The sequence below is a fragment of the Capricornis sumatraensis genome, chromosome 16, assembly GCF_032405125.1.
Source record: "Capricornis sumatraensis isolate serow.1 chromosome 16, serow.2, whole genome shotgun sequence".
NCBI classification, from domain to species: Eukaryota; Metazoa; Chordata; class Mammalia; order Artiodactyla; family Bovidae; genus Capricornis; species Capricornis sumatraensis.
Genome location: NC_091084.1, coordinates 8086402 through 8230580, shown reverse-complemented (window position 1 = coordinate 8230580; position 144179 = coordinate 8086402). Strand labels below are relative to the sequence as shown.

General features: G+C 41.8%; 1 protein-coding gene across 1 annotated transcript; it reads right to left on the bottom strand.

The window, feature by feature from the left end:
* Window positions 1-54285: 54285 nt before the first annotated feature.
* Window positions 54286-115576, bottom strand: MMP20 (matrix metallopeptidase 20). The gene is made up of 10 exons (XM_068989096.1): window positions 115451-115576; window positions 107792-108039; window positions 103539-103687; window positions 100603-100728; window positions 99660-99821; window positions 96805-96946; window positions 79081-79217; window positions 77948-78104; window positions 55400-55503; window positions 54286-54386 (listed from the first exon to the last, which is right to left on the bottom strand). The coding sequence occupies exons 1-10, from the start codon at window positions 115574-115576 to the stop codon at window positions 54286-54288; spliced, it is 1452 nt and encodes a 483-aa protein (XP_068845197.1).
* Between the last annotated feature and the right edge of the window lie 28603 nt (window positions 115577-144179).

The window sequence follows — 144179 nt, the reverse complement described above, 5'->3', positions numbered from 1 at the left end:
AACATTGTTCATTTCTGAATTTTCTGCCGTTAGCTTGAAATGTATTTTGCTTTGAACTTTTGCTTTGTTGCCTGTGTTTAGTCATGCTGATTCTGGGCCTTTTGTAAAAGAATGTTGCCTATAGCCTGAAGTATATAGGATAGCCTATTCTTAAGGCTCTGGCTTTTAAGAGTCCATTCATTTAGAGATTAAAGAGTTGCAGAAGAAACAATAGAATTTGTCCTGTTGGAAGTTTACAGGAACATTGTGACTGACCTACGTGGGCAGCTGCAAGAACAAACGATTCCTCCATCAAGATGTTGGCAACAACCAGCCATGTCCCTCTCTCATTTCGCCTTTAAAAGTGATTTGCTGAAACCCTTCAAGGAGTTGGGGGTTTTTCGGATACAAGCCACCCGTCTCCTCGCATGGTCCTGCAATAAATCTTTCTGCTCCAACTACTGATGTTTTGGTTTGTTTCATCTCACTTGCATTGGGCACATGAACTTGTGTTTGGTAACAATAGCTTCCGACGATTTTTTCAAAAGAAGGAATATCAAGTAGACAGGTGAATATTTAGAGCAAGGGGCATCAGGAAGAAAACTTTTCCTAAAACCAGCTACAAATACTTCCTAAACTGTTTTGATAATTCTTTCTTTGAAGGTATATTTTTATTCATCATAGCAATTCTCTCTTTTGTGCGTAAGACTTCACTCAGGAAAGAAAACTTTTTCCTGATCCGTCTTTGAGCTAGCACCATTAAGTATATTTCTATGTCCCCAAATTTGTGTTGTTGTTTAGTTGCTAAGTCATGTCTGACTCTTTTGAGATCCCACTGGACAGTAGTCTGCCAGGTTCTTTGGTCCCTGGGATTTACCAGGCAAGAATATTGCAGTGGGTTGCCATTTCCTTCTCCAAGGAACCTTCCTGACCCAGGGATCCAACCCACATCTCCTGAATTGACAGGCAAATTCTTTACCACTGAGTCACCTGAGAAACCCTTGCCCAAATTTACTCATTCATAAAACAAAAACATTCATTTATCCATTACATGTGCTTGGTCCTAGGGATAAAGGAGTCGGTATACTCTGAACTCAATTATCTTGTAGGGAGATATAATGGAATCATCTTACAGAGCTTAAGTTAAATATTAAAGTAAAAATATGTGTAGAGTCATTTGTTGCTAAATCTGGAAAACTCGCTTTGGTCCTTATCACAGTTGATCATGGACGGGCAGTTGATTCCTGTCTTCGTTCATGAAAGACTGTCTTCCCTGGGATTCTGTGGTAATACATTCTCTTGTTTTTTCTTCTATTTTGATCCCGATTTTCCTGTTTAAACTTCTCTCGTGTCCGCCTCTTAACTCTTGGTGATCTTTAAGTTTCCGTCAGTGGCCTTTACTTCTTGTGCTATGAACATTCCTTCAGTTCAGTTCAGCTCAGTCTCTCAGTAGTGTCCAACTCTTTGCGATCCCATGGACTGCAGCACGCCAGGCCTCTCTGTCCATCACCAACTCCCGGAGTCCACCAAACCCACGTCCATTGAGTCGGTGATGCCATCCAACCATCTCATCCTCTGTGGTCCCCTTCTCCTCCCGCCTTCAACCTTTCCCAGCATCAGGGTCTTTTCAAACGAGTCAGTTCTTTGCGTCAGTTGTATTGGAGTTTCAGGTTCAGCATCAGTCCTCCCAGTGAATATTCAGGACTGATTTCCTTTAGGATTGACTGGTTGGATCTTCTTGTGGTCCAAGGGACTCTCAAGAGTCTTCTCCAACACCACAGTTAAAAAGAAACAATTCTTTGGTGCTCAGCTTTCTCTATTAAGACTATTAGTCCAACTCTCATATCCATACATGACTACTGGAAAAACCATAGCCTTGACTAGACGGACCCCTGTAGGCAAAGTAATGTCTCTGCTTTTGAATATGCTGTCTAGGTTGGTTATAACTTTTCTTCCAAGGAGCAAGTGTCTTTTAATTTCATGGCTGCAGTCACCATCTGCAGTGATTTTGGAGCCCCCAAAATAAAGTCTGTCACTGTTTCTATTGTTTCCCTATCTATTTGCCATGAAGTGATGGGACCAGATGCCATGATCTTAGTTTTCTGAATGTTGAGTTCCAAGCCAACCTTTTCACTCTCCTCTTTCACTTTCATCAAGAGGCTCTTTAGTTCCTCTTCACATTCTGCCATAAGGGTGTTGTCATCTGCATGTCTGAGGTTATTGATATTTCTCCTGGCAATCTTGATTCTAGCTTGTGCTTCATCCAGCCTAACATTTCTCATGAGGTACTCTGCATATAAATTAGATAAGCCAGGTGACAATATAAAGCCCTGACATACTCCTTTCCCAATTTGGAACCAGTCTATTGTTCCATGTCCAGTTCTAACTGTTGCTTCCTGACCTGCATGCAGATTTCTCAGCAAGCAGGTCAGGTGTTCTGTTATTCCCATCTCTTTAAGAATTTTTCACAGTTTATTGTGATCCACACAGTCAAATGCTTTGGCATAGTCAATGAAACAGAAGTAGATGTTTTTCTGGAACTCTCTTGCTTTATTGATGATCCAACGGATGTTGGCAATTTGACCTCCAGTTCCTCTGCCTTTTCTAAATCCAACTTGAACATCTGGAAGTTCATAGTTCATGTACTGTTGAAGCCTGGCTTGGAGAGTTTTGAGCATAACTTTGCTAGCGTGTGAGATGAGTGCAATTGTGTGGTAGTTTGAGCATTCTTTGGCATTGCTTTTCTTTGGGATTGGAATGAAAACTGACCTTTTCCAGTCCTGTGGCCACTGCTGAGTTTTCCAAATTTGCTGACATATTGAGTGCAGCACTTTCACAGCATCATCTTTTAGGATTTGAAATAGCTCAACTGGAATTCCATCACCTCCACTAACTTTGTTCTTAGTGATGCTTCCTAAGGCCTACTTGACTTCACATTCCAGGATGTCTGGCTCTAGGTGAGTGATCACACCATCGTGGTTATCTGAGTCATTAAGATCTTTTTTGTACAGTTCTTCTGTGTATTCTTGCCACCTCTTCTTAATATCTTTGGCTTCTGTTAGGTACATACTATTTCTGTCCTTTATTGAGCCCATCTTTGCATGAAATATTCCCTTGGTATCTCTAATTTTCTGAAGAGATCTCTAGTCTTTCCCATTCTATTGTTTTCCTCTATTTCTTTGCATTGATCACTGAGAAAGGCTTTCGTATCTCTCTTTTCTATTCTTTGAAACTCTGCATTCAAATGTGTATGTTTCCTTTTCTCCATTGCCTTTCACATCTTTTCTTTTCTCAGCTATTTGTAAGGCCTCCTCAGACGATCATTTTGCCTTTTGCCTTTCTTTTTCTTGGGGATGGTATTGATCACTGCCTACTGTACAATGTCATGAACCTCCATCCATAGTTCTTCAGGGACTCTGTCTATCAGATCTAGTCCCTTGAATCTATTTCTCACTTTGACTGTATAATCATAAGGGATTTGATTTAGATCACACTTGAATGGTCTAGTGGTTTTTCCTACTTTTTTCAATTTAAGTCTGAATTTGGCAATAAGGAGTTCATGATCTGAGCCACAGTCAGCTCCCAGTCTTATTTCTGATGACTGTATAGGGCTTCTCCATCTTTGGCTGCAAAGAATATAATCAATCTGATTTTGGTGTTGACCATCTGGTGATGTCCATGTGTAAGGTCTTCTCTTGTGTTGTTGGAAGAGGGTGTTTGCTATGACCAGTGCATTTTCTTGGCAGAATTCTGTTAGCCTTTGCCCTGCTTCATTCTGTATTCCAAGGCCAAATTTGCCTATTACTCCAGGTATCTCTTGACTTCCTACTTTTGCATTCCAGTCCCCTACTATGAAAATGACATCTTTTTTTGGATGTTAGTCCTAGAAGGTCTTGTAGGTTTTCTTAGAACCGTTCAACTTCAGCTTCTTCAGTGTTACTGGTTGGAGCATAGACTTAGATTACTGTGATATTGAATGGTTTGCCTTGGAAACGAACAGGGATCATTCTGTCATTTTGGAGACTGTATCCAAGTACTGTATTTCAGACTCTTTTGTTGACTGTGATGGCTACTCCAGTTCTTTTAAGGGATTCTTGCCCACAGTAGTAGATGTAATGGCCATTTGAGTTGAATTCACATATTCCAGTCCATTTTAGTTCGCTGATTCCTAAAATGTCGATGTTCACTCTTACCATCTCATGATCTCATATCACTCCACAGGCTCATTTACTGTCCATACTTTAATCAGCTCCAAGCTTGTTTAAATCTCATTTTCCTGGACTTGTCACTTGTCACTTGGTTGATATCAGGATAAAGGAAATGTTTACATATCATTTATCTCATTCCCTGGCATAAATTTAGCCTAAATCTCTTCCTTATAAATTTGTATTTCCTATTGCATTCTATAAATATTCAGTTGGATGTTCTATAGGAACTACACGTCCTAAAGTCATGATCTTTCTCATCAGTCCTTTTCAGCTTTGTGTTTTTATTTCAGTGAGTGTTACCACAGTTCACATTTGCTTTTGTGACTCTATAGGCATCGTGTAGGTCTGCCTCTGTTCTAACTCTGGCTTTCAAATTCAGGGAAGCAGCTAGGGTGGTGGATATATTGTGCAGTGCAGAAAATGGGTGCTGCAGTCCATGGGGTCACAAAGGGTCAGACACGACTGAGCAAATGAACTGAACTGACAGAAATTATAGTCAATATTTTATAATAGCTAAACCTTTAAAAAATTGTGATTCACTATGTTCTACATCTGAAACTCATGCTGTGCATCAACTATACTTCAATAGAAACAAAATATAATACATATGTAAGTCTTTAAAAATGCACACAGAAAATAAAAAATAAAACATTAAAAAAGGAAAAAGAAATAATACTTGCTAAGGAAAGCAGAAAAGCCAAGAGCAATCGAATTTCAACAATATTAATGACTGTAATTTAAAAATAATTCAAAGATGAATTATTGAGTTCTTACTATGTGTCAGGCATGATTTTTAATGTACCATGTGAATTATTTCACATAATACACAAAGTAATCCCATCAGTCAGTTCAGTTCAGGTGCTCAGTCGTGTCCGACTCTTTGCCACCCCATGAATCGCAGCATGCCAGGCCTCCCTGTCCATCACCATCTCCCAGAGCTCACTCAGACTCAACGTCCTTCGAGTCCGTGATGCCATCCAGCCATCTCATCCTCTGTCGTCCCCTTCTCTTCCTGCCCCCAATCTGTCCCAGCATCAGAGTCTTTTCCAATGAGTCAACTCTTCGCATGAGGTGGCCAAAGTACTAGAGCTTCAGCTTTAGCATCATTCCTTCCAAAGAAATCCCAGGGTTGATCTCCTTCAGAATGGACTGGTTGCATCTCCTTGCAGTCCAAGGGACTCTCAAGAGTCTTCTCCAACACTACAGTTCAAAAGCATCAGTTCTTCAGCGCTCAGCCTTCTTCAGAGTCCAACTCTCACATCCATACATGACCACTGGAAAAACCATAGCCTTGACTAGACGGACCTTAGTCAGCAAAGTAATGTCTCTGCTTTTGAATATACTATCTAGGTTGGTCATAACTTTTCTTCCAAGGAGTAAACGTCTTTTAATTTCATGGCTGCAGTCACCATCTGCAGTGATTTTGGAGCCCCCAAAAATAAAGCCTGACACTGTTTCCACTGTTTCCCCATCTATTTCCCATGAAGTGAAGGGACTGGATGCCATAATCTTCGTTTTCTGAATGTTGAGCTTTAAGCCAACTTTTTCACTCTCCTCTTTCACTTTCATTAAGAGGCTTTTTAGCTCCTCTTCACTTTCTGCCATAAGGGTGGTGTCATCTGCATATCTGAGGTTATTGATATTTCTCCCAGCAATCTTGATTCCAGCTTGTGTTTCTTCCAGCCCAGCGTTTCTCATGATGTACTCTGCATATAAGTTAAATAAGCAGGGTGACAATATACAGCCTTGACGTCCTCCTTTTCCTATTTGGAACCAGTCTGTTGTTCCATGTCCAGTTCTAACTGTTGCTTCCTGACCTGCATACAGATTTCTCAAGAGGCAGGTCAGGTGGTATGGTATTCTCATCTCTTGAAGAATTTCCCACAGTTTATTGTGATCCACACAGTCAAAGGCTTTGGCATAGTCAATAAAGCAGAAATAGATGTTTTTCTGGAACTCTCTTGCTTTTTCCTTGATCCAGCAGATGTTGGCAATTTGATCTCTGGTTCCTCTGCCTTTTCTAAAACCAGCTTGAATATCAGGGAGTTCACGGTTCATGTATTGTTGAAGCCTGGCTTGGAGAATTTTAAGCATTACTTAACTAGCACGTGAGAAGAGTGCAATTGTGCGGTATTTTGAGCATTCTTTGGCATTGCCTTTCTTTGGGATTGGAATGAAAACTGACCTTTTCCAGTTCTGTGGCCACTGCTGAGTTTTCCAAATGTGCTGGCATATTGAGTGCAGCACTTTCACAGCATCATCTTTCAGGATTTGAAACAGCTCAACTGGAATGCCATCACCTCCACTAGCTTTGTTCGTAGTGATGCTTTCTAAGGCCCACTTGACTTCACATTCCAAGATGTCTGGCTCTAGATTAGTGATCACATCATCATGATTATCTGGGTCATGAAGATTTTTTTGTACAGTTCTTCTGTGTATTTTTGCCATCTCTTCTTAATATCTTCTGCTTCTGTTAGGTCCATACCATTTCTGTCCTTTATTGAGCCCATCTTTGCATGAAATGTTCCCTTGGTATCTCTAATTTTCTGAAGAGATCTCTAGTCTTTCCCATTCTGTTGTTTTCCTCTATTTCTTTGCATTGATTGCTGAAGAAGGCTTTCTTATCTCTTTTTGCTAATCCCATGAAGCAGTGTAATAGTCAGGGTCCAGTTGAGAATGACAGAAATTGCCTTACCTAGTTTTAGAAGAAAGGAAATAGAGGAAGAACTTTCAGAACAACACCATAAAACTTACCAGTCAAAGAAACCACTCCTTCCATGTGCAGGATCCTGGGAAATCAGAGAGCTGCTCTCTGATCAATGGTCCCAGAATTCCACACTTTATATTTGTCATCTGTCTGACTTATTTCATCAAGCATAATGTGCTCTAGGGTCTCCTGCATTGCAGGCTGATTCTTTGCCATTTGAGTCATCAGGGAAGCCTTAGGCACCCACATTGCTGCAAATGACAGCTTTTCATTTTTGGTGGCTAAATAACATTCCATTGTGTGTGTGTGTGTGTGTGTGTGTGTGTATGTGTGTGTGTGTGTTGTGTGTGTGTGTGTGTGTGAGAGAGAGAGACATCTTAATCCAATAATCTGTTGATGGGCACTTGGGTAGCTTCTGTGTCTTGGCTATTGTAAATAGTGCTGCTGTGAATACTGGAGTTGTTTGTATATTCTTCATTTAAGTGTTTTCATTTTTTCCAGTTATCTATTCAAGAGTGGAATTTCAGGATCATATGGTATTTCTGGGCTTCAACATAGAGAAGCTGGTTCAATCCCTGGGTCAGGAAGATCCCTTCGAGGAGGGCGGAGCAACCCACTCCAGTGTTCTTGCCTGGAGAATCCAGTGGACAGAGGTTGCTACAGTCCATGGGGTCACAAAGAGATTGAGTGACTTTGCATGGAGGCGTGATATTTCTACTTTAATTTTTTGAGGAAACTTCATACCGTTTTCCATAGTGACTGCTTCAATTTACATCCCCACCAAGAGTGTACTAGGGTTCCCTTTTCTACACTTCCTTTCCAACATTTGTTATTTGCAGACATTTTGATGATAGCTATTCTGACAGATGTGAGGTGATACCTCATTGTGGTTTGATTTGCATTGCTCTAATAATTAGTGATGTTAAGCCTCTTTTCATATGTCTATTGGTGATTTGCATGGTCTCCTTTGGAAAAATGTCTATTCAAGTCTTCTACCCATTGTTTGATTTGGTTGTTTATTTTTTTGATGTTGAAGTGTAAGTGCTTTTTATATACATTTTGAATATTAACTCCTTATTGGTCATATAATTTCCAATATTGTCTCCCATTCTCTAGTTCATCTTTTCATTTTATTGGTGCTTTTCTTTGCTATGCAGAAACTTTTAAATTTAATTAGGTTTCATTTGTCTATTTTTGCTTTTATATCCTATGCCTTTAGAAATAGATCCTGGGAAATACTGCTATGCTGTTGTTTAGTTGCCAAGTTGTGTCTGACTCTGTGACCCCATGAACTGCAGCACTCCAGGCTTCCCTGTGCTTCACCATCTCCCGGAGTATACTCAAACTCATGTCCATTGAATTGGTGATGCCATCCAACCATCTCATCCTCTGTCGTCCCCTTCTCCTCCTGCCTTCAATCTTTCCCAGGACCAGAGTCTTTTCCAATGAGTCGGCTCTTCACATCAAGTGGCCAAAGTATTGCACCTTCAACTTCAGCATCAGTTCTTCCAATGAATAGATCCTGGAAAACATTGCTATTTATGTCAAAGAGTGATCCTCCTATATTTTCTTCCAGGAGTTTTAGGGTTTCCAGTCTTATAATTAGGACTTTAAAACAGTTTGAGTTTATTTTTGTATATGGTGTTAAGAAATGGTCTAATTTCATTCTTTTACTTGTTGCTGTCCAGTTTTCCCAGCACCAATTATTAGACTCTGGCTTTTTTTCTGTTGTATATTATTACCGCTTTTGTCATAGATTAGTGAACCATAGGTGTGTGGGTTTATTTCTGGGCCCTTTATTCTGCTCCACTGACCTATGTGTCTTTTTTTGTGCCAGTGTTACAGTGTTTTGAATACTGTAATTTTGTAGTGCAATTTGAAGTCAGGGAGCATGATAGCTCCAGTTTTTTCTTTTTAAAGATAGCTTGAGGAATTCAGAGTCTTTTGTGCTTCCATGTAAATTTTAGGATTATTTGTTCTCGTTCTGTGTAACGTGTAATGGGTATTTTGATAGGAATTACATTTAGTCTGTAGATTTCCTTGGGTAGTATGATTATGTTAACAGTATTAAAATTTCCAGTCCAAGAACACGGTATATCTTCCCATCTGTTTGTCATTAATTTTTTTCATCAGTGTCTTATAGTTTTCCAAATATAGGTCTTTCATGTCCTGAGGCAGGTTTATTCTTAAGTATTTTGTTATTTTTGATGCAATTGTAAATTGTATTATTTCCTTAATTTCTCTTGTTGATAGTTCATTGTATGTGTATAGAAACGCAACAGATTTCTGTATATTAATTTAGTATCCTGCAGTTTACTGAATTCATTGATGAGCTCTAGTTTTTTGGTGGTGTCTTTAGGATTTGCTATGTATTCAGTGACAGTTTTACTTCTTGCTTTCCAGTATGAAAGTGCTATCTATTTTTGTATTATACTTTATAATATAATACTAAAACTTTATAATATAACCATAATAACAAATATTCTTATAAAGTTTACAGTGTACTCAGCTCTAAGTGTTTAACATATTGTTAAATCCTCAAAACAAACCTGTGGTAGGTACTATTATTTTCATTATTTTTTACAGTTGAAGAAACTGAGGTGTGAAGTTTAAGCAACTTACCCAGTGCATGCATGCTCAGTTGCATCCGACTCTTTGCGACCTCATGGACTGTAGCTCACCAGGCTCCTCTGTTTATGAAATTTCCCAGGCAAGAATACTGGAGTGGATTGCGATTTCCACCTCCAGGGGATCTTCCTGACCCAGGGATTGAACCTGTGTCTCCTACATTGAAGGTGGATTCTTTACCGCTTACTGCTGAGCCACCAGGGAAGCAACTTATCCAGTATCACACAGCTATTAAAGTGGCGGAGATAGGCAGTCTATCCTATTTATCACTGTATAGTACTGCCTGTATCATGGGATGAAATATTGTTTCATAAATCACTTCAAGGTTATTTCCTGACTCAATGGGACTACAAGGTCCTTGAGAGCAGGAACTTGTCTATTTTTTTGCTGTGTGCTCCATTTTGCGTGTCCCCCAAGTTATTTTTTCTTTTCATATGTACCTTAAAAACTTTTTAGTTTAAAATAATTTTAGATTTTCAGAACGTTCTTAAAAATAAAACAAGGAGTTCCCGAATACCCCTTACCCAGCTTCCTTTAATATTAATATCTTACGCAACCATGATCTTTACCAAAATGAAATTAACATTGGAATATCACTTAACTAACTTTATTTAGATTTCATCAGTTTTTTCAATAATCTTTTTCTATTCCTGGGTCCAGTGATATATACCAAGTTGCATTTGGAGTCTTACTGTTTTTTAAATCTGCAAATAAGCAAGAGAGGAAAGCTGACTAGATGGGCCAATTTGATAATTATATCCAACAGTCTAACTCTAAATATTCAGAGTTTTTAATCATCAGGTTTTCCTCAGTTTTCAGTGACAGCAGTATATAAATTTCTGTGCTTTAAAGTAGGACAGTATGACACACAAAGTTCAACATTTAAAAATAAGTGTTTTTTTTCTTTTTTATATTTGAAAATATAGGAGAAAATTCAAATTGAATGTGCAATTCTTGTAATTACATCGAATTCCATCCCTCTTAAAAGCTTTGTTATTAAAAAAGCTGCAGTCTGTTGACTGCCTATCCCTGTTAAGTAAGTACTTTACATGTGATTTTGCTGTTAATCATCACATCAACGCTAAAAGATAATTTTAGTGCAAAGACATTAGTTTTCGTTTGTTTGGCAATTTTTATTTTTGTCACTACCCTTCCCCAACTTGGTATGATCTCCCGTTTGTGGATTGCCCACCTGGAGGCTCTATGGCAGTGCCAAGGGGGACCTCCTCTAAGAGGACTGATGCCCACACACTGCACCTCCCAGGACTGCTGTTGTCAGAGCTCCGACCCCGAGGTGGGCCGCTGTGGACCCACACATCCGCAGGAGACCCCCAAACCCTCACAGGCAGGTCTGCTCAGTCTCGGGTGGGGCCGCTGCTCCTTTGCTCTGGGTGCTGGGTGCGCAAGGTGTGCTGGTGCCCTGCAGGAGTCTCTGTTTTCCCCAGTCCTGTGGAAGCTCTGTAATCAAGTCCCGCTGACCTTCAAAGTCAGATTCCCTGGGGATTCCCAGTCCCTTTGCTGGATTCCCCAGGTTGGGGAATGCAGGGCCTGATGTGGGGCCAATCATACCAAAAAAGGTTCTTGCCCTGTTGCAAAGGTTCCTGGCCCCACTGCTGCTAGGCTAGTTCTGGCTCTTACCATCCCTCCTTTCAATGTTTGCATGAGTTTTTTTTGGAAACTTATTCATTTATTTACCAAATATTTATAAAGCATATGGTATGTGGTATAGCCCTATGAGAGGGCTAGGGAACTCAAGAAAACTAACACTTAGACACTACTATCAGGGAGTTGGCAGCTTCGTTGAAATAGCCACAGAGAATTGCAATGAAACATGGTCAGTGCAATGATGAGGTGTTCTTGAGATATGAAGGAACAGGGAGGATGAATATTTAGCACAGCCTGGTGTTGTTGGCTGATGCACTTAGGACAATGAAGGCAGACTCACTCATACCTGCAACATCTGAGTTCATCACATATTGATTAACTGATGGGTTAATCAAGTAACTGACCAGTCCCTTTGAGGAAGGCTGCCATACTGAAGGCTCAGATTTGGTTCTTAATACTGACAAGTCAAATCTGTAGTAGCAGCAGCAACAGCTAGATCAACTGTAGGTGAGCTCATGAATAGCTTCCAAGTCCATTACTGTGCATTTTGTTCACAGGTCCACTATGTTCATGGGTAGCTGAGGGTAGAGGCGAGCTGACTTCTACTAGACACATGATTCCATCCACAGAGGTGTTCAGGGCTTCCTTCTACAGAGATGTGCTCATTCAGGCATTGATGTGAGACACAAAGATCCACACGTTTTGTGCTTTCTTGCCTAGGTTCATTCAGGCGCTACTTTCCCAGACCTCTTTATATTTGATCTTTATAATCTTTCTATCTTGTTCCTTCTAGATTCCTGATGAATCAGTCAAGTGACTTGTGATTACAGGAATTTATGTATATTTTTATTTTTATGTGATCACTTCCCCCTCCAGACTGAGTTGGTGGCTGCTTATTGTCGTCAACATCAACAGCAAATGCACTATTCAATGCTCTGCTTGCTAGAAGTATCACCCTTCATTACTACCTTTCACAGTCACCCCCCCACCACCCCCACCCCCGGAGACTCGAGTACGGCAACAGCCTACAGTGAGCCAGGCATGAGAGTTCCCCTGTCATCAGTTAGTGAAGGGGAGCAGAAAATGCCACCCCAAATATGTCACTTTGGCATAAGGCTTATTTGGAGCTGAAAGCAAGTGAGAAGAAACAGAGAAAAGAAAAGCTCTATGCCCTCTCCCTACTTTCTTAAAAGCAGGACATAGATTTATAAAGTATCTTCATTCTCTATTTACCAGGAAGGACCAGACTTCCTATCAACACAGAGACAGCCCTAGAGAAATCTATGTAACAAGGTTTACCTACCAGATCTTCCATGAGTTCTCCCATATACCTACCTTCCCACTGTTTGCTGTCCCAGAAACTGAAAGCCCATTTCCTTGTCTTGTCATTTCTCACATTCACCTTCTCCACCTTTATCCTAAAAGGCGACTGAACTGAACTTTACCCTAAATTAAATGACCCTCGTGCACTGTCATGTAAATGATTCCAAGTATCCAAAGATATATAGATAAGTCAAAAGCATTTAGCTAAATAAAATGTTTAGTATTATTCCCTTGGACACAAAAGAGATCTAACTGGTCTATCCTAAAGGAAATCAATCCTGAATATTCATTGGAAGGACTAATGCTGAAGCTGAAACTCCAATACTTTGGTCAACTGAGGTGAAGAACTGACTCATTTGAAAAGACCCTGATGCTGGGAAAGATTGAAGGTAGGAGGAGAAGGGGACAACAGAGGATGAGAAGGTTGGATGGCATCACTGACTCAATAGATATGAGTTTGAGTAAGCTCCGGGAGTTGGTGATGGACAAGGAGGCCTGGTGTGCTGCAGTCCAGGGGGTTGCAGAGAGTTGGACATGAATGAGTGACTGAACTGAACTGAACTGAACTTCATCCTAAATTAAATGACCCTCATGCACTGTCATATAAATGATTCCAAGTATCCAAAGATGTATAGATAGGTTAAAAGCATTTTGCTGAATAAAATGGCTAGTATTATTCCATTTGCATAAATAAATATATATTTAAGTATAAAATATATGTGCAGTAGTGATTTCTTTTGAGGAGAGAGGGCAGTGGAGCACAGAAAAACAGAGGTTTTCACTTTTTATTTTACAACAGTTAATAAAAGATAATATTTTTGTATGTGACAGACCCTGTCCTAAAGCTTTACCTTTTTTTATTTCACTTAATTACAACCCCAGGAGGAAGATAATTGTGGTTGAGAGTGTAGATTCTTCCAGTCTACAGACATTTAAGAGATCATATCTCAGTTTATAGTCTAGCAGTGCAACTGTGAGCTTAAAACAAATAATCTAAACACTCTGTGCTTCAGTTTCCTCATCTGCAAAATGTGAATAGAAGTAATAGAGTTGTTGTGAGGGTTAACTGAGTTACACATGGAAGCTTGTTAGGACAGGCCTTGACACATAAAGCACTCATAAAATTATTATGATCATCATCATTTCCATTTTATAGATAAACAGAGTGAGGCCCAAATGTTTTAAGTCACTTGTTAGTAAGTGGTGGAGTCAAGTATTAAACCCAGCCTGTCCCTAAAACCTAGGCTCTTAATTATTTAGTCAAACTGCTTCCCAGTTCTCTTGGGTAATTGAACTTTTTGTAAGCATGCTTATGAATACATGTGTTACTTGTGTATCTTGGAGAAATCAAAAGCTGTGAAAAGAAATGTGAAAGGAAAATAAGTTTTTACAAGATGAAGATGAAATTTTAAACTATCACCTGTGCAATTTTTAAGAGAGCATCATAGATACTAATGGGGGTTCCTAGCTGATATAGTGGAAAAGAATCTGTCTGCCAAAGCAGAAGACACAGGTTGGATCCCTAGGTCAGGAAGATCCCCTGGAGAAGGAAATGGCAACCCACTCCAGTATTCTTGCCTCGAAAATCCCATGAATAGCGTAGCCTGGCAGGCTACAATCCATAGAGTCGCAAAGAGTCAGACACAAGTGAGCACACATGCTTGCATAGATAGTAATAATTTTTTTTAAGCAGCTTTATTGGGATTTCATTTACATACCATAAAATTCACCTGCTAATGGTGGTTGGTTTAGAGAAAAAATTCTTGGTTACAGAGTTTTGTTTTAGCTCATGGTAGTATTTTCAAATTCACTGCAGTATTTCGCTTGGTGTCCAATAATTTAGTTCAGTTCAACCCACTCACAATTATTAAGCACTCATGGAGGAAAGGCCTTGGGGGATACAGCAATCATGTGAAAAGTCCCTGATTTTCCCTTAAGTATAAAAGCTGGTGTTTTTTTTTTATCATTTGCATTTGATTATTTTTGGCCTTTTTCTTTTTGTCATGATGTAAATCATGATTAAATTATTCATTACACCACTGTTTTATTTTGTGTGTGTGTGTGTGTGTGTGTGTGTGGCAAGAGATAATAAATTCAACATTTTTTGCTATCACAAAAAATGTTTCTTTTGCCTTCTTTTTTGTTTTGAAGAAGCTGCATTCATTTGTGGCGAAGGAAGGACTTCTCTAATAATCTACTATATCCCTTGGAAGTAATTCTAACATCATGTTGTATCCTGATCATTCTAGTCTGAGAATTTCCCGGAGTGTTTGTACAGTCAGAAAGATTCCCCTTGGTTATTAGGAAACTCCATCAGCTCTCCTTTCATGAGACTCTCTTCATTACTGAATTTCCAACATCCCACATCTAGCCTTCATTACAGACTGGCCTGAATTGACATCATGTCTCTATGTATCATAAGTCAGGTTATTTTGTAGAAGGGTAGTCTCTCTCCTTAGGGACTTGAATTTGGTATATATTATGAGCCAGACATAGATCATCAATTGGGGAAGCAGAATGAGGGTTCTGGAAGATTATAAATATTTGGAGTGGGTGATATGATGCTGGGCTTCCCAGGTGGCTCACTGATAAAGAATCTGGTTGCTAGTGCAGGAGACGCAAGAGACACGGGTTAGATCCCTGGATCAGGAAGATCCCCTGGAGGAGGGCATGGCAACCCACTACAGTATTCTTGCCTGGAGAATTCCATGGACAGAGGAACCTGGCTGGCTACAGTCCATGGAATCACAGGGTTGGACACGAGTGAGCAACTGAGCCCATGCACACATGATGCTGAAAGGGTTGCTGTAGCCCCCACAACAGGCTTGGCTACATTTGTGAACCCCTTGATGAGGCAGTGACTGAGTCTAACCTTGTATTTCTATTGATGGAGATGGTTTGTTTTCTCACATGCAGGAGGCAGTACAGGGTGGTGGAAAGAACGTGGACTTTGGAATCAGATACGTATTGATTCAAATCCAAGTTTCATCACCTTGGACAGGTTACTCAACTTCTCTGAGTCTGATTTCTTACCTCTTCAATGAGGTTCTAAACCTCTTGTTTCTGGCTATTATAAACAGTGCTGTGATGAACATTGGGGTACACATGCAACCTAGATGTCCATCAGCAGATGAATGGATAAGAAAGCTGTGGTACATATACACAATTGAGTATTACTCAGCCATCAAAAAGAATACATTTGAATCAGTTCTAATGAGGTGGATGAAACTGGAGCCGATTATACAGAGTGAAGTAAGCCAGAAAGAAAAACACCAACACAGTATACTAACACATATATATGGAATTTAGAAAGATGGTAACGATAACCCTGTATGTGAGACAGCAAAAGAGACGCAGATGTACAGAATAGACTTTTTGACCCCGTGGGAGAGGGAGAGGGTGGGATGATTTGGGAGAATGGCAGTGAAACATGTATAATATCATATAAGAAATGAATCGCCAGTCTATGTCTGATGCAGGATACAGGATGCTTTGGGCTGGTGCACTGGGATAACCCAGAGGGATGGTATGGGGAGGGAGGTGGGAGGGGGGTTCAGGAGTGGGAACTTATGTACACCCGTGGCAGATTCATGTTGATGTATGGCAAACCAATACAGTATTTTAAAGTTAAAAAAAATTCCACAAACAAACAAACAAAAAAAAAAACAAAAAAGAAAAACTCTTGTTTCTGGTCCCCTGGCTCTTGGTAATTTTTTTTTTTTTTTTGCAGGGAGGGCTTCTTAGCCAAAGTAAACATTCAACAGTCCTGTTTATTAAGTAGTTAGGTTTGAATCAACTTAATAATTATGTCCTAACAACTTGAAAGCTATTTGAAAATAACAGACATAAATTGAAAGAAAAATAATTTTTTAATTTCATCTTTAAACAATCATGATTTCTTACTAGTGGAATGTGTGCGGGCTCCTGGTGGACACTACACAACTTCTGGATTTTGGGGGAAGATCAGTCCACACTGATTTTCACACAGTACTTGCTTTTTATCACAGAACCCAGTTTTGCAAAGTTTGATGACATCCAAAGGGATGTAGCATGATCTAATACTGAAACTGTGAATTACCTTGAACTACTAGTTTGCTCAGTTTCCAAGAAACACTGAGCATTGCTGTATTTCCCCTGAAAATTTAAGCTATCCCGGGAGCCCCCCTGCGTGAAGTTTGGGAGCCATGGGGTTGAGAGAATTCAAGTGCAGTGATTTTGGAGGGATGATGTAATAATGAGTGGTCAGTGCCTGGAACGTCACAGGTGCTCAGTAAGTGCAGCAACAGACGTGTGCTCGGTGGGGGTGGGAAAGAGAGAACATGGCCCAGAACTCAATTTGGTAATATTCCTCTTCAAATAAACTCCTCTCAGTGTGCTGAAACAGAGTCCTTTCTGGACGGCCCCTGATCCTTGCAGTGACCACTGCCACGGTGCCCTTTTTCTTTTATACCCCCACACACAATAGGCCAGTAGTATCAAATTCCCAGTACATTGGGGATAGCCTGGGAATTCAACTCAGGAGATCTGATGTACTGGTTTCAGTAAGGTGGGGGTAATTACTTAGGGTCTCTGACACTTCAGTTAAGAGGCAGCATATTGTTACCAGATATATACCAGATCAGTATATACCATATATATATATATAATAGTTATATACCAGATCAATACCATATTGATACCAGAGATATCATAAATTTAAAAAGATTGTGTATTTTGATTTTGGCTGTGCTGGGTGTTGGTTGCTGTGTGCGGGCTTTCTCTGGCACGTGAGCTGGTGCTCCTCTCTAGCTGCAGCGCTCAGGTTTCTCATTGCGGAGGCTTCTCTCAATGTGGAACATGGCCACGCAGGATTCAGTAGCTGTAGCACATGGGTTTAATTGCCCTACGGCACATGGAATCTTCCCAGACCAGGGATTGAACTGCCATCTCTTGATTTACCACAGGACGGCCAGGGAAGTCCCAGAAATTTTTAATATTATTAAAAAATTAATACCTAATATATGAAAATTCTGATCTTTTTGTATCACTTTCCATAGTGTTTATTTTAATAATGTCACTAATGGCCTCTAAAAGGTTTTACAGTGCTGGGCATTCAAAAAGGTAAATTAAAAAAAATTTTTTTTAACCATTTCCCAGTCTGCTAAATTCTATTTATATTTATAATTTTTTAATTTTATTCAAGTATAGTTGGCTTACAATGTTGGGTTAGTTTCAGGTGTATATAAAAGTAAGTTATAAATACATGTGTATCTTTTTTCACATTCTTTTTCCTTATAGGTTATTACAAAATATTGAGTGTAGTTCCCTGTGTTATACAGTAGGTCCTTGTTGGTTATCTACTAATATGTTATATACTGTAGTGTGTATATGATAATCCCCAGCTCCTAATTTATTCCTCTTCCCCTTTCCCCATTGGTAAACATAAAATTGTTTTCTATGTCTCTGGCTCTATTTATTTTTTGTATATATAAGTTCATTGGCATCTTTTTTGATTCCACATGTAAGTAAAATCATGTGGTGTTTTTCTTTCTCTAGCTGACTTACTTCACTTAGTATGATAACCTCTCGTATGATAAAGTTGCTGCAAATGGCATTATTTCTTTTTTTATGGCTTAGTAATATGCCACTGTGGGCTTCCCTGGTAGCTCATCTGGTAAAGAATCTGCCTGCAATGCAGGAGATTCTGGTTTGATTCCTGGGTCGGGAAGATTCCTTGGAGAAAGGATAGGCTACCCACTCCAGTATTCTTGGACTTCCTTGGTGGCTCAGATGATAAAGAATCTGCCTGCAATGCAGAAGACCTGGGTTCGATCCCTGGGTTGGGAAGATCCCCTGGAGGAGGGCAAGGCAACCCACTCCAGTATTCTTGCCTGGAGAATCCCATGGACAGTGGAGCCTGGCGAGCTACAGTCCATGGGGTTATAGAGTCAGACATGACTGAATGACTGAGCACAGCACACAGCACGGTATGCCACTGTATGTGTGTATACAGCATATCTTGTTTATCCATTCATCTGTTGACAACATTTAGGTTGCTTCCGTATCTTGGCTGATGTAAATAGTGCTGCAATGAACATTGGGGTACACATATCTTATTGAGTTATGGTTTTCTTTGTACAGCCACTATGGAGAACAGTATGGAGTTTCCTTAAAAAAACTAAAAATACAGCTACTGTGTGATCCTACAATCCCACTCCTGGGCATATAGCCAGAAAATCCTGATTTAAAAAGAATGTTTATGTAAGTAATTTAAATAAATAAGTAAACAAACAGACAACCATACTATGTGGCCCAACACCCTGCAGGTCAAACAACGTGTGCCTTTAGATTTTTCCCATGGATCATGCTTTCCAGCTCTGAAACCAGCCCAAACTCTTTACCTCTGGTTGACAAACCTAGTACTTACGGCCCATGGAGTGAGTCATTTTTCAACACCTCCTTTCTCTGTATGACAAAATTATTTTCAATCATAATCAGGAAACGAAATGAATAAGAGTACTGACTGGAAAGAAAATGCAGAAAGTGAAATTTTCAGTTACTGAACATTGTAATGAATAATGTTGCACTTTTTGTTTTTAGACCTGAACTTCATTGTAATCAATTTTGCACAGTTGTATCAAAATTTGTCAATCTATCTTGACTCACAGTGCATTGAAGAACACTTTTTTGATTTGCACTTTATTTATTAAACTTTTAAAATTGACATATAGATGATTTCAAAGAAGGCAATGGCACCCCACTCCAATACTCTCGCCTGGAAAATCCCATGGATGGAGGAACCTGGTTGGCTGCAGTCCATGAGGTCGCTAGGAATCGGACATGACAGAGTGACTTTACTTTCATTTTTCACTTTCATGCATTGGAGAAGGAAATGGCAACCCACTCCAGTGTTCTTGCCTGGAGAATCCCAGGGACAGGGGAGCCTTGTTGGGCTGCTGTCTATGAGGTCGCACAGAGCCAGACACGACTGATGCGATTTAGCAGCAGCAGCGTAGATGATTTACAACATTGTGCTAGTCTTTACTGTATAGATGAGTCACTTATGCACAAATAGATAGACATTATTTTTAAAATACTGTTTGCTATTACCGTTTATCACAGGGTACTGAATCTAGTTCCCTGCGCTGTATGGTAGCACCTTGCTGCTTATCCATCCTGTACGCAACAGTTTACATCTGCTAACCCCAGACTCCCGGCCCCTCTCTCCCCGCTCCCCACTGGCACTCACAAGCTTGTCCTCTATGTCTGTGAGTCTGTTTCTGCTTTGCAGGTTGGTTCATTTGTGCCATATTTTAGATAAAGGTGATATCATATGGTATTTATCTATCTGTTTCTGACTTACTTCAGTTAGTATGACAGTCTCTAGTTGCACCCATGTTGCTGCAAATGGCATTATTTCATAAAGAACAGCTTTTATTAATTTAATTTTAAAGGTTTTTTTCACATGAAGTGATGGAAATACAAATAGTTAGGAAAAATCTTTAACTTAGGGATACGTTTGTGAGTCATAAAAAATTCCCATTTCACATCAGTTTCCAGATATCACAGTGCTATCCACATCTGTTACTTTGGAACTGACTATAGCATCTTTCATACATCTCTACAGTTGAAAAATTTAAAATACCAAAAACTCCACATGGTCACAGGGGATGACAGAAATGATGAGTTCAAATTCTGTTCTCTTATTTTTATAATCCCTTATTTCTATTGTTTATCTTGAATCTACCCTTCAAACATAGGAATGAGTAGTCCTATAGAAACTGGAGAAAAGAATTGGGCCATAGTGATCATGAAAGTTATGAACTTACTTTTAAGGGTATGTCTGTAGCTGAGTCCTCATTGGTCCATGGCTAACTTCAGCTATAAGTTCTTCAAATTAAGTTCTATGTCGGACACAATATCTATTAAAGATAAGTAATAAAACCATGCATACTGGAAGTCTGCAAATACATTATTAAAATTCAACTGTAATGTCAGCATTTATTTAGAATACAGATTGACTCAAGATTTTTGGAGGGGGCTTATTTCAATGCTATTTGTTAGAATTGCTGGCACATGGTGATAATAAAAAGGAGGCCGAGATTTAGTCACTCTGGAAAGATGAAGCAAGCTATCCAAGAACACAGACTTCATTAACAGAAGACCAGGACTGGAGCTCAGATTTTTTGTTTCCTAGCATCTGGTAACAAGATGGGTAGCACTGTAACATGAAACAGTTCCTCAGGACTGTAAAAGGAAGTAAAAATAATTATTATTTTAATATTAGATCAATATACTTATTGATCAATTTATTGCTTGTTATGAGCTAGGCATTGTGATATGTGTTTTATGTAGGTCATCTCACTTAATGAAAGTCAAGACTATGAAATGGAAAATGGAGGCAAAGGAGCTGAAGTGAGCTGTGCAATAACATAATGCTCAAAATTCTCCAAGCCAGGCTTCAACAGCGTGTGAACTGAGAACTTCCGGATGTTAAAGCTGGATTTTGAAAAGGCAGAGGAACCAGAGATCAAATTGCCAACATCTGTTGGATCATAGAAAAAATAGGAGAATTCCAGAAAAATATCTACTTCTGCTTCATTGACTACACTAAAGTCTTTGACTGTGTGGATCACAACAAATTGTGGAAAACTCTTAAAGAAATGGAAATACCAGGCCAACTTACCTGCCTCCTGTGAAACCTGTATGCAGATCAAGAAGCAACACAACCAGAGCTGCAACAACGGACTGGTTCAGAATTGGGAAAGGAGTACGTCAAGGCTGTTTGTGGTCACCCTGCTTATTTAACTTCTGTGCAGAGTACATCATGGGAAATGCTGGGCTGGATGAAGCACAAGCTTCATTGAAATATCAATAATCTCAGATATGCAGATGACACCATCCTTATGACAGAAAGTGAAGAAGAACTAAAGAACCTCTTGATGAAGGTGAAAGAGGAGAATGAAAAAGATGGCTTAAAACTCAACATTCAAAAAACTAAGATTATGGCATCCAGTCCCATGACTTCATGGCAAATAGGTGGGAAACAATGGAAACAGTGAGAGACTTTATTTTCTTGGGCTCCAAAATCACTTCAGATGGTGACTGCAGCCATGAAATTTAAAAATGCTTGCTCCTTTGAAGAAAAGCTATGACCAACCTAGACAGCATGTTGAAAAGCAGAGACATTACTTTTCCAACAAAAGTTCGTCTAGTCAAAGCTATGCTTTTTCCCATAGTCAGGTATGAATGTGAGAGTTGGACCATAAAGAAGGCTGAGCACTGATGCTTTTGAACTGGGGTGAGAAGACTCTTGAGAGTCCCTTGGACTGCAAGGAGATCCAGCCAGTTCATCCTAAAGGAAATCAGTCCTGAATATTCATTGGAAGGACTGATGCTGATGCTGAAGCTCCAATACTTTGGCCACCTGATGTGAAGAGCTGACTCACTGGAAAAGACCCTGATGCTGGGAAAGACTGAACGTGGGAGGAGAAGGGGATGACAGGGGATGAAATGGTTGGATGGATTCATTGACTCGATGGACATTGGTCTGAGCAAGCTCCAGGTGATGGTGATGGACAGGGAAGCCTGACGTGCTGCAGTCCATGGGGTCGCAAAGAGTTGGACACGATTGAGTGATTGAACAAAAAGAACAACAGCAACATTAAAGTGATAGGAATTTTCTATTTTTTCCTAGTGTTTCCAAGGAAGTGTTCAGGGGCCTCTGAATTTGGGGAAGTGGAAAGGAAAGTACAGGCAAGGGGAAAGAGAAGAGCCCTGCATGTCAGGAGTCAGCACGGGAGATCCCACCCATGACAAGGTCATGCGGAGAGACCTGGTGGGGAAAGGCGAGTCAGGTATCAAGGGGTCCACTGCCCGAGCATCTACCCTGAAGCCAAAATATGTCTTTTACTCTCTGCTATACAACACTCTTCTGACATTAGCAGGAGGCTATCCCCAACCACCTTTTTCCGGAAAAAGTTAACTTAGAGCTCCAGTTAATAGTCTCCTGCATATAAAAGGAGTGACTCAGCTCAAACCCCTCTGATGGCTCTCTAACTTGCCTGACAGGCTTCCCCAGACTTTTACAACTACGCATGTGATTGTTTACAGCCTCCCAACTGCGAGAGGCATGGGAAGCTTAGAACATCTTAAAGATATAGAGTCTTTTAAAGAGCTAAGAATTATATTGGTGAAGGGTTTCATTGTTGAGTTAATGTTGCCGCCAGGCCTCCATATCCTTTATCTTTTAGGCACCTGGGAGGATGTTAATCAATGTAATTGGGATGCAGAAATAGGAATATAATAGTTTTGATGTTAGCAATACTAGACTTTTGAGTTAATGAATTTTCTCTTTGTTATAAATTGTTGTATCAGTACTATGTAAGAATGTAACTTTATTTAGTGCTTTCTGAGAGTGGCATCAGACTTTGGAAAGAACGACACTTTTAGGGCAAATAAGTTTTCTGGTTGACGGACCCTTATCAGAAAAGGGCCATAAAATGCTAATAGGCCTCCTGGCCAGAAGATGATGTAAATCACATAAGACCTGTGTATACAGATAGGTATGCTGAGAGAAAGCCTAGTCTCGATAGGGTCAGGGCCGCTGACCCTGCATGACTTTGTTTTTTCCATTACTCTCTATGTACAGCTTAAGGTATATAAGCCCCCTGGAAAAATAAAATTTTGGGCCTCGCCTCATCATTTGCTTGGCTCCCCATGTCAATTCTCTTTTTCGTTCTCTCTCTTACTCTCCTTTTCAGGCTGATCCCTTGGAGCACAGGGGCTTGCTGTGTTCACTTCTCTGCCCAGGCTTCTAAGACCCACGCGAGAGGAAGCCCAAGGCAGGGCACCCTCTGCTATTCAAGTGGGTGCCTGTGGCCTACGTGAATGGTATAAGTCCCTTGTCTCGGGACTTTATTGGCTTTCTGCATAAACCAAGGAATATCAGCCTCTTTCTCTCCTCTATTTTCTTAACTGTTTTGTTATTTCTCTATATATTTCTAAGTCTATAAATCTATATCTATATATCTCTCTTGCCTCGCCGTCCACGCTTTGGACACCCTGGATCCAACGGGGGCAGGTCCCTGGTACCCACAGATGGGGGGGATTAGGGCCTGAGGAGAGAAAGAGGCAGGAAAGGGTATTGGGCTGACATTGTTTGGGAAGGGAAGGAGCTTCCCTGGTGGCTCAGTGGTCAAGAATCTGCCTGCTGATGAGGAGACATGGGTTAAATTCCTGGATCAGGAAGATCCCCTGGAGAAGGAAATGGCAACTCACTCCAATATTCTTGCCTGGAAAATCCCATGGTGAAAGCACTGGTGGGCTACAGTCTTGGTGTTCAGTTGTTCCATTGTGTCTGACTCTTTGCAACCCCATGGACTGCAGGACCCCAGGTTTCCCTGTCCTTCACAATCTCCCAGAGCTTGCCCAAACTCATGTCCATTGAGTCAGTGATGCCATCCAACCATTTCATCCTCTGTCATCCCCTTCTCCTCCTGCCTTCAATATTTCTCAGCTACAGTCTAAGGGGTTGCAAAAGAGTCAGACATAACTTAACATGCACACACACACACACATGGTTGGAGAATGTTTTAAGAGAGCATTGATAGTCTCCTGTGCTCTAATCTTCTCCTTAAACCTGCGATAAATCTGCCCCTCACAGCCCTGTGATTGTGATGACCTGGAATAGGGGGAAGAGGAACTGTGTCCATGATGAAGGGGACAAAAGGCCTAGGAGGGATGACAAGGCACAGATGACCGTGATGATGATGAGGAGCTTGAGCAAAGGCCTAGGAGGGATGACAAGGCACAGATGACCGTGATGATGAGGAGCTTGAGCAAAGACAATGGAACAAATAAGAGATGAGAGAGAAAGCAAGCATCCCCCTAGTATGGACAGTCTCAGAGGATCTTCTTGGTGATAACTTGAGAGTCAGTGCAGAAAGGGTGACCTTGAGGGTGGAAATTTGGAGCTAGAATCAGTACTGTAGGCTGACTCAGGATTGTGTCCACCCAGAGGGTAAGGCCAGGCCAACTTGGCCCTCAAAGAAGCAGACTGAGTCTCTCAGGGTTTTTCCCTCCCTGAAGGGCATCCAAGAGTTTCAAGAGGGGAAAACCGATGATCTATGTGCAGACATACTCCACTTGAGGGTTGTGGGAAGGTGGTCAGACAGCCAGAGCCTCAGAGCACCCTTCCCAGGGTTTACCTGACGTTTTCAGGGCTCAGCTCATCAAAGAGGCTGCCGACTTTCTCAGAGGAATTCCCATCAGAGTGGGAGGATAGGCCCGCCGCAGGGGAATGAGGAAGAAAATTCCACTTAGAAAAAACAAACAGAACCAAGAACAAAGGGTGGAGTTCCAGGAAGAGATAACAGAAATTTTCTTCCCTGGGAAAGATGAAATGTGTGTGAAAATCACTCTTTCATTCAGAGCCCTGGAGTCTGTATTATTCTGTATTATTATTCTAGGAAAGCTCCAGAAATTCAGACGACTCATTGCTCATGAAGTGACAGATGCTGGAGGCTGCAAGTGCAGAGAGCAGAGCGATCCCAGGCAGAGCTCTTGACCTCACTTGGGTATTGTCCGTCTCCCAGTCTTGTCTAAGCCATCCTTCCCCTCCTTCCAAATCTCCAGATCATCTTCCTACACTAACTGCATCTGGGAGGCTTGTGTCTGTTCCCATCAGCTCTCCGTGCATCCCCATGCACAGCTGATGGGTGGCTGACTCACAGGACCAAATGCAGCTCTTCCTTTTCTGCGCTGAGGGGTACTTTTCAGATGCGTTTGCGCTAGATGTACTGAATCTTTCTCAGGGAAGGCTTAGTGGCTCAAAGCATTGGACATGGATTCCAGTCATACCTCTGCCTTTAGGACTAGGGCAAGTTCACTTAACCCAGAAATAGAGAAACAGAAATACCCACCTCATTGACTTGTGAAGATTAAGTAAAACAACACGTGTAAAGCACTTACATGGTGTCTGGTACATAGTAAATGCTCCATAAAAAGGATCATTCACTGGAACTCACATGCTGTTGGCTGAAGTATATATTAGGACAATCCCTCGAAGATGCATGCACTCTTGGAGACAACTTTTTGCATATATTATATATTAAAGCTGAACATATGCATCAATTATCTCAACGATTCTATTCAAAGTTACAATCTTTTGTTAGTTTAAAAGGTCACCATCATGGAAAATATGTTCTGAGCTCTAAAAGGCCAACTAACAAAGTTTTGAAAGCCAACCCAAGTATAATTTGAGGACTGTTTCATATTTGATTAATAATGTTGTGGTTTGGTGCTCTTTGGTATTTAAATTCCAGAGCCTTATTGGCTTGAAGTTCTTTGCACTCCATGTCAAGTTAGTCGCATAGTCATATTTTGGAATTTGAGCTCTGTTATTAGAGGAATAATTACATCCTGGGCTGACTTGGAAATGACTTGGAATTGGTTGACATCCTTGAATAGACAAGAGTAAGTCCCATGGTGCTAGGCCAGCCACTAGGAGGGTTTCTGGGTGTGACAAATGTCACATTGAAATGCTTGACAATTTTCACTGTTGAGGACATTATTACTTGTGTAAGAAGTAAACACTCATCAAATGCTCACTTGGTGAAATTACATTCAAAGTTCTCTTATTCACTCCTCAGCAGGACTGTCACATTTGGTTGTACTATTTTATGAATAAAGCCTTATTATACATTTTGGTGCAATCATAAAACTGTCAGCTCATTCTACTTCTTCCCCTCTTCTTACTTCCCTCCCTTCTTCCTTTATATCTCTGCTGTGATCTATTTTCAGACATCTCATAAATAGAAACATATATATTAATATGGAATACTTTACAGTTGACTTTGAAAACTCGCTGAACAACACTGTTGATATGATAAAAAATTTGAATTTAAGGCATATCATTTTGAATGGCTCCATCCCATGGACCAGGGCTACTCAGAATGTGGTTCTCAGGGCAGTGTCCGTCTACGATCTGCTTGCTACCAGTCTGTGAAGACATACCTACCAAACTCCTATAGAACTCGACAGTAAGCATTTATACATTTTTATAAGCAGTTTCTCAGAGTGCTTTTATGTCCGTCGAGAGTGTCTGTAATAACGCCTTCCAAAGAGAAGCAAGTGGCTCGTCTCATGCTGCTGCTTCTCTTCCTCTTTTTCTCCCATCCTCCTCCTTTTCCCCCTCGTCCTTTTTCTCCTCTTCCTCCTCCTCCCTTTTCTTCTTTTTCTCCTTGTCCCTCTATAGACATAAAAGTCTGACATAATATCATTAACATAAGGTGCATAAAGAATTGTTTCTCTCAGTCAATGCAATGGTGACTTTGTTTAAACCGCTGTTGGAGGAGGCCCTGTGAGGACACGACTGCCCGCTGACCCTTGGATTGCTGTGCATCCTGCCAACTATGCCAACTGTATCACCGATCGTGTTCATGACACCAGTTGTCTTGCTGTTCACACTGTCTGCGCTGTTTGCTGAACCCAGGGTAAGGCAAGGTGCAAGCTAAGAGGCTGGAAGCAAACTCGGGCAGTGGTTGGATCTGCAGATGTGTTTCTTCTCTCCTGTCTGACGCAGCAGCCGTAGCAGCAGACATGCTATATTCTCCCCTCTGGTGGTTGACCCCCACGGACACAGCCATGATGCAGCAGTAATTGCCACCACCTTCTGAGTGGAGCTCACATATGCACACCGCACACAACCGGAGACTATGCCAGCACTTTGTGAGGCACCTGTGCAGTGCTGTCAGTGATCTCAGCTGTACTGTTTACAAGAGTCAAGACGTGGGAGCAACCTAGATGTCCCTCGGCAGACAAATGGATAAGAAAGCTGTGGTACATACACACAATGGAATATTACTCAGCCATTAAAACGAATGCATTTGAATCAGTTCTGATGAGGTGGAGGAAACTGGAGCCTATTATACAGAGTGAAGCAGGTCAGAAAGAAAAACACCAATACAGTATACTAACACATATATATGGAATTTAGAAAGATGGTAACAATGACCCTATATGTGAGCTGGCAAAAGAGACACAGATGTATAGAACAGTCTTTTGGACTCTGTGGAAGAAGGTGAGGGTGGGATGATTTGAGAGAATAGCATTGAAACATATATACTACCGTATGTGAAACAGATTGCCAGTCCAGGTTAGATGCATGAAACAGGGTGCTCGGGGCTGGTGCACTGGGATGACCCTGAGGGATGGTATGGGGAGGGAGGGGGGAGGGGGGGTTCAGGATGGGGGACACAGGTACACCCATGGCTGATTCATGTCAATGTATGGCAAAAACCACTACAATATTGTAAAGTTATTAAAATCCAATTAAAATAAATAAATTGATTTTTACAATGATCTCAGCTGTTCAGTTCAATTCAATTCAGTCGCTCAGTCATGTCCAACTCTTTGTGACCCCATGAATCGCAGCACAAAAGGCTTCCCTGTCCATCACCATCTCCCGGAGTTCACTCAACTGTTACACAGTCATTTACAAAGCGTGGGGCGAGAGCATCTGAACAGTCCATTTTGGCCAGTGTGCTCTGTCACCATAACCCCCCGGCTGGACCTGGGCAACCAGAGGCTTTTCCCTCTCTGCTGCTCCTAGAAGGCATGTTCTGCCCACCCTTCCCACAGTGGGAGTTATTTTCAGGACGCAGCTTAAAATAGCATATGCTGTTGAGATCACTCGAACTGGATGTGTGACAGTGACTGAACCTGATAAGACCTCTGTATAAACAAGACTCTGGGGGCAGGTGCAGAGATTTACTCCCCTTGAGGTCGCCCAAGACAAGCCTTGTATGTCAGCTCCCTCATTTATCATACCTGCCACCTACCCATCTGGAGTGATCTGCTTTCTCCAGTCTCTCCTTGCTTTATGTGTGTGGGAGCCAGTTTCAAATTTCACCCAAGGGAGCTCTTGAAGTTGTGAACCAATACCCATTATTAAAAATACTCCCTTTTCTCTCTGCTGCTGCTGAGTCACTTCATTTGTGTCTGACTCTTTGGACTGTAGCCTGTCTGGCTCCTTTGTCCATGGGATTCTCCAGGCAAGAATATGGGAGTGGGTTGCCAGGCCCTCCTCCAGGCGATCTTCCCGACCCGGGGATGGAACCTCCATCTCCTGCTGCTCTTTCATTGGCAAGTGGGGTCTTAACCATTAGCTCCGCCTGGGAAGCGCAAATGCTCAGTACTGCTACCTGTCAGGGAATCAGACCCTGGTCTCCTGTGTGACAAGCAGGAATATTCACTACTATACTAAGGAGGAGTAGCTCCATTAAAAAATTCAGTTTTGCAGTTTGGAATTTTTATTGACTAAAATATAGTTCTTCAATTTGACCTTTAGGATCTTAACATAAGCCCAGTATAACAGCTGAATTTCTCGTAATTCTTGTAAAAGTTAAATAATTTCTTGTTATTATCCATTTAAACCATTTTTTTCCCCAGAATGTTTTCTCTGCTTAAGTATTTATGAATTTATTCACTCATCTAATGAATATTTGCTGGGCTTCCCTGGTGGCTCAGATGAAAAAGAATCTGCCTGCAATGCAGGAAACCTGGGTTCAATCCATAGGTCATGAAGATCCCCTGGAGAAGGGTAAGGCTACCCGCTCCAGTAATCTTGCCTGGAGAACTCCGTGGACAGCGGAGCCTGGTTGGTTACAGTCCATGGGGCTGCAAAGAAGTGAGCACGACTGAGCAACTAACAATTTCACTTTAGTTTTCCACTTCAGATGCTGGGCAATGGGTTTCTGCCCCTCAGTAGTTTAATAACTAGTACTTCAAATACTTACCTGCTTTGGGGACTAGCTCAAGTCTTGCCTTCCCCATGAAGTGTAATTAGCAAAAGTACTAACTATTGTCAGAAGAGTTGAGAGTCAGAACACTTGGGTGTGAATCCCAACTGGGAAAGTTACTTTACTCCTTGAGTCTCATTTGCATAGTCATCTGTAAAATGGGGCCAATAGTGATCTTTTCTTCATAAAGATTTATTTTTTTCAAAACAGACTGATTGACTTCTTTGTATCTAGCGGCACCGGGTCTTTGCGGCTGTCCCTCCGCCCCCGCCCCGGTTTCTCTGGTCGTGGAGATGGGGTCTGCTCCTTGTTTTGGCGCTCAGGCTTCTCGCTGTGGTGGCTGCTCCTCATGGCGGTTCTGTTGTTGCAGAGCACCCGCTCTAGGTGCACAGGCTACCCCGGGTGCTGTCCACAGGCTCAGCTGCTCTGGGGCAAGCGGAATCTTCCTGAGCCAGGGATTGAACCTGTGTCCCCTGCGTTGGCTGGCAATTCTTAACCACCAGGGAAGCCTCATAAAGATTTTTATTTTTTAAAATTATATGGGATAATGATGTAAACATGTCTGGCATAAGTCTCTCGACACTATTTTCCTCTTTTCTCCTATGATAAATTTTGCTTTTTACTCAATCTAATTCTGCCATCAAAGGCATGTTTTTTCTTTCCTCAATACTGTACACATTCTAAATTAGTTCATTTAACTGGCATGATCTTCCTATCCTGACTTCCCCCTTTTCTGGAATCTTCTCCCTTCCTTTCCCATCTGCCCCAATTCATTATTTTTTTCAGAATGGGATTCAAAGACCTTGCTTCCCCATAAGTACTCAGAGGCCCCTTGACTTTTTGGGATTTCCTTAGAGAACTTTAGCTTCTAGTCATGTTATCTCAGGTGTTGTTGGCCATTATATTAACCCCACCTTATCGATCTAATGAAAATAAATGTTCTTTGATGGTAGAGAAAATGTTGTTATGTGTTGTCTGTATTTTCCTGCTCCCTGGAGTTTAGAACATATGATAAGCAGTTTAAAAACCCAGTAGAACCTTGATGCTGGTGAAGACATTGATGGTAAGTCATATTTTAATGCAGGGGCCCAGTGGCTGCAGAGTCTACTGCTCAAACACTTCTCTCATGTATAGCCTCCAGACTAGGGAACTGCAACCAGTTTGTCCTTTAGCAAAATAATTAACCCATGTCCTTAGACATTCTGTGTTTCCAAAAACCTGAAACTTCGAGGGTAAAAACTCAAGGGCTTCTTATGCTTTTGATAAAGTTGGTTGTGCCCCAAAATACTGGGTGGAGAAATTCTTACTCAGCCAATTATTTTGACATCGTGCTACTTCAGTAATAGACATATCACCAATTACCTGTCAGGTGTGGCTTGGAAGGTGGCTTTTGGGTACATACAGACAAGGGAATAACTGCCAGTTCTTGCCTAGAGGCTCTGAACCCGCTTACATTTTCCCAGCTCTGAAGGAGCAGATGCCAAACACTCCTCCGGGTGCTCAGTGAACTTCCAGAGGCCACATCACATGTCTTCAAAAGTCCCGCTCCAGGAAGCGTCCTTTCTCAAATATTCCATCTCTCAGTAGCTCTACCCAGTAACCAACTTTCTGAAGAATAGTGTCCAGCAAAATGGAAGGAGAGAGCAGTGTTCTGACTTAGATGAGTATCTTTTATTTAGTTTTAACTTTATCTATATTGACTTTATTTATAAAAATTCAAAAAGAAAAAAGTAAGCTCAGAATTACACCGTATTAAGAACTAATATTAGAATTAACTTTCAAATTATAGCTAACCCTAATTGAATGCTTATAAAGTACCTGTGCAGTCTTTCTTGTCCAGATGGTATATGAAAGCAGACTCAAAAAGTGCATGAGAACAGAACAAAGAATTAATTATATAGCACTGAATAAATTGATGCTGGAAACTAATTTTGGTTATTTATTGCAAATTTCCAGAAAAATTATGAGACTTAGACATGGAGAAAAAAGAGAGCACTGAGTGTTTTTTCAGCAGAGTGGTCATGAGTGTTGTCTAGCTGATCATCCAGGGATTATTTGATTATTTATTTGACTATTTCACTGTCTGGTCTGATTGACAAGCATATTCTATAATTCTGTAGACATAGAAACTAAGTTGTAGAAAACTGATAGCAATCTAAGTTTTTGTAGTCCACAGTAATGCAAACAATCTCGCCCATAGAAATGCAAATACTCTAAAAACAAATGAACAAACAAAACAAAAACAGTCTCATAGAAACAGAGAACAAACCTGTGGCGCAGGGGTTGAACCAAATAGGTGAAGGGGATTAAGAGGTACAAATCTTCCAGTTATAAAATAACTGGGCTTCCCAGTGGTGCCTGCTAATGCAGGAGATGCAAGAGATGCAGTTTTGATCCCTGGGTCAGAAGGATCACCTGGAGTAGGAAATGGAAACCCACTCCAATATTCTTGCTTGGAAAATTTCCTAGACAGAGGAGCTTGGTGAGCTATAGTCCCTAGGTTCGCAAAGAATTGGATAAGACAGCATGTAGGTGCACACACACACACACACACAATAAGTGTCATGGGGATACAATGTACAGTGTAATATCTGATAATATTTTTAAAACTTTGTATGGTGACAAGGCGTCCCAGGTGGTTCAGTGATAAAGTATCTGCTGGCTGATTCAGGAGACTCAGGTTTGATCCCTGGGTCAGGAAGACGCCCTGGAGAAGGAAATGGCAACACATTCTAGTATTCTTGCCTGAGAGGTCCCATGGACAGAAGAGCCTGGCAAGCTACAGCTCACGGGATCACAAAGGAGTCCGATGTGACTTAGCGACTCAACAACAAGAAGAAGAATGGTAACAGATGATTACTAGACTTATCATGGTGATCAATTCATAATATATGAACATGTCAATGACATATTGTCTCATAGAGATAAAACTTTGGAATGTAAAATTTATATCTTATTGACCTACAGAATTTTAATCAGTTTTGCATTTATTAGCAAAAATATTTCAGTGTACCTAATTGCACATATATATTCTCCAAAATCTCTGACTCATTAATGAATTGAATAAACAAATTCTTTGATATATGTTTATTTTATGTTTGAGAGTCATCATTTTAGAAAATTATAGCTTAGCATTTTTGGAATTTCCAGTGAGGAACCTGAATGGGCTCTCTTGGCAAAGTATTAGTATCAAGTAAACTGCACTTCTGGAAACATTCACTCATGGTTATTTAACCTGGACACATCCCTTCTTGGAATCCAGGGTGAATTCCAGTAACAGTAGAACTTAAGCTCTAGTTTCTCTGTTTCTGTAGTTTTTCTTCTCTCTCGACTGATTTTTTGTTTTATTTTCCTTTCTGATTTGCTCATAGTCAATAACACATTGACTGGTATCCTGGTAGCTTGTATGCACCAGGACCAAGGAGAGAGCAGCAGTGACCCCACAAGAGACTGAGCCAGACTTGCCGGTGAGTGTCCAGAAGGTTCCCGTGAAAGCCTGGTTTGACAGCAGCCTGCAGTGGGGTCAGGGGCACTGAATACAACAGTCCTGAGAGCTGCAGGGTGTTCTGGCATGAGTCATTTTGAAGGAATTTGGCCTCAGGCCAAACTACTGGGAGGGAACACAGCCTCACCCATCAGCGGAAAATTGGATTAAAGATTTACTGAGCATGGCCCTGCCGATCAGAGCAAGACCCAGATTCCCCCACTGCCAGTCCCTCTCATCAGGAAGCTTCCACGGCCTCTTATCCTTATCATCAGAGGGCAGTCAGTCAATCAGTTCAGTCACTCAGTCAGTTCAGTCACTCAGTCCTGTCTGACTCTTTGCAACCCCATGAATTGCAGCATGCCAGGCCTCCCTGTCCATCACCAACTCCCGGAGTTCACCCAAACTCACATCCACAGAGTCGGTGATGCCATCCAGCCATCTCATCCTCTGTCGTCCCCTTGTCCTCCTGCCCCCAGTCCCTCCCAGCATCAGAGTCTTCTCCAGTGAGTCAACTCTTCGCATGAGGTGGCCAAATTACTGGAGTTTTAGCTTTAGCATCATTCCTCCCAAAGAACACCCAGGGCTGATCTCCTTTAGAATGGACTGGTTGGATCTCCTTGCAGCCTAAGGAACTCCCAAGAGTCTTCTCTAACATCACAGTTCAAAAGCATCACTTCTTCAGCACTCAGCTTTCTTCAGAGTACAACTCTCACATCCATACATGATCATTGGAAAAACTATAGCCTTGACTAGACGGACCTTTGTAGGCAATGTAATGTCTCTGCTTTTCAATATGCTATCTCGGTTGGTCATAACTTTTCTTCCAAGGAGTAAGCGTCTTCCAATTTCATGGCTGCAGTCATCATCTGCAGTGATTTTGGAGCCCCCCCAAATAAAGTCTGACACTGTTTCCACTGTTTCCCCATATATTTCCCATGAAATGATGGGACCAGATGCCATGATCTTCATTTTCTGAATGTTGAGCTTTAAGCCAACTTTTTCACTCTCCTCTTTCACTTTCATCTGTTATGCCCAGAGTCCGAGTCCCCAAAACTGAGAGAATAAGACGTCCACAGCAATGCAAAAGCATGAAGGGGTTTTATTTCTAGCTCAAGCTAGGGCTCCCACCACATCCATCCCAGTGGAGTGGAGCAACGAGCCCCGAGCCCAGATTTACAGCAGTATTTATGGGTTTTAGAACAGAGAGTTGGCAAGGGCTGATTGGCCGCAGGAGTTCCCTAGTATTTACTAATTGGCTAATCTTTATTGGCTTCAGGGATTTCCTGTTATTTACTAATTGGCTATTGGCTGCAGGGGGATGTCTTTTACGTCCTGATAAACTCAAACCGGGTTATAGGGAGTATGCTGATTAGACAAGTCCTGGCATCTGCGGGAATGACCTCACTGGGCAATGATTCAGCCTTTCCCGTGAGTCCTACCTTAGTCCCTGAAGCCTATCATGGCATTTGTTAGGTCCCAACACATCAAGAGGCTTTTTAGTTCCTCTTCACTTTCTGCCATAAGAGTGGTGTCATCTGCATATCTGAGGTTATTGAGATTTCTCTCAGCAATCTTGATTTCAGCTTGTGCTTCTTCCAGTCCAGCGTTTCTCATGATGTACTCTGCATATAAGTTAAATAAGCAGGGTGACAATATACAGCCTTGATGTCCTCCTTTTCCTATTTGGAACCAGTCTGTTGTTCCATGTCCAGTTCTAACTGTTGCTTCCTGACCTGCATATAGGTTTCTCAAGAGGCAGGTCAGATGTTCTGGTATTCCCATCTCTTTCAGAATTTTCCACACTTTATTGTGATCCACACAGTCAAAGGTTTTGGCATAGTCAATAAAGCAGAAATAGATGCTTTTCTGGAACTCTCTTGCTTTTTTGATGATCCAGTGGATGTTGGCAATTTGATTTCTGGTTCCTCTGCCTTTTCTAAAACTAGTTTGAACATCTGGAACTTCACGGTTTACATACTGCTGAAGACTGGCTTGGAGAATTTTGAGCAGTACTTTACCAGCGTGTGAGATGAGTGCAATTGTGCAGTAGTTGGAGCATCCTTTGGCATTGCCTTTCTTTGGAATTAGAATGAAAACTGACTTTTCCAGTCCTGTGGCCACTGCTGAGTTTTCCAAACTTGCTGGCATATTGAGTGCAGCACTTTCACTACATCATCTTTCAGGATTTGAACTAGCTCAACTGGAATTCCATCACCTCCACTAGCTTTGTTTGTAGTGATGCTTTCTAAGGCCCACTTGACTTCACATTCCAGATGTCTGGCTCTAGGTGAGTGATCACACCATCATGATTATCTGGGTCATGAAGATCTTTTTTGTACAGTTCTTCTGTGTATTCTTGCCATCTCTTCTTAACATCTTCTGCTTCTGTTAGGTCCAGACCATTTCTGTCCTTTATCGAGCCCATCTTTGCATGAAATGTTCCCTTGATATCTCTAATTTTCTTGAAGAGATCTCTAGTCTTTCCCATTCTGTTGTTTTCCTCTATTTCTTTGCATTGATCACTGAGGAAGGCTTTCTTATCTCTCTTTGCTATTCTTTGGAACTCTGCATTCAGATGCTTATATCTTTCCTTTTCTCCTTTGCTTTTTGCTTCTCTTCTTTTCACAGATATTTGTAAGGCCTCCTCAGACAGCCATTTTGCTTCTTTGCATTTCTTTTCCATAGGGATGGTCTTGATCCCTGTCTCCTGTACAATGTCACGAACCTCAGTCCATAGTTCATCAGGCATTCTATCATCAGAGGGCAGACAGAATTAGAAACCACAATCATAGAAAGCTAATCAACTGATGACATGGATCACAGCCTTATCTAAATCAATGGAACTATGAGCCATGCCATGTAGGGCCACCCAAGACACATGGGTCATGGTGGAGAGTTCTGACAAAATGTGGTCCACTGGAGAAGAGAATGACAAACCCTTCAGTATTCTTGCCTTAAGAACCCCATGAACAGTACGACAAGGCAAAAAGAAAGGATACTGCAAGATAAACTCCCCAGGTTGGTAGGTGCCCAATATGCTACTGGAGAAGACTGGAGAAATAGTGCCTAAAAGGATGAAGAGGCTGAGAAAAAGCAAAAAAAAAAAAAAAAAAAAAAAAAACCAACCAAAAAACAAAAAACAAAACACCCAGTTGTGGATGTGTCTGGAGATGGAAGTAAAGTCCTAGGCTCTAAAGAACAATATTGCATAGGAACCTGGAGTGTTAGGTCCATGAATCAAGGCAAATTGGAAGTGGTCAAATAGGAAATGGCAAGAATGAGTGTTGACATTTTAGAATCAGTGAACTAAAGTGGACCAGAATGAGTGAATTTAATTTAGATGACCATTACATCTACTACTGTGGGCAAGAATCCCTTAGAAGAAATGGAATAGCCATCATAGTTAACAAAAGAGTCCAAAATGCAGTACTTGGATGCAATCTCAAAAATGACAGAATGATCTCTGTGCATTTCCAGGGCAAATCATTCTATATCACAATAACCCAAGTCTATGCCCCAACCACTAATACTGAAGAGGCTGAACTTAAATAGTTCTATGAAGACCTACAAGACCTTCTAGAACTAACACCAAAAAAGGATGTTCTTTTCATTATAGGGAACTGGAATGCAAAAGTAGGAAGTCAAGAGAAACCTGGAGTAACAGGCAAATTTGGCCTTGGAGTACAAACGAAGCAGGGCAAAGGCTGATAGAGTTTTGCCAAGAGAACGCACTGGTCACAGCAAACACCCCTTTCCAACAACACTAGAGACAACCCTACACACTGACATCACCAGATGGTCAATACCAAAATCAGATTGATTATACTCTTTGCAGCTGAAGATGGAGAAGCTCTATACAGTCAACAAAAACAAGACTGGGAGCTGACTGTGGCTCAGATCGTGAACTCCTTATTGCCAAATTCAGACTAAAATTGAAGAACGTAGGGAAAACCACTAGACCATTCAGGTATGACCTGAATCAAATCCCTTAAAATACAGTGGAAGTGAGAAGTAGATTCAAGGGATTAGATCAGATAGACAGAGTGCCTGAAGAGCTATGGACAGAGGTTTGTGACATTGTACAGGAGGTGGTGATCAAATTCATCCCCATGAAAAAGAAATGCAAAAAGGCAAAATTGTTGTCTGAGGAGGCCTTACAAATAGCTGAAAAAAGAAGAGAAGTGAAAGGCAAAAGAGAAAAGGAAAGATATATCCATCTGAATGCAGAGTTCCAAAGAATAGCAAAGAGAGATAAGAAAGCCTTCCTAAGTGATCAGTGCAAAAAATAGAGGAAAACAACAGAATGGGAAAGATTAGAGATCTCTTCAAGAGAATTAGAGATACCGAGGGAACATTTCATGCAGAGATGGGCACAATAAAGGGCAGAAATGGTATGGGGCTAACAGAAGCAGAAGATATTAAGAAGAGGTGGCAAGTATACATAGAAGAACTGTATAAAAAGGATCTTAATGACCCAGATAACCACCTTGGTGTGATTACTCACCAAGAGCCAGATATCCTGGAGTCCGAAGTCAAGTGGGCCTTAGGAAGCATCACTACAAACAAAGCTAGTGGAGGTGATGGAATTCCAATTGAGCCATTTCACATCCTAAAAGATGATGCTGTGAAAGTGCCACACTCAATATGCCAGCAAATTTGGAAAGCTCAGCAGTGGCCACAGGACTGGAAAAGGTCAGTTTTCATTTCAATCCCAAAGAAAGTCAATGCCCAAAATATTCAAACTACCACACAATTGCACTCATTTCACACACTAGCAAAGTAATACTCAAATTCTCCAAGCCAGGCTTCAACAGTAAATGAACCAAGAACTTCCAGATATTCAAGCTGGATTTAGCAAAGGCAGAGGAACCAGAGATAAAATTGTCAAGATCCACTGAATCACAGAAAAAGCAAGACAATTCTGGAAAGAATTGACTATGCTGAAATCTTTGGCTGTGTGGATCACAACAAACTATGGAAAATTTTTAAAGAGATGGAAATACCAGACCCCCTTACCTGCCTCCTGAGAAATCTGTATGCAGATTAAGAAACAACAGTTAGAACTGGACGTGGAACAACAGACTGGTTCCAAACAGGGAAAGGATTCCATCAAGGCTTTATATTGTCACCCTGCTTATTTAACTTATATGCAGAGTACATCATGAGAAATGCTGGGCTGGAATCAAGATTGCTGGGAGAAATATTAATAACCTCAGATATATAGATGACATCACCCTTATGGCAGAACGCAAAGAGGAACTAAAGAGCCTCTTGATGAAAGTGAGAGAGGAGAGTGAAAAAGCTGGCTTAAAACTCAGCATTCAGAAAATGAAGATCATGGCATCTGGTCCCATCACTTCATGGCAAATAGATGGGGAAACAATGGAAACAGTGACAGACTTTATTTTCTTGGGCTTCAAAATCACTGCAGATGGTGACTGCAGCCATGAAATTAAAAGATGCCTGCTCCTTAAAAGAAAGGCTGTGACTAACCTAGACAGCATAAGCAGAGACATCACTTTGCCAACAAAGGTCTATCTATTCAAAGCTATAGTTTTTCCAGTAGTCATGTATTGATGTGACAGTTGGACCATAAAGAAAGCTGAGTGCCGAAGAACTGGTGCTTTTGAACTGTGGTGTTGGAGAAGATTCTTGAGAGTCCCTTGGATTGCAAGGAGATCAAACCAGTCAATCCTAAAGGAAATCAGTCCTGAGTATTCATTGGAAGGACTGATGTTGAAGCTGAAGCCCCAATACGTTGGCCACCTGATGTGAAGAATGGGCTCATTGGAAAAGTCTCTGATGCTGGGAAAGATTGAAGGTGGGAGGAGAAGGGGATGACAGAGGATGAGATGAGATGGTTGGATGGCATCACCGACTTGGTGGCCATGAATTTGATCAGGCTCCAGTATTTGGTGATGGACAGGGAAGACTGCTGTGCTGCAGTCCATGGGATCGCAAACAGTTGGACGTGACTGAGGGACTGAACTGAACTGAAAAGCGTATTCTCAGTTGGTTGCATCAGTTTTGGTTTTGGGAAATTTGCTTTTATAGCTCAACCATTTGATGATCTTTCTAGATAATGGATATGAATTCTGAGTTTGGTGAGAAACAGCAGAGAAACTGAATGGTCTTTTTTTGTTTGTTTGTTTATCTATTTGTGAGCTCACATTTATTCAGAAGTTTGAGGCCATTGGGAAGGAGGATAAAGCTGTAAGATCTAGACAAGTTAGATTTTGTTTGTTTGTTTGTTTTATTCTCTACTCAGCTGAAATGTGAGACTGAAGCCATAAGCTCTCTATGTGCTTATGCATCTCTCTGTGTTAGTGTCTGTAACTGAAACAGGTTCTATCCTATAATTGTGACAATGGAAAATGTTTTCAAACTTCTGGAAGGTATTGCTATGGCAGGGTATTAATAGATTATAATGTCTTAAAGAAGCACTGTTCTGATTTTTTCAGAGGTAAATAAGCACTTATATAATTATTAAAACATAAATGCATAATATATTTAAAAGGCAGTAACAGTCTTCCCATTCTTCTGTCTTCTTTTTCTCACAATGTGCAGCAACATAGCCCTCTTGAAAGTTGTAATAAATAAATTTAGCAGTGTCACAGAATCCAAAATTCATACACCAAAATCAGCTGTATCTCTATATACTCACAAAGAATAATTGGAAACTGGAATAAAAAAGAATACCGTTTGCAGCAGGATGAAATATTTATATATAAACTTAATAGAATACATGTAACACCAGAACACTGACAACTACAAACCACTGCTGGGAGAAATCAGGGAAGGTGGCAGTAGCTTTCCCATCAGGAGCTCTGTTTTGGATGGAATGGAGTCCAGGCATGAGCGGCCCATGGGATCTGGAAAGGGGAATAAACGTGCACTGGCTTTGCCATCCGTGTTGATAGTAATAGGAGCTATCTCCAGAGATTGCTAGGTGACCTCATCTGAGACCAATAATTCATGATATACATGGTGTTACTGACCTGGGTTCTTGGACTCGTTAGTCAATAGAAATTGATGAGGCCAGATGAGAAATTTAGGCAAGGATTTATTAGGACTCAGCATGAAAGAGTGAAAACAAGTAATGGGTTCCCTTGCTCCCTCTCTTGAGTCGGGGCAAGCTGGTCCCTCTAGTGGGGTGAGGGTAAGGGCAGAGCCACGGTTGGGCCAGAGGGGAGGCTTAGGTGGTCTGCCCACCTCCTTGGTGGTGCTGTGTGCAGGGATCATGCTTAAGTACTTCACTTTTGCTCTCAGCACCTCAGAAATGGCAGTTAGGGTTTGGCCTTTTTGAATCTTATTGTTCATAACTTGCCCCAAGTGGGCATACACACAGTTATTTTTAGTCCATTATATTTTCTTTGTAATTTGCTGCTTGAGATGTTTGTTCAGGTATAAGTGCTGCAGTGATTTATAGAAGGGAAGGCCATAAACCTAGACTGACTTCCCTAGAAGGTAAAAATATCCTGGAGCCAGTATCTTAGTTTTCTGGAAGACTAACTATGTGTGTCTCTTTTTCTTATAAGTGAATAAATAAATATCCTGAGTTAATGAAAAAAGTGATTCATAAATCATTCTCCACCCTCTTTCCATAGTAATAAGGACAGAGCCTTGGGGTGATGTCCTGAGGACAGAGGAAACTATTGCAAGACTCTAGAATCACGTTGCTAGGGTTTTTCATGTAATGTGCTTTCCGGAAAAGCCTTTACTTTCTGTAGTAGTTTGAAGCCTGCTTCCGCTGTAGTGAAACTTCCATTCGTATGCATATAACGTATCTAGGTTTCAGGCTTTCAAACTAAATTTGATCTGGAACCTGGGAAAAGACAGAGATACTGCGGGGAGGTATTGAGAGAGAGATTGGTTATGGGGTTGTGTTCAAGGAAAGTGGGAATCCTGATAGTTAAGCTTAACCACTTTAGAGTATTACTGCTGCTGTGCTCAATCGTGTCCGACCCTTTGCCACCCCATGGACTGTAGCCAGCCAGGCTCCTCTGTCCATGGGATTCTCCAGGCGAGAGTACCGGAATGAGTTGCCAAGTACTCCTCCAGGGGATCTTCCCAACCCAGGGATCGAACCCATTCTCCCGCACTGCAGGCAGATTCTTTACTGTCTGAGCCACCATGGAAGTATTCAGTTCAATTCAGTTCAGTCACTCAGTCGTGTCAGACTCTCTGTGACCCCATGAATTGCAGCACACCAGGCCTCCCTGTCCATCACCATCTCCCGGAGTTCACTCCAACTCATGTCCATTGAGCTGGTGATGCCATCCAGCCATCTCATCCTCTGTTGTGCCCTTCTCCTCCTGCCCCCAATCCCTCCCAGCATCAGAGTCTTTTCCAATGATCCAACTCTGCACATGAGGTGGCCAAAGTATTGGAGATTCAGCTTTAGCATCATTCCTTCCAATGAACACCCAGGGCTGATCTCCTTTAGAATGGACTGGTTGGATCTCCTTGCAGTCCAAGGGACTCTCAAGAGTCTTCTTCAACACCACAGTTAAAAAGCACCAATTCTTCAGTGTTCAGCTTTCTTCACTGAAAGTCCAACTTTCACATCCATACATGACCACTGGAAAAACCATAGCCTTGACTAGACGGACCTTTGTAGGCAATGTAATGTCTCTGCTTTTGAATATGCTATCTAGGTTGGTCATAACTTTCCTGCCAAGGAGTAAGCGTCTTTTAATTTCATGGCTGCAGTCACCATCTGCAGTGATTTTGGAGCCCCCCAAAATAAAGTCTGACACTGTTTCCACAGTTTCCCCATCTATTTCCCATGACATGATGGGACCAGATGCCATGATCTTCGTTTTCTGAACTCCTCTTTCACTTTCATCAAGAGGCTTTTTAGTTCCTCTTGACTTTCTGCCATAAGAGTGGTGTCATCTGCGTATCTGAGGTTATTGATATCTCTCCCAGCAATCTTGATTCCAGCTTGTACTTCTTCCAGCCTGGCATTTCTCATGATGTACTCTGCATATAAGTTAAATAAGCAGGGTGACAATATACAGCCTTGACGTCCTCCTTTTCCTATTTGGAACCAGTCTGTTGTTCCATGTCCAGTTCTAACTGTTGCTTCCTGACCTGCATATAGGTTTCTCAAGAGGCAGGTCAGGTGGTCTGGTATTCCCATCTCTTTCAGAATTTTCCACAGTTTATTGTGATCCACATAGTCAAAGGCTTTGGCATTGTCAATAAAGCAGAAATAGATGTTTTTCTGGAATTCTCTTGCCTTTTCCATGATCCAGCAGATGCTGGCAATTTGATCTCTGGTTCCTCTGCCTTTTCTAAAACCAGTTTGAACATCTGAAAGTTCACGGTTCACGTATTGCTGAAGCCTGGCTTGGAGAATTTTGAGGATTACTTTACTAAGGGACTAGACCTGATAGACAGAGTGCCTGATGAACTATGGATGGAGGTTCATGACACTGTACAGGAGACAGGGGTCAAGACCATCCCCATGGAAAAGAAATGCAAAAAAGCTAAATGGCTGTCTGAGGAGGCCTTACAAATAGCTGTGAAAAGAAGATAAGTGAAAAGCAAAGAAGAAAAGAAAAGATATAAGCATCTGAATGCAGAGGTCCAAAAAATAGTAAGGAGAGATAAGGAAGCCTTTCTCAGTGATCAATGCAAAAAAAAAATAGAGGAAAACAACAGAATGGGAAAGACTAGAGATCTCTTCAAGAAAATTAGAGATACCAAGGGAACATTTCATGCAAAGAAGGGCTTGATAAAGGACAGAAATGGTCTAGACCTAACAGAAGCAGAAGATATTAAGAAGAGGTGGCAAGATTACACAGAAGAACTGTACAGAAAAGATCTTCACGACCCAGATAATCATGATGGTGTGATCACTCACCTAGAGCCAGACATCTTGGAATGTGAAGTCAAGCGGGCCTTAGAAAGCATCACTACAAACAAAGCTAGTGGAAGTGATGGAATTCCCGTTGAGCTAGTTCAAATCCTGAAAGATGATGCTGTGAAAGTGCTGCACTCAATATGCCAGCAAATTTGGAAACTCAGCAGTGGCCACAGGACTGGAAAAGTCAATTTTCATTCCAATCCCAAAGAAAGGAAGGTATTACTGAATCAGACTTCAGAATCAGACATCAAGTTCCTTTGTAAGAAGAAAAATCCAAGATTCCCTTTCTTTTTCCTTCTCTCTTGCCACATTAAAAAAAAAAAAAATGGAATTCTGTCTCTTTTCCCTTCCCTCTTGCCAATTTTTTTTTTTCCCCCAATTTGGGTTTCTATAGCATGTTTGGCTTGTCTTCCTCCCTTGGCAATTTAGTTAGCATCCATTTTACTCTTTGTACACATTCACATACATTTCTAGCCTTATCTGTGTGGCTGTGGAAGTAATAATATCTCTCAGGGTTATCGTGAGTCTCCAAGAAGATTAGGTGTGAAATGATGCTTTAAAAACTCTGGTGCTGAATATAATTCTGAGACACCAGCCAAGTGATCTGGGGTTGAAAGCAGGTTAGGAATTTGTGTGCTGGGAACAAACAGTGAGGCAGGGGTGAGGGTGAGCATCTCTGGGATTCATCTTAGCCCTTGGAATCCTGGCCCACTGGAGAGCTCCACCGATGGCTGGGCTGAGTTTCCAGGCCTAATGGTTGTCTTAAATGTTGACTTGGATACTGAGGTAAAGACATGGGGACTTTGGTTTTCAGGCAAAGGCAGAAAAATGGGGTCGAGACCTGGCTAGTCCCTGTCTCTGTAAGGCTTGGTAACATTACAAATATAAGTTCTTCCACTATAAGAACAAAACGGATTTTTAAAAACTCTTAAAACTTTTTAAGAGTTTTAAATAAATTCCTTTTAAATAAATTCCCAGGATACCAACAACTTTCTTCTAAAAGAGCAATCCATAAGATTGTGTATGTTTTTTTTATGATTTAGGCTTTCATTTTTGTTCCAAGAAATGTAACTATCAAGGAGAAAAAGCCTCAAAACATAAAAAACTCTTGTTAAAAATTAAACCATGTTCTTGAAGAGGGTAAGAAGAATGGATTAGTAGACTGAGCACTAGATCCTGATTAAAAAACTTTGAATCATTTTTATCTGCCTCTTTATTCTTTTATAATTCATTTTACCCAGGTTTCATGGTAGTCTGTGGGGGAAAGGGCCTCAGCAGGTTGTAAACTGCAAGGTAAGGGTTATCTGTGATTTCCAGATATCTGGCTCCAAGTTCTTTCTTGAACTCGAGTTTTTATATCTACTACCTAATCAGACATCTTCCCTTGGAATACATTCCCTTGGTTGTATTGATAGATAAGTCAAACCCAGCAAAGTCAAAATTGCACTCCTGATTTCCAGGCTTCATAAGCCTGTTCTTCCTCGAATCTCCCTCATTTTACCACCGTTCTCCCATTTGCTTAGCCCCCAAATCTTAGAGTCATTCCTGACCGCCTTCTTTTTCTTAAAGCCACATGCACTGTGGGGGCAAATCCTATTGGCTTTTATTATTTTTTTTAAAGTAAGAGCTTTGTTGCAATATGAATTCACAGACCATGAAGTGCACTCTTTAAAAGTATACAGTTAAGTGGTTTTGGGTATATTCACAAAGTTGTGCATTGGTCGTAACCACCTGATTTCAGAACACTTTCATCTCAAAAAGAACCCCATTCTCATTAGCATTCATTCTAGTCCCTATTCCTCCAAGCTCCTGGTGGCTGCAGGCACCACTTTACAACATACCTGCACTGAGGGTTCCATTTTCTATACATCCTCATCGGTACTTGTTATTGTTTGGATTAGAGCCATCTTAGTGGGTATGAAGTGGTGTCACACTGTGTTTATGGTATGCATTTCCTGAGCATCTTATTGGCTCTTCCTAGAAACCTTCCTCCCATCTGACCATCCTTAGTGTCTTCACGGCTCTCTCCTTGGGCAGCACCATCGTCATCTCCCCCTGGGAAAGGCCACTGTCTGGTGTCCGTCACATGCTCCCACATTTGTATGTCCCACCATATGCTCATGGCGTCCCTCATCCACTCGTATGCTTCTACAGGCCTACTGCCAGCCGGCAGCCAGACTGACCCTTAGAAACCTGAGATCGTCGTGTGCCTGCTCACACCCTTCTCGTCAGTGTGCAGCCCATCTCCTTAGGTGGCCCACAGGCTCTGCAGAGTGTGGCTGGCTTCCTCTCTGACCTCGCCTTTTCTACCTCTCTTCTCCCACTGCCTGCAGCCGCCCTGGCCTTCCTGCTGTGCCTCAAACACGCCCGACCCTTTCCTAGCTCAGGGCCTCACCTTGCTGCTTCCTCTACCTGAAACCTAGAGACACCCGTGTCTCCTTCCTTCCCTCACTCACATTCTTGCATGAACATTCCTGACTCAGTGTATCCTTTCCCCACACTTGCTTTTATAAAATGGTGCTCCAACACCCCTTTTACTCTCTCCCACTTTACATATTTTCCAAATTATTTTCAATGTCTTTCATTGTATTGAGATTTATTTAGCCATCTGAATATTGACTGTCTCTCCCATTAGAATGTAAGCTCCTAGAGGGCAGAAGTTCACACTTGAAAGCAGCTGAGCCTAGACTGGTGTTCACAAAAAACACTTATTTTTTTAATGAATTAAGAATGAATCCTGAGGGTGATGATGGGATAGCTAGAGCCTTCAAAAAAGACTGAATTATTTGTGGAGATGAGGTATTTTAGGGAAGGGGTAAAGTGAAGAAGAACTAAAGAGCCTCTTGATGAAAGTGAAAGAGGAGAGTGAAAAAGTTGGCTTAAAACTCAACATTCAGAAAACGAAGATCATGGCATCTGGTCCCATCACTTCATGGCAAATAGATGGGGAAACAGTGGCTGACTTTATTTTTTTGGCTCCCAAATCACTGCAGATGGTGACTGCAGCCATGAAGTTAAAAGAGACTTGCTCCTTGGAAGGAAAGTTATGACCAAGCTAGACAGCGTATTAAAAAGCAGACACATTACTTTGCCAACAAAGATCCGTCTAGTCAAGGCTATGATTTTTCCAGTAGTCATGTATGGATGTGAGAGTTGGACTATAAAGAAAGCTGAGCACTGAAAAATTGATGCTTTTGAACTGTAATGTTGGAGAAGACTCTTGAGAGTCCCTTGGACTGCGAGGAGATCCAACCACACCACCCTAAAGGAGATCAGTCCTGAATATTCATTGGAAAGACTGATGCTGAAACTGAAACTCCAATACTTTGGCCACCTGATGTGAAGAGCTGACTCATTTGAAAAGACTGTGATGCTGGGAAAGATTGAGGGCAGGAGGAGAAGGGGACGACAGAGGATGAGATGGTTGGATGGCATCACTGACTCAATGGACATGAGTTTGGGTAAACTCCACGAGTTGGTGATAGACAGGGAGGCCTGGCGTGCTGCGGTTCATGGGGTCACAAAGAGTCGGACATGACTGAATGAGTGAACTGAACTGAACTGAAAGTCTTTCAAAATAAACTGTTGAAAAAGTATTAACTTCCAGAAATTGTCAATTCATATATGGAAATATGCCTAAAGTTTAATGGAACAACATGCTGCACTCAAAGGGGATTGAGTTGCAAGTGATTCATGTGTAATGTGCTTTAAGAGGACTTTTGATGTCCCATCCCCTACTGAGGCAGCTGTGAACACCCAGCCTCGAGAGTTCACATTATTTACTTTGTATTACAGGCCTAGAATTTTCCAAGAATAAACAAATTACTAGCTATTTACATAGACTTGATTTTCTCCCATCACTGTAGATGATCTAAAATGGATTTAAATGTTACCTTTCTTAATTGGTCTTTTGCAACTGTTTTCTCATCCTTTTATCCTTTTCTGATCTCTCCCTCTACTTGTAGAAACAATATGCTGCATTGTGTAACAAAGATTTAATTTTATCCCCAACCATTTAAAAGGACATCTTGAATGAAGGAAAGTATATTGGATTAAGATTAATGGATAAGAGGTTAAAAATGAGGATAGGTCCTTTAGAAGCATCCCAAAGTCACTGACTAATTTCCTACTCTACCTTACTTACCAGCATGCTTCCAATTCTGCTTTATTTCAATTCCAAGATTCTAAGCTATGACAGCAAGGCAGAGATTATGCAGTTTTTAGCATAAGAGGATGCCCTTTAGCCTCACTATCTTGACAAGCCACTTGGGGATGAGAATGAGACCAAAGACAAGTTCACCAGATGGAAGATAATCAGAAGATACTGTTTAGGCCTAGTCAGGCCTGTAGGACAGAGACACAGAGAACCTTTTGGCCCAGACCTTTCTATGATCCATTTTGTTGTTGCTATTCAGTCACTAAATTGTGTCTGACTCTGTGACCCCATGGACTGCAGCATGTCAGGCTCCTCTGTTTACCATCTTCCAGAGCTAGCTCAAACTCAAGTCCATTGAGGTGGTGATGCTATCTAACCAACCTCATCCTCTACCACCTCATTCTCCTTATGCCTTCAATATTTCCCAGCCTCAGAATCTTTTCCAGTGAGTCAGCTCTTCACATCAGGTGGCCAAAGTATTTTAGCTTCCGTTTCAGCATCAGTCCTTCCAATGAATATTCTGGGTTGATTTTTTCAGGACTGACTGGTTTGATCTCCTTTCAAGAGTCTTCTCCAGCACCACAATTCAAAAGCGTCAGTTCTTTGGTGCTCAGCTTTCTTTATGGACCACCTCTCACATCTGCACGTGACTACTGGAAAAACCATAGCTTTGACTGTAATGAGAATCTAAAACTCCAACCCGTTGACAAGCATTAGGCATTTTCACTCACTGGGAAATTTGAGCTACAAATATTCACATAAACCCTTCAATAGAAGGAATGAGTAAAAGCAGGAATGAAGAGGAAATGTGGATGACATATAAATGAAAGCTCTTAAAAGCCCTGTGACACATTTTAAACATATCACACACAATTCCAGATTAAAAGCTGTAGTTCATCTGTCATCTACCATGTGAAATAGAAGTCCAAGACATTTCTGAATAAACATTTGAAAAAGAACAGAGGACATGGCAAAGTTGAGTCCACCATTTCACACCAGGCTAACCGGAAGAGAGCTTGGTTCCAGCCACAGAAAATTTAATGCTGATCTGTTAGGGAAGTTCCCCACCCAGGTGATCCATTTGTCCTTTAGCAGCCTTTCTGGTGCTTTCCAAGGCCACCCAGAAATCATTATAAAGAGGTTAATAGGACAATACACAGAGGTCATCAGAAATCGAACTCTGTTCTGCTTCCTCTTGATTTCAAAAGAAGCAGTTGATTCACACTTTGGTCAAACCTGTTATTTACCCAAATATTTTTTTCACTGTTATCCTGAAAACACTGTATGCCAGAAAAACATCTACTTCTACTTCATTGACTGCACTAAAGACTTTGACTTTATGGATCACAACAGACTGTGGAAAATTCTGAAAGAGATAGAGATACCAGACCTCCTTACCTGCTTCCTGAGAAATCTGATGCAGGTCAAGAAGCAACAGTTAGAACCAGACATGGAAAAACAGACTGGTTCCAAATAGGGAAAGGGGTACATCAAGGCTGTGTTTTGTCACCCTGCTCATTTAACTTATATGCAGGGGACACCATGAGAAACTCTGAGCTGGATGAAGCACAAGCTGGAATCAAGATTGCCAGAAGAAATATCAGTAACTGCAGGTATGCCCATGGCCACCACTGTTATGGCAGAAAGCGAAGAAGAACTAAAGAGCCCCTTGATGAAAGTGAAAGAGGAGAGTGAAAAGGTTGGCTTACAACTCAACATTCAAAATACCAAGATCATGGCATCTGGTCCCATCACTTCATGGCAAATAGACGGGGAAGCAATGGAAACAGTGACAGACTTTATTTTTCTGGGCTCCAAAATCACTGCACGTGGTGACTGCAGCCATGAAATTAAAAGATGCTTGCTCCTTGGAAGAAAAGCTATGACAAATTTAGACAGCCTATTAAAAAAGCAGAGACATTACTTTGGAAACAAAGAATCATCTAGTATAAGCTGTGGTTTTTCCACTAGTCATGTGTGGATGTGAAAGTTTGACTATAAAGAAAGCTGAGCACCGATGAATTGATGCTTTTGAACTGTGGTGTTGGAGAAGACTCTTGAGACTCCCTTGGACTGCAAGGAGATCCAACCAGTCCATCCTAAAGGAAATCAGTCCTGAATATTCATTAGAAGGGCTGATGCTGAAGCTGAAACTCCAATACTTTGGCCACTTGATGGGAAGAGCTGACTCATCGGAAAAGACCCTGATGCTGGGAAAGACTGAAGGGAGGAGGAGAAGGGGATGACAGAGGATGAGATGGTTGGATGGCATCACTGACTCAATGGACATGAGTTTGAACAAGCTCTGGGAGTTGGTGATGGACAAGGAAGCCTGGCATGCTGCGGTTCGTGGGGTTGCAAAGAGTTAGACACAACCGAGTGACTGAACAGACTGATCTTGAAAACAAGTGAGCAATATATGTTATAAACTACTTCTGCACAAAATTCCTCTTTCAGATGAGGATGTAAATATTCTGATTGAGTTCTGACACAAACAAAATCACTTTTTCCTGTGCTTTAGAGAGACTATATCTTTACAAAATACAACTATTTACCTTACTCAAAAAGGGATAAGGATTTGTAAGAATTCCTTTTGGTGGATGGGGGTTAACCACAGTCAGTATATTATTTGAAGATTAATTCAATTTGGAATTTGGGAAAGAAAAATTTCAGGTCACTTGTTATCAATCTTTGTGGTACTATTGCTCAGTTATCACAAGGGATAATTACAAAGTCTCTAAAATATCTCAAAACAAAATTAATTCTAATTGTTTCAAAAGCAACAGTTTTAGAGTCCTTATATGGGCTATCTAGAGTTCCACATATTTTGACTCAGATATTTAAGCCTCTAAATATCCCAGTGAGGTAAGAATTATTCTTACTGTAATTTTACAAAGGAGGAAACTAAGAAATTAGGGAACTTGACCAATATCACAAGGCTAAAGATGACAGATCTGGGGTTTGAATTCAGTCAGGCAGGCCTCAGAGCACACTCATTTTGCACCCCGTAACATTCATTTGTTTGGTGAAGTGTCTACACTGGACACACGCAGGGCTAGCAGTGGCCGCAAGGTGGACACCTTGTGTGCCATGCTCAGCACCACACGCCTTCAGGCCAAAGCTTCGCTGCTGTGAGTTCCCGGCCACAGACGGTCAGCCGGCACGGCCTGCACACATCTTCACACTACCTTGATCTCCTTGCTTATTATTTAAAAAAATATAACAGGTTTATTGAGATATAATTCACATACCTTACAATCCATTCACTTAAGGTGTACAATTTAATGGCTTTCAGTATATTCACAGATTTGTGCAACCATCACCTGTAGCGGCTCATACACGATAGCAGTCACATCCACACCCCCTTTCTCCAGCTTCTGACAAGCAGAGATTAGTTTCCTGCATCTCTGAACATCTCATACATATAGAATCATGCAATGTTCTCTGCCTTTTGTGCATCTCAATGCCTTATGTGTATATCAATGCCTTATGTGTGTGACTTTTTTCACTTAGCATAAGGTTTTCAAATTTTATTCATATTGTAATATGTATTAGTGTTTTTTTTTAATTGTCAAATAATAATCCAATATGTGAATTTTCCAGATTTCAAAAGTCCATTCATCATGTGATGCCTGTGTTTCCACGTTTTGGCTATTATGAATAATGCTGCTGTGAATCTTTGTGTGCATGTTTTTGTATGAACATATATTTTCACTTCTCATAGGTATATACCTACTTGGAGCCTGGCAGTCTTCAGTCCATGGGGTTGCAAAAGAGTCAGACACAACTTAGCAGCCAAACACCACCACCACCACCACCACCTAGGAGTGCAATTGCTGGGTTATGTGGTATCTCTATGTTCTGTGTTTTGAGGAGATGCCAGACTGTTTCCCCTTCTTGCGTATTGATATTAAGTTTTCCTCAGCTGACCGTTTTTGCAAAAGTGACTTTTTTACTGTGTAGAGTCAGTTGACATTGGAAATCAGGGATACCAGATTTTGTCATCAACAGTCTAGTTGGCTGTAAATAGCCACTTTCAGTAATGGAAACCAAATGGAAAGCTTAGAGTACCCTTGAGTAACTGTCCCATCCCTTCTTACTATTAAGTCTTTTTAGTGAGCATATGAAACAAATTTAATAAATAATAGTAAAATTATAACTAGTATCTATTGAATACTGTAGCTGTTCCTGGCAGTCTATGAAATATGCTAACTATATTTTATCATCTAACTTTAGAACTACTTTTTAAAAACTTTTTTTTAATTGAAGGATAATTGCTTCACAGAATTTTGTGGTTCTCTGTCATACACCAACAAGAATCAGCATAGGTACACCCATGTCCCCTCCCTCCCGAACCTCCCTCCCACCTCCCTCCCCATCCCACCCTTCAGCCTGCCACAGAGCCCCTGTTTGAGTTCCCTGAGTCACATTAAAAAAAAATGAAGTATGGTTGATTTACAATGTTGTATTAAATTGTGATGTATAGCAAAGTGGTTCAGTTTTATACATATAAGTATTACATATTATTTTTCATATCTGTTTTCATTATGGATTATTACAGGATATTGAATATAATTCCCTATACTATATAGTAGGGCCTTGCTGTTTATCTATTTTATAAATATTTGTTTGTAGCTGCTAATCCCAAACTCCTAATTTATCCTTCCCCTGCCTTTCGCTGTTGGTAACCATAAGCTTGTTTTCTATGGCTGTGAGTCTGTTTCTGTTTTGTAAATAAATTCATTTGTGTCATACTTTAGATTTCACATATAAGTGATATCGTGTGGTATTTGTCTTTCTCCTTCTGACTTATTTCACTTAGTGTGATAATCTCTAGGTCCATCCACGCTGCTGCAAATGACGTTACTTCATTCGTTTATAGCCGAGTGGTATTCCATTGTTTGTTTACATCTTCTTTATCCATTCGTCTGCTGCTTCCATGTGTTGGCTATTGTGAATAGTGCTACTATAAACGTTGGATTGCATATGTCTTTTTAAATTAGAGTTTTCTCCAGATATATGCCCAGGAGTGGGATTGTTAGATCATATGGCAACTCTATTTTCAGTTTTTTGAGGAACCTCTATGTGGTTTTTCCTAGTGGCTGCACCAACTTACACTCCCACCAACAATGTAAGAATGTTCTCTTTCCTCCACACTTTCTTCAGCATATATTGTTTATAGCCTTTTAATGATGGTCATTCTGACCTGTGTGAGGTGATAGCTTATTGCAGTTTTGATTAGCATTTCTCTATTAATTAGCGAAGTTGAGCAATTTTATTGGCAATCTGTATGTCTTCTTTGGAGACATGTCTATTTAAGCCTTCTGTTCATTTTTTGATTTGGTTCTGTTTCTTTGTTCTTGAGTCGTATGAGCTGTTTGTGTATTTTGCAAATTAAGCCCTCCTCGGGTCTCATTGTCTGTGTATTTTCTCCCAGTCTGCCAGCTGTCCTTTTGTTGTTATGGCTTCCTTTGCTGTGCAAAAGCTTACAGTTTGATTAGGTCCCATTTGTTTATTTTTGCTTTTATTTCTATTTCTTTGAGAGACTGAACTAAGAAAATGTTGCTATGATTTACGTAAGAGAATATTTTGCCTATGTTTTCTCTTCTAGAAGTTTTATGGTGTCATATCTTATATTTAATTAAGTCTTTAAGCCATTTTGAGTTTACTTTTGTGTAGGGTGTGAAAGAGAAATTCGCTCAGTCATGTCCAACTCTTTGCGACCTCCTTGGAATTCTCCAGGCCAAAATACTGGAGTGGGTATCCTTTCCCTTCTCCAGGGGATCTTCCTAACCCAGGGATTGAACCCAGGTCTCCCACATTGCAGGTGGATTCTTTACCAGCTGAGCCACAAGGGAAGCCCAAGAATACTGGAGTAGGTAGCCTATCCCTTCTCCAGGGGATCTTCCCAACCCAGGAATCCAACTGGGGTCTCCCACACTGCAGGCAGATTCTTTACCAACTGAGCTGTTACAGAATCCCGTAAGGTGTGAGGAAGTGTTCTAACATCATTGATTTATATGTGGTTGTCCAGCTTTCCCAACACTATTTGCTGAAGAGACTTTCTTTTCTCCATTGTATGTTCTTATCTCCACAGAGATTAATTGACTGTAGGTGTGTGGGTTTATTTCTAGACTTTCTACTCTGTTCCATTGATCCATACCTCTGTCTTTGTGCCAGTACCCTGCTGTTTTGATTACTTTGGCTTTGTATTATTTTCTGAAGTCTGGGAGTGTTATGCCTCTAGCTTTATTCTTTTCCCTCAGGATTGCTTTGGCAATTCTGGGTCTTTCGTGGTTCTGTATAAATTTTAAGATTATTTGTTCTAGTTTTGTGAAAAATGTCATGGGTAATTTGATAGGGATTGCATTAAGTCTATAGTTTGTGTTGGGTAGTAAGGCCATTTTAATAATATTAATACTTCCAATCTAAGAATATGGGATATCTTTCCATTTCTTTGAATCATCCTCAATTTAATTTATCAATGTTTTAAAGTAGAACTACTAAAATATAAGATAAAAAAATAAGAATGACGGCTGTATTTTATCTGTACTAATGACTAGGTAGAAAAAAAAAATTAGCTTGAAATAAGAAAAACTACAGCAGAAGACAAACTTCCCCAAATGAAAAGCTAGTCAGAAGAGGCCTTCTTAGAAAGGTTAATGACAGTTTCATTGAGGACAATTTTATTTTCAGGAAGGAGGAAAAAGAGTGAATTACTATTATTTCTTCTGAGTCTGAATATTCATGATACTATCTCAAGGTTTGAGTTTTCTATAAAGTACACAGAATTTGTTATCAAAGTGTGATAGAAGCTGGTAACCATTAACTAAAGAGAAATACTGGATTGATCTTATACAACATTTTTATTGGCTTTTGTTAAAAATTTTCTTGTTGTTGCAAAATGCCCATCTCTTACCTAGTATGAGAATCCATTTGAGTAGATTTGCCCATTATAACCTACTTCAAAGACCAGTGAGCACACATAGAGTCAAACAAACAAACACACAAACACACAAACAATGAGAAACAAAACTTATACAGTATGCAGTCTGTGATGTGGTTAAAGACAGATACATTTATATCCATCACAGCAAATGTTAAGACCAAAAAGGCTTGTATAGAATTAATATAATTTGTGTGGTAATGCTATTTCCTATTAAAAGAATTATAATACATGTCAGAAAATCCACAAGTAGGCTTCTTCCTGGAAATAAAAACCAAACTGATCAATTTGCCTCAGTGTATTAGTGAGGAAAAAAATTGATGCGTATCTAACTGAAGAGTTGCACTATGTTGATTCTGATTCTGTGTGAAGCTGACTGTATAATAATTTCCCATTTGGTTTAAAATTCTGAATCCAAAACTGAGAAACTCTTTAGAAGCATAATTATTTTCAATGAATTCGAAATTACCCTTAGAATTGAAGGCCATGGGAAGAATATGTAACCTGAGTTCCGATTTAGTCCTTAAGATCCAGTCCTCAGATCCAGCTCTCAGTCATCTTCATGTTTTAGGAAAGACTAGACTTTGCTATTTAGCAACCAATCCAGGAATTAGATTTCAGCACACTAACCACGTCTTCCTTCTCTGTATCATATTTGTATGCTTTGGGTCCCGAAAAGAAGTAAATGTAGCCTAAAAGAGACAAAGATGAAATTATGGTTACTGAAAAGGACTTGAAAATTTATAAATGGGATGGCTGTGCAGTTGTAACTTTCTCGAGGGGGCACCGAAGAGAAACAGGAAATGTGCCGGGGGCAGTTGGCTAACCCTCAGCACAGCTCTCTCTCAGCCCTGGAATCCGACACCCCTAACTTGCCAGTCATCTCTCATCATTCTCTCTGCCACGCCAGGGCCGCTCTGTGCCTCTCTTCAGGCTGCTCCCTTTCGGGAAATCCGTGCCCCACTTTTTCCTTCCCGAGTCAAAAATCTAGCCGTTCTTTAAAACCCGGAGGAAGTCCCATCACGAAATCTACACCAACTGATGCCTGTTTTGATCTTTTCTTTCTCAGATCACTTCTTGCAATTATTGGGAAGACTACCACAACAATTCAGTACTAAATTATACTTGATTTCTAGTAATTTCATCTGTGTTGGATGGAGGGGCATTTCCCAAAGAGACTAACCATTCCATGAAGGCAGAGACCTTAACTGAAGTTGCCTTTGCATTTCTCAACAGGGTCCAGCTCTGTGCTAAACAATCAAGAAGAACGTGTTGACTGACTGATTCAAAGATTCAATTAAACTTATTCAACCCAGTTCAATTCAACTTTCACAGCTATGTGTCAAATTTCAGAAGCTGGGTGATAGAATGGGGAAAGGCATTTATTTTCAATGGGAAGGTTGAGAATATGTACATTTTAAAGATGAAAAAGGCAGTTTTGACTAGATGGCCTTTATGATGTAACTGGCTAATGGACTGAAGCTATACTTTTAAAACTTTCCATTTGTAAAGAGAGACCCGTAATGGCAGACTTTTTATACTTTTTCTGGTGGTTAATCTGGTTAACTAAATTTATAAGGGACTCAGGGCCCCAAAAAATAAGAATCAAGGACTCCCATTCGGAAATCCATTTTCAGTTATGTTAAAGCAAAGCCCAGAAATTGTTACAATTTCTACAAAGAAAGTGTTTCATGGAAACACTCACCATTTAATTCTACAGCTGCATCTATTTGGCCATTGACTCCTGAAAATTCTTCTTCAGTACTCTTTGGATAGTCTTTTTCCATTTTCCTTTTTCGTTCATCGTAACTGTAAGAAATATTATTTTGTAAATAATATAAATATGAGGTATTCATTGATTGTAGAGGACATCGTGCTACTCGGGTGTATTTAGCCAGGGTTGACTTATGATTTACTTTGGATCTCCTCTGTCTCTCTGTTTCTCTGCTGTGTCTCTCTCTCTCACACACACACACATTCTGCCATTACTTTCCCAGGTTGCAGAGATTCTGTGGCCACTAGTTTGGGAGTCATTTGCTCTAAACATTTTCTTTAGCAAATTGCCAGATATGTTGTTTAGACTTAGTTATATTGTTTAGAATTATAAGATCATATTTTTATAATTAAAAATTACTGCTTTTCAATGGAAAATCTATACTTATTTTCAGTGCTTTTTTTTTTTTTTTACTATTGTAATTTCTCTCTCTCTTACCCTCCATGTATGAATTTCCTGGCTCACCAAACAGTTGAAAGCCCTGAGTGAAGGCTTTCATTAACCATTGCCATGGTTTGTCCTCAGAAGTGCCAGTAAGGAGCTTTGTGCTACGTGGAGAAGGGATTGAACAAATGATGCACGATGAGTGAATAAACAAAGAAACAAATGTGTGAATGATCAATAGATAAAGACAAGAAGTGAGAAAGTCTGGAATAACAGATATGCTGCTTTTAAAACATTCTAATTGTTTCCTAGAAAGATTATACAACTAATCAAAAAGTAGATTAGGTTTGTTTTTCTGAACTCACAACTACCATGCAAATGATAACTCTGAAGACTGATTAATACATCTCTTTAGTAACTCTCTAAATTATCCCTTGTAAAGAGATTGTGACTCAAATGAACCAGTATGACTTGGATGAGCTCAGCATGTAGGCAGAGCAGGCTCTCTTCCCTTCAAGAAGACTTCATCTGAAGTGTGAGAAAGTCCCTTCTTCATCAGCATGGAGCTCCCAGTGGGGACATTCTCTAGGTAGACACCCTACTCATTTCCCACCAGAAGGTCAAACAGTTTCTCCTGGTGCCTGGGCCACTGGGAGTTTCCTGCAGCAGCAATCACAGCCGCTTCTCCTGAAATGTGCCTCTCACACGGCTATGACTACCCAGGCAGGGGACAGAGCGCTCATGATACTGAGTAGATCAAACCCGGGGAAGGAATATTCAGGTTGAAACTGACTTGTGGTTGAGATGCTTTGCTGGGTGTTGAGGAGAAAAGTGGAAGTTAACTCCTGTAAGTCCAAATTCCCTTTCCAAGAGTGTCATTAGAACCTTCCAGCAGGCCGAGGGGAAACCCTAGCTATGTGAGTTACACAAATAAACATGGAAACCATTGCCATGTTTTGTCATCAGAAGTGCCAGTAAGGAGTGTCTATGCTATCAGGAGGTGTGCTGCAAGGTGTCAGGACTGTAGTGAGGGAACGAGTCGGGGAAAGGACAGCTGGGCATATTGCCTCGCCAGGGCTTGGATTTCTCTTGTTTGCTTTGTTCCAGTGTTTGAAATCTAGAGTCCCTGGTTCAAAGTGGGAGTGCAGTTGTTTACACATTAACCAGTGCTTACTAGGTTCTCTTCTCTCACTTCCCTGAAACAGTTGAATTGAGGAAATGGATGCTATTACTGGAGTGTATGAGGAGGGTAATTCTCATGCTTAAAATATTTTGGGCGAGGGATGAAACAGGAAGAACAAAGGGACCGAAAGGTGTTGGCATGTCTGTAGACATACAGAGAGATGAGGTGGGGGATACCAGGGAATGTGACATTTTGAATTCTTTGTTTAATGTCAACCCCTAAGCTCAAGGGTAAATAGTGAAATGCCTTTCATATCTACTTCCTTTTTCGTCTGTCCTGAATAAAGGATCAGGGGCTGAGCTATTATAATTAGAGCTATGCCTTACCTTTGTGTGCATTAAACATTTATGAGTGATTTTAAGAACTTCATCAGCATTTACATCATTTTACAGCACAATGTGTTTTCAGTTCCAAACAAGTGACTGGCCAAAGAATGTCTGTAGGGAAGCCTATTACAAATTGAGATCTGCTCATACTAAGAAATCTGGAAAGTATCAAAGGAGAGAGTGAAGATCTTTTCTTGAGAATAGAAAAACCATTTAAATAATATGGAATAGGTTTTCAAGAAAATGATGACTATTAATCCAACAGCAACAAAAAAAGAAAAATCCAACAGATTTGAAACAGTGATCTTTCTTTTTTTTTAACTGTGTGTGCTTAGTTTGCTAAGGGCAGTGGTGACATCTAAAATCTTATATATCTATCTGTTGAGAGGATAATGGAGTTAATAATATTATATGTAAATACAATTTCAGCAGAAATTTTGGACAAGCGATATCCAGCTGAGAATTTTAATTTTCAATTACATTTATAAAAACATAGGCAAAAATTTTGGCAGACCTGTGAAATCATTTTTCTTTTTTTCATCCCTTCTACCACTTAGTCCCTCTCCCTTTCTGCCAACTGCGTCTCTGCCCTCTTGCCCCTTACTCTATAACTGCTTTTCAAAGAGTATCTTTTTAGAGTATCAATAAAATCTATGTTAAAGAATCAGTCTGACACATAAACCACGTGGTCCTTGGATGTTGGAGTCGGTAACCATTTCTTTCTCCAGGGGAGCTTCCTGACTCAAAGCCTGAACCCTGAAATGCAGGTGGATTCTTTATCATCCAGGGCCAGAGCGATTAGGGAAGCCCACATTTTAAGATTAGCTGATAACATATATATTTCATTTGGGCCTCTTATATAGACACTGTGTAGATGGCCTTATGCAGTTAACATAGGGTTAAACTACTTCTCATTTTACCAAATAAGAACATTACCATTAACCATCAAAATAATAATTATCACCTATTTTCATCATCATTTCATTAAAAAAGAAACTTCAATACTAAAAAAGGCAGAAAAAATATAACCTCAGAAGAAAAGATGGTTCTTGCCAATAATACTGACCCAGATCACATCCTCCTAGGTCTTTATTGTGCTATTTTACTTTTCTGTGGACTAATGAAAACTTTGTGATAATCTATCCTTTGGTTTTTGGACAGGTATTTGGGGATTTCACTTCCCTGGTAGCTCAGTTGGTAAGGAATCTGCCTGCAATGCAGGAGACCTGGGTTTGATCCCTGGGTTGGGAAGATCCCCTGGAGGAGGGATAGGCTACCCACTCCAGTATTCTGGCCTGGAGAATTCCAAGGACTGTATAGTCCGTGGGTTTGCAAAGAGTTGGACACTACTGAGTGACTTTCACTTTCACTTTGAGGGTTTCTGTTATAGAGCAGAGAGCACAGTCGATGGCACAGTCAGGGTTTGAGTTCTGACTCTGTTATGTGCTGGCTCTGTGATCAGGAGAATGTGTTCTGAGACCTGGTTTCTTTATCTGGAATATAGTGGCCATGAGGATGAGAGAAATCTCACACACACACACACACACACACACACACACACACAGGCACATATGCACACAGAAATGTGCCTGGCACATGTAGATATCAAGGGCTGGCCCAAGTTATTTGCTGTTTATTTTGGCCCCAAGAGGGCTTCCCTTGTGGCTCAGCCAGTAAAGAATCTGCCTGCAATGTGGGAGACCTGGGTTTGATCCCTGGGTTGGGAAGATCCCCTGGAAGAGGGAACGGCTACCCACTCCAGTATTCTGGCCTGGAGAATTTCATGAACTGTATAATCCATGGAGTCACAATGAGTTGGACACGACTGAGTGACTTTCACTTCACTTGGTCCCAGGAGCCATTAACTGGCTGGCTAGTATGAAGTTGGGTAAATGTGTGATTTTGTCTAGGATCCTGAGTCATCAAAGAGTTTAGTGTTTACCTAATTTTTTAAACACACTTCATTGGGATAACATTTTGCAGTAGTAGGCAAAGTTGAGAAAAAAAGAAGAAAGGAGGACTAGAAAATATTGGAGGTAGTCCAGAGACCTCAGCAAAAATGAGGTTAGAAAGTCTACTGTTAATAGTATGCTGAGGATTTTACTGAGGATTAAAGAAAATAAAATTATATAACAGGATGAGAATTATGGGCATGGTTATTTTAATTGACAGTAAATAAATATATGGTGAAGAGAATGAAAAGTTACTACACATGGTAGATGGAAAGGACTTCTGGATCTGGACTCAGAGGGCATAAAATACAGCCTTGGACGGACTACTTTTAACTGTGTGGCCTTGACTTAATCACTTGATCTCTTAGATGCAATGTTTTTAACTGTGAAATGAAGATAACAATACCTACTTCTCAAGATGATTGAGGAGGCAGATGGGAAAATGAGAGGAAAAAAAGAAAATAGTTTGATTTCTAACACATAATAAACCATCAATATTTGAATACTAAGAAAGTATTTATTGTAAATATACTATATTCTGTGTGTGTGCTAAGTTCCTTCAGTTGTGTCCACCTCTGTGCGACCCTATAGACTGTAGCCTGCCAGGCTCTTCTGTCCATGGGATTCTCCAGGCAAGAATACTGGAGTGGGTTGCCATTTCCTCCTCCAAGGAATCTTCCCAATCCAGGGATTGATCCCACGTCTTTTACATCTACCTGCTTTGGCAGGTGGATTCTTACCACTAGCACAACCTGTATACTAGATACCTGGTAAAAGCATTGCACACATTTTCTCACTACTAAGGTCTTGTTTGTGAAACCCAAATACCAGGTAAAAACGATTAACCAGTAACTATGTTGATTTCCTTTGAGAGTATTTCTTTCATCATTTAACACTGATCAATGGGTACAGAAATTAAACAAATCATTACTGGCAGTTAAACTTTACTAGCAATATTGTTTAACTGCAATATTGTAAGGCTGTAGATATCTGATATGCTTTTTCATATATATTATCTTACTCCCCACATTTGCAATCTAAGGATTTAGGGAGTATTTTGGTAAAGTACCTGCGAATTGTTTAACTTTTGGCCGAGAACTTAGATTTGTTAGAAATTTCTAGTGTTTCCATTGTGATGATTTCTAACTTGTGTCAATGGCAAAATTTAACAGCATTCTGTCTTCTTTGAACTACTGAATCGGGAGTTCGGTCTGCTAAACAATGCTTAAATAAAATGTGAGAAAGGATGGCAGACACAGGAATTTACTGTTTAGTATGTAAGATATTGTCTTCCCAGGTAGTGCTAGTGGTAAAGAATCCACCTAACAATGCAGGAGACATAAGAGACTTGGGTTCCATCCCTGGGTTGGGAAGATCCCCTAGAGGAGGGCATGGCAACCCACTCCACTATTCTTGCCTGGAGAATTTCACAGACAGAGGAGCCTGGTGGGCTGCAGTCCATAGGGTTGCAAAGAGTTGGACATGACTGAAGCAACTTAGCATGCACACATGTATTTATGGTACATGTTTCAAGAAGTTTCTTCAAGGAGACCTTTCTAGTGAAATCTAGTGGAATTTCTCGTGGAATCCCCTTTGAAGTTAAGCCACTTCTAGCCAGGAATCACATGGTTCTCATGGAGGAAGGGATCTTTGTGATCTAAACTAGAGAGGGTAGGCGGGTAAATGGTCAGGAATGAAGAGAAGGGAGAAGAGTAAGAACCTGCTATGCACCATCTTAGATGAGGAAAGTGGCTATGAGAAAATTCTGGAACAAAGAATTAGTAATAATGTTGAAAAGTACTGATGATCTCAATTACTATCTGATTGATGAAATGCAAAATTATATCCAGCCTGAATGATCTAAATTCAAGCCCTGTATATCCAACTCCCTTCCAGACATTTCCATTCTTTGATCTTACCAGCATGTCAAACTATATAACTGCAAACTGGTATTTCTGTTTATTCTTTTAATTTTGCTTTACTTCTTAATTTTATTCTTTCCCTACTGAATGGCATTAGCATCCTTGTCAAAAAGCAGCTGAACATAGATATATGGACTGTCAATTTTATTCCATTTATCTATATGTCTGTTTTCATTATTAGTATCACATTGTCTTGATTAATGCTGCTTTCTGGTAAATTTTGAGATCAGGAAGTCTGAATTATCCAGGTTTATTTCTCTTTTTCAAAGTATTTTGGCTATTCTGGTTTTTTTGATTTTCCAAATAGATTTTAAGATCAGCTTCTCAATTTCCAAGAAGAAACCAGTGGTATTCTGGTAGGGACTCGGTGGAGTCTTAGATCTGTTGGGGGAGCACTGCCATTAATTAGGGCTCTGAGCCATGAACGTAAGATATCTTTCCATTTAGATCTTGTTTAATTTGTTCTGACAGTGTTTTGTAGTTTTCAGATTACAAGTTTCACATTTACTCTGTTAAAATGTATTTCTAAGTGTATTTTTCTTCCTGATGCTATGGAATTGCTTTCTTAATTCATTTTTGCATTGTTCATTGAAGTATATAGAAATACATTACATTTTTTCATATTGAACATATCTACAAATTTGTGGACTCATTTATCAGTTCTAACAGTTTTTTTTTCTTTTGAGGTTCCTTAGGCTTTTCTATGTAAAAGATTATATGACATACAAATACAAATAGTTTTACTTTCTTTCCCATCTTCTGTATCATTCTTTTTAAAATATCATTCATTCTTGCTTAATTGCCCTGACTAGAGCCTCCAGTAAAATTTCGAATAGAAGTGGTAAGAATGAAAATTTTTGTCTTGTTCCTGATTTTAGAGGGAAAGCATCCAATCTTTCAACACTGAGAATGATATCAGCTGTGGGTATTCATAGATGCCTTCTATCAGAGTGAAAAAGTTTCTCTCTATTCCTTGTTCGTTGAATTTTTTTTAATAATGCAACAGTGTTTGATGTTGTCAAATGCTTTTTCTACATCTATTGAGGTGATCTTACGGTTTTTAATTTTTAACTCTATTGATATAGTGTATTATATTAATTTATATAATTAATCAATTATAAATGTTATTATAGATAAACAGATGTTAAACCAATCTTGCATTCTTGGGGAAAAATTCCCAGCTGGTCGTGGTGTATAATTCTTTTTTATATGTTTAAGGATTTGGTTTGGTAGTATTTTTGGAGGATTTTTGCATTCATATTCATAATAGATATTGGTCTGAAGTTTTATTCTATGATGCTTTCATCTGGTTTTCATATAAGGGTAATACTGGCCTCGTACAATGAGTTGGGAAGTATTCTTTTCTCTTCTACTTTCTGGAGGAGTTTGTTAAAAATTGGCAATAATTTTCTTTAAATGTTTTGATATAATTCACCAGGAAACATGTAGGCCTGGGTTTTTCTTTGTGGATAATTTTTATATTACGAATTAAACCTCATTTATTATAAGTCTATTCAGAATGTCTATTTCTTCATGACTCACTTTGTCCTTTTTTTATCACTTTGTATTTTTCTAGGAATTTGTCTATTTCATGTAAACTTTCTAATTTATTGGCACACAATTGTTTATTCTTTTATAGTCCATTTTATTTCTGTAAGGTTGTGTTCACTCTTTCATTTCTGATTTTAGTAATTTTGCTTTTCTCTTTTGTACTAGGTGAATTTAGTGAGAAGTTTATAAATTTTTTTGACCTTTTTAAAGAAACACATTTAACTGCTGGTTTTCTCAAATTGTTTATTCTCTACTTCATTTTCACTGTTATCTTTATTATTTCCTTTTTCTTGCTTGTTAGAATTAATTTGTTCCTTTTTCCAGTGTCTTAAGTGGAAAGTTAGGTTATTGATTTGAATTCTTTCTTTTTTGTAATATGGATATGTACAGCTAGAAGTTTCCCTTTGAGCACTGCTTTAACTGCATCAACATAGGTTATGCTTTAATATTCATTCATCTTAAAGTATTTTCTAATTTCTCTTGTGATTTCTTCATCCCATTGGTTGTTGCAGAGTGTGATATATAATATACATTTATACTACCTTTTATAATTTCATAATTGCACTTACCGGTGTTCTTTTTTTTAACATGGATTCAAATGTTCAAATTACTGTCTGGGTTTACTTGCTTGAAGAATTTTCTTTACTACTTCTTGTAAAGAAGATGATAGTGATAAATTCTCTGTTTTTATTTGGGAATGTCTTCATTTTGCCTTCATCTTTTAAGGATAGCTTTGCAGAATATAGGATTCTTGGTTGAGCATTTTTTCCTTAAGCACTCTGAAGATGTTTCCCACTACTTTCTGGCTTAACTGGTTTGACTGATTATCAGCCTTCTTCTCGCTCTAAGGACAGAAATGGTATGGACCTAACAGAGCAGAAGATACTAAGAAGAGGTGGCAAGAATACACAGAGGAACTGTACAAAAAAGATCTTCATGACTGAGATAATCACGATGGTGTGATCACTCATCTAGAGCCAGACATCCTGGAATGTGAAGTCAAGTGGGCCTTAGAAAGCATCACTATGAACAAAGCTGGTGGAGGTGATGGAATTCCTATTGAGCTATTTCCAAGTCTGAAAGATGATGCTGTGAAAGTGCTGCACTCAATATGCCAGCACATTTGGAAAACTCAGCAGTGGCCACAGGACTGGAAAAGATCAGTTTTCATTCCAATCCCAAAGAAAGGCAATGCCAAAGAATGCTCAAACTACTGCACAATTGCACTCGTCTCACATGCTAGTAAAGTAATGCTCAAAATTCTCCAAGCCAGGCTTCAGTAGTATGTGAACCATGAACTTCCTGATGCTCAAGCTGGTCTTAGAAAAAGCAGAGGAACCAGAGATCAAATGGCCAACATCCCCTGGATCATCGAAAAAGCAAGAGTTCCAGAAAAACATCTATTTCTGCTTTATTGACTATGCCAAAGCCTTTGACTGTGTGGATCACAATAAACTGTGGAAAATTCTGAAAGAGATGGGAATACCAGACCACCTGACCTGCCTCTTGAGAAATCTGTATGCAGGTCAGGAAGCAACAGTTCGAACTGGACATGGAACAACAGACTGGTTCCAAATAGGAAAAGGAGGACGTCAAGGCTGTATATTGTCACCCTGCTTATTTAACTTATATGCAGCGTACATCATGAGAAATGCCAGACTGGAAGAAACACAAGCTGAAATCAAGATTGCCCGGAGAAATAGCAATAACCTCAGATATGCAGATGACACCACCCTTATGGCAGAAAGTGAAGAGGAACTCAAAAGCCTCTTGATGAAAGTGAAAGAGGAGAGTGAAAAAGTTGGCCTAAAGCTCAACATTCAGAAAATGAAGATCATAGCATCTGGTCCCATCACTTCATGGGAAATAGATGAGGAAACAGTGGAAACAGTGTCAGACTTTAATTTTGGGGGCTCCAAAATCACTGTAGATGGTGATTGCAGCCATGAAATTAAAAGACGCTTACTCCTTGGAAGAAAAGTTATGATCAACCTAGACAGCATATTCAAAAGCAGAGACATTACTTTGCCCACTAAGGTCCGTCTAGTCAAGGCTATGGTTTTTCCAGTAGTCATGTATGGATGTGAGAGTTGGACTGTGAAGAAGGCTGAGTGCCGAAGAATTGATGCTTTTGAACTGTGGTGTTGGAGAAGACTCTTGAGAGTCCCTTGGACTGCAAGGAGATCCAACCAGTCCATTCTGAAGGAGATCAGGCCTGGGATTTCTTTGGAAGGAATGATGCTAAAGCTGAAACTCCAGTACTTTGGCCACCTCATGCGAAGAGTTGACTCATTGGAAAAGACTCTGATGCTGGGAGGGATTGAGGGCAGGAAGAGAAGGGGACAACAGAGGATGAGATGGCTGGTTGGCATCACTGACTCAATGGATGTGAGTTTGAGTGAACTCCGGGAAATGGTGATGGACAGGGAGGCCTGGTGTGCTGCAATTCATGGGGTCGCAAAGAGTCAGACATGACTGAGCAACTGAACTGAACTGAACAACTCCCACTCTAATACAGCTGCACTGCTTCCAGAGTGATATAACCAAAACCTTAATGAGTTACTTCCCTGTTTAAGAACTTTACAGATGTCCCTATTTTCTCTAAATTAGCACTGATCTCCTAGAATGGCACAGGCCCTTCCTGATCTCCATCCTTGGGCTGCATCTCATCCCAGCCCATGTTCTGATCATACTGAACTACTTGAGGTTTTCCTCCTATACACAGCTTGTTTTCATGCATCGGTGCCTTTGCTTCAACTGCTCTCTCTGCCTGGAAGATACCCTGCCCGTCCTGTCTGGGAAACTCCTACTCAACTCTCAAAATGAAGCTCAGTCATTGCTTCCTCTAAAAACTCTTTCTTGACAATTTTGCTAGAATTGGCCATTTCCTTTTGGTTTTGCCATACTGAACCCTGTGCAGTGTTCTATGAGGCCACTTGTGGCATCTGGGTTGCTTTTAATTAGTTATCTATACATTTACTTTCAACTGTACTTGCTGAGGGCATTAATAACACCCAATATGAATTGAGTCCTTACTATACGACAGGAATTTCACATTTTTCTCATTGATTTCCACAACTCAATGAAGTAGATACTATCTGTGCATCCAGAAATGATCCAACAGAAAGATGAACCAACATGCCAGAGTTGAGATGAACACTCTCTTATTCCTGTCTACACTCTTAAACAGCAAACTCTGTGCCTTGTCATGAGTGTCAAGGTCTTAGTACACAGCTTGACATGTAATCATGACCAATACGGGCATGAATGCAGTAGTTTGGTAATATATTAAAAAAAAAAAGATTAAAAAACAAGATTTTGAAATCTACCCATCTTTCTTATTTTTGTTACTATTATTTATTTCTCTATTTTGATTAAATATAAAATCTTTAAATAAACAGATCCAGTTTCAGCATTCTTGAGGGATCCAGGAAGGAAAATATCTGGAAGACTGTATCTTACTTTGGGCTTCCCTGATAGCTCAGTTGGTAAAGAATCCGCCTGCAATGCAGGAGACTCCGGTTGGATTCCTGGGTTGGGAAGATCCTCTGGAGAAGGGACAGGATACACATGCCAGTATTGTTGGGCTTCCCTTGTGGCTCAGCTGGTAAAGAATCTGCCTGCCATGTGGGAGACCTGGGTTTGGTTCCTGGGTTGGGAAGATCCCCTGGAGAAGGGAAAGGCTACCCACTCTAGTATTCTGGCCTAGAGAATTCCATGGACTGTATAGTCCATGGAGTTGCAAAGAGTCAGACATAACCAAGTGTCAATCATGCCTCTAGTCTATCTGTTAGAAAGAATGATTTAGGAGTGGAAAAGGGCTTGTACCTATACATTTGTAAGTCATTTTACACAAATTTTAGAAACCACTGACAGAAGCAGAAGATATTAAGAAGAGGTGGCAAAAATACACAGAACTGTACAAAAAAGTTCTTTATGACTCAGATAATCATAACGGTGTGATCACTCACACTTACCTAGAGCCAAACATCCTGGAATGTGAAGTCAAGTGGGCCTTAGGAAGCATCACTAGGAACAAAGCTAGTGGAGGTGATGGAATTCCAGTTGAGCTATTTCAAATACTAAAAGATGATGCTGTAAAAGTGCTGCACTCAATATGTCAACAAATTTGGAAAACTCAGCAGTGGCCACAGGACTGGAAAAGGTCAGTTTTCATTCCAATCCCAAAGAAAGACAATGCCAAAGAATGCTCCAACTACTGCACAATTGCACTCATCTCACACGCTAGTAAAGTAATGCTCACAGTTCTCCAAGCCAGGCTTCAGCAATATGTGAACTGTGAACTTCCAGATGTTCAAGCTGGTTTTAGAAAAGGCAGAGGAACAGAGATCAAATTGCCAACATCCACTGGATCATCAAAAAAGCAAGAGAGTTCCAGAAAAACATCTATTTCTGCTTTATTGACTATGCCAAAGCCTTTGACTATGTGGATAAACTGGAAAATTCTGAAGGAGATGAGAATACCAGACCACCTGACCTGCCTCTTGAGAAACCTATATGCAGGTCAGGAAGCAACAGTTAGAACTGGACATGGAACAACAGACTGGTTCCAAATAGGAAAAGGAATACTTCAAGGCTGTATATTGTCACCCTGCTTATTTAACTTATATGCAGAGTACATCATGAGAAACGCTGGGCTGGAGGAAGCACAAGCTGGAATCAAGATTTCTGGGAGAGATGTCAATAACTTCAGGCATGCAGATGACACCACCCTTATGGCAGAAAGTCAAGAGGAACTAAAAAGCCTCTTGATGAAAGTGAAAGAGGAGAGTGAAAAAGTTGACTTAAAGCTCAACATTCAGAAAACAAAGATCATGGCATCTGGTCCCATCACTTCATGGGAAATAGATGGGGAAACAGTGGAAACAGTGGCTGACTTTATGTTTTTTGGGGCTCCAAAATAACTGTAGATGGTGACTGCAACCATGAAATTAAAAGACGCTTACTCCTTGGAAAGAAAGTTATGACCAACCTAGATAGCATATTGAAAAGCAGAGACATAACTTTGTCAACAAAGGTCCATCTAGTCAAGGCTATGGCTTTTCCAGTGGTCAGGTATGGATGTGAGAGTTGGACTATGAAGAAAGCTGAGCGCTGAAGAATTGATGTGTTTGAACTGTGGTGTTGGAGAAGACTCTTGAGAGTCCCTTAGACTGCAAGGAGATCCAACCAGTCCATCCTAAAGGAGATCAGTCTTGGGTTTTCACTAGAAGGACTGATGTTGAAGCTGAAACTCCATTACTTTGGCCACCCGATGGGAAGAGCTGACACATTTGAAAAGACCATGATGCTGGGAAAGATTGAGGGCAGGAAGAGAAGGAGATGACAGAGGATGATATGGTTTGATGACATCACTGACTCAATGGATGTGGGTTTGGGTAAACTCCGGGAGTTGGTGATGGACGGGGAGGCCTGGTGTGCTGCGGTTTATGGGGTTGCATAGAATCGGACATGACTGAGTGACTGAACTGAACTGACCATCTCAAAGCATGGTGGAGATGATGGCTTCCCACTTCTCCCAGAGTCCTCAGGAGCTCCTTGGTGTAATCACTGCTCTGGTGTTAGTAAGCAAGGGAGAATACTTACAGGGAGAAATTATCCAGAGGTGGTAGAAGTAATGTAAAAAAAGAAACTGGATGGATAACTGAGGTTGTCTAGAAATAGGAATGGAGAAGGCAATGACAACCCACTCCAGTACTCTTGCCTGAAAAATCCCAGGGATGGGAGAGCCTGGTGGGCTGCTGTCTATGGGGTCACACAGAGTCAGACACTACTGAAGTGACTTAGCAGCAGCAGCAGTAGCAGCAGAAATAGGAAAGGAAGGAATAAAAGCAAACAGATGAATGGGGAAGTAGCCCTTGTTAGTAAAGTTTACCCGATGTGCCATTTGATGGGGCAGCATGTGCTGGCATCAACCTGGCAGAGCCCCATTTGGGTTTCACTTTGTAGCTCTATGGTCTGCTCCTCTGTAAGTTACTATTACACTGATATGTGGGTTCTCACTCTTAGGTGGTGGTGGTGCTTTAGTCACTAAGTTGTGTCCCACTCTTGCAACCTCAAGAATTGTAGCCCACAAAGCTCCTCTGCCCATGGGATTCTCTGGGCAAGAATACTAGAATGGGTTGCCATTTCCTTCTCCAGGGGATCTTCCCAACCCAGGGACTGAACCCGTCTTCTACACTGCAGGTAGTCTCCTGCATTGCAGGTATTCTCATGCATTTCAGGAAGATTCTTTACACTTAGCCTCCAGTGAAGTCCCCTTACTCTTACAGCCTGAATCAACTTGGCCCAAGGCAACACTCAATCCTCAGTGGAGGAAGCTATTCAGTAGTTTTTTTAATGGCACTTCATTCACTAAAATGGGTCCCCAGCCCTAGGGATTCATGGAGAATTTCCCTGACAACAAGCATATCTAGAGACTTTTCTTCCATTGGCACATTATTTGCACCACAGACTGAACTAGCCTGAGGACCAAAGAAGAACCTGAGGGATGACCAAGGAGAGAAAATCCTAACACACTGTCCAGGGGTATCAATATAGTAAAATTATTGGTGTGTAACTTGAGGCTTCGGTATTTCTGGGTGTGTCCATGTGCTTTACCTATAGAACTTCATTGCCCCTTTTCTCTTTCTTTCCAGTCCAACTTCTTCCTATTTAGCATTGGATGTAGTGACTGAGGCACCATTGGCCATCAGGAATCCTGTGGCAATCATAAGAGGGGAAGCTACCTGTTAATACTTGAGCAAAATGTCAGAAGGAGCTTGGGACCCTAATGGCCATGGACCCATTTTACCAGCTCTAAATCCGCAAAACTTCAGACATCTCACATATATGAGAAAAAAACCCCTTGTGGTGTTTAAGCCACAGTTATTACTGGACCTGTCTTTCTAGCAGCTGAATGTAATTTCTATCTGATACAGGGCTTTATAGACTATAAGATGTCATACATATGAGGCCCTATTGAGCAAAATGTGTCAAACACAAGGGGGTGGTTATTAATAAAAATCATACGTTAGCTTTTCCTGAACTTCTGAGCTGTAGGTCAAGGTTATTTGTCATATTTCTTATTGTGAAAAACAGTGTGTGTGTTGGAGAGTGTAAAATGGAAGACTCTTATTGCTGAAAGTACTGTATCTGCCTTGCCAGAAGCAGAGATTTCAGTGCAATGTCAAGGCACTTCAATGTTTAAAAAGAAAATGCCCTTTGATGAACTCTTTGACTGGACTGCTATTTATAGGAATATTGAGGTTTAAGCAGCCACTTGTTAATTATCACAACATTTTAAATAATTATTTGTTAATTACCATATAAGCTCAAACAGGAGATAGCAAGAGTGAACACTGACATTTCAGGAATCAGTGAACTAAAATGGACTGGAATGGGTGAATTTAATTCAGGTGACCATTTATATCTACTGTGGGCAAGACCATAGAAGAAATGGAGTAGCCCTCATAGTCAACAAAGAGTCTGAAATGCAGTATTTGGATGCAATCTCAAAAATGACAGAATGATCTCTGTGTGTTTCCATGACAAACCATTCAATATCACAGTAATCCAAGTCTACGCCCCAACCACTAATGTAGAAGAAACTGAAGTTGAATGGTTCTATGAAGACCTACAAGACCTTCTAGAACTGAAAAAAGATGTCCTTTTCATCCCAGGGGACTGGAATGCAAAAGTAGCAAGATAAGAGATACTTGAAGTAACAGGCAAGTTTGGCCTTGCATTCCAAAATGAAGCAGGGCAAAGGCTAACAGAATTCTGCCAAGAGAACACACTGACCATAGCAAATACCCTTTCCAACCACACAAGAGATGACTCTACACAAGGACATCACCAGATGGTCAATACCAAAATCAGATTGATTATATTCTTTGTAGCTGAAGATGGAGAAGCTATATAGAATCAGCAAAAACAGGACCGGGAGCTGACTGTCGCTCAGATCATGAACTCCTTATTGTCAAATTCAGACTAAAATTGAAGAGAGAAGGGAAAACCACTAGACCATTCTAGGTCACCATTTAGCTCACCACCATAGGTATGACCTAAATCAGTTCAGTTCAGTTCATTTCAGTCACTCAGTCGTGTCCAACTCCTTGCGACCCCATGAATTGCAGCACGCCAGGCCTCCCTGTCCATCACCAACTCCAGGAGTTCACTCAAACTCATGTCCATTGAGTTGGTGATGCCATCCAGCCATCTTACCCTCGGTCGTCCCCTTCTCCTCCTGCCCCCAACTCCTCCCAGCATCAGAGTCTTTTCCAGTGAGTCAGCTCTTCGCATGAGGTGGCCAAAGTATTGGAGTTTCAGCTTTAGCATCAGTCCTTCCAAAGAATACCCAGGACTGATCTCCTTTAGAATGGACTGGTTGGATCTCCTTGGAGTCCAAAGGACTCTCAGTCTTCTTCAACACCACAGTTCAAAAGCATCAATTCTTTGGCTCTCAGCTTTCTTCACAGTCCAACTCTCACATCCATATATGACTACTGGAAAAACCATAGCCTTGACTAGAAGGACCTTTGTTGGCAAAGTAATGTCTCTGCTTTTCAATATGCTATCTAGGTTGGTCATAGCTTTCCTTCCAGGGAGTGAGCGTCTTTTGATTTCATGGCTGCAATCACCATCTGCAGTGATTTCGGAGGCCCCCAAAATAAAGTCTGACATTGTTTCCACTGTTTCTCCATCTATTTCCCATGAAGTGATGGGACTGGATGCCATGATCTTCATTTTCTGAATGTTGAGCTTTAAGCCAACTTTTTCACTCTCCTCTTTCACTTTCATCAAGAGGCTTTTGAGTTCCTCTTCACTTTCTGCCATAAGGGTGGTGTCATCTGCATATCTGAGGTTATTGATATTTCTCCCAGCAAATCACTTACAATTATACAGTGGAAGTGACAATAGATTCAAGGGATTATATCTGATACACAGAGTGCTTGAAGGACGATGGATGGAGGTTCATGACATTGTACAGGAGGCAGCGATCAAGACCAACCCCAAGAAAAAGAAATGCGAAAAGGCAAAATGGTTGTCTGAGGAGGCCTTACAAATAGCTGAGAAAAGAAGCTGAAGGCAAAGGAGAAAATGAAAGATATATCCATCTGAATGGAGTTCCAAAGAAGAGCAAGGAGAGATAAGAAAGCTTCCCTAAGTGATCAGTGCAAAGAAACAGAGGAAAACAATAGAATGGGAAAGACTAGAGATCTATTCAGGAAGATTAGAAATATTAAGGGAATATTTCAGGCAAAGATGGGCACACAAATAAGGACAGAAACTGTATGTACCTAGAAGAAGCAGAAGATATTAAGAGGTGGCAAGAATACACAGAAGAACTATACGAAAAAGATCTTAATGACCAAGATAACCATGATGGTGTGATCACTCACCTAGAGCCAGACATCCTGGGATGTGAAGTCACGTGGGCCTTAGGAAGCAGCACTACGAACAAAGCTAGTGGAGGTGATGGAATTCCAGCTGACCTATTTCACAACCTAAAAGATGATGCTGTGAAAGTGCTGCACTCAATATGCCAGCACATTTGGAAATTTCCAGGACTGGAAAAGGTCAGTTTTCATTCCAACCCCAAAGAAAGACAATGCCAAAAATATTCAAACTACTGCACAATTGCACTCATCTCACAGGCTAGCAAAATAATACTCAAAATTCTCCAAGCCAAGCTTCAACAGTACATGAACCAAGAATTTCCAGATGTTCAAGCTGGATTTAGAAAAGGCAGAGGAATCAGAGATCAAATTGCCAACATCTGTTGAATCATCAAAAAAGCAAGAGACTTCCAGAAAAACATCTACTTTTGCTTCATTGACTACGCTAAAGCCTTTGATGGTGTGGGTCACAATAATCTGTGGAAAATTCTGAAGGAGATGGGAGTACCAGACCACCTGACCTGTCTCTTGAGAAACATGTATGCAGGTCAAGAAGCAACAGTTAGAACCAGATATGGAAAAACAGACTGGTTCCAAATTGAGAAGGGAGTACGTCAAGGCTGCATATTGTCACCCTGCTTATTTAACTTCTATGCAGAGTACATCATGTGAAATGCAGGGCTGGATGAACCACAAGCTGGAATAAAGATTGCTGGGAGAAATATCAATAATTTCAGATATGCAGATGACACCACCCTATGACAGAAAGCAAAGAAAAACTAAAGAGCCTTTGATGAAGGTGAAAGAGGAGAGTGAAAAAGCTGGCTTAAAACTCAACATTCAAAAAACAAAGATCATTGCATCCGGTCCCATCATTTCATGGCAAATAGATGGGGAAACGATGGAAACAGTGACATACTTTATTTTCTTGGGCTCCAAAAATCATTGCAGATGGTGACTGCGGCCATGAAATTAAAAGACACTTGCTCCTTGGAAGAAAAGTTGTGACCAACCTAGACAGCATATTAAAGAGCAGAGACACTACTTTGCCAACAAAGGACTGGCTAGTCAAAGCTATGGCTTTTCCAGTAGTTATGTATGGATGAGAGTTGGACTATAAAAAAAGCTGAGGGCCAAATAATTGATGCTTTTGAACTGTAGTGTTGGAGAACTGTGGACTCTTGAGAGTCCCTTGGACTGTGAGGAGATCCAACCAGTCCATCCTAAAGGAAATCAGTCCTGAATATTCATGGGAAGGACTGACGCTGAAGGTGAGGCTCCAATACTTTGGCCACCTGATGCAAAGAACTGACTCATTTGAAAAGACTCTGATGCTGGGAAAGATTGAACACAGGAGGAGAAGGGGACAACATAGTATGAGATGGTTGGATGGCATCACCAACTCAACAGACGTGAGTTTGAGTAGTTCTGGGAGTTTATGATGGACAGGGAAGTGTGGTATGCTGCAGTCCATGGGATCGCAAAGAGTTGGACATGACTGAACAACTGAACAACAACAACCATGTGAGTTCCTTTTATTTACTACTAAACAGTTACTCTTTTTGAGCACCTGCAATATGTCAGGCAGTGTATTAGGTAGCTATCTACATCCATTATATCACTTAATACCCTCATTAACCCAGGGAGGGTAATATCAAAGTGGCAACCATGGTTTCCTTTCCTTTCTGGCAAAATGAGCTCTTTAATATTTGAATTAATGTCCTAGGCCAACTTAAAATGAATTTGCTTTATCTAGATTGCCAAAGACTTTTCCTTAATAGATTCTCACAGAGGTTCGATGTAAAGTTTCAATATTATTTCCTCAGGGGTAGTTAGTCATCATTAATATCAGATATCTTCTCCCTCCCGTTCCTTAATTTACAGAAGAAGCACAGGCTGGAATCAAGATTGCCGGGAGAAATAGCAATAACCTCAGATGTGCAGATGACACCACCCTTATGGCAGAAAGTGAAGAGGAACTAAAAAGCCTCTTGATGAAAGTGAAAGAGGAGAGTGGAAAAGTTAGTTTAAAGCTCAATGTTCAGAAAACTAAGATCATGTCATCTGGTCCCATCACTTCATGGGAAATAGATGGGGAAACAGTGGAAACAGTGTCAGACTATTTCTGGGGGCTCCAAAATCACTGCAGATGGTGACTGCAGCCATGAAATTAAAAGATGCTTACTCCTTGGAAGGAAATTTATGACCAACCTAGATAGCATGTTCAAAAGCAGAGACATTACTTTGCCAACAAAGGTCCATCTAGTCAAGGCTATGGTTTTTCCAGTAATCATGTATGGATGTGAGAGTTAGACTGTGAAGAAAACTGAGCACTGAAGTATTGATGCTTTTGAACTGTGGTGTTGGAGAAGACTCTTGAGAGTCCCTTCGACTGCAAGGAGATCCAACCACTCGACTCTAAAGGAGACCAGTCCTTCTTTGGAAGGACTGATGCTAAAGCTGAAATTCTAATACTTTGGCCACCTCATGTGAAGAGTTGACTCATTAGAAAAGACTCTGATGCTACGAGGGATTGGGGACAGGAGAAGAAGGGGACGGCAGAGGATGAGATGGCTGGATGGCATCACTGACTTGATGGACATGAGTTTGAGAGAACTCCGGGAGTTGGTGATGGACAGGGAGGCCTGGCGTGCTGCGATGCATGGGGTCACAAAGAGTCAGACACGACAGAGCAACTGAACTGAACTGAAAAATCTTTCACCAAGCTCCTCATGTTAGCTGCTAAGCCTCAGTTCTGCTTGGTTGGAGGAATGTGTTTGACTTTGGATTCTAGTGGGTGGTAGATTAGTCCAAAGACTAGAACCAAAGTTTTATGCAATGAATGGGTAATAGAAATTATGAGAGTGGATAAATCCCCCCAAGGAGAATCAGGCTGTGAACAGACTTTGACAAGTTAAATGGGTAATCACAACTCACACTCTCACATGTCAGCTTGTACACTCCATCTCTGGTTGCCATTCCCTGAAAACCTAAAATGGGAGTTGAGTTTCTCAGTATATATCGCCCTGTAGGTCAGCATGGTGATGGCAGCCACCTTATCCTGAAGAAAAACTTTGGAGAACACGCCCAGCAGATACTGGGGACTTAATAAGTGAATAACCACTTCCTATCTGAAAGAAAACTAGCTGGCTTAGAGGCTTAAACATTGGACTGGAAATGTCAACTCAAGACAATACAAGACACTTTGAGCAAAGCTTCCAAGGCTCTCAGTGACTCAGAAGAGTCAGGAGGGTCCACATTTGACATTCATTTTTATGAAATAAATTTCCTTGAAGTATATCTGTGCTTCTGTTAGATTACATTTTCAGCTCTAAGCTGAAGAAGTAGAGGAAGATGACAGATTATTTATAAATTTACTTTATGCCACATATATGGTTATTGAAAATAGGTAATATAAAATAAAATGAAACCCATGGACCAAAGCTGAGCTGTTTCCCACTGCCAACAAGGTCCTAACATAGACCTAAAGAGTTTAGCATCAGTTCAGTTCAGTTCAGTTCAGTCACCCAGTCATATCCGACTCTTTGTGACCCCATGAATCACAGCACACCAGGCCTCCCTGTCCATCATCAACTCTTGGAGTTTACTCAAACTCACGTCCATCGAGTCGGTGGTGCCATCCAGCCATCTCATCCTCTGTCGTCCCCTTTTCCTCCTGCCCCCAATCCCTCCTAGCATCAGAGTCTTTTCCAATGAGTCAACTCTTCACATGAGGTGGCCAAAGTATTGGAGTTTCAGCTTTAGCATCAGTCCTTCCAATGAACATCAAGGACTGATCTCCTTTCAGTCCAAGGAACTCTCAAGAGTCTTCTCCAACACCATAGTTCAAAAGCATCAATTCTTCAGTGCTCAGCTTTCTTCACAGTCCAACTCTCACATCCATACATGACCACTAGAAAAACCATAGCCTTGACTAGATGGACCTTTGTTGGCAAAGTAATGTCTCTGCTTTTTAATATGCTATCTAAGTTGGAATGTAAAGTCAAGTGGACCTTAGAAAGCATCCCTACAAACAAAGCTAGTGGAGGTGATGGAATTCCAGCTGAGCTATTTCAAATCCTGTAAGATGATGCTGTGAAAGTGCTGCACTCAATATGTCAACAAATTTGGAAAACTCAGCAGTGGCCACAGGACTGGAAAAGGTCAGTTTTCATTCCAATCCCAAATAAAGACAATGTGAAAGAATGCTCAAACTACCTCACAATTACACTCATCTTGCATGCTAATAAAGTAATGCTCAAAATTTTCCAAGCCAGACTTTAGCAATACGTGAACCGTGAACTTCCAGATGTTCAAGCTGGTTTTAGAAAAGGCAGAGGAACCAGGGATCAAATTGCCAACATCCACTGGATCATTGAAAAAGCTAGAGAGTTCCAGAAGAACATCAATTTCTGCTTTATTGACTATGTCAAAGCCGTTGACTGTGTGGATCACAATAAACTGTGGAAAATTCTGAAAGAGATGGGAATACCAGACCACCTGACCTGCCTCTTGAGAAACCTACATGCAGGTCAGGATGCAACAGTTAGAATTGGACATGGAACAATAGACTGGTTCCAAATAGGGAAAGGAGTACGTCAAGGCTGTATACTGTCACCCTGCTTATTTAACTTATATGCAGAGTACATCATGAGAAACGCTGGACTGGAAGAAACACAAGCTGAAATCAAGATTGCTGGGAGAAATCTCAATAACCTCAGATATGCAGATGACACCACCCTTATGGCAGAAAGTGAAGAGGAACTAAAAAGCCTCTTGATGAACGTGAAAGAGGAGAGTGAAAAAGTTGACTTAAAGCTCAACATTCAGAAAACGAAGATCATGGCATCTGGGCCCATCACTTCATGGGAATAGATGAGGAAACACTGAAAAATGTGTTAGACTTTATATTTTGGGGCCTCCGAAATCACTGCAGATGGTGACTGCAGGCATGCAATTAAAAGACGCTTACTCCTCGGAAGGAAAGAGTTTAGCATAGTCATCTACTTACAATCTGTTTTTGCTTTTCTCTTAACGTTCAGAGAGACAAGTAATGCTAAAGTGAGAACTGTGACCTGAGAAGGTGTGGCAGCAGAGCTTGACAAAGTTGTTCCCAGTTCTTCAACATGAGTCAGTTAAGGTAGTGAGATTAGGTAGGAGAGACAAGGTGTGACCCTGTGCACAGTGATCGAATCTGCTCATAGTAACCTCTTGTAAGACAGGCCTGGAAATTACACATGATCTTTGGATAAGAAGAATTTTCATGCTCTAGGTTAAAGAACATAGCAATAAGGCCTTTGCCTTTCAGCAAAAATTTCCTTCAAAGAGCCCCACAGTTGTCACCACGTTCATTTTGTACAAAATCACGGAGCATTCTGGAACGCAATGATATTCATGTATCAATAGGATATACTCACATAAGATGGAATCAGTTCTTCTTTCAAGGCATTCCCAGTGGGTAGTTATGTATTGGGAATGGTAACTCCACTCTTTTAGGCCATTGGACATCCAGTGAATGAGTGCTTTGAAAAATTAGGATGTTTCATGTGTCAGACACCAAACAATCAGATTATTTAATGAATGTTTCACTTATTTGGATGGTTCTGTATGTTTTAGACAGTGTCAATCATCAGCAAATGACACCCTAGTGACTGAGAAGAGTCAATGGGCCTTTTGTAAATTTGCCTTGCATTCTTTTTAGCAAAAGCATTTTCCTTCTCATTGAATACAGCTGGACAATCACAAAGAGAAAAGCCATACCTGTAGTATTCATCTCCCACAAAGAAAAGGGTTTTCTGTGCGTCCTTGAGATACACCGCGGCATCTATTTGCTGCACATATCTTGGGAACCCAAAGTCATAAATAGTCCGAGGAGGACCTTGCATTTGGAATCCTCTTGTTATCCAGTAGTGAGGTCCTGGAACCAGAAATTAAAGCTTGCAAAAACTTTGTACTATTTAGTGATGCCCTTCACTCATTAGGATTTCTATGCAGGATTACAAATGGGGCTAGTTTATGGGATATTTGCCATGGATAAAACCCAGGAGGAGATACAAGTCTCTATTCAGTTCAGTAAAAGACTTAAAACTTGCCCTGGAGGCAGAAATCCCTAGTTTATCCTTATGAAGGCAATAATACTGATACAACTGTGTCTTAAATGCAACACATTCATTTTTTTCAAGATACTTTTCATCTGTATAATCTCGTTTCAGTCTTATATATGTGTGAGACAGAAAGGGCAAGTGAACCACAAATGCTGATTCTTGCTTAAACTGGCACTAATCTTCTATCCTCAGCCATCGGCATCAAGAAAATACAATCTAAACTGATGGTTAAGGTTTGCTGGACAACTTCCATTGGCTAGCCACAGTCACATCTTCAAGGCTGTCATTACTATAACTATTTTGCAAGGAAGAAATGAAGATGCAGAGCAATTAGATAACTTCCCTAAGGCACTCAAATAGTAAAGGGCTGGAGACAGACTCCAGGCGTCTCTCTGCTCCCAGACGCTTGTATTGTTTTCCTGAGGTTTCCACGCTGACTTCTGTGAATGAGAGGCTCTCAGTAGAGAATACCGTGTCACTCAGAGCAGAGGTGGGGGGGTGGGGGGTGGTGGGGTGAGGCGGGGCAGGGAGCAGGTTTCCACCTTCCCGGACACTCGCTCATCACTGAGCCTCACGAGACTGCACCTTTGGCTCTGGGAAGAGTTTGACAGTCACCGTCACTGCTGTCACTGTCACAGTACAGTAGAGGGATGTTTCACCCCCAATCTGAGGAGCAGGAATGTCTGGAACTGCTCTGTGATCACTAACAAACACTGATAGTTCTGGGTGCTCCAGACACACCGTGCCCTGTACCCGGCCACTTCTTTCTTTGCGGGACCTTCAGCGTACCTTTAAAGAAGTAGGCTGTGCCCCTGTCAGCCACTTCGTAAGCTGCATCCACATTGGACATAAGCTGGGGGAAGGAGCTGGTGATGGTGCTGGGCCGGATCCCTGACATCAAGTGAACCTGCCGACGCCAGAAAATCCTATTTGGCAACAGAAAAGGAATAGGACCAGGGTTGATCTTCAATTGAACTTGGACTGAAATATACGGCAAGCCACACTTTAGAGGCCATTTCTAAATGCCTCTTGTCCATGTCTTGTTTTTAAGTAGAATACATATATATATATATATATATATATATATATATATATATAGGTTTTCGTAATCTGCTTCTTTTTCCTTTTCATTCTTTTAGCATCTCTGCAATTCTTTTTCCTTCATTTATTTAAGGATGTTCAAAGCATGGAAGGAAATAGCAGGGATTGACATCAATCACGTATACACTTAAGCTGTGCATCTTCCTATTCCAAGTATCATTTGCTACAAGTTTTCCTTTCCTCTTCTGATTTTTTTTATTGTGTGTGTGTTTGTGCTTTCTAAAAAAATTTAAAATTTATTTTTTAATTGAAGGATAACTGCTTTACAGAATTTTGTTGGTTTCTGCCAAACATCAACACGAATCAGATCTCATAAAGGTAGCCATTCCAGTGTATTTTATGAGTATTATATAAATGAGCCAAGTTTTTGTGGTTTGGAGATGCTAATTACTTCCAGTAAAAATAGCAAAAACATTAACAATTACAAATTATGTTGCCTATTTGCTTATCTACTGAAAGTATTTATATCTTAGGACCTAATGGCTAGTTCACAAAAATCTGGTACCTATACGTTAACTTAAGATTTAGCACCTTAACCATCCATTTTCCCAATATTATTTACGTAAAATTGTGGGAGTATACATGAGGGTACTGGTCTGAAAATTTCAATGTAAATGTGGTCTATTTTGAATTTTGGAGTTTAAAATCATTCTTGTAAAATATGAATAGTTTACTGACTCAATAGAAGCTAGAATCAATACATAAAAGTATTTGTGGACAGAGAACTTAAGGGAAAGTTTTGATTTTTAACTTTCCATGTGGTAAATTTAGGCACTCCTCAAACATTCTGTTGAGTTTCAGTTAATCTAACAAATATTTATAAGCACCTATCAGCAGGCACTGAGTTAGACCTTGGGATGAAACACTGAACAAGATTCGGGCTCTGCCCTCCAGAAGCTACGATCTAGTAGTAGAGGCAGATGAGTAGTTAGACACTGTGCACGCTTCGCCGCTTCAGTCGTATCTGACTCTTTGAGACCCCATAGATTGTAGCCCACCAGGGTCCTTTGTCCACGGGATTCTCCAGGCAAGAATAGTGGAGTGGGTTGCCATGCCCTCCTCCAGGGGATCTTCCCAACCCAGGGATCGAACCCAGGTCTTCTGCATTGCAGGTGGATTCTTTACCATCTGAGCCACCGGGGAAGCCCAATTAGACATTATAATCCAGGGCAACTTGTGCAATTAAGAGTTAAGTTCATGATGTTCTGGAGCATAGCATGTACCCCATAAGAGGGATGCTGCATATAGGGGTCTGCTGAAGCTATCTGGGTGAGCTGATAATGAAATCCAAAGGACAGCTCTATTGAGAGAGAGGAATATTTTTTTCATGTTCCTAAGCAGCACCATGATTCAGAAAAGAAAGCACATTGTGTTTTAGAAAACTGTAAACTGTCTTTGCACCTCCAATGCTGACCATTATCTCCAAGCTTGTTTCATAATCTCTTAAATGCAAATAATAATACCTGGCCTATCTCATGAGATCATTAAGAGGATCAACTGAGATAAAGCATCTGAAAGTGCATCATAAACTGTAAAGTGCTACTTGGCTGGATATTGTCCATTTAAAAAATTATTACTTGGGCACCTACCATAGATAATAACTCAGTGTGTCAGGAGTCTATCGAGGGTACACTTCCTCTCCCCAAGCCCTATACATCATGGCCTTATCTAGACTGTAGGTATTTTTGTTGATGTTGTTGTGTTAGTTAAGTTTTATTGGGGGCAAAATAAGGACTGTAGGCTGGGAGATGGCCCCTCAGTTGGCTCTGAGAAATTGCTCCAAAGATGCAGGGTGGCGAGAGGTCAGTATATATATTTGGTTTTGGTGAAGAAGGAATATATATAGTCAAGCACATATTTTTCCAGAAGGTTTCTGCTAGTCTGGTGAAACCTTTCTGCTAGTCACAAGTAACAGTTGTCACCGTGAAGGATTTTAGTGCTTTTCTAGATATGAAGAGGTACAAAAATTAGGCTCATAAAATCAGCTCCTAAAAACATCTATCTGAAAACCCATTCTGCCAGCTTTTCCCTGAGCACAGAGTGCCTCATTTTTGCTCTCCACCTTGAACATTTTCCAGGGGATGTTGAAAATCAGCAGTTGCCCCAGCTCAAGATTTAATTCTTGTAGAGGTAGGTGGCAATTTGTAGTTGACAGGGCCCCCTCACGGTTACAAATTTGACCATACTTTGGGAGGCATTTCATGACCATTTCATCCCATGGAGCAAGGAACTCATTCTTAGGTCTGGTGAAGATGTTGCTGATAGGCCATTCAGTGTACTGTTACTATCAACAGTAACCAAAGGGCTGGACCAACCTGTCTTACCCAGTCTCTTACAGTCCAGGAAAAATTTTCTCTTGTTTGTATCCTTCCATATCTAGAGTAATTACAATTATCGATTGCATCCAGAACTATGTATTTGATCAACTTCTCCAAGTTGCCTAGTTATTATTATTTTGTTGGAGGTTCAGTCACACATTTGGTAATCCAGGAAACAACAATCTCATAAAATAGGCAAAGTGCAAGTAACATAGCTAGCAGTATTATTAAAATTATATGTAAGAATTAGGCCAAAAATTTCTATTAGGTGTGGGAAGCCCCTGGTGGCTCAGCGGTAAAGAATCTGCTTGCAATGCGGGAAACATGGGTTCAATCCCTGGATCAGGAAGATCCCCTGGAGAAGGAAATGGCAACTCACTCCACTCCAGTATTCTTGCCTGGGAAATCCTATGGACAGAGGAACCTAGCAGCCTAAAGTCCATCAGGTCTCATGAGTTCGACATGACTTAGCAATTAAACCACCACCACCATTCCATTAGGTGTAGCTCAGTATATTCTCAGGTTGTCTGAATTAGTCTATTTTGTACCAATCTTTATCTTTCAAGGAAATTATATATTTACATTGTATGAATTAAAAGATAGAAAACTGAGACCCAGAAAGGCTGGGAGGCTCTAATGTCAGCAAGCAGCTAAGGCCAGACAGAGTCAATTAAACTCCAGCTGCCTTGATTTTCATCATACCCCCCAATTTCTCTACTTGCTCCTTCTCAGCCTTGTGACATCTGGTTTTCCTCTGTTTATAACTTGACCGCTTACCCAATGAGATCTGGCCTTTTCTGGAGGCCAGAAGGACTGCTTTCCCCCACTTCCTTCTCTTCACCATCACAAAGTGAGCACTTGTTTGGGTATCCAGAAGAATCAGGTAATAAATATAGAAAAACAAATTAAGTCAAAAGCTCATAATTTCATCTTTGATAAGGAGGCAAAAAAGTGGATTCACTGGGAACCCATGAAGAATCCAAAAAGCATTTTCCAATTAATTCAATTCAATACGTAATTCCAAAATGCTGACTCTGCTCAAGTCACTGAGCTAGATTCTCTCTAAGGTACAAAGTCTGCCTTTCAGGCAATTAAAATAATGAGGATGAGGAAAGTGGGAAGGAGGAGGAGCGGACACACTGTCTAATAATCAGACTCTTTCTGAATTACATCACTGATCGGGTTAACTTCCAGCTGCTTTCTCTTTTTGGGTACTCTAGAGCTGGGCTGTATTTTCTTTCATTTCTCGTTTAAAAATCATGTGGGAGTTTTAAAATTCTCATTTAAAAATCAAGTGACTCTAGGCAAATTAAACCCAATCTTTCATTTGAAGTTACATGTTATTGATGTTCCAGATGACTCAATGTGAGAGGTAGTAAAGTGCAATGGTTAAGAGTTTAGGCAAACCAAAAATGTACTTTTGGAACTGTTCACAAGTGGTAGACTCTTATATTCCTTACTTGACTTAGGATATTGTGGGTATTAGGAGGATTAAATTGATGTAAAGTAGTCATTCTAAACCAAGAATAATTTTGTGCCATGGAAGACACTTTTTAATGAGTGGTGACAATTTTGGTTGTCACAACTAGGAGTGAGTAATGCTATTGGAGTCTAGTGAAATTCAGGGATATCATTTTAGTTTACCTTTTACAATGTGCAAGATAGTCCAGCATGGCATAGACTTGTCTGGCTTAAAATATCAGTAGTGCTAAAGTCAGGAAACCTTGGCTTAAACACTGTTATGACATATTAGAATGTATACATGAGGTGGTAATAAACACTACCTATATGTGATACTTATGTAAAGTATCACAACTTCCAAAAGAATCTGTACTCATGAAAAATTTTGTATTGATGAAGAAAAATTATATCTTGTGGGTAATAAAGTGATAAGACACATATCCAGAGGATTTACAAACTTAGAGCTATAAATTACAATAATAATTAAAATTGACCAAAAAAGGTATAACAATTAACCTCCTAATACACCTGTAAATAGATTTAAAGTATAAGGCAAAAAAAGAAAATCTATAAAACTGTTAGAAAAGAAGAACTGAGGGGGATGGAAAAAGATATTCCATGCAAATGGAAAGCAAAAGAAAGCTGGAGTAGTTGTAGTCATATAAGACAAAATGTTGTTGTTGTTTAGTCACTAAGTCAAGTCTAACTCTTGCAACCTCAAGGGCTAACCTTCCAGGTTCCCCTGCCCAGTGGATTTTCCAGGCAAGAATACTGGAATGGGTTGCCATTTCCTTCTCCAGGGGATAGTCCTGACCAAGGGATCAAACGCATGTCTCCTGCATTGGCAGGCAGATTCTTTACCACTGAGTCACCAAGGAAACCCAAGACAAAATAGACGAGGATAAAGACTGTTGGAACCCTCTTGCAGTGATGGTCAGAATATAAATTGATAAAGCAACTATGGAGAACAGTATGGAGGCTCCTTAAAAAAAATAGAACTACCATATGACCCAGCAATCCCACTACTGGCTACTGGACATAAACCCTGGGTTTATGTGGGTTTGATCCCTGGGTTGGGAAGAGACCCTGGAGGAGGGCATGGCAACCCACTCCCGTATTCTTCCCTGGAGAGCCCATGGAAAGAAGAGCCTGGTGGGTTACAGTACACAGGGCTGCAAAAGCCAAGTTTCAAAAAGACACGTGCACCACTATGTTCATTGTAGCACTATTTATAATAGCCAGGACATGGATGCAACCTAAATGTCCATCAACAGAGGAATGGATAAAGAAGATGTGGTATATGTATACAATAGAATATTACTTAATCATAAAAAGGAATGAAATTGGGTCATTTGTAGAGATGTGGATGGGCCTAGAGGCTGTCATAAAAAGTGACGTAAATTAGAAAGAGAAAAACAAATATAGTATATTAATGCGTATATGTGGAATCAAGAAAAATGGTATATATAATCTTATTTGCATAGTGGAAATAGAAACACAGATGTAGAGAACAAATGTGTGGATACTAAGGGAGGAATGAGGGGTCAGATAAATTGGGAGATTGGGATTGACATATATACACTACTATGTATAAAATAGACAACTAAAGAGAACCTACAGTATAGCTCAGTGCTCTGCGGTGACCTAAATGGGAGGGAAACCCAAAAAAAGAGGGGATATATGTATATGTATAACTGATTCACTTTGCTGTATGGTAGAAGCTAACACAACATTGTAAAGCAACTATACTCCAATAAAAATTCATTTAAAAAATGATAGATTGTTACAGGAGACAAAGAAGACACTACATGATGATCAAGGGATCAATCCAAGAAGAAGATATAGCAACTGTAGATGTGGCATTAGTCGTAAAGAACTCACTTGCCAATGCAAGAGATGTGGGTTTGATCCCTGGGTTGGGAAGAGACCCTGGAGGAGGGAATGGCAACCCACTCCAGTATTCTTCCCTGGAGAACCCGTGGAAAGAAGAGCCTGGTGGGTTACAGAACATAGGGTTGCAAAGAGTCAGACATGACTGAAGCAGCTTAGGAGACATGCACACGTGCACCCAACCTAAACTTCCCAGGGGGCTCAGAGCAAAGAATCCACCTGCCAAGCAGGAGATGCAGGTTCAATTCCTGGGTCAGGAAGATCCCCTGGAGAGGGAAATGTTAATCTACTCCAGTGTTCTTGCCTGGAAAATCCCGTGGAGAGAGGAGCCTGGTGGGCTACAGTCCAGGGGGTCACAAAAGAGTTGGACATGACTTAGTGACTAAAGAACAACAAAAACAACATGGGAGCACCTGTTAACAGACATACAAGGAGACCTACAAGGAGATATTGACAGTAACACAATAATAGCGAGGGACTTCAACACCCTACGTACATAAATGGACAGATCATCCAGGCAGAAATCAATAAGGAAATGCAAGGCTTAAGTGATGAATTAAACCAGATTAACTTAATTGATATTTATAGAACATTCCATCTGAAAGCAGTGGAATATTCATTCTTTTTACGTGCACATGGAGCATTCTCAAGAATAGATCACATGCTAGGCCACAAAGCAAGCTTCAGTAAACTTACAAAGATTGAATCATATAAAGCAGGGGTCCCCAACCCCCAGGCTGAGGACTAGTACTGGTCTGTGGCCTGTTAGGAAGTGGACCACACAGTAGGAAGTGAGTGGCAGACAAGTGAGTGAAGCTTCATCTGCCATTCCCCATTGCTTTCCATCATTCACATTACCATCTGAACCATGCCCACCCCCCACCTGCCCTGTCCATGGAAAAACTGTCTTCCACAAAACCAGCCCCTGGGGCCAAAAAGGTTGGGGATCACTGATATAAAGCACTTTTTTCCATTCACAGTACTATGAGATTAGAAATCAACTACAAGATTTGTGCAAAAAAAACAAAAACAAAAACAAAAAAAACCACACAAACACATCAAGGCTAAACAATATGCTACTAAACAACCAATGGATCACTGAAGAAGTCAAAGAGGAAATAAAACAAAATACCTAGAGACAAAAGAAAGTGAAAACACAATGATCCAAACCCTGTGGGATGCAGCAAAAGCAATTTTAAGAGAGAAGTTTATAGTGACACAAGCTTAGCTCAGGAAATAAGAAAAATCTCAAATAAACAACTTAACCTTATACCTAAAGCAACTAGAGAAAGAAGAACAAACAAAACCCAAAGTTTGTAGAAGGGAAGAAATCATGAAGATCAGAGCAGAAATATTGAATAAATGAAAGGGAGACAAAGGAAACATAGAAAAGATCAATAAAACTAAAGGCTGGTTCTTTGACAAAATAAACACAATTCATAAATCTTTATCCAGATTCATCATGAGAAAAAGGAAGAGGGCCCAAATTAATAAAATTAGATATGAAAAAGGAGAAGTTACAACCAATACCGTGGAAATATTAGAGACCATGAAAGACTACTACAAGCAATTATATGCTGATAAAATGGACAACCTAGCAGAAATGGACAAATTCTTAGAAAGAAATCTTATAATGCTTAGAAATCTCATAAAGCTAAACCAGGAAGAAATTAAAAAAATGAATAGATGAACTACAAATACTGAAATTGAATCTGTGATTTAAAAGCTCCGAACAAACAAAAGCCCAGCACCAAATGACTTCACAGGCAAATTCTACTGCACATTTAGAGAAGAGATAACATCTACCTTCTGAAACTCCTCCAAAAAATTTCAGAGGAAAGAACACTCCCAAATTCATTTTATGAGGCAACCATCACCTTGATATCAAAATCAGAAAAAGATACCACACATAAAGACCAGAAATAAACCCATGCACCTATGGTCAATTAATCTATGACAAAGGTGGCAAGAATACACAATGGAGAAAACACAGTTTCTTCAATAAGTGGTGCTGGGAAAGCTGGACAGCAGCATGTAAGAGAATGAAATTAGAATATTCTCTAATATCACACACACAAATAAACTAAAAATGGATTAAAGGCCTAACTGTAAGACTAGATACTATCAAATTTGTAGAGGAAAACATAGCTAGAGCACTCTTTGACATAAATTACAGCAATGCCTTTTTGAATCCATCCCCTATAGTCATAGAAATAAAAAAAAAAGTAAACATACAGGATCTAATTAAACATAGAAGCTTTTGCACATCGAAGAAAACCATAAACAAAATAAAAAGACAACCTACAGAATGGGAGAAAATATTTACAAAGACAAACAATCCAACCAAAAACTGGGCAAAGGATCTAAACAGACATTTCTCCAAAGAAGATGTACAGATAGCCAAAAGGCAAACAAAAAATGCTCACCATTGTTAATGATATTAGAGAAATGTAAATCAAAATTACAATGAGGTATCATGCCATACCAGTCAGAATGGTCAGCATCAAAAAGTCTAAACAATAGAGAGGGTATGGGGAAAAGGGAACCATCCTATACTGTTGCTGGGAATGTATATTTGTACAGTCCCTATGGAGAACAATAAGGAGGTTCCTTAAAAAACTAAAAATACAGCTATATATAATCCTGCAATTCCACTCCTGGGTGTATATCTGGGGAAAACCAATTTGAAATAATACATGCACTTTGATATTCACTGTGGCACTGTTTACAAAAGCCAAGACATGGAAGCAACATAAGTATCCATCAACAGATGAATGGGTATGAAAGATGGAATATATATATATATATATACATATATATGTATATAAGGGAACATTACTCATCCATGAAACAAATGAAATAATGCCATTTGTAGCTACATGGATGAACCTAGAGATTATCATACTAAGTGAAGTAAGCCAGACATAGATAGACAAATATCATATGATATAGGTTATATGTGGAATCTTAAAAGACTGATAAAAGTTACTTACATACAAAAAGAATCAGACTCATGGATATAGCAAACAAATTTATGGTTATCAAGGGGAAAGGGAGAGAAGGATAAAATAAGAGTTTTTGATTAACATATACACACTATTATATATAAAATCGATAACCAACAAGGACCTACTGTATAGCACAGGGAACTATACTCAATATTTTATAATAATCTATAACAGAAAAGAATCTGAAAAAATATATGCATGTATAACTGAATCACACTGCTGTATTCTTTAAACTAACACAACTGTAAACCAACTAAGTGTGTTCAGTTGTGTCTGACTCTTTGCAACGCTATGGACTGCAGCCCACTAGGCTCCTCTGTCTATGTGATTTTCCTGGCAAGAATACTGCGTTGCCATTTCCTGGTCCAGGATATCTTCTCAATTCAGGGAAAGAACCCACGTCTCCTGCTTCTCCTGCATTGCAGGTAGATTCTTTTCTACTGAGCCACAAGGGAAACCCAGTATACTTCAATTTAAAAAAAAAAAAGAACAATTGCAGGATATTTTGAAAATGGTAGTGAAATAAACAGATCATATTAATAATGTGTAATCTGATCTTAGGTAAGGAGGGCAAAACAATGGAGTTTATTGATATTAAAGACTCGCTGATAGATATTTAACTGCATTGTTTAGCCAGGAACCGAAGCTGTATCTGGAACATAGTTGGGCTCAATAAATATTTGTTGACTAGATAGATAGATGTCACAGTTATGTAAGTCATCAGGTTTGAGCAGAAGTCACTGGTAACATTCCTGTTGCTTGCGGCCAGTCCTGTGAGCTCCTTGTGGCAGGGTCGTGTATTATTCATCTAAGTATTCTAGGGATCAGCAAGTCCTGGCATATCTGGGGCTTGGGTCAAGTCTGTTAAGCTTTTTATCCTTTTTTTGTTGTTGTTGGACCCCTCTGTCTTCGTTCCCCACCTGCTTGACTGATCCTCTTGGTCTTTCCTTTCTAGGAGACACAGTCACCTCTTTGCTGACTGTAATCCAGCAAGAGTTGATGGGTCCTTTCATTTTCCACTCTCTTCACCCCTGACTTTCCTTGACTCTTCTCTGTCACTCTGTACCCTAGTTTCAGGAGGAGGGGGTGTCTTTTTTCTGTCAGTCTTTTGATGCTGAGTTGAATTGATGCTTCTCTTCCCTGAGAATGGGCACTGTGGTGCAGTGAAAGAAGCAACGGGTGCTTGAGACCTTATTTTATTATTGGATGTGTGACCTTGTATGAGTCACTTAATTTTTCTGAGGCTAAATTTCTTCTTGTCAAATAAAAATGAAAATAATAATAATAACTGCTAACATTTCAAAGGATCAATCGAGACAATGCATATAAAAGTGTTTTATAAACTCTGGACTACTCTTACAATTATTTGTAAATACTTTAATAAGACATGTTTTCACCCTACAAATTTATTAATTATGTAAAACTTAGAGTTTATGAATAGAACTACATTTTCTTCTAAATTTTTCTCATTAATATAAAATTTTGTCAGGGGAAACTTTGAAATACAAACAATCACATCATTGGTCAAGAAGGCATTCATTTGTGGGAAGCTCGCTAACCAGGGTTGTTTATATCAGGAGGTTTAAGAGGCCAAGAATCAGACATGCATCATCCATCTCACTGAAACCAAGAAAAACAGAGCTTATAATATTAAAATCCTACATGTAGATAGTGGTTAAAACAGTGAAAACTATTCATTGTGTCCTTAAATTAAGTGTATATATCCATCTGTGGAGCCTATGGAGATTCGTATTTTAAGCCACAACTTATGAAGATGTAAAGAACCTCATCCTTAGTCAGAAGGAGGGATTTCAGAAGAAATGACAGTGAATCAGCAATCTTTGTACACCTTCTGCCTCTTTGAATTCATAATACATAACAGAGAATCAATCTAAGTAAATACAATGCCATGTGTTGACTTTCAGTGATGCAATCTTATAGCCAGAAAAGAAATATCCTCAGGGAGACTGAAGGAGGAAGACTTCCTCTTTAGTTGTGCATGCTTTCCTCAAGCCCATGAAACTCTGGAAAATGCTAGGTTCCAATGGACTCATCTATTAATAATAGGAGAGGGTACTGATTTTATTGTCTCTCCTTCTGATACAGCTTTTCATTTCTTTCTCAACAGCTCCTTTTTATGCCTTCAAATGTTCCCAGGTATTTCTCAGAGCGAAAAATCCTCATTTGACTCTCCTGCCTCTTTCAGTTATTGTCTTAACTCCTTGTTATTAACAAGATTTTCAAATGAATGATTTGAAAATGAATGATTTATACCATCACTCTTTGTGCATGTATGCTAAGTTGCTTCAGTCTTGTCCAACTCTTCATGACCCTAGGAACTGTAGCCCTCCAGGCTCCGCTGACCATGGGATTCTCCAGCCAGGAATACTGGAGTGGGTTGCCAGGCCCACTTCCAGGGAGTCTTCCTGACCCAGGGATCAAACCCTCATCTCTTCTGCCTCTTGCACTGGCAGGGGGCGTTCTTTACAACTAGGAAGCCCACCATTACCCTTTGCCTTTTCATTCCTCAGGATCTGGGTTCACTCCTTGTTGTTTAGTCGCTAAGTTGTGTCTGACTCTTTTCAACCCCATGGACTATAGCCTTCCAGGTTCCTTTGTCAGTGGGATTTCCTCAGGCCAAAATAATGGAGTGGGTTGCCATTTCCTTCTCCAAGGGATCCTTCCCATTCAGGGATTGAACCCGCATCTCCTGCATTAGCAGCCAGGTTCTTTACCACTGAGCCACCAGTTTAGCCTGAACTGTACTGCTAAAACTATAGTCCTTCATCATCCCGACAGTCAGTCCTGTTCTTCAGTTTCTGACCTGGTGACCTCAGCAGCACTGTACACTACTGATCTTTTTTTTTTTTTTTTTTTTAAGAAAAAGACAATCCTCTTTTCCCTGATTTATCTGGGGTTCCATTATAACAATTCTGTCTCTGATGTCAAGTAGACCTAGGTTAAAACTCTAGCTGGGAAAAAGAACGTGGATTAAAGGAGCAGATGTCTATAAAATGCTTAGGATAACATAGCACATGGTAAAGGATCATGAAATGTCGGAATTTATAATGAATAATATTATAAGAGTTTATCTAAAATTGAATTTTTCTTGATGCATCTAAATCTTTTTGATTTTCTTATCTAAGTGAGTGATGCTGCTACCTTCGACTCTCCTTTTCCATTGTTCTCATCAAATCAGTGTCAAGGTCCTGCTGGTGACTTTTTCAAGATGCCTCTTACATTTGTCCTTCTCTTCAATCCCTACTTGCATGACCCTGAAACATATTTTTCTTTCCATTACTATATGCAATACATAACATCTTTCAGAATGTAACAATTAGTCAATCAGTCAGGGATTTACAGATGTTTTAAAATAAAGAACCCTATTTTGAGAACAAAACAGCATGTGGAGAAGCCTAGCAGACATTTCTGGGGACCTGGATACTCAAGAACCTCCTCCTCCTTGTGGCTCTTCACCCAATCTGCAGGCCCAGGGCCCAGGGACATCGCAGCTTTTCTTACTCACACAGATGCATTCCAGTCAGAAGGCATTCATTCATTCAAGTCAAGATTCAACATTCTCTTGACAGTTCATAGGGTTACATAGCCTCACAGCTATGAGGCTTTCTATGTGAGTGATAGACTGTGCTGGGGTTTCAGCAGGCCTGGGTTACAGAGCAGGTTTTCTGGGCTGAGAGTCCTGGGCCTGTCTTTCTTGTCTCCAAAATGAAGGATTTGGACACAATCAACCTTTAGGCCTATTCTACATGTGAAATGCTATTATTCTTCTGAGATCTGAAGCTGATAGACATATTCTTGATCTTATCATTAAAACTGTATCATGTAAAATCCAGAATAAGAGAAGGCATACAAATATCATTTGGGTATGACTGCTGTTTCAGTCATTTCAAGGAAATCTGAGATAACCTTAATATTTTGTTATTTATTATAAAGAGTAAATCTATGTGAATTAAATATGTGTGTGTGTGTGTGTGTGTGTGTGTGTGTGTGTAGCTGACGTTTCTCTTCAAACAGAACATTTGAATGGACCCATATCCATTTATACACTGTGGAGAATGCGCAGCAGTCTCACAGTGACTTTAAAAGGCACTGCAATCATGCTTTGGAAACAAACTGTGCGGTTATTACATGCACAGCCTGAAATGTCTCATCAACAGATTATTGTTAGTGATGGGGAATTCCAGGCTGGCGGGTGGGAGAGAACAGGCTGGGAACGCTTTCACATAGCCCCCAGGTTGCCATGCTGGCTGTGGCTGAAAGAATCCTTTGTTCTTTGTCCAGGCTTAGCAAGCCCTTGGGGACTTCTGGTGATGGGAGGTAGGGGATCAGGGCGATGCGAGTCCAGCTCTGCATGGCACCCACAAGGCGGCAGGGCAGGGCAGTTAGGAGCCCAGCCTCTGGCACAGGACTGAGGGTGTGGGCCCCAGCTTCAAACATGACCAGCCTTGTGAGCGTGAACAAGTTGTTCATCTTTTTTATGTCTAATAAAAAGGCAGTAATAACAATTCATACCTTACAGGGCTGCTGTAAGGAGTTGATAACAAAATGCTTAGCACCGAGTACTGAACACATTGAAGTCACAACAAATATCAGGCAACATCTGCTTTTGCAAAGGAGGAAGAGAGGTTCAAGGTCCCATGGCGGGTTAGTGGCAGCTCCAGTGCTAAAAGGGTACCACTACTGGCTTCCCGTCCTCTTTCTAGTTCTTCCTAGTTCTTTGGAATTATCTGCCCTTACAACAATAGCTCCTTAGATACTGAGTGGAAGAAGATGAGAAGGCGATGGTTCCCCTAATTTCTTCCCTGTTTACCCCTTTCTAAATGTCCCTTATATCTATGCTTCTCTTTCTATTCTCTTACCACTCTCAGTATTTACATTTCATTTACATTTGGTATTTCATCAAAGGATGAAATTAGTTGTCCAATTAGCTGTTAGCGATTGTTGAATGCTCATAGTTTGATAAATAGAAGTTTAAAAAGTGTTTCCTTTGGTTTTTAAAGAAAATATAATTGTGTGAAAGGGCTATCTTTGACTTCACTGTCTCTTGCCTCGATCACAACCACTAATAATACCAAAAGAAGAAGTTACTTGCTGTGCTGGGGCACAAGTCCTACACCCCTCATCAGGACAGCGCAGAGTCAGATGGAGCAGACGTCACCTTGCATGGTGTCTGGGGCTCTCCTGCTCTGCACCTTGCCTATCACTCCTGGGTCAGTGCCTACTGATTCCACTTTGGTTTCTTTCCTTTTCAGTAACAAACAATAAAAACAAAGTAAATAATCAGCAAGTCTTAAGAAAAAAGAATCAATCAAAACAGGTAGCAATTAAAAATACCTCTGGTTGTTTCCAAGCCTTAACCCATTGTATATATTTTTGACTCCCTCTCCTAAATATAGGAACTGCCTTTTATTGAGTGCTCACAAGTTTGGCGCATGACTTGCCCAGTGTCACCTGATCAGTAGGAAGCATAACCAGAATTCAAATCAACTTAGCCTGAGGCTAAAGCCTAGATTTCTGGGTTTTCCTCTCACTTGCTTTGAAAAGTAGACACCCATCCATTGCTAAAAATTTAGTTCAGCTGTGTCCAATTTTTAAAAATTGGAAACAATACAGATGTTCATTAGTTTGGGACTGGTTAAATAAGTAAGGATAGATCTATACACCGGGATAATATACACATATATTAAATAAAGATGAAAATTAAAGTTCATTGACATGGAAAAATGAGATAACTGAGTGAAAAAATTTGCAAATCAGCACATCCAGCACATTACAAAGTCTTACTTTTGTGGATATCCCTGTTTCCCTCTCATATTTATGATAAATCTCTACCCAGAGAAGAAGTCTGGAAGGATATTCAATAACATGTTTAACAATATGATTACTCTGTATTATGGGCTGAATATCTGTGTTTTCCCATCATTCATTGTAACCCCCAGTGTGATGGGACGAGTGGGAGGTGATTAGGGCTTGATAAAGTCACGAGGGTGGGGCTGATGGAATTAGTGTGCTTTTATAGAAAGAGACACCAGAGCCTTTTCTCTGTCTAAATACATCCATGGCACAGTGAGATGGCAGTGCTGTTTGGCTGTTTCTTTCCCTCATCTAACCTTAAGGTGTGCAAAGGCCAGGGGACTGTTGATCTGTCTTTACAGGCCCAGGTACTGTGACGGGGTTAGCACCCTACACACTTCCAATGAAGAAAAAGAATAAGTAATGTCACACATGCTTATGCCTGAGCTACCTCTGCCTGTTCTGATGTGGTTGAATTCTGTCCCCAGTAAAGGGAGGAGTGGAGGTGAGAGTTGGGAGGTCTCTTTTTTGTCCAAGGAGAGAAGTAATTACAGAGTAACTGGTAGCCATGTTCCCAGAGACAGCACAGTGGGAGGGAAATAGGAACAATACAACTTTAATTCATGAGCTTTCCGACAAGTCTTCATGCTTAGCCTTAGTCACTGTCTACTTCTCACGGGGCTCCCAGCTGTGGCTGGTGAATCCCTCCAGCTTGGCTTTCTGCACCACTTCCCTCAGCCTCACTCAAGCACAATGGTTGGAGCTTTTATTACTTTGTTTTTATCAGTGACAGAAAATAATAAAACTATCCAAAACACTGACATCTGTCCAGGTGTTACTACCCACACCAACTATTCTCATGAAGCAGACTGCTCTCTTCTCTATTTCAAGGCATTTATGCCTAGGAATAGTTACTATTGGTACTAGTCAACCACACTTAGCATTCCTTCATGTCTGCACACCTGCATTTTAAAAATCCATATTATTTGTAGGCTCTGGGTCTACTCTTCATAACTATAAACAAGACACCTTTCAAATGGGCAGCTTATTTAAAGCTTTACTCTTTATTTCAACCTCACTTACTATCAGAAGCCTACAGCTCATAGATAGGCCTTCCCTTAAAGGATTTTTCTCCAAAGATTGAATTATCAAAATTGCTAACACATTGTATACTAATGCCTGCACCCGATTAATAAGACTCACTGCCACTTTCTTAGCAGCTTCCCAAAGTATTCAAATTATTTTTCTTCATGTGTCTAGAAGAATTGCATTTTCTGACTCTAATTTTAATAAATGAAAATAATCCTCTCCTAATTGATTCTATTAAATGTCTTTTAGTCAGAAGCATTTTCACTAGAATTTTTACTTCCAACAAGATTACTCCAACAACTATTGACATATAACTGCCCTACCACCTAAAATGAGCAGCTTCGCTGTAACTCTCTCAGGTTTTATTCTAGTACTTGAATTTAACTTTATAACACAAAACCTAAAATTTAATTCCCCTTTGTGTGTTAGTCATTCAGTCGTATATGACTCTTTGAGATCCCCCCAGACAGTAGCCCACCAGGCTTCTCTGTCCATGGGATTGTCCGGGTAAGAATATTGGAGTGGGTTGCCAGTCCCTTCTCCAGGGGATCTTCCCTACCCAGGGATCAAACCCAGATCTATAGCATTGTAGGTTTCTTTACCGACTGAGTCCCCAGGGAAGCACCTGCTTGAATTTTCCAACCTCTTCAGATTTTTCCAGTTATCACTCACTGCCTGTCACCATCCATCCACCTTTCAGCAAGCCAAAAATCATCATCATTATTATCACACTTAATTTGGCTAGAAAAATGTATTACCAAAGCCTACTTCCTATCTTCAAATAAAAATTTCCACATTAATTTCAAAACAAAAAGTTTTAATTTTCTCCTTTTCCCTTATTACACTAACGTTAAACTTACATCTACTTAATTTCCATGAGTAATCTCCATAACAAGAAAATTACTAAAAAATAAAGATCAACCACCAACCACCACTCATCATAGCTATATCTGCAGCTATTCCTATAGTATCTTCACTAAAAATCCAGCATCTCCAGTATCATAAATTACTCAGTCTCTTGTGCCATAAAAGTCAAATACAATGCCATCTCATTGTTTTTTATAACTCACAGATCTACTGAAACTTATATTAATAAGCCCAAAAGAAGCATTCCTAAAACAACAATAATAGAAACTCAAATGTCAGGGTATTCTTTTAGTAGCTATAGCTGTGGTATAACAAGAAGTCACCAATATTCCCTCTCTTTCTGAGATTTCTGACAACTGACAGCTGAAAAGTCAAGAGGCCTTGAGAAACAGGGCTTTAGGAAGAATACTAAGTTTAGAGCTCTCCACCCATCTATCTATGCTCCTGATTATCCATCTGTGACTCCACCCATCCACGCAACAACCTATCTATCCATCTTTCCATCTACCCAACCCTCTTTAACAAATATTTATTGAGAATATACTATGGACTCTCAGGAGGGATACAGAGGTGAATAAAGTAGAAATCAGAGAAATCTGGGCTGATGTCATAACTCAGTCACTTAATACAGCTGTGTTACCTTGTAAAGTTTTGTGTTCTTTCGAGCTTCCATCTTCATCTGTAAATTTGGGATTCTAACTCTGCTTCACAGTGAACAAGATTAGAAGAAATACTGGACTTATATAGAAAACAGCCCAGTGGCAAGAGCATTGTAGGTACCCCACAAACAGTAGTTTCGGCGACTCTATGTCTCCCCAAAGACTCTTGCCTCCCATCCGACTGTCACACAGGACAGCACTTCTGCACGATCGTCACCCAAGGCAGCGGCAAGGTCTTCTCCGACAACGTGTGCCTGGGCATGCAGCTGAGGCCTGGTGAGAGCTGGGGGCAAGTGTCAGGCTTACCGGTCCCTGAAGAGCAGGAGCTCCTTCCCCAGCATCGTCACGGCATCGAAGGATAAGTTGGAGTCACAGAGGTCGGGGATGGACGGATTATGAGGGGGGCCGTGGGGCGCATTGGGCTTCCCTGGGAATGCTCTCCGAGGTCCTAGGATTCAAAGTGACTTGGTCAAAATGGTACCAGGAATGAAGTCTGTACACTTCTGCTCCAGGGACCCACTTCCAGTGCATATTACAAGGTCACAAACAGCGTGGTTGTTGATGACATGAGGACCTGGGTTTGAGTCCTGGCTTCATTAGTTGCTGACTCTTATGCTGGTGGTTCAGTCGCTAAGTCATGTCTGACCATGGCAACCCCATGGACTGTGGCCTGCTAGGCTCCTCGGTCCATGGGATTCTCCAGGCAAGAATACTGGAGTGGGTTGCCATTTCCTTCTCCAGGGGATCTTCCTGACCCAGGAGTCGAAGCAAGGTCACCTGCATTGCAGGCAGATTCTTTACCAACTGAGCTATGAGGAAAGACTTGTGTGATTCAGATAAATAATTCAATCTCTCTAAGCCTCCATTTCCTCATAGTAAAATAGGGAAAGGCAATGAAGGTACCTACCTCAGAAGGTTTCTGTGAGAATTAAATCATGCCTGAAAAGCACTTTTAGCAGAGTGCTTGACACACAATAAAAGTTCCCCAAAATGGCAGCTATTATTTTATTATTATGCAAATTTCTTTGATAGCTATGGGTGTTTGAAATTAGCAGTCTATTTTGAAAATGTCCTCTGGTTTTTTTTTTGGTTATTAAGTATTTTTGCTTTCAATAAGATTATGTCTTTCTTGTGTGTTTTCTTATTTTTTGAACAGCTTCTGGGTGTCCTGCCCTGTGCATAAGCTTTTTCTTAGGTGTCCAGGAGAGGCTGAGCAAATTCTTGGGGCCCTGAAGCACCATGGAGATGTTTACCTTTTAAAGGCATCTTCTAACAGATCCTCTTGGAACACAGGACCCAGCCCTTGGGGGAAATGCTATTGAGTTTTCATCTCCCGTTCTGTTCCTGAGGACTGTCTGCCAACTACAGAGGACTGATCTGGGGCTGCCTAAGCCACTGCTCCTGGCAGGTCCCTGTGCTGAATCGAGTCTTGTTACCATAGCTGGGGATCAGGGAAGGAGTGAGGCCAGGGGTGAGGTGGGTAAGACCCGGGTGGAGAAGGGTCAGCAATAGAATGAAGATCAGAGGTTGGGGTGAGGCTTTGGGAAAAGATCAGAAAGTGGAAACTGGTCGGATCAGAAACACACTGCCATTTTTTAACACTTACTAATCCTCCAAGCACTCTGCTGAAGCTCAGGGTGGTCAGCAGTAGGTGAGGCTTGTGCCTCTTGGCGTTATAAAACCATGTTTCTGTATTTTGTTCACTTGCGGAAAAACGGCCTTGTCAAAACATAAACTTCCTCTCCTGGCTGAGGAACAGTGGCTGTCAGAATGGTGGTGACGCTTCAGGGCACAAAGACCCATAAAGGGTAGGCACAGATCTGGAGTGGGTTCCTCTTGGGGACCACAGGAGAACGACATGACTACCCACTCTGGTGTTCTTATCTGGAGAATTCCGTGGACAGAAGCCGCTGTCCATGGGGTCACAAAGAGTCGGACATGACTTAGTGACTGAGCACGCATTCCCTGATGGCCACAGGAAGGGTTTTACACTGGAGCCCTAGCTTGTCATATGGAGAGATTCGCAGGTTTTTTTTTTTTTTCTGTCACTCAAGAGAGAAGCAGAACTGGCATAGATCCCACTCTGAAGGGAAATAGCTGGCTGAACACTTCTTGGGATGAAACTTGTCTTTTATGTGCCTCAGGTGAGATCTGCCTGCAGCTGTGTGTACCTACGTCTAAACAACAGATGAACTGGCCAGATGCGGGAAGGCAGGAGGAGCTGGGTTCTACAGACTCTTCTCTAGGCTGAGCGAAGAGCAGGAGTGCCTGCAAGTAAACACTGAATGAGCAGGTTCTGAGGCTTATGGGAAAGGCAGCTTCCTAGATTCTCCAGCTTTTTTACCCATCAAACAAACAAAATGTCAAGGTCTAGTGATGTTTCAAAATTTCTTCTCATGGATGAATGGACTTGACTTTCTGTTCAGGAAAATGGGATATAGAGTTCCTCATAATTCTTTATCACCTTTTAAAAAAATGCTAACATTTCAGATAATTTTGGATATTTTGGCATATAGTCTTTGAGCCTCAGCTTTCTCAACTATAAAATGCAGAAAACATTTTATATCCCTCAGGCTAGTGATGAGGATGATATGTGATGACTCATATGAACATGATTTGTAAACTGCAGATCAGCTATATGACTAAACGGTACAGTTATTACCATCAACATTACTATTTTTAGGAAGATAAGGTCCATTCCCTTCTCGAGAGGATCTTCCTGATCCAGGGATCAAACCTGGATTTCCCGCATTGCAGGCAGACTCTTTACTGTCTGAGCCACCAGGAAAGCCCCGAGATAAGATCACTTATTTGCAAATGGATAAACACTATATATATATGAACTATAAAAAAATCCATCCTTTTCCAATATCTAACCCCTGATCAACACTCAAAATACACACAAATGATTGTATTTGCTATGGCCATCGAGGGACCAATATGCTCTGGAAGGAAGATGTAAAATTTAAATATTCATCTTACAAAAGAAACCAATACTCATATATGGTAAATAAGTTTTTCCTAAGAGGGGATAGTTGGGGCTGTGGTTTCTAGCTTAATCTTCACCTTTGCAGGTTAATGGCTGGCAGAGTATACTTTGCCAAGAGACCAAATGCCTGTCATTCTCAGGGTCTGTACTCAAAAAAGTGTAGTTATTGTACCATACAGTGCCTGGATCCCCTTCACGTCGTCCTTGGGGAGATGGAACCCATAGGGATTCTGATACTTATAAGTTGGGTACATCAGTGCTGACGGGTCTGTGGAATGGGCCAGGCCCAGTGCATGGCCAAACTCATGAGCAGCAACGGTGAATAAATTGAAACCTAGATGATATGAGAGAGGAAAAGACAGCATCAACACAGAGTTTTCTTTTCACTATTTCCTGTCTTCACAGGAGACTTTATGCCAAATCATAGTTTATTCATTTTCTTTTCAGAACTGGGTTATTAAAATGTTGGTAGGGTGTTCTGGCACTTAGCTTTGCTGACTTTAGCCTAGTTCTTCCCCCCTTGGCGAGGAGCGGCTTCGGGTAGGGGACGATGGAAATGTAAATCCATTTATTTTGTTTATGGTCAGTGGTGCTCCGTAAAGAAGGGCTTCAGCACTAACAGTGGCAGCAATACCTAGATTTAGTCCATGCATGCTTTACTGGTTCCCTGTCTGCTCTCTTTTATCCACCCATGTTTCATACTGGAGAATTCCAGATGACATGCGTGATATTCTAGAAATTTCAACCCATCCCCATTGCACTTCTCAGTAAAGTACTAATTCTTCTCAGGTCATTTCTGAACGTAGCCTATTTCCAAGTACAAGTAAACAAAAAAGACTACGCAGTTGAAGGAAAATACTGCTGTGTGTTGAGTAGGGGATTGCTGTTTCTCGAGATTATACCCTGTGAACCAGAGAGCAGACAAATCTACAGCACAATTGAGGGTGGATCTTTTCCCTTATGGTGTTCCCTTTTGGATTTTTGGCTTACTTGTTTTTCCTAGCCAGCCCCCCTAGTTAAAGGGTGGCTTGGGACGTTGAACCTCAAGGTTTCATGATGGAGGCCCAGAAGAAGGTACAATATTTTCCAGGTTATGGTGAATTGTGCATATATACCATTCGTTCCCATAGTCCACTTCTCAGCATTGTCGAAATGTGTATCTCCTCCCAGGCCTTCTCCAGGTGCAAATGCATGGGCTAGAGTCCCTCGAGGCCCATCAAATGGATAGGAATCCCCGTGATCTAGACATATGGGGCAGAATGCCAACAGGATTTAGTCCTTCTAGCAAATTTTGAGGGGTACATGATATCACAGGGAATGGACAACTTTTTGAATAGCATTGGTATTTCTCATACAAATAGGTTTACTTTTCAATATTCATTTTTTAATAAGAGGAATCTCACATACCAATGAGTGACCTATTAAAACAATAAAAGTGATGTTTTGTGTTTTAAAGATAGTGAGCATTAAAATTTTTTTTTAATGTTCTTTTGTTATTGCATTTGTTGCACTGTCTATCAATTGGCACAAGGCCTACTGTAGACTATGAACATGCTGCAGATTCCAAAAGGAGAAAGGCAGATGGTTATTCAGCCACCATCTTATCCACTCACTGGACTGTGAACGTGTTGGCAGAGTGATTTCAATGCATTATTTAGGGGGTGGCAGTGAGGGAGGGACGAATTAGGAGTTTGGGATTAATATATACACATTTCTATGTATAAAATAGGTAACTGACAGTGAACTACTGTATAGCACAGGGAACTATACTCAACATTTTTGAGTATAGTATGGTGTAATAACCTATAAGGAAAAAAATCTGAAAAAGAACATATATATATGAATTACTTTGCTGTACAACTAAAACTAACACAACATTGTATATCAAATATATGTCAAAAAAATTGCTAACAAAAAACAAAACAAAAATACGATCTGGCTAAGACAGTGATAGTAAATTGGACAAGCGTGTGGTTTCTGTTTGTATGCTGCTACTGCTGCTGCTAAGTCGCTTCAGTTGTGTCTGACTCTGTGCGACCCCATCGACGGCAACCCACAGGCTCCCCTGTCCCTGGGATTCTTCAGGCAAGAACACTGGAGTGGGTTGCCATTTTCTTCTCCAATGCATGAAAGTGAAAAGGGAAAGTGAAGTTGCTCCATCATGTCTGAGTCTTTGCGACCCCATGGACTGCAGCCTACCAGGCTCCTGCATCCATGGGATTTTCCAGGCAAGAGTACTGGAGTGGGGTGCCATTCCCTTCTCCAGACAGTGTGAGCCAATTAATCAGAGTGCAATTACATTAAAACCTGCCTCATACTTTCTGTTACACACTGCATTATGGTAAAATGAGAGGTTGGTCACCCATTCTCTACTAATAGGCCAGCCTGTGATAGTAAAAAAAAATAAAATAAAAAATGACAAAGCAGAAGCTATTCAGAAAACACAATTCAAGGTAAACTAATGTTGTAACTGCTGCCTTTAAACACACCACAGTGACTGACTGCCCCACGATGCACATGTGTGGAGCCCAACACCTCCCATGAGGACATGGCCTGGGCCATGCATGTGAGCCCTGGGCAGCTGCTGTCTTTCCCACCCCCGCATCAGCTCCACCTGACTCAGGCATCCCCACACTTAAGACATCTTCCACAAGGTAAAGATGCATTCAGAACAAGTCTAATTCTTATTTTGCTTAGTGTTTAGTTTGGAAACACTTCTGATTTTTAAGTTTTAAAAATGATTTGTAGAGCCCAATATATTTTAAGGACATGTCAAAAAAGGAAAGAAAATTTCTCTGTAATTTTATTATACTTTCATGCATAAAACTCCTGAAAGCAACAGACATATTTATAAAATTACAGCTTTTAAAGCTTAATAGGCTTTTGTTTTAGTATCTGTATTTACTTAAGAGTTCATTACAAAATAATAGAAAAGGAGGAAGAATAAAATGAGGGATATTATACAATACATTTCATAGCTTTTCAGGATTTTGGTGGGAATACCTCGTTTTATTTAAACCCAACAAAACAAAGTTCTGGTGTGCCATTCCCCAAGTTTCAGGGCAGTGTTGTTTAATCAGTACATGCCCTGAGGTCCTGGTTAAATGGCAGCAGAGTGCCAAGTCCACTTGTTTTAGGGAACAGAGCACCAGCTTGAAAGATTGAGAGCCAGATGTTAACTCCATCACCCCCAAAGCTGCCCCAAGCCACACCGCCCTGCCGCTTCCCTGGGGGTGGGTGGCCTTGACCCTGCGGGAGGAGCGAGACCCACCGTGGGCCAGTCACCCCAGGGCCACCTCTCAAGGGCTCCAGCTCAGGACTTACTTGATTCTCTCTCCCAGCTTCTATACATGTCTCTCCCCAGTGACATCAGATTAAAATTAAGATAAAGACTTTAAAGAGGACACTTAGAAAGGTTATCTGTGAAGGGAAAGAGGCGGGGATACTCACCTTGACTCAGAAAGCTGAGAGGGAAAAGACTTAAACGGCCTTTCCTTCATTTACTACTAGACCCGTTTCTCTGAAACAGGGGCGAGTGAGGGACGGAGTGTGCAGGCTGGTGGCAGGCCTGGCAACTCCACCAAGAGGCGTCTGAAGCGTGGGCCAGACAGCAGCGGCAGCCGCCCTCCTAACCGCGCTGCCCGGGAAAGCTGCAGGAGCTCTGCGGGCCTGACCCTCAGAGAGGAGTCAGAGGGGCAGGTCCTCGGCTAATATGAAGGGGAGTGATGGACACCATCATGGGGCGGGGGTGAGGTCAGAGGGCCTCCCAGCCATAGAGAAGCTAAACCTGACAGAACTTGTCCCTGACGGGGCAATGCCACAGCGAAAATGGGTTATGCCTAGTCTGTTCTGTAGCTCAGTCATGTGGAGAACACCCCGGATCTGTTTTCTGACTAAATAAAGGTCGTGACTTTGCCACGATCTCAGCCTCTGGCCTTCACAGCTCTGAGAAGGAGCGTGCTGGTCACATGGATTAAACATTGTATGAGGAAAAGTACTGAAATATTTTTCCTCTGGAGTAATAGACAAAATCCAGGAAGCACCACAGTACCTCCGGTTTCAAAAGAGATCATAATGTCTGCTTCGCCCGCATTGACTCTGACAAAGTTCAGAGGGACGGCGCTGCTCCAGGCCCTCAGGGCCATCTCCATGGCTCTGTCCACCTCCGCAGGGGTCATGGAAGGGGTGTACTTGGATATTCTGTCAATACAGAAGCAACACATTTTCCTTTTAACAAGTGCTCCTAAGTGAAGAAAGTGAGAGTTATGTCAAGTTCATATTGAAAATAAAAATAGTGATAAAAATAGTGACCATAAATCTACAATTTAGAGATTTTTCTCCAAAATAATAATTCTTATTTTGCTTTCATCTTTATTACATTACTGAAACATGCTAACTTAAGAAAAATGAAGGGGGTGAAATGAAAAATTTGAGATTTCTGATGCTGAAACAATTTGACTTTTGTTGTTATTATTCATCACTAATTGGAAAGAATAATACCTGTGTAATTTTATGAGTAGCAAGAAGTCTGTTTTTCCTAAAGCGGTTTTAATTGAGAAGGAATCTTTTTCCCCTAAAGAGACCAAAATTTTTCAATTGTAAAAAATAAAGACAAAGAGTTTTGAGGTTTTTCAAATTCTTATTCAAAGACAAGCAGGTTTTCCCCAGGGCCATGGGGGAATGTTTTTTCTTAAAATAATGTACATCTTAAAAGAGGAAGTGCTAGCTTGTCACAAGGATGCTCACTTGGGCTGAAAAAGGCTCAAGTCTTTCTTTCATCAAGTCCTCCTCTGACAATGACACTGGAAGGCATAAAAGTATAGAGCATTTTGGATACAGTGGGTAGAGACAGTTGGTGTTTTTCTAGGATGTGCCACTTTGGAACCCAGGGGCTGGGGATTCTAAGCTGCCATAAAGGAAGGGGGGAAGAAAGGAACCGCAACCTGGGACCTTGGGCTCAGGTTGAATAGCGCGGGCAGAGTTAGAAGCCAATTCTGTAAATGTCCACCTTGAGAGCCAGACACATAGTCTACTTTTGCCAGGTCCTAGTCCTGGCTCTTGGACATAGTAGGTGCTTAGCAAACACTTGCTAAATGGATGAACTAATGAATAAAAGCTAGGCCCTAAAAAAGGGCCTGCTTAGTTGTTCTCAAAGTTTAGGACCTGTGGTAACAACTCAGAAAGCTTGTTAAACACACAAGTGCGATCAAGAAATCTGCATTTTAACAAGGGTCCCAGGCTATTCTGATGCAGGTGGTGCAGTCTCAGCCAGAAATCAACAGTGGTTGTCCCAGAGGCCCCAGAGGAAGGGACCATGTCCCACAGAGAGGAAGGGAAATAGCCAAACCCAGCAACTAAGAGGGAAGGAATAAGATCTCTCACTCCAGGAACTGGGCCCAAGAGGAGGGAGCTAGAGTGTCTAGAGGGGGAACCAGGACTCTTAAAGGGACCAGTTTAGTGTTTTCCGAATTTGCCACTCCCACAGCATCATATGAACCTGTGATTTGTCGTGGCTCTGTATAGTTAGCATCCCCCAATTCTCTCATATTGTAGATAGGTTATTCACCCCCACATAGCGGCCTGTGTGTGTTGGGCTGGAGAAAACAGGCATGGAGAAGGGATGGACCAGAAAGGAAGAGCATGTGGACAGAGGTCCTTGCCCAGAGGGTCTAGAGATCGATACCGCAGCAGTGATGGCAGCCGACGTTCTGGGAACACACGCTAAGGGCTGGACCCAGCCCCAGGCACTTTTCAGTGTGGTATGCCTGCTAACCCTCACAGCCACCTTCAGAGGTAACAGTATCACTCTATGTTTCATGACTAGTCAGGAACTGAGCCCAGTTCTTTATGGCTCCAAAGTTTATGCCCATAAGCTCTAGATTATATTTTATCTTTTTCAGTCCTCTGAGTGCTAAGTTGCTTCAGTCTGTCCAACTCTGTGCGACCCTATGGACTGTAGCCCACCAGGCTTCTCTGTCCACGGGATTCTCCAGGCAAGAATACTAGAGTGGGTTGCCATGCCCTCCTCCGGGGGGGTCTTCTCAACTTAGGCATTGAACCCCCATCTCTTACGTCTACCTGCTTTGTCTGGAGGGTTCTTTATCATTGCCACCAATGAAAGGAAGCCCTTTCAGTCCTCTGTGTGTGTGTTAGTTGCTCAGTCCTGTCCAATTCTTTACGACCCAAAGAACTATAGCCCAACAGGCTTCTCTGTCCATGGAAATCTCCAGGCAAGAATACTGGAGGGGATTGCCATTCCCTTCCTGCAAAGGCTCTTCCTGAGCCAGAGATCGAGCCCTGGTCTCCAGCATCACAGGCAGATTCTTTACCCTTTGAGCTACAGGGAAGTCCTTCCAGTCCTCTGGGCTATGTTAAAAGAAGTTATTCTGAGATCCAGTAGCTACACAGAGCTAAGGTAGTCTCTAGTTCCTTTTTTTTGGAGAAGGGGAGGGGAGGAGAAGGGGAGGGGAGGAGAAGGCGAGTTGTTCAGGAGGAAGTGGTTGGTCAGTGTGGGTGTGTTGAGGGGTTTTGGGGACTGCCCAAAGAGTATTACCGCAAGAATACTATACTTCAAATCCCAAGTTAGCTTGATCTATCCCCTTGTCTTTGCTGTGCGTAATCACAGACTACGGCTTCCCAGGTGGTGCTAGTGGTAAAGAACCTGCCAGCCAATGCAGGAGACATAAGAGAAGTGGGTTTGATCCCCGGGTCGAGAGGATCCCCCGGAGAAGGGCGTGGGAACCGCTATTCTTGCCTAGGGAATCCCATAGATAGAGGAACTTGGCAGGCTATAGTCCATGGCGTTGCAAGGAGTCGGACATAACTGAAGTGATTTACCACGAATGTAATCACATACGACGCACTCGGAAATGTTTAGAAAATGTTTACACAGTTTAGGAAATGTTTAGGAAAGTTTACTCAGTTTAGGAAAACTTCCTATGACACAGTTTAGGAGATGATGGGAAAGACTTCATGAGTTTATATAAAAATATAAAAATTTCCTCTCTTACCTCGTAATCTCGTGGGTGCTCAGTTTCTTTTAGGTGTTTGTTTTTTTTTCTTCCCCCCAAGAAAGATCTTTGAGGCTTTCTTACACTGCGGCAGAGACTAATAGCTGTATCCAGAGTGCCACCTTATGGACTCAAAGGCTCATAGCAGCTAACAGGTGGCCTAGAGGAATCATCTGATCTCTGCTTGGGTTTGGGCCCTCACTGGAGTGCGGGGGGCAGTGTAACAGCTGGCTCTGTAGCTACCCGCCTCCCCTCGCAGGGTTTGCTGATTACAGTATTGGAAACACTCTTCACTACGGCTCATTTCAGCTACCAGCCTGCCACCAGTGAATGTCAAGTTGGGAAGAGGTGAGCCGCAGCAGGCCATTTCCATCACACAGATAAGAGCTGTAACTCACCTCCCGAACATCGATAACAGTAAAATGCCCTATAATAATTAGGAAGCACCACGGTCGGTCTATCGGAGGTGGACCGAGTAGGGAGGGAAGCCAGCACTGGCCCGGCAAATGGATGCGGGCTGCGGGGCCAGAGTTCAGGCCTGAGACTCCAAAACACAGCACGGGGGTTGGTTCTGCCTGGGTGAGTCCTCTTGGATGATGCAGAATCCTTGTTCCCCCTCGGGCAGGAAGACATCGGAGGATGGCCGAGGAGGACCAGGCGGGAAACGGGGGAGCTGGGGCTCGGGGCGGCCAGCTCTCGCTTGGCCTTCGGGTCAGGCGCGGATGTCGCGGGCCATCCCTGGGTGACCTGGTAGCTCCTCCACATGCTGCCCCAGCTCTCTGCTTAGACTTGTTTCACATCTGTCACCCAGAGCTGCGGCCATTTGCATGTATTTCTCCCCAAAAGGCAGGGAAAATGATGTAATTAACCTTTTATCTCCAGAACTGAATGCCCAGACATTTAACAAATTGCCAACAAATTATTTTTGGAATTAATAAAAATTAATTTATTAGGTGAGCTTTACTTCTAATTTAGAAGATTGTTTTAAGAAAACTGATTGGTACCATCAGGTTATTAATCTTAGACAAGATTCATTTTCTTTATGGAAAAACGTGTTGTCTCTAAACTGGTAAAACTGTCATACCTAAAATGGCCACTCATTAGAACAATCTTGAGGTCATATTTTCTCGTCAATTCTCCATTGTCTAAAGAGTAGACCAAAAAAGTTCGCATTCTCTTTTATGATTGGGACGAGTCATGATTTTTATACACATCAGAAGGAAGATATTTTTAAAAGAAAAGAAGGAGAGGGAGGCTATTTCTCTCTGAATTTGGAAAGACTCGATCTCATTACCTGTATGTCAAAGTATTTTTTTTCCATTTGGGTTCACCTGGGAAGAGGCGATAGTCGGCCACGTCGGGAACTCCACAGCGAGGCCTCTTGATCACGTCCATCGTAGCTCGATCTAACTTCCCGGTGACTCGGAGGCCGAAGAACTCCTGCAGCTCCTTTATCTTTTTAACCGTGGAATTGCCTCCTCTTGCAACCATCTCCCCAATCTGGGGCCCTCCTTTCTTTGTGTAATACTTGTCAAGGTACGCCTGAAATGGAGAGGCAGGCTGACGTCTACAGCACAAGCTCTGAGCAACACTTATGCTCAGGTAAGACAGGACAGTATTCTTGTTATGCTAAAGACAGTCTGCACAGCATTTGCCACTTTTGAAAAAAAAAAATTAGATATACTTGCATATATAAAGCTTAGATAGAAAAGTCCAAGTTATTAACAACAATTATCTTGGGAAGTGGGATTTTAGATTTTTTTATTTGCATGCATTTTGTGCTTTTTCTACAATGAACTGCTATTTTAAGAGAAAAAAAAATATTAGAAAGAAAATAATGTGAACATTTTCCCCACAGCCCATTTATCTGTATTAAAGTCTTTAACAATTTGCAAAATAAAGACTATCCTATTTCCCTGTAAGCAACTATCAGTGTCGCCTTTTCATTATACACTGTGAAAGAGCAGTGTGTTCTTAACTCTGTGAGGCCACATAGTGCGGGCTCTCATTTTATGTGAAAGCAGTAGGTGTCAACCTGTTTCCTGACTGAGACTTTTAAATAATTTAGGTGTGTTCAATACGTGGGGTGTTTTTCAAGGGGGAGGTTTTCTAGGACTAACTGTTCCTTGAAGCAAATATTAGAAAATTAGACATAAATATAATGTTTTCATTTGCATTTAAAGGCTTAAAACCCCTAATATATCACTCAAAACACTGTATGACTTACAGGGTGAAGTGAATAACATAGTCACGCAAAGGCAGGTTTTGTGCCTGCTGTTGTCCTAGGAATTTCAGAAAGCAGCTAAAGATTTATATCTGTATTTTATTAAACATAAATGTTCATATTTATATAAGGTGTATGTTGTATATAAAATTATTTGTATATCATATGAACTAATTCAGAAACCATGTGTTTTATTATATTCTCTATAAACTATGTGTATCATTCATTTCCATTAAATATATTTATGTATAAGTAATAAAATATTGGAATGATCTTAATATCTAACAATAGGGAATGTATTAGATACATTATTATATATTGATTTGAAATAATACTAGGCCTCTGCTAATATCACATTTTTGAAAAATATTTAGTGGCATGTGTAATGATTCAATATAATGGCAATACACTGAGAAAAGCAGAAGTGAAACCTTTATACAGATTATAATCACAATTTCATACATAAACCAAATCATATAATGTATATGTATTATGTTCATATTTATTATATCTGTGTTAATATATCAATAATAATGTCAGCATGTATATTAACATTTAAAGTTAACATACTAATCAATACACTGATAATTAGCACATATAATTTAATAGAGTGAACATAAGTAACATAAATAATAGAAAGAAATATATCTGAATATTAATCTTGCTTATCTCTGGGTTGTAAAGTTATGGGTGACAATTTGTCTTTATCCTTTCCTATATCCCAAAGATTTCTGGTGTCAACATAAGCTGTAATTGTTAAGCAAAAAGTGAAAAGGAATAAGACTCACTTGTTTAGACAAGGTGCTCTGTGTCCTTACTGTGTCCTTCCTGTGGGCTCAACCAGCCCTTAGTCCTTGGCCTGCTTGTGAGCAGACCTCACTTCCTTGGTGGTTGTTCTTTGTAAAATCTTAGTGAGATAAGAACCCAAGAGGAGAAAAAGGGTGAGGGAGCCCTGGAACCCAGGAGAGGTGACCTGAAACAGAGGTGCGACTATTTGCTTTCATTTCCATGTCTCATTAAGCTATCTGATATACGCATTTATGTTTCTGATTCTTTTGGCAAGATGACGTTGATTCTCTGAGCTATTCTGTTTGCTCAAGCGGATGCTGTAGCCATACAAGGCTCATGGTAAGTCTGAATTACAGTCTTCAGAGGTGAGCTTTGTGTGGAGCTCCGTGCTCCATATGTTCTGAGGCTGTTTAAATTTCAAATATTTTGTTTCCTGTTAGATTATGTGTTACAGTTACACTCTAAACTCTAATTTTGATTTCACAAAATATGGTCCCATAAGAAGATGCTTTGGCCACCTGCTGCAAAGAACTGACTCATTTGAAAAGAACTTGATGCTGGGGACGACAGAGGATGAGATGGTTGGATGGCATCACCAATTCACTGGACATGGGTTTGAGTAAACTATGGGAGGTGGTGATGGACAGGGAGGCCTGGCATGCTGCAGTCCACGGGGTGGCAGAGAGTCAGACATGACTGAGTGACTAAACTGAACTGAAGAAGATGCTTAATATACATTAAGTGAAAAGAGATTTATCACTATTATTATTATAGTACAAGCCAAGTTTGTAAATAGAAATGTGTGTATATGAATACACACAGATATAGAGTGATAAACTAGGATGAGGTGAGGAAGTGGGTGGGGGTTGCCAAAAACACAGTGATCCAGAAAAATAATGTCAAAGGCAATATTTTTGGAAACAAATGTAAATTAAGGCCAAAAAAATATTAAAATTTTAAATAAAGATAGGATCCAAACTTTAGCAGTCCTTTGTCCTAGTCCCAGCCCTGAGTCATAGAAAGTATTCTGAAAAATATAGACTAAGAGATTAACAGTTTTTATATGTTGGTGATGGAATTAAGAATAATACTTTTAAAATCATAAATGTTATACATATATGTTTGCTATGAACATATAGCAATAAAATTTTTACAATAAAATGGTTCTTCTTCAGAATGCGCTTAAGAGGCTAGGCCTGCAGCTCAAGACGTTTAAGGCTAGTGATGTAAATAGGATGCAAACCGTCTTCAATGAAGTAAAGGTAGAATTGGAAACAATTTCTCCTTAGAGCACGAGGACTGGTTGCTGCAGTGAGCGGGTGAGCTGCTCCCCACTGGGTGCTCCCTCGGGATGCGGCTCTTACACGGATCCTATCTTTATTTAAAATTTTAATATTTTTTCCACCGTGAATTTTTGTGGCCTTAATTTACATTTTTTCCCCCAAAATATTGCCTTTGACATTATTTTCCTGGATCACTGTGGTTTTGGCAACCCCCACCCACTTCCTCACCTCATCCTAGTTTATCACTCTATATCTGTGTGTATTCATATACACACATTTCTATTTGCAAACTTGGCTTGTACTATAATAATAATAGTGATAAATCTCTTTTCACTTAATGTATATTAAGCATCTTCTTCAGCTCAGTGTATTTTCTGAAATATTTGTCACTTTTAAACATGATGTTTACGAACATATAAACATCAAAATTTTATTATGATATAATAATAAAATAAGAAGGAACCAAAATTTGAGTATGCTGCTAAGTCACTTCAGTCGTGTCCGACTCTGTGCAACCCCATAGACGGCAGCCCACTAGGCTCTCCCGTCCCTGGGATTCTCCAGGCAAGAACACCGGAGTGGGTTGCCATTTCCTTCTCCAATGCATAAAAATGAAAGTGAAGTCGCTCAGTTGTGCCCGACTCTCAGCGACCCCATGGACTGCAGCCCACCAGGCTCCTTTGTCCATGGGATTTTCCAGGCAAGAGTACTAGAGTAGGGTGCCATTGCCTTCTCCAAAATTTGAATATAATGGCAATTTAAAAATATCTTTATGCACAGAAAGTGAAACGGTAGTAAAGTCACCTGAATTTAACAATTTGTATTTGGAAGTTTTTAAATTTTTATTTTCTTCAACTTTTAAGTTAATAATGCTGCTTGCTGCTGCTGCTGCTGCTGTTAAGTCGCTTCAGTCGGATCCGACTCTGTGTGACACCAGGGACAGCAGCCCACCAGGCTCCTCTGTCCACGGGATTCTGTAGGCAAGAATACTGGAGTGGGTTGCCATTGCCTTCTCCATAAGTTCATAATAATGTGATAATAAAAGCTTCTATTATTTTGAGGACAACTTAGCCTGTATTAAATGTCATATTGATATTACTATTTAAAAACAAACAAACAATAGGCTAAAACTCTGGACGATGAGACTAATTATTTCATCTTTTCCCAAGCCTTTGTGATAATTAGCCAATGAGAATTGAAAAGATACAAGCGGGCATGAAATAAATCAATTAAAAACCTGTTTATCTTTGCAAGAATAGACTATTGTGTTCCTGGGTGGAGGAAGAGGTGACTAGCACTTGGAAACATTTCCTGCCTGGAGTTCCCAGGCACAGTTTGCCCGCTCTTGGTGAGCGGTTGAGAGAGAAGCGAGCAGGGTGGAGCCCCAGGCCCCGGTGTGTGCTGGCCTGACTCTGGACTCAGCGGTGTCCTCCTGCCATCTGGCCTGCTGCCCCAGGCTGCTGCACTTGCTCTTTCCTCTGCCTGGACAGCTCTGTCTCCAGATCTTCACACGACTGAGAAGGTCAGGTCCACGTAGTTCTTTACAGAGTTCAGGTTCATTGCAAATATCCCTTCCTCAGAAAAGCCTTCCTGGACTACTCAGGTGAGAATGCCCCCCTCTCCCTCCCTGGCCCTCGTAACTCTCTATCATCCTGGTAAATTTATTTTTTAATATCACATGGACACTTTTTGATTGCCTGGCTTGTCTCCTCCCAGCTCTTCCCACTCCTCCGTCATGCCCATGTCAGTGCTGGAAGAACAGGAACTTTACTTGTTTTGTGCACTGATGTTTCTCCAGTGCTTAGGACATACCTTGGCACATAGCATATAGCAAGTGAAAGGGTGAAAGTGAAAGTTGCTCAGTCGTATCCGACTCTTTGTGATCCCATGGACTATACAGTCCGTGGAATTCTCCAGGCCAGAATACTGGAGTGGGTAGCTTTTCCCTCCTGCAGGGGATCTTCCCGATCCAGGAATCAAACCCAGGTCCTGCATTGCAGGGGGATTCTTTACCAGCTGAGCCACCAGGGAAGCCCAAGAAAACTGGAATGGGTAGCCTATCTCTTCTCCAGCGGATCTTTCCAACCCAGGAATCGAACTGGGGTCTCCTGCATTGCAAGCAGATTCTTTCATCAACTGAGCTATCAGGGAAGCCACTCAATAAATAATTGCTAAATGAATAAACTTAAGCTGTTTTATGAAATAAGTCTATTTTCATGTCATTTCATTTGTTGTATTGTTGCCTGAGTTGTTAGCTATTTCTTTAAACTATCAGGTGGGACAGTAACTCTTTCTAGTATTGGGATGCACTTAGGAGGTTTGCCTAGATCAGACCAGCCTGCTGAAGAGTGATACCCTTTCCCCCCTGGAGCTGACGCCTAGGGCCACTGCAGGCAGGAGAAGGCCTATTTGCCAGGTGTCAACAAGTTTCCTTGATCCTTGGTCGAAGGTCTTTCAAAGTATGCCATAAGGGAGACTGAAGGGGCTTGACTAGCTTTGGAGAGGAAGGATAAAGGGTCATTGTGAATGTGACAGTGTTAGTTGCTCAGTCGTGTCTGACTCTGCAATCCCACGGATTGTAGCCCTCCAGGTTCTTCTGTCCATGGGATTTCCCAGGCAAGAATACTGGAGTGGGTTGCCATTCCCTTCTCCGTGGGATCTTCCCCACCCAGGGATCAAACCCAGGTCTCCCACACTGCAGGCAGATTCTTTACCATCTGAGTCACCAGAGAAGCCCCAGGGGGTCACTAGAGATCCCTAACATTCCAAGAACACCTAATTCTTTCCCAATACTCTTAGCAAGGACAGATTTCTTTCAAGGCTCACTGGCCTTACTCCTGCATAGACCACTATGGGGTCAGTTAACTGTTTTCTGAAAGGTCCGATAATTAATATTTTCTGTTTCATCACGTGATTTCCACCATTGTGGTACAAATGCAGTAGATGATTTGTAAACAAACAAGGGTGGCTGGTTTGGGCCCAATGAGCATAGCTTGTCTGAACCTGGACAAAACCATGATTTTCAGCCACCAGATCAGTTCTAACCTCAGCATGACACTCCTTCTGGAGGTCCAGTGGCATGAAACTGGGTAAGCGACAATTACATGTCAGGAGAAGGGAGGCAAAGCCTGGTGGCAAAATACGATTGGAAACAGACCCAGTTAATATTCTGAGATATGCTATTTAGAATTTAGTTCATCTGAAAGTGGTTTCAAGTCAAAGAACGTTCAACTCAAGTCTGTACCTGGCATCCGCTGTGCTGTTTATATGGAGGGCTGATATTCAAAACGTTGAATGATCCGTGTGGCCAGAGGACTGATCAGTTAGAAAGCAAGAGTGGCGTGAGCCATCAGTAGGGGCACGCGGTGTATACAGAAGAAGCAGCCCACGAGTGTGGCCTGGCAGGTAGGAAAGCAGTCCCCAGCAGGGCTGCAATCACAAGTGTGCTGTCTTTGTGACAGATACACAAAACAGAGGCCCTGGTGCAAAAACGTCTCACTACACACCTTTCACTAATGTTGGAAATTCCTCCACTGAAGATTTATTTCTTTAGGCTAAAGTTTGACACCTTTGTTTTAAATGTAAAAAAGAACAAAAGCAAAAAAAATCCCTCCCATCCCCCCACCCCCAAAAAACAAAACAAAACAAAACCACCCAAAAAACGCTTGGAAGTAAATATACATTGAATTACTTTGAGTCACTCTTAGTCTTTGAAGGAGTTCTGGTATGCTGAATAAATTATTTGTATTCGATCCTTGCCAACAGTCAGTTGGGAGAGATTTTAAAAGAGAAAGATACAGAAAGTGTAAGTAAATAAAGGACTTTGGGAATATGCTTTAGAGAGGAAAGACCTTGGCATGAGAAGTGGGTTGGCATCCAAGAAAAATTTGGTTCACTTCAAATTTTGATCAAGTTTGCCCTGAGTATAAAAGCCATTTTTCTGAAAAGTGAACACAGGAAATCTTTCTGTTGTGACTGTTAGGAATCTTAGCACTAAATTTGCAACCCACCTCTGCTGTGCAACGGAGAAGGCGATGGCACCCTACTTCAGTACTCTTGCCTGGAAAATCCCATTGATGGAGGAGCCTGGTGGGCTGTAGTCCATGGGGTCGTGAAGAGTTGGACACGACTGAACGACTTCTTCACTTTTCACTTTCATGCATTGGAGAAGGAAATGGCAAGCCACTCCAGTGTTCTTGCCTGGAGAATCCCGGGGACGGGGGAGCCAGGTGGGCTGCCGTCTCTGGGGTCGCACAGAGTCGGACATGACTGAAGTGACTTAGCAGCAGCAGCTACTGTGCAAATCTTACACATTGTTTTTTATTTTTCTGCCCTTAGTTTTCCTTCTACGTTGTTCCTCAAACACTTCTTTGTCTTTCTGTAATGCTTGTATTTTTGCAAGCCCCCTCAAATTCTGTGTGCAGCAAAATACCTGGATAGATATTCATTCATGTATTTATGCAATCTTGCAACACAGATACTCAGTGTGTACTAGACACCAGTCTTAGCTGTACAGGGAATCCTGTCCATCAGATTTCAGTGGACTTAGAAGATGATTTCAAAACCACAACAGATATTCCTGATTTTCTTATTATTATCCCCTTTAGATTTTCTGGGGCAGGAGGGGGAAGAGGGAATTGTGCAAAGATTCACCAACCTGTGCAAGGCGGTAGTTGTTCCTTGAGGTCCTGGGGGAGGCTGCAAGTAGGGAGGGGGCTGCGGTGGAAAACTTCAGAGCGGTGATGAGGAGGACAGCAAGGCCAGATGCAGGAAGCACCTTCATCTCCTCTTGGCGGATCGGTAATTATAGCAACCCTAGGGGACGTGAGACAGTGCATGTTTGCACTTCAACCTTGAGCTGCTTTTATAGAGTCAAACAGGTCTGGGCCCTCAGAATAAGGATGATTCATGTCTCAAAAGGTAATTATACAGCTCCTTTCTCCCCTGATGATGGGGTAACACAGTAGGACACAGGAGTCAGGGAAAGCTTCATTCTTTGCCATTTATCAAGTGGCAAAAGGAGGGAAAACAATCACTTCTAATGAAGTTTGTCAGCTATTAATAATTCCACTAACTGGAGCAAACAGGATTAATCTGAGCCCATCTCAAGTGAAACCTTTGGTAAGTCTCACTTTGGGGCCTTGTCCATTCTACTTGCAGGAAAGGTAAACGAATAGAATATACTTTAATTTGTCCTCAGTAATTCTGGGCTCCCCACACACTCACCCCTCTCACCTTCTTCTGCATTCACTTGGACATTTCTCAGAAACGAATGCTGCTTATAATGATGGTGCTGGGACACGTAAGATCCTGAGTCATCAAGGAAACAGTACATTATTCTGTGCTGACTTAGGTTGCAAGGTACACTGGTAACTGTTAGAAAGCTTTTGAATAAGTTAGCACAAGAGAGATGTTCTTTGTTAACTGAAATATTAAATTCCGCATTCTCTGTGCACTCTGGTTAACTAGCGTCATACTCTTGCTCCTGGCTCTGATTTAGAGGAATCGTGACTTAAAGATAGCATGCAGAAGTGGTGCAAAATCACTTTGGCATCAAATAGAGATTAAATTTCGTTTAAGATACTTTCTAGCTGTGTGATTTTGGACAAGTTATGTAACCTCTGCACATCAGTTTGTTTTAACCTGCAAAAGACTAACTGATGCTGTGTGCAAGCTCGTCACATTACCGAGGTAGCGCAGCAGGCTGCATGATGTCTGTGGGTGCCACTTGCATCCAGCAGACCTGGGCTCAAATGCTAGTTCTGACACTTGTCCATATGGCTTTGAGCAGGTTACTTAATGTTTTTCAGCTATGTAATTTCTCCTGAAAAATGGGGGAAAAGGTGCTTACTTTGAAGAATTGTTATAAAGGAGTAAATCAGGTCATAACAAAGCAGAATGCTTAGTAGACATCAGCTCTTACAAAATAATGTTCAGTTTACCTTTTTACTTTGATACCAGGCACTAGGTAGGCTTTTAATTAATGATTTTTGAATATATGTGCTATTATTCGGTTGCCCAGTTGTATCTGACTCTTTGTGATGCCCTGGACAGCAGCATGCCAGGTCCCCTGTCCTTCACCATCTCCTGGAGCTTGCTTATACTCATATCCATTGAGTCAATGATGGCGTTCAACCATCTCATCCTCTGCCACTCCCTTCTCCCCCTGCCTTCAGTCTTTCCTAGCATCAGGGTCTTCTCCAAGGAGTCAGCTCTTCACATCAGGTGGCCACAGTATTGGAGCTTCAACTTCAGCATGAGTCCTCCCAGTGACTATTCAGGGTGGATTTCCTTTAGGACTGCCTGGTTTGACTGATGGATATATGAATGACTCAATCAATGAATCTCAAAATGTAGTTCCCAGACCAGTAGCATAACTATTACTAGGAAACTTGTTGGAAATGTAAATTCTCAGGCCCCACCCAGAATTACTGAATCAGAAACTCTGGGACTGGGGCCCAGGAGATATGTTCTAACAAGCTGTGCAGGTTATTCTGATGTATGCTTGGAAAACCACTGGAGTAACTGCGCAAACAGGATTATGAAATATGGGATGAAATGATCAACATACACAAAATGCCAAAAACGTCCTGGTCACAGACAGTATTCAGTATCACCCTTGCCATCTGCAACAGTGTGGCATTTCTGGTATTTAAAGTCATTTGTGAAGTCTGTTGCAAATAATTTGACACTAACATTTGTTCGGTGATAGATAAAGATATGTGAATGTCTTACTTAGATATTAGAATAAGTATGATTAGATTCAAGGCTATTCCTAGGTGATCTCTCTCTCCCTTGCTCTGTTGGATGGTGATATATTTTCCTACATGAAGAGAAAATAGTGGAGTTACAGGCCATGTATGGGGGTCTGGTGAATAATCCCAGGTGCTCGATGAGAATTTGTTATACATGTGAACATCATCTCCATCATATGCTGTGAGATACACAAAACATGATCCTCAGAAGAAAAAAGAAAATCACAGATCCAGTAAACTAGTTCAACTAATCAAATTATACTGGTCCTTGAAGAATGAATGATTCAAGTCTCACTTAAGGTTGTTTTATAAATGAATGAATGAACATACACACATATACTCATTGCCACTTTTTGGCCTGAGGAAAGGAAAAGACTATTACAATAATCATTCTAAATTTCCATCTATATATTCTCCTATCTTCTACAGTACTGCTTACTACCATAACTTCATAACAGCTGCCACAATTGAAGAACAAAGAATAAATGAGTCCTTGAAACTTCCCTCCGTTTGATCATCTCATTCCCCTGTTTTCTCCCCACACTACTGTTCCAGTTTAACATGATGGTCCACTGCAGACAGGAAGTGGAGGAATGGCAGCGAGAAATTCTGGACCAATTGAGAAAAAATGCTCTCATTTCCAGAACTCCAGAGTTCACGAAATTCCATTTTTGGATGCAAATTGAGGAAAATAACTGCATATAAGGTATGATCTGGGCTTCCCTGGTGGCTCAGATGGTAAAGAATCTGCCTGCAATGCAGGTGACCTGGATTCGATTTCCTGGGTTGGGAAGATGCCCTGGAGTAGGGAATGGCTATCCACTCCAATATTTTTGCCTGGAGAATTTCATGGACAGAGGAGCCTGGTGGGCCAAAGCCCCTGGGGTCACAATCAGACACAACTGAGCAACTAATACAAGGTATGATCTAGATATTTCTAGAAGATTCCAGCATCCAGTTTTCATTTGCATGAGCTTAATAAATCTCAATACTCTCAAGTATGACCCTTTGATTGTTAAGTACAAAAGCTGATAATTTCTAGGTATTTTCTCTCTTCACAAGGGAGAAAAACTTGCTTTCTACCATGTTTGTGTCAAGCCTAAGTTAAATCCAAATCATTCCAACCTAAAAAGGTCATATCAAAGCAAGTCAATGACTAAAAGGTAATGAAATGAGAGACCATATCACAGGGAAATGTGGAAAGCACAGTATCTGTAGAAAAATTGGGTGATAAAAATATTATGAAGATTGGAGGCGGACAATCTGTTTCATGTTTACTGATGTTTGGGTTGATGTTTTGGGATCCTGCAGACATTGTAGAAAGTTTATACAGAACTTAGGTTTCCATATACCACTAATACAAGGGGCTAAGTATTTCAAATTATAGAATCAAGTTCACTGCAAATAATTGCTCTTTTTTAGACTCTTGCTGAATTCTATTCCATGGTGTGATCACTAATGTCTGACACTTTGTGACCCCATGGACTATAGCCCACCAGGCTTCTCTGTCCATGGGATTCTTGTCTTCTCTCTCCAGGCAAGAATGCTGGAGTGTGTTGTAATTTCCTATGCCAAGGGATCTTTCCAACCCAGGGATCGAACCCCCATCACTTAACTCTCCTGTATTGGCAGGCAGGTTCTTACCACTAGCGCCACCTGGGAAGCCCTTGATTCCATAGGGCTTTAGTAAATCCTCAGCATTTAGGTTGCTGAGATGGTCCCTGCTGTGCATATGATGAATAATTGTTGAATAAATTACTGCTTGCCCAGCTGACTTACTTAAGGGGTTCTGTTTTTAGACAGACCTAAAATTAAATATTGACTTGGTCACTTTCTAAATGTATTATTAGTTAGTGTTATTAAGTTTTAAGCTATGAAAATCTGTTTGGATAATTCAGTTTTTAAAGGATTTCAGGCATCTGAGTGGACTTCCAGGAAGGCTGGCACATCAGGCTGGGAGAACAAGCAGAAATAAGGGCAGCAGAAACCAAAGCCAAAGAGTGCTCTGTGGCTGGGACCCGGGCATCTTACAGCCGGGCACAGGCCCAGCTGGACAGTCAAGGCCATGCTGCAGGGCTCTGGTTTCTGATTATCTTTTTCTCTCTCCCACAGCATTCAGAGTCTTTAATGAGAGATTCTGTTGTTTAGGTTGGGTCAGTGTCCTTACCTTGACGTTCAGGGTCAACAAGCATGTCTCCACACTAAGAGGCAGGACACCTTCCATAGAGATCACTGATTATATATATATATATTATATATATATATATAATGTGTATAATGGCAATATCCCCCAGAGAGAACATTGGTGCTGGGCAGTCAAAGAACAAATCATAACCAAACCCAGAAAATGTCTATTACAATCTGTGAACCCTCCTAAACTATCTCCTGCATTATAAAATCAGGGAGTGGGGTAATATTTATCTCAGAGGGATGCTGAGAGGATTAAAATAGCTTATGGAAGCTTAGTATTCAGTCCAATTCTGAAATAGGAGGTTTCAGAATTGCTTTTTGCCATGATTTGCAAAAATTCCCCAGAAATACTGTGATTAATTAATAAAAAAATGAACATATGTCATTTTCTAACTTCTAAGATACCATTGGTTATTGAATTGACCATTGATTAAAATAACAGTTGTGGGAAAAAACAAAGCATCACATCATTAAATGTACATATTGATAAGCTGCTGCTGCTGCTGCTGCTGCTGCTGCGTCGCTTCAGTTGTGTCCGACTCTGTGCGACCCCACAGACGGCTATGCTATATGTTGTTTAAGTATGTTTTGTTTGAGACTCAATATAGAATGTAAGCTCCATGAGGATAAGGACTCTATATTTTCTCTGCAACAATATCTCTAGTACATAAAACTGTCTGGCACAAAATAGGTATTCAATAAATAGCTGAATAAATGATTGCATGAATGAATGAATGATTGAATGATTAAAGCTACGAATAAGAGAAATGATTGTCCTCAGAGGGATAAATTTTACTTAACCCATATGGTGAATCAAACAAACATGTGTAACATTACCCTAAGGTATTATTAAACCCTTGTTAGACACCACACTTTGAGCCAAGCACCCTCTGTACTCTTCCCCCAAAAGTGTAGAACACTCCATTTTTCCAATGAAGATACTTTAGGCTTAGGGAGGGTAAATAATTAGTTGGAGGATCTATAGATGCTAATTGATGGCTCCATGATTTTAATCCAAATTTGTCAGAGCTCAATACCTGTGTTCTTGACAGTTACAGGAAGCCTATATACATGTGTGTGGGGGCCAGGCAGTGTCCTTGGGAGCACTGGGCTCGAGCTGGCTAGGAGAGGACTGCCTGGCTGAATCCAGCTGCCAGGCAACTCCTGAGCATTTTCAGGTGTGGTTTCTACATTCCTGGTTTCTGCATCTCAGTCTCTAGTGAATTCAGCTTTGATAAATGATTGGATTTCTGGACTTCTGAGGGGTTCAGGCACAGTCTGGGAGAATGCCTTGCAAGGGAGACAGGCTCCTAGCAAATCAGCCGCCAGCATTACCATAGTCTTTCTTTCATACTTCTCAGATAAACATACTCCACTTTGAATGTCTGACTTGTAAAAATGCTGCAAACTGATATAATCCTAAAATCACTATGTATCAAGAACCATATAAGGGTTCATACTTTTTAGAACATTTTGTGTAATCCTCAGAATTCTCATTCAGAACATAATTTAAAGGAATAAAATCCAAAGTGTTTATTTTATTCTTAGTGATAACAGCAAAAATTTGGAAACAACCTAAATGTCTAAAAATAGGGAAGTGGTTATGTAAGTGATGGCAACTCAAGATTGTATAATTTAGTCATTAGAAAGGAAACAGCAATGCATAAAATATCAAAGAAACAATTTCAACCAAAAAAGGAAATCACAATATTGGGCAAATTTATTTTTGTCTGCAAAAAATATATATATATGTGCTGCTGCTAAGTCACTTCAGTCGTGTCCGACTCTGTGTGACCCCATAGACGGCAGCCCACCAGGCTCCCCCATCCCTGGGATTCTCCAGGCAAGAACACTGGAGTGGGTTGCCATTTCCTTCTCCAATGCATGAAAGTGAAAAGTGAAAGTGAAGTCGCTCAGTCGTGTCCAACTCTCAGCGACCCCATGGACTACAGCCTACCAGGCTCCTCTGTCCATGGGATTTTCCAGGCAAGAGTACTGGAGCAGGGTGCCATCACCACATAAAGGCAAAAGAGAATACCTGGAGAAATGGCAGCAGTAGTGTTAAGGTGGAAGGTCTTATACATAACTGTGTTTGTAAATCTTCCTCTACTTTGACCATACGTTTAAAAAAATAGTGAAAATTTCAGATATGCAGAGCAAGCTAATGGTCATCAGTGAGAAGAGAGAAGGGGGAGGGGCTGTTTGGGGTAGGGGGCTAAGAGGTACCAACCATTAGGTGTAAAATAAGCTACAAGGGGGCCTTCCCTGGTGGTCCAGGGGTTAAAGAAAAATGCCTATTATACAGAGTGAAGTAAGTCAGAAAAAACACCAATACAGTATACTAATACATATATATAGAATTTAGAAAGATGGTAATGATGAGCCTATATGTGAGACAGCAAAAGAGACAGTCTTTTGGACTCTGTGGGAGAAGGCGAGGGTAGGATGATCTGAGAGAATAGCATTGAAACATGTATATTATCATATGTGAAATAGATCACCAGTCCAGGTTCGATGCATTAGACAGGGCATTCAGGGCTGGTGCAACTGGGATGACCCAGAGGGATGAGATGGGGAGGGAGGTTTGGGGGGGAGTTCAGGATGGGGGACACATGTACACCCATGGCTGATTCATGCTGATGTTCGGCAAAGATCAGCACAGTATTATAAAGTAATTAGCCTCCAATTAAAATAAATAAATTAGTGAAAAGAAAAGAAGAAAAACGGCTTTGCAATGCAAGGAACACTGTTTGATTCCTGCCTGGCAAGATCCCACATGACCAGAGCAACTAACCCTGAAGGCCACAACTACTGAACACCTAGGACGCCGGCACAGCTAGAGCCCATGCCCCGCTGCAGTGAGAGGGCTGTGCACCGCACCTAGAGAAAGCCCGTGTGCAGCCAAGGACCCACAACAGCCAAAGAGCAAAAGCAGATAAATCTACAAAGAAAAAATAAGCACCAAGGAAGTAGTGTCCATCGCAGGGAATGTAGCCAGTATATTATAATAACTAAACATTTACAAATTGTGAATCAATGTATTGTATGTCTATACTTATAACGTACATCAACTATACTTGAAACAAGTGTGACATTTGTATGCCACACACACAAAAAAAGAACCAGTGAACCATCTAAGACTACATCCATGTACTCCTTCCGTTTGTATTTGAGAAAACCTATATGATGAACTCAATGGCATATTTTACTTATTCATTTATTTGCCCATTCTTCATTCATTTCCCCAGTCTAAAGCTCTTGCATTTAATCTATGTGCTGGTACTAGGCTTAGGGCTGAGGTACAAAAGGTAAATAAAACCTGTTCCTACCCACCAGGGTCTCTGGGTCTCCAAGGAGCGTATCAGAGGTAAACTCCAAGTCCTGCGGCATAATTAATTGGATAATAGAAGTATCTCAGGGTCCAGATGAGGGAGGAAGAGGGCTCCTGAGAATGGCGGTGGGACGGGAGGAGGGGGTCAGAGTGGGCTCCCTGCAGAGTGGAGCTTCAGCTGAGTCCACGTGCAAGACCGGTGAGGTGATGATTGGGCCAGGGAAGCGGGAAGGGGAAATTCCGAGGGGAAGGAATGGGGAGTGAGGAGCTAGCAAAAGGCATATTTCCTTCAGGAGACTGGAGGCATTTCTGTGCACGAGTCTGCCTGGGAGCAGCATCAGGAGATACAGCAGAAAAAGTAGCAGAGACCTGTCAGCTGGAGGACGGCTCTCACCCCCAGTTATGATGATTGCAGCAGCCAGGCAGGCCAGGGGTAGTTTGCTGGGGGAGCTGTGGGCCACGATGCAAGCCCGGAGAGCAAGCTCTGCCCCACGCTGAGGTCCAAAGGCAGGACTGATCTGTGCAGGGCACAGATCTGCCAAGTGTGGGCAAAACCCAGAAGGCAGAAGGTGAACAGAACGCCCAGCACCAGCCTGGGGCCGCCACAGCGGAGCTTGGAGAGCTTGGAGAGCTTTGGATCTTTGGCCAGTTTTGGAGAGCTTGCTCAGTTTATTTAAAGGGCACAGAGAGGGGTGGACTGGACAACATCATGGAGCCCTGTGCGCCAGGCTAAGGCATCTAGACATTAAGGGTTTGTGATGGGAAGCCACGGGAGCATTTCTGCCCTGTGAGATGACGGGGTTTGCATTTCCAGAAAAAATTGTTCTGAAGCGCACAGCTCAGACTGGAGGGGACCAAGGACGGCAGGAAGGGGTCACTGAGGAGCGGGTTGTAGGAGGCCTGGGCGGAGTGCCAGCAGCTGTGTTTATCTTAGATCAAGTACTGTGGAGACACACATGTCAGTATGGTTAGCGTTCTGTTTATTCTGTAAAATCCCAGGCCTGTAATGCAAAAATATCAGCATTTGAGTTCAGATAGTCAGTGTATTTACCGTGGCCTGTGTGACGGGTGGGATGTCAAAAGTTCCATGAGGCCACATACCACGTGCCCAATCATTTTAGCAGTCAATTCTTTAAACTACAGATCTATTTCAGTGGAGAAATCAGCAGTTTCTGGAAGGTGATAGCTGGCCCAGAAGTTTCTTTTGAAATCTCCATTTTTGTTTTCCTTTAGAGTTTTATCTGCGTGTAAAATAAATTCAATCACTTTGAGGGATCTACCACACATATCTCCCACCATCCCCTTCTTCAAGAAAGAAAAAAAGAAAGAAAGAAAGAAAGAAAGAAAGGGAAGTCACTCAGTCATGTTGGACTGTTTGTGATCCTTTGGACTGTAGCCCACCAGGTTTCTCCGTCCATGGGATTTTCCAGGCAAGAACACTGGAGTGGGTTGCTATTTCCTTCTCCAGGGGATCTTCCCGACCCAGGGATCAAACCTGGATCTCCTGCATTGCAGGCAGACGCTTTACCCTCTCAGCCACCAGGGATGCCCCCCTCTTCAATATGTGTTCAAAAATGTTTTTGAGTGTCCTCTACGTGTTTTAGGTACTGTGCTGGATGCAGGGAATGCAGAAGTGAGAAGGAGACATTTAAGCAGAGATTCAAATGTAAGGAGGGAGTGAGTCTCTTCTGTGTGGAGGGGGAGGAACATTTCAGGTAGAGGGAACGGTCGACTCAGGTAGAGCCAGGAAGAGTCGGAGGCCCGAGCAGAGGGGGTGGGGGCTGTGTGGCGGAGGGGGCAGGGCGGCTGCAAGGCGAGCCCGGCAAACTTGGGTCCCACTCAGGCTCTCCACGGGAAGGGGAGGCCTGGAGGGTGGGTTGAGCAGATGCCTCTCTGTGTAGCCAGCGCATCTATAGGGGTGACTGGCCGCTCTGGAGACATGTGAGTCCGAGCAGGGAGACCAGCTGGGAGCCTGGTGTCCAGGCAAAAAGTGGTAGTGGCCAGAGAAGCGTTCTCCAAGTTGGTCCCTGGACCAGCCACATCAGCATCATTGTGGGGTTTCTAAATTCCTGGCCCCCTCAAGGGCTACTGAATCAGAAACTCTGGGCTGGGGGCCCAGCAAGCAGTGTTCTAACCGGCCTGCTAGGAGACTCTGATATATGCTTCCTGTCTGGGGCACTGGTGGGAAGAACATGTCAGATCTGGGGTATACCCAGAGAGAGCTTCTGGGGCTTGCTGATGGCATGGATCCAGTATGGATCAGACAAGAATCCAAAATGAATCTTGTTACGTCTGAGTAAGTGGTGAGGGAATGCAGTGAGGCATGGCGAGTTTGAACATTAGTTTGAGACAATCTGTCTGGGTTTCAATCCTAACTCCATCACTGAGTATCTGTGTGACTTTGGGGAATTAAGGTCTTCTGCAGAAGTAGACACTGAAAGAATGACTTAGGTGCAGTGATCCTCAGAAGTGCCAAGAGGGGCATCCTGTGTCATTTCCCAGGGATGGGAAGAAAGCCAATAAAAGGTATAATAACAGGAAAGTTACCACTGTTTACCCACAGAGGGTTCAGCCCCACTGAGGACCCCTGAGACCCTATGTAGAGCGTACTTCAGAACTCCCCAGGAAGTGGGAGGAAATTGAGTTATTTATCTAGTAATTTCTGTCTTCACTGGTTGAAGTTACTCTTGGACCATTCCTTTTCAGGAGCATCCAAACAGTAAATGTCCCCATAAAGAGATAGGAATTGGCTGTAGATAAGCTCTGACACTTCCCTGGTGGCTCAGACGGTAAAGCATCTGCCTACAATGCGGGAGACTGGGTTTGATCCCTGGGTCGGGAAGATCTCCTGGAGAAGTAAATGGCAACCCACTCCAGTGTTCTTGCCTGGAGAATCCCATGGACAGAGGAGACTGGCCAGCTACCATCCATGGAGTTGCAAAGAGTCAGACACTCACACACAGCACACACAGCCTCTGACTTTAGCTAAGGGGCTGTGAGAAGGTTACGGCGGGGTCTGCAGCTCGTGATCAGACCCTCTGCACCTCACTTTGCTCATCTGGAAGATAGAAATGGTGGTAATTATACATCCCTGCTAGAAATGCTCGGAGGATTAAATGTTAAGACATTTAATGCTATTGGGACAGCGTCAGACATCTTAGGTCATGTTAGCACTCAGTAGACATCATTTTTTTTTCCTTTTAATGAGGTAAAGACTGCTGCTGCTGCTGCTAAGTTGCTTCAGTCATGTCCGACTCTGTGCAACCCCATAGACGGCAGCCCACCAAGCTCCGCCGTCCCTGGGATTCTCCAGGCAAGAACACTGGAGTGGGTTGCCATTTCCTTCTCCAATGCATGAAAGTGAAAAGTGAAAGTGAAGTCACTGAGTCGTGTCCAACTCTCAGTGACCCCATGGACTGCAGCCTACCAGGCTCCTCCATCCATGGGATTTTCCAGGCAAGAGTACTGGAGTGGGGTGCCATTAGGGGAGGTGAATTTGGGAGCAAGGGAACTCAAGAGCTCTGGATTGGATGTGTCACGTGATTTCTTTTTTTTGCAGTTGACAACTGGCGAGGAGAGACTGAGGAGCTGTTCCAGGTGGAAGAAACCTAGAGGCACATGATGACCTGGTGCCTTTGGGATACTCTGCTGTAAAGGACGTGACCAGCATAAAGCAGGCCTCAGATGATGTCTCTGGGTGAGCATCCTTGCTACTCTTCTTGTGACTTTTCTGTAAGCTTAAAGCTGCTTCAAAACGGAAAAACATTTTAAAATAAACATTTAAAAAAATGATCATCTAAGTCATTCAGGCTTAGATGCAGAAAAATAGGACTCAGGCCCACTAGTATGAAATCCTTTGAAGTGCTTTTCCAAGGAGCTAGTAAAAGAGCGTGAAAGCAAATTTAAATAGCTATATCTGTCGACTGAAAAAAATGCACATCCTAATGGTTGAGAGTTACATTTTATCTGGTGGACAAAACTAAGGACTTAAGCCTGGGACACAGTATCTCAGATAACTCGCGGAGACTGCTACAAAGAGGCAACAGTGCAAGGGACTCCAGTCAGAACATCAAAAGATTATTGATTTTTGTTTGTTTATTTTTGGCTGGGCTGGGTCTTCTCTGCAGTGCCCCAGGCCTTTGTTGCTATGCAGCGGCTCTCCCTGGTTAGGGGTGAGTGGGGGCTCTCCCTGGCTGAGGTGAGTGGGGGCTCTCCCTGGCTGAGGTGAGTGGAGGCTCTCCCTGGCTGTGGTGAGTGGGGGCTCTCCCTGGCTGAGGTGAGTGGGGGCTCTCCCTGGCTGTGGTGAGTGGGGGGTCTCCTGGCTGAGGTGAGTGGGGGTCTCCCTGGCTGTAGTGAGTGGGGGGTCTCCCTGGCTGAGGTGAGTGGGGGCTCTCCCTGGCTGAGGTGAGTGGGGGCTCTCCCTGGCTGAGGTGAGTGGAGGCTCTCCCTGGCTGTGGTGAGTGGGGGCTCTCCCTGGCTGAGGTGAGTGGGGGCTCTCCCTGGCTGTGGTGAGTGGGGGGTCTCCTGGCTGAGGTGAGTGGGGGTCTCCCTGGCTGTAGTGAGTGGGGGGTCTCCCTGGCTGAGGTGAGTGGGGGCTCTCCCTGGCTGAGGTGAGTGGAGGTTCTCCCTGGCTGAGGTGAGTGGGGGCTCTCCCTGGCTGAGGTGAGTGGGGGCTCTCCCTGGCTGAGGTGAGTGGGGGCTCTCCCTGGCTGAGGTGAGTGGGGGCTCTCCCTGGCTGTAGTGAGTGGGGGGTCTCCCTGGCTGAGGTGAGTGGGGGCTCTCCCTGGCTGAGGTGAGTGGAGGCTCTCCCTGGCTGTGGTGAGTGGGGGCTCTCCCTGGCTGAGGTGAGTGGGGGCTCTCCCTGGCTGAGGTGAGTGGGGGCTCTCCCTGGCTGAGGTGAGTGGGGGTCTCCCTGGCTGTGGTGAGTGGGGGCTCTCCCTGGCTGTGGTGAGTGGGGGCTCTCCCTGGCTGAGGTGAGTGGGGGCTCTCCCTGGCTGAGGTGAGTGGGGGCTCTCCCTGGCTGAGGTGAGTGGGGGCTCTGCCTGGCTGAGGTGAGTGGGGGCTCTCCCTGGCTGTGGTGAGTGGGGGCTCTCCCTGGCTGAGGTGAGTGGGGGGTCTCCCTGGCTGAGGTGAGTGGGGGCTCTCCCTGGCTGAGGTGAGTGGGGGGTCTCCCTGGCTGAGGTGAGTGGGGGCTCTCCCTGGCTGAGGTGAGTGGGGGCTCTCCCTGGCTGAGGTGAGTGGGGGCTCTCCCTGGCTGTGGTGAGTGGGGGCTCTCCCTGGGTGAGGTGAGTGGGGGTTCTCTCTGGTTGCGGTGTGCAGGCTTCTCACGGTGCTGGCTTCTCCTGTTTTGGAGCATGGGCTCTCGAGCACTTGGACTCAGTAGTTGTGGCTCACGCACAGGCTCTAGAGCATGCAGTCTTCAGTAGCTGCGGTACTTGGGCTTAGTAGTTGTGGTTTGGTTGTCTCTGTGCATTTGTTATATTAGTTCCCAGACCAGAGATCAAACCTGTGTCCCCTGCATTGGCAGGCAGATTCTTAACCACTGGACCACCAGGAAAGTTCCAAGATTATTCCTAATTAAGGAAACCCAGAAATCTCAAGTTAAGGAATTTAGTGCTTCTGTATATACGTAATCTGAGCTTTCGGAAATAATCCCTTTGATATGCGCCTCAGCGATCTAAGACCAGCATCCTGTGCTTCTCACCCTGTGTCTGCTCAGGATGCAACCCCTGGGGGGTAGGGTTGAGGGTGAGGAAAGCTGCAGCAGCAGACTGCTGGATGGAGCATCCTGCATCCCCGCTGAGTTCCCCTGGAATGGTTATGATGTGATGCCTTGATAGCTGCAACATCCCTTGTTTACTATATGGCAGGCAATAGTTTTCATTCATATATCCATGAAGAGAAGTGTAAATGCTAGCGATCTTGAGAACACTCAAGCCAGAAAAAAATTATTATAAACAATCTGTGAAGCCATACCAATGCAAAATAACTCATTAGCTTTGCCTAAATATTTAAGGGAAAAATTGAAATAAAAGATAAGTCCAAATAAGTCTATGATCCACTAAGTGCCTGTGATGAATCTCATTTTATATACAGAAGATATGATCTTTGTTTGGAGAAGGGAATGAAGCCCATTCCAGTATTCTTGCCCAGAAAATTCCATGGACAGAAGAGCCTGTCAAGCTACAGTCCATGGAGTTGCAAAGAGCTGAACATGACTGAGCAACTAACACACACATGATCTTTGTTAATAGAAAAGATTTTTCCCCTGATCTCTTTTAACTAAGCATTGAATAAATCTTCCAAGATTATAGATTTGAAAGGTGCCAAATTATCAGGCTGAATATTAGGCTTTAGCTTTGGTCTAGTCTTGATTAAGGAAGGAGAGTAATATGACCTCTTAAATTCCCAGAAAAAAATTACAATGGTCAGAAATGCGATAACATTTAAATATACATGGAACAAGTCATCCTAAATTAGGAATGTTAAATAATAAATTTATAAATTTATTTGTTCTCTGAATGCATGAATATCTAAAAACAATTTATCAAGCTAGGTAATCAAAATTAGAAAGTTATGAGTATTTGAATAGAGAGATCTAGCATTATCAAACTCAGTTCATGTACCCCCACCCTAACCTCTTAGCCACATTATACCTCATTATACCTGTGTCCTTGGGCTCCTCTCTCATCTCCTTAGTCTACTTTCTTTTCCTTCAAGTGTGTTAATTGCTCAGTCTTGTCCAACTCCTTACAACTCCATGGACTGTAACCTGCCTGGCTCCTCTGTTCATGGGATTTTCCAGGCAAGAATATTGGTGTGGGTTGCCATTTCATTCTCTAGGGGATCTTCCCAACCTGGGGATCAAACCCTGGTCACCTGCATTGCAGGCAGACTCTTTACCCTCTCAACCAGCAGGGAAGCCCTCCTTTCCTTATCTAGGCCTTTAAATAAATGGACACTTGGATTGCTTTCATATTTTGAGTATTGTAAATAGTGTTACTGTGAACATTTGGGCTCCTGGATCTTTTCAAATTAGTGTTTTCATTTATTGAAATGCTGAGTCATGTGGTAGTTCTATTTTTGTTTTTCTTTTAGGAATCTCCATATTGTTTTCCATAGTGGCTGCATCAATATCACTGCAGATGGTGACTGCAGCCATGAAATTAAAAGACGTGTACTCCTTGGAAGGAAAGTTATGACCAACCTAGATAGCATATTCAAAACCAGAGACATTACTTTGCCAACAAAGGTCCGTCTAGTCGAGGCTATGGTTTTTCCAGTGGTCATGTATGGATGTGAGAGTTGGACCGTGAAGAAAGCTGAGTGCTGAAGAATTGATGCTTTTGAACTGTGGTGTTGGAGAGGACTCTTGAGAGTCCCCTGGACTGCAAGGAGATCCAGCCAGTCTATTCTAAAGGAGATCAGTCCTGGGTGTTCTTTGGAAAGACTGATGCTAAAGCTGAAACTCCAATACTTTGGCCACCTCATGAGAAGAGTTGACTCATTGGAAAAGACTCTGATTCTGGGAGGGATTGAGGGCAGGAGGAGAAGGGGATGACAGAGGATGAGATGGCTGGATGGCATCACCGACTCAATGGACGTGAGTTTGAGTGAACTCCAGGAGTTGGTGATGGACAGGGAGGCCTGGTGCGCTGCAATTCATGGGGTCACAAAGAGTCGGACACGACTGAGCGACTGAACTGAAGTGAACTGAACTGAACTGAACTGAATGTATATTCCCATCAACAATGTACAAAGATTTCTTTTTCTCTACATCCTCACTGGCCTTTGTTATTTGTACACATTTTGATGATAGCCATTCTGACAGGTGTGAGGTGGTATTTCACTGTTGTTTTCATTTGCATTTCTCTAATAATTAGCATCATTATTATTATTATTGGGTGCATATATGTTAACAAGCATATCTTCTTGTATTGATCCCATTATACTGTTTTGTTATATAGCCTTTCTTTTAAAATTTATTTTACTTGATATGAGTATAGCTACCCCTGCTTTCTTGCAATTTCTGTGTGTATGAAATGCCTTTTTCAATCCTTTCACTTTCAGTCTGTGTCTTTAGCTCTGAATTGAGTCTCTTATAGATACAGTATGGGTAGCTCTTGCTTTTTTTCTTTTTTAAAATCTTATCAGCCACTCTATGTCTTTTTTTGGGAGCATTTATCAAACTGTTATTTAAAGTAATTACTGGCAGATTTGCATTTGTTGAACTTTATTACTTGTTTTGTGGTTGTTTTTGTATTTCTTCTCTGTTCTTTTTTTGTTTGTTTCTTCTCTTATGGTTTGTGGATTTTCTTTAGTAGTATGCTCTGTTTCTTTCTTTTTAGGTTTTTTTTTTTTTTGGTATCTCTTTTAGTTTTTTTTTTTTTTTTTTATTTGTGGTTACCATGGGGTTCAATTTTCTTGACCTACAACGGTATCTACTTGTTTTGAACTGGTAGTCATTTAAGTGCAAACACATTCTAAAAGATCTATATTTTTTACTCCCTCCATATTTTGTGTTTTGATGTTATAGTTTACATCTTCATGCTTATCCCTTAACTGTTTATTGTAATTAAACTTGCTTTTACTTTATTTTTGTCTTTTAACCTATGTACTGGCTTATTTAAGATGTTGATTTTCATCCTTAACTATATATTTGTCTTTCCTAGTAGAATTTTCCCATTCTAATAAGTAAAAGATTGTTACTTCTTTTCCACTTAGAGAAGATCCTTGAACATTTCCTTCTCCAAGCCAGACTTCAGCAATACGTGAACCGTGAACTCCCTGATGTTCAAGCTGGTTTTAGAAAAGGCAGAGGAACCAGAGATCAAATTGCCAACATCTGCTGGATCATGGAAAAAGCAAGAGAGTTCCAGAAAAACATCTATTTCTGCTTTATTGACTATGCCAAAGTCTTTGCTTGTGTGGATCACAATAAACTGTGGAAAATTCTGAAAGAGATGGGGATACCAGACCACCTGACCTGCCTCTTGAGAAATCTGTATGCAGGTCAGGAAGTAACAGTTCGAACTGGACATGGAACAACAGACTGGTTCCAAATAGGAAAAGGAGTACGTCAAGGCTGTATATTGTCACCCTGCTTATTGAACTTCTATGCAGAGTATATCATGAGAAACGCTGGACTAGAAGAAACACAAGCTGGAATCAAGATTGCTGGGAGAAATATCAATAACCTCAGATATGCAGATGACACCACCTTTATGGCAGAAACTGAAGAGGAGCTAAAAAGCCTCTTGATGAAAGTGAAAGAGGAGAGTGAAAAAGTTGGTTTAAAGCTCAACATTCAGAAAATGAAGATCATGGCATCTGGTCCCATCACTTCATGGGAAATAGATGGGGAAACAATAGAGACAGTGTCAGACTTTATTTTGGGGGCTCCAAAATCACTGCAGATGGTGACTGCAGGCATGAAATTAAAAGACGCTTACTCCTTGGAAGAAAAGTTATGACCAACCTTGATAGTATATTCAAAAGCAGAGACATTACTTTGCCGACTAAGGTCCGTCTAGTCAAGGCTATGGTTTTTCCAGTGGTCATGTATGGATGTGAGAGTTGGACTGTGAAGAAGGCTGAGTGCCGAAGAATTGATGCGTTTGAACTGTAGTGTTAGAGAAGACTCTTGAGAGTCCTTTGGACTGCAAGGAGATCCAACCAGTCCATTCTGAAGATCAACCCTGGGATTTCTTTGGAAGGAATGATGCTAAACCTGAAGCTCCAGTATTTTGGACATCTCATGCGAAGAGTTGACTCATTGGAAAAGACTCTGATGCTGGCAGAGATTGGGGGCAGGAGGAGAAGGGGACGACCAAGGATGAGATGGGTGGATGGCATCACAGACTCGATGGACGTGAGTCTGAGTGAACTCCGGGAGATGGTGATGGACAGGGAGGCCTGGCATGCTGCGATTCATGGGGTCACAAAGAGTCGTACATGACTGAGTGACTGAACTGAACTGAACTGAACTGAGTATTGAACTAGGTAGAGTATCCTAAAATAAATTAAGATGTTAGTGCTATGCTCAGTCATGTCTGACTGTTTGCGACCCCATGGACTATAGCCTGCCAGGTTCCTCTGTCCATTTGATTTCCCAGGCAAGAATACTGGAGTGCATTGCCATTTCCTTCTCCAGGGGATCTTTCTGACCCAGGGATCAAACTTGCATCTCCTGCATTGTAGACAGATTCATTATGGACTGAGGTACCCTAGGTTGCGGGTTTTTCCCTTTCAGCATTTTGAATATCATGCCAGTCCCTTCTGGCCTACAAGTTTTCTATAAATAAATCAGCTGATAGGGATTCCCTTGTATGTGACTCTTTGTTTTTCTCTTGCTGCCTTTAGAATTCTCTATTTTTAACTTTTGCCACCTTATTTATGATCTGTCTTGGTTGGGTCTGTTTGGGTTCATCTTATTTAGGATCCCTCGTGCTTCCTGTACATGGATATGTTTTTTTCTTCAGACTTTGGATGCTTTCAGCCATAATTCCATCAGATACATTTTTGATGCCTTTTTTTCTCTCTTCTTCTGGGACCCCTATAATATTAACGTATATATGTTTAATGTTATTCCAGACATCTATTAAGTTGTTTTATTTAATAAAATTTGTATTTCTTTTTGCTCTTCTGATTGGGTGATTCCCATTATACTATATCCAGATTAAGTGAAGTGAACTCGCTCAGTCGTATCCAGCTCTTTGTGACCCCATGGACTGTAGCCTTCCAGGCTCCTCCGTCCATGGGATTTTCCAGGCAAGAGTGCTGGAGTGGGTTGCCATTTCCTTCTCCAGGGGATCTTCCCAACCCAGGGATCAAACCCTGGTCTCCTACATTGCAGGCAGACGTTTTAACCTCTGAACTATCAGGGAAGTTAGCTAATATCCAGATTACCTATGCATTTTTCTGTATCACTTAGTCTGCTATTCAGTCCTTCTAGTGTGTTTTTATTTTCACCTATTGAATTCTTCATTTCTTTTTTTTAAATTTATTTTTAATTGGAGGATATTTGTTTTACAATGTTGTGTTGGTTTCTGCTGTACAATAATGTGGAAGTCTTCATTTCAGATGCTTTTTTTTTTTTTTTTTGCATTTTCTATGTCCTTGTTAAAGTGTGTGCATTGGTCTTTTCCCTAGTTCAGTTAACATTTTTATTATTGATGCTTTGAATTCTTTATCTTGTAAATTGCTTATTTCTCATTCATTATGTAGTTTTTCAGGGGTCTTCTTTTGCTCTTTCAGTTGAGAGCAGTTTCTCTCTTTTTTCATTTTGCTTTACTTTCTCTGCCCCTATTACTTTAGGAGAAACTGTTACCTATTGTGGTCTTACAGGGGTGATCTTACGTGGGAACATCCCTGTGCAGGCTGTGTGCTCAGTGCCTTGGGTGGGAGAGTTGGGTTTGCCTTGGGGACAAATCATGTCTTTCCTCAGGCTGTGCTGGCAGCTGACCCCTTGGTAGGGGATGTGGCTAGAGCTGGAGCTGGGTGTGATGGGGACGTCCCCCTCTGCTTAGCAGCTGTTCCCACCTTACTGAGAAGAGGGCCTGATTCCAAGCTGCTGGAGCACAAGCTAGAGCTGGCTCAGTTCTCTTTGTGTATGTTTCCCTCTCCTTTGCCTCAGAGGGCTTGAATGCTGAATTGCCTGTCTCTTTAGACTCAGCTCAAAGATCATCTATTTATCCGTTAAATGTTTCTCATGCTGTTGAGCAAGTTGTATGTCTCTCCTTTAATTATGCTATGAGCTCCTTAAGGAAAGAAACTTGACATCCAGAAAATATGGTTATTGGATATAAAATGTTAAAAAAAAGTAACAAAATATATTTGTTGAACAAATTAAGATTTTCTTGAATGAATTAACAAAATTATTTGATAAAAATGGGATTAGAATGAATTTTGGATGTTCTAGAATAGTACTACATAGTATTTTCTTCAGACTTCAGGAAAAGTTTAAAAATGATGATATGGAATTGACATGTAACAGATAAATTTTTGTGATACATATAACAAAGTAAAAATTTGTCCGTGGTCACAGATTGGGTTCTCCTGATAGCACACTCTGCAGTGGACACAAGAGTGTAGGAAGTTGTTGGGAAGTGGTCTCAGCACTGCCAGTTGTGGAAAGGATGGGCACGGAACTGAAAGGATGGGAAGGGAAGGAAAAGGAAGGGAAGGGTAAGGGAGGGAAAGGGAGGGGAGGAGAGGGGAGAAGAGAGAAGGGGAAGGGGAGGGGAGAGAAGGGGAAGGAAGGGAGAGGGGAGGGAAAGGGAGGGGAGAGAAGGGGAAGGGGAGGGGAGAGAAGGGGAAAGGGAGGGGAGAGAAGGGGAAGGGGAGGGGAGAGAAGGGGAAGGGGAGGGGAGAGAAGGGGAAGGGGAGGGGAGAGAAGGGGAAGGGGAGGGGAGAGAAGGGGAAGGGGAGGGGAGAGAAGGGGAAGGGGAGGGGAGAGAAGGGGAAGGGGAGGGGAGAGAAGGGGAAAGGGAGGGGAGAGAAGGGGAAGGGGAGGGGAGAGAAGGGGAAGGGGAGGGGAGAGAAGGGGAAGGGGAGGGGAGAGAAGGGGAAGGGGAGGGGACGGGAGGGGAGGAGAGAGGAGAGGGAAGAGGAGGGAAGGGGAGGGGAGGGAAAAGGAGGGTAGGGGAGGGAAGGGGAGGAAGCAGGATTAAGCAGATGGAGAATCTCAGCTGTGATATAGTTTCAGGATGATATCAGCATCCCAAATGGTGTCAGGAGCTGACAGGGTCCTTCAGGGTTGTCCTGAGTTGAACTGTGATTGACTTGCTTTATAACACATGCATGTAATAAGGATGTAGTCTGCCTTGGAAGGGAGGAGGAAATGGCAACCCACTCCAGTATTCTTGCCTGAAAAATCCCATGGGCAGAGGAGCTTGGCGGGTTATGGTCCATAGGGTCACAAAGAGTCGGACATGACTGAGTGACTGAGCACTGCCTTGGAAGAGGCAATGCAGAAAAGGGCTAAGAACTGCGGGCTGTCTGCTGCAGTGCTCCCAAGAGCTGGGGGGGTCCTTTTAGTTCAGAGGAGGAACTTGACAATGCTGCACAGCACCCACTGCATCCACAAACACGACACTCTAGATGGTTTGGATTCCATTAACCCTGAGTGTAATTGTGTGGACGGATGTGGGGTTAGGGAGGTTCCAGGGCTCTAGAACCACCAGTCATGGTTTCTGTGAGGGAAAACAGAGCTCAATAAAACTTACAGTGTGCTGCTAAGTCGCTTCAGTCGTGTCTGATTCTATGTGATCCCATAGACAGCAGCCCACCAGGCTCCCCCGTCCCTGGGATTCTCCAGGCAAGAACACTGGAGTGGGTTGCCATTTCCTTCTCCAATGCATGAAAGTGAAAAGTGGAAGTGAAGTCACTCAGTCGTGTCCGACTCTTTGCGACCCCATGGACTGCAGCCCACCAGGCTCCTCTGTCCATGGGATTTTCCAGGCAAGAGTACTGGAGTGGGGTGCCATTGCTTTCTCCAACTGACACTGTGAACTGAATTTAAAATAAATTTGATAATAATGACTTAAAATCATTTGATTTTAGTCTTTTATTAGGTTTAATGTTTCTAAGAAGAAAAACAGATTTTACATACTGAAATTCTGAAAATGTGTTCATTTCAAAATCTTCAGTGAGGATTCTAGAATAAGGAAGTCACTAAACATAAAGATTTACATTTTTAGATAAGGAAAAATTGTGAATAAAGTGCAATGTGGGTAGCAGTGATTTAAAGGAAGTGTATATAAATAGAGGCTAGTTGTCTTAAACCACGTAATCATAGTAATTCATGAGCACACAATAAAACAACCACAGTTTCCTGTTCAGTGTTCCTAGTAATTAAAAATATATATTGCATATATCAAGCTTCTCAAGTAATTTTATTTTAGTGTCTATGAAGGCAGAAATACTGATCCCTCTATCCTATAATCCTGAAGTATTTATGTAAATAAATGTTTTCTCAAGACCAGAATGATAGTTAAATAAAACCTTAATTTTGGTTTATAAATCTTTCTCTAATAATCTGGGGCAAATCCAAAGGACACAATACACTAGTTATTAACCAGAATCTAAACAAGGACAACATTCCATTTTGGAAAGAAATTATTGGTCCACTTGAGACATAGGTGATGTTTTGGTAGCAATAGTCCTAAAACTTTGCTTTCCAAGTGGCTCAGTGGTAAAGAATCCGCCTGTTAAGCAGAGTCGCAGTTCAATCCCTGGGTCAGGAAGATCCCCTGGAGAAGGAAGTAGCAACTCACTTCTTGCCTTTGAAATCCCATGAACAGAGGAGCCTGGAGGGCTACAGTCCATGGGATCGCAGAAGAGTCAGACATGGCTTAGCCACTAAACAACAACAAACCATTTGGACAAATCTGTTTATGCACAATGATGCTAAATTGTAATTAATTAAGTTACTGATTTCTTTAATAACTTACATATATGCAAGATAAGTAGGCACTTATAGTTGTATGATCTTCTACAAGGTAGTTTACTTTCTAAGGTTTGAAGATGAAGTAAGTCTAAGATTTGAAGATGACAAAGTTCAGTTGTGTCTGACTCTTTGTGACCCTATGGACTGCAGCCTGCCAGGCTCCTCCATCCAAGGGATTTTCGAGGCAAGAATACTGGAGTGGGTTGCCGTTTCCTTCTCCAGGGGATCTTCCCAACGCAGGAATCGAACCCAGGTCTCCCGCATTGCAAGCAGACTCCTTACCATCTGAGCCACCAGGGAAGTCCTTTCTAAGGTTTAGTTTCTTCAATTAAGGAATGAGGATATTAAAACTTATTTCACTGAGTTGTGTGAATTAGACATGACAGTGTGTATAAAGGCTTTGTATAATACCTGAAATGTAGAAAGTGATGAATAAATGTTTGCTATTATTATATATTATGTCATATATATATAATCCAATTATAATTTAACATTATTATAATGCTAAGATATAATTTATCTGCAAAGCCTCTTAATATCACTCCCTTTTGACCTGAATCCCTTCAAGCATGCTTGGAACAGCTATGCAAATCTGCGCAGCTTAATAAATGGTTATAAGAGTACCCTCTGGTTTTCTTTTCTCTCATACTTTTCTTTTTCCCAATCTTCTAAACATATCCTAAACTTATTTACCCTACCCCTGCCCAACTGCTCCACAATTAAAAAGTAAAAAGTACCTCTTTGTCAAGGACCCAGGGCTCACCGTGCCCTTCCCCCCAACCTCCACTCCTTCCCTGCCGGTCACCCCCACAAAAGCCCTAGAACACTGCTTAGGAAGTTTTTGCCAACAAAGGTTGAAAGAAGAGCCGATCAAGATTTACGACTATCCCAGCTACTCATTCACAAAACATATGGCCATAGCCCTGCCACTAGTGGTACTGTAGTAAATGTGACCCAGGTCTGCTCTCGGGGAGCTCACTAGCTGGTTGAAGACACAGGCATTTAAAAGAGCAATTATAAAACAGGGCCAAGGGCAGATATAGGCTGTCATTTTTATAGGGTTCTTGCAGAGGTCAGGGAAAGCTTCCTGGGTGTGGTGGTATAGGCAACAGTGAACTAGGTGAAAAGAAAAAAAAAAGGTGCCCCTTTAGAAAGTGGGATGTCTGAGATGTCCTGGTCTGTGCAGAGTGGTGAGATTCAAGGCAGAAGAGGCTGGGGCCTAGTCACAGACTTGGAATTTATCTGGTGCAAGTGAGGATTTTAACTCTGCCTGTACTTTTGGTTTTAATTTCCTGCTTTTTCCTGAGGTTTTCTGTGTACCTTCTTCTATTGATCCTAGCATCAAGAACAGAATTGTGGCTCTGGCTGAAAATGTGCATTCTTGAGAAACTGGAGTCCCAGGGCAACAAAAAGAAGCTTCTGGCACATTCTTATCACCACCTGGCACTGGGCTGAGTCTACAGCATGCTCCTGGTTTCTCCCAAGGCAGGTGCTGATTTCTTTTGGGTCATCAGGCTATATTTTTTCTTTTTCAAACTATGTCATTTTTTTTTCCTGCTCAAGTGAGAAGTGTCTAGATTTTATTCTCACGTCTCATTTCCCAGTTGCTGTTTCAAAAGAAAATTTCTTTCAAAAGAAAATTTCTGAATTTTAAGTCTGATTATTCTATTATTATAATGAGAAAAACAGTTACTCAAAACAAATCTGCTTATTGTAAGGTAGGTCTTCTTTTTAACAGCCACTGCAAAACCAGTGATGGCTTGGACTTTAGCTGAAGTCATAAACATTCATCACTCATTCAAATGATTCTTTCCTTTCATTCTTCTTGAAGATCAAATTTAAGGGAAATTTAATATTAGTTAATGCTTCTGTTTTTCATTTTGTCATTGTAAGAAATGCCGCGCGAAGAAGGAACCACCCCTATGGACCGTTGAACAGGGCCTTTTATTGGGCGGTCCCTCTCGGGCAGAACTCCAGGGGGCGGGTAAGCAGGGGAGCGAGGTGGGGGCGGTCTGTGAAGCAAAGGGAGTCAGCGGGGTAAAGGGAGTCTGTGGAGTCTGCGAGGTGTGAGGGGTGGGGAAGGGGTTTTATAGCCGGGGCCGGGGCTCCCATATAAGGAAGAAAACGTGGGCTCAGCGGTGATTGGTATTCAAGGGCTCCGTGTCGGTTCCTGATTGGACGGCGTGGGCTTCGTGTCGGCTCCTGATTGGTCGGCTTGGTTGCCGGCCCGTCTCCGGGGTGTGTCTGCAGCACCCTCTGCCGGGGCATGTCCCGACATGCCCGGGCATGCCTCAGCATGCCTGACCTTTCCCTGACCTCGCCCTGACCTTTCATCCTGACCTTGCCCTGACCTTTCATCCTGGCCTTGCCCTGACCTTTCAACCCGGCCTTTTTGATATAGGACAAGGGGCGCCGACTCTCTCTGGCTACTTCCTGCTGAACGGGGGCGATGAGGGGTAGGGTACGGCCGGGATGGGGTAGGGTACGGTCGGGATGACAGGGGGCGTCTGCCGTTAATCTTGCCACGGAGTGTTTGTTGGAAGCCCTTGGTACTGTTGTCACATCACCATCAGCTGGACCGTGTTGAGCCGTTGTTTGATGAAGGCCCGAAAGTCAGGAGCAGCAGGAGAATGATGATCGGTCCCACTAGGGAAGATAGCAAAGTTGTCAGCCAAGGGGAGCTCTGGAAGCTCTGGAACCAGGATTCGAACCAGCCCTGCTGGGCCTCTCTCTCTCTCGCCTTTTGCCTTCCTTCCTGGCAGGTTCTGCCTTCGTCTCTCTCTCTTTTCCTTCGATTCTGTCTCTCTTTTCTGCTTCTCTGCCTTGCTTTCTCCTTTCTCGTCTGTCACACTCTCTAATTCCTTTCTGTCTCTCTTTCCTCTCACTCTTTCAGTCTCAGTCTTTCTCTTCCTTCCTTTTCTCACTCTCTCCGCCACTCTCTCTTTCCTACTTTCTTTTGCCTTCTCTCCTTTTCGCTCTTCAACTCTTCTCTTTCCTTTCTCTGACTTTCTTTTGCTTTCTCTGACTTTCTCCTCTTTCCTTCTCTGGTTCCATTTCCCTTGGCCCTTTCCTTCCATCGTCTTCCTTCCTTTCTCTGCGTCTCCTCCTCTCTGTCCTGTTCCTTCTGCCCTCTCCCTCTGGTGCTCTCCCTAAGGTGTTCCTCCCTCTCCTCTTAATAAAAGATTTGGACGGTGGTGTCTCAGTCACTCAGGAATCGGCGACAGAGGGGTTCGGGTAATGGTCAGTTTGGTCGGCCCCGTGAGGGTGGAGCGGTAGGAGTGATCAGGAGGAGGGGTCGGGGCCGGGGCCACCCCTGTCTCTGGGAGACCCGGGGGAGCTCGTTTGAGGCGGGTCAGGTGGTACCAGGGCTCGTGTCCCAGGAGTTTGGCTGCTGTAGGAGTGGTGAGGATTACAGTATGGGGTCCCGTCCAGTGAGGCTGTAGTGGGCGGGGACTCAGGGTTTTCAGCAGTACCTGATCTCCTGGTGCCAGAGGCCGGGTGGGCCCTGTGTCGTCTGTCGGTTGTGGCAGGACCGGATCTGCGTGTTCCCTCAGCAAGGATCGTAGGAGGGAGAAGAGGGGGAGGTATCCCTCGAGTTGGGGAGCCTCTCCCTCGGGGAGGTGAGTCAGGAGATAGGGCCTGCCGTAGAGCAGTTCAAAAGGGGTCAAACCTGTTTTGGAGTGTGGTGTGGTGCGAATGCGAGTGAGTGCCAGAGGAAGGAGGTCGACCCAAGATAGCCGCAGTTCTGAGGCTAGCTTGGTCAGATGCGTCTTGATGATGCCGTTCACCCGCTCTACCTTGCCTGACGATTGGGGCCGATAGGGGATGTGGAGATGCCAGCCGATACCTAGGGCCGCAGCTACCTGCTGAGAGATCTGCGAGATGAATGCTGGCCCATTGTCAGACTGGAGAGAGTTTGGCAACCCAAACCTGGGAATGAGATGGGCTGTCAAGACCTCTGCCACTGCCGCTGCCATCTCCCGGGCTGTGGGGAAGGCCTTGACCCATCCTGAAAAGGTGTCCACCAAGACCAGCAGATAGCGGTAGGACTTGGGTGAAGTCTATCTGCCAATCCTGTCCGGGCATATGTCCCCTCAACTGGTGAGTCTCCTGTGGGGGTCGGATCCCTCCCTGAGGAGAGGTGGAGGCGCATGTTAGGCAGGATCGGTGGACAGCATATATGGTCTGTCTGAGATGTGGGGGAGAAAAGACAGGGCTGAGAAAGGAAAAGAGAGCTCTTGGTCCGATGTGTAGGGTATTGTGAATTTGGGATATTATGGTCTTAGCCTGGCGCTCAGGAAGCACCGGTTTATTATGGAGCAGTATCCATCCCGACGGGTACCTCTGAGCCCCTTCTTGTGCCAGCAAGGCTCTGGCTTCCTTGCTCGAATAATCTGGGTTAAGGGTGAATCTCAAAGTCAGCAGGGGCTCGGGGGCTTGTTGTAAGGTAATTTGTCGAGCCACTTGATCTGCCATGTTGTTACCCAGAGCGACAATGTCATGAGTATTTTGGTGTCCCTTGCAATGTATGATAGCGACCTCTTTGGGCAGGGATAAGGCATCCAACAGTCGAGTAATGTGGGGGGCATTACAGATGGGGGATCCTTTAGTGGTCAGGAAGCCCCGTTCTTTCCAGATTGCCGCGTGAGAATGGGCAATCAAGAAGGCATATTTGGAGTCTGTGTAAATATTGGCCCTTTTTCCTTCTGCTAGGTGTAAGGCTCTAGTCAGGGCTGTTAGTTCAGCCTTCTGAGAAGTCATCCCGGGTGGCAAGGGCTGAGCCTCCAGGACTTCCCAGGTGGTTACCACAGCATAGGCTGCCCTTCGGTTTCCATTGGGGTCTCGCTTTGAGCTCCCATCGACGAACAAAGTTAGCTCTTGATTTGGTAGAGGTTTGGAGAACAGGTTGTGGGGTGGTTGCATAAGGGACTCAAGGACCTCCAAGCATGAGTGGGTTGGGGGTTCTGAGGAGTGAGGGAGTCAGGGTAGCGAGGAAAGCAGGTTTAATTGTGGGGAGCAGCCCATGGAAACCTGAGGATTGTCCAGAAATACCAGGTGAAATTGTTGGAACCTGGACTCGCTGAGTTCAGAAAGAAATCTAGAGGCTAAAAGGTCACCAAGATGGTGAGGAGAGAAAATGGTCAGGGGTTGGTCATGAATCAGCTTTTTTGCATTGGCGTACAACGTTGTCGCTGCCACTAGTGCCCGCAGGGAGGGGAACCATCCCCTGGCTGTGGGGTCAAGTTGTTTGGATATGTAAGCAATAGGCAGCAATTCGGGACCAATCGGTTGCACCAAGGCTTCAAAGGCTATCCCTCCCTTTTCATCAGAGTATAGATGGTGCGGATAGTTGGGATTTGGGAGAGAGGGGGTGCAGCCAATAGGGTTGAGCGTAAAGCGTGGAAGGCCCGAATCACTTCGGTGGGGGAAGACAGCAGCCCTGTGGGAGTCTCTTTGGCTGCCGCATATAGAGGTCTGGCCAGGGTAGCATAATTTGGGACCCAGTGTTGGAAGAATCCCGTCAGTCCTAAGAAGGACAATATCTGGTTTCCGTCGGCCGGAGGGCAAATGGACCAGAGGAGGCTACACCAGTCAGCTGTCAGGGCTTTAGTGGTCGGAGTGATTTGGAGACCCAGATAGACGACAGAAGTCTGAGTCAGTTGGGCTTTGGATTGTGAGGCTCTGTAACCCTGGGAGCCAAGGAAACTGAGGAGGGTTGCAGTATGTTGTCGGAAGGTCTCTTCTGAGGGGCTGTAAAGGAGCAAGTTGTCTATGTACTGGAGGAGGGTGCTAGGGCGGAGCGAGCACCTAGCCAGGTCCCGGGACAGAGCTTGCCCGAAGTAGTGGGGACTGTCTCTGAACCCCTGAGGGAGTACGGTCCATGTGAGTCGTGTGGTCAGCTGGGTGTCGGGGTCAGTCCAGGTGAACACAAAGAGAAATTGGCAGTCGGGGTGGAGTGGGATGGTAAAAAAGGCATCCTTGAGGTTGATAATGGTGAAATGAGAGGTCTGAGGAGGTATGGAAGAAAGGAGGGTGTAGGGGTTAGGGACAAGTGGATGGGCAGGGATCACCGCCGCGTTGATCAGGCGGAGATCCTGCACTAGCCGGTAGTCTCCTGAAGCCTTCCGAACAGGGAGGATAGGCGTGTTACAGGGGGAGGTCGTGGGGATCAGGAGACCCTGTCCCATGAGACGGTCGATGATGGGCTTTAACCCTTCTGAGGTTGCGAGTAGACAAAGGAAACGGGGACCGGGCTGGGAAACAGGTGGGGTCCCTTAGCTGGATGAGGACCGGAGGGTGGTGCCGAGCCACCACCGGGACTCGGGTGTCCCAGACCTCAGGATTAACAGAAGAGGTTGGAGGGTCAACCAGTAGCATTAGGAAGGCCCCTGATGTGGGAGCCAATCCTGGAGCTAACTGAAGAGTGGCCTTCAGCTTAGCAAGTATGTCTCTTCCCAAGAGAGGAGTAGGGCAGGAGGGAATGACCAGAAAGGAGTGGGTAAATAGACAGGAATCCAACTGACAGGATAGTGGTTGGGTTTGGAGTGGACACGAGGGTCGACCGTCAATGCCCATAACCGAAACCTGGGAAGGACGTAAAGTGCCTCCGAAAGAGGGAAGGACCGAATAGGTAGCCCCCGTATCAACCAAAAAATTGATG

What these genes read in the sequence shown, in the direction of transcription:
- MMP20 (XM_068989096.1), bottom strand. Translation starts at nt 115,576, where the DNA reads ATGAAGGTGCTTCCTGCATCTGGCCTTGCTGTCCTCCTCATCACCGCT. An exon ending in GATCTCTTTTGAAACCGGAG is followed by an intron (nt 100,729 to 103,538) that starts GTACTGTGGTGC and finishes CCATATGTCTAG; the next exon opens with ATCACGGGGATTCCTATCCA. An exon ending in TGCAGCTGTAGAATTAAATG is followed by an intron (nt 54,387 to 55,399) that starts GTGAGTGTTTCC and finishes TGTCTCTTTTAG; the next exon opens with GCTACATTTACTTCTTTTCG.